The sequence below is a fragment of the Xenopus tropicalis genome, chromosome 1 (assembly GCF_000004195.4).
Source record: "Xenopus tropicalis strain Nigerian chromosome 1, UCB_Xtro_10.0, whole genome shotgun sequence".
NCBI classification, from domain to species: domain Eukaryota; kingdom Metazoa; phylum Chordata; class Amphibia; order Anura; family Pipidae; genus Xenopus; species Xenopus tropicalis.
Genome location: NC_030677.2, coordinates 20,840,453 through 20,984,631, shown reverse-complemented (window position 1 = coordinate 20,984,631; position 144,179 = coordinate 20,840,453). Strand labels below are relative to the sequence as shown.

The 144,179-nt window shown below is 42.2% G+C and overlaps 1 protein-coding gene across 6 annotated transcripts; it reads right to left on the bottom strand.

Annotated features, from left to right (window-relative positions):
• Positions 1 to 73,186: 73,186 nt before the first annotated feature.
• On the bottom strand, positions 73,187 to 140,988 carry fgfr3 (fibroblast growth factor receptor 3 (achondroplasia, thanatophoric dwarfism)). 6 transcript variants are annotated; one of them, XM_012957289.3, is made up of 18 exons: positions 140,752 to 140,988; positions 137,960 to 138,190; positions 111,786 to 112,049; positions 108,200 to 108,256; positions 93,271 to 93,440; positions 88,765 to 88,888; positions 87,407 to 87,597; positions 85,482 to 85,629; positions 82,418 to 82,605; positions 80,602 to 80,750; positions 80,395 to 80,516; positions 79,463 to 79,573; positions 78,821 to 79,011; positions 77,572 to 77,694; positions 76,491 to 76,561; positions 75,605 to 75,742; positions 74,371 to 74,476; positions 73,187 to 74,148 (listed from the first exon to the last, which is right to left on the bottom strand). In XM_012957289.3, the coding sequence occupies exons 2-18, from the start codon at positions 138,129 to 138,131 to the stop codon at positions 73,984 to 73,986; spliced, it is 2,490 nt and encodes an 829-aa protein (XP_012812743.1). In that variant the 5' UTR covers positions 138,132 to 138,190; positions 140,752 to 140,988; the 3' UTR covers positions 73,187 to 73,983.
• Positions 140,989 to 144,179: the final 3,191 nt, after the last annotated feature.

The window sequence follows — 144,179 nt, the reverse complement described above, 5'->3', positions numbered from 1 at the left end:
TTTGAAAATCCCTAAATTTAACTGTTATAAGCAAACTCAATGCAGTATTTGGAAAGCCCAATCTAAAGGGCCATTGAGGAAGATTTGCAAATATTTAGTTGTTGTCATATGGTAGGGCTATTACAATAATGTTCTCACACATTTTATGTAAGCTAGTAGAATTTGGTCAACACCAAGGTTTCTCTGTTTCTCATCCACTTTAATCCTATGCCCACACTTAATCCTATGCCCACACTCTTCCATTTGAAGCAGCGTCGGGGGCTCCTCACGGTGAGGGCAGTGAGGTTGGGGAATGCCCTTCCTAGTGATGGGGTAATGGCAGATTCTGTTGGTGCCTATAAGAGGGGACTGGATGAGTTCTTGAACAAGCAGAATACCCAAGGCTATTGTGATACTAATACCTACAGTTAGTATTAATGTTTGTATTTATAGTTTATGTATGTGAGTGTATAGATTGGTAGGTGTGGGTTGTGGGTGTTGGGTTTACTTGGAAGGGTTGAACTTGATGGACTCTGGTCTTTTTTCAACCCTATGTAACTATGCCAATGCCTTAACTGTGTTCAGTGGGGCCAAAAAAGTATCTGGCTGATCTATTGTATCCTATGCAATCTGACCACATACACTGGAACATTTTACAAATCCAGTTGATTAGGAGTCATTGCAGGATCACTACAGACCCATCAGCCTTCCTTTTTCTCTTAAAAACCACCCGTGTCTGTTTATCATTATATTCTGTAGCCTTCAGTGTTTTAGAAGCCCCTTTAGAAACTCCACATTCTTCATCTTGAGTTAATTTGCCCACATCCATTCCTGCCTAAAGCTGGCCATACACTGTAAGATCTGCTCGTATGGTGAGGTTGGCAAGCAAGTGGATCTTCTTCCGATATGCCCACCTACAGGTGGTTGATATTGGGCTAATTTGATTGGTCGGCCCTAAAATGGTGAGCATAGGCACTGTCAGTTTTGGAAACTGCATCAACGATCCCCGATCTGATGGAAAAATCAAACCTGCCCGATCAAAATCTGGACGATTTCAGGCCAGATTTCAGTCTGTGAGGCCCGTCGTTGGTGCCCATACATAGGCCGATAAACTGCCGAATTGGTCTAAGGCTACTGCCACACTATGCGTATGGCGAATATTTTCAGCAAGCCGAAAAATGCTCGCAGAAAATATCTGCCATACGCACCATATGCTCCTACATTCTGCTACATGTGCCTGCACCCGAGCGTATTCCATCCATTCGGGTTAGAAATATAAAAAAGATTCCAAAGCCAAATAGGCGGCTGCCTGTAAAGCTGTAAAGTCCACGGTGCACCATTGTTCTCAACTTGACTTCAGGCTGCTGGGAGTTGTATTCCCCAAGAGATAGAGCAGCAGGGGGATTCCTTGCACTACTCTAAGGCAGCTGTTGACATTTTGTAATGAATATGTAGCTTCCTGCCCGTATTTATCAATAAGAATGATGTCGGGAACATCTCAATGCATCACACTCAAGCACCGAGAGGAAGGCAGATCAATATCGGTTAATACACTGCTGTAAGTAATACTACGTTATTAAGACGGCTGAGTTTCTTTTCTGAGCAAGACAAATTAACTCTTTCAGATAATGGGTCAGATTGTTTTTAATTAGCTTTATTGTCTCCTTGTTTAGATTCCGATTCCCCCCCCACAGATGGAAATGATTTTGTCTCGTCTGAATCTGGAGTGCTATTGTACTACTCTTATAACTGTGACTGCTTTACGGTTGCCGGAATTATCCCGTACTGTTGTGGGGCGTCAAAGGAGTAGTTGAGTAAAGAGTCTCCAAGCTGAGCTCTAAGGGCTGTGGCACATGAGGAGATTAGTTGCCCGAGACAAATCTCCCTTGTCACAGGCGACTAATCTCCCCGATATGACATCCCACCAGCGAGAATGTAAATCGCCGGTGGGATGGCATATGCGGCGCCGCAATCGTGGAAGTTGCCTCTCGAGGCAACTTTGGTGATTTCGGCAAATCGCTGGCGCCAGCAAATCGCAGGCGTCGCGCCCATCTAATCTCCCCGTGTGCCACAGCCCTAAGGGGCAAATGTGAGCTTGTCACAGAAAAATTCACCCACTTTCTATTCATTCCTATGGGATTTTTAGAAGCATATTTATCAATGGGTGAGAGTCCACTATTTGATAAATAAGCCTCTAAAAGGTGGGTGAATTTTTCTGCAGTGAGCTCCAATCTTACATTTGGATAAATACCCCTAAGGGCTGTGACACACAGGGAGATTAGTCGCCGCGCGACAAATCTTCATTGTCGCGAGCGACTAATCTCCCCACAATGCCATCCCACCGGCTAGAATGTAAATCACCGGTGGGATGGCATACACGGCGCCGCGATTTGCCAAAGTCGCCAAAAGTTTCCTCTCAAGGCAACTTCGGTAACTAATCTCCCTGTGTGTCACTGCCCTAAGACTTGTTGTGGTGGAAGAGCAGCTTTGTTGCTGAACAGAACAGGCAAATAGGTACCTTGCTTAGTACATAGAGCAGTTTCAGTAAATCACAGACATATAAGCCCAGCACATACCACCATCATTGCAGTAACTTCAGCTGGTTATCTCTAGCCCCAAATGTACCAAGATCTTAGGGTATCCTCAGAGAGGATAGTCCTAAACCAGACTGTAGGAGTCCCTACAGTCTGGTGTCACCAAGGGAACTAACCCCCACTATTTACTCCTTGGTGGAGTACATAACAGCAGACACCCCTCTACAAGCCTTTCCCCTGAATTCCACAATGGGGTCCTGCATACTATAAGTTCCAGGTTGCTGCCTGCTGAGGACTCCTGGCTTAGGCTCCCCACTCATCCATTCTCCTCAGCTTTAAGGGGGGCAACCCTCGGGTGCCTATATAATCAAAATAAAAAACCTCCCCAGCTGCTGCCATAATTAAACCTATTGAAAACTGTCATCAGAGCTTGGAGATGGGTGAGGGGGTACAGGGCGACTGTAGGCTGAAATGGGCAGAATCGTTAGTTATTCTGTTACTTCCAGCAGAACTGACATCACGCATAGAGGAAGTGACATCATGTTCAGTGTTGGCATGACGGGTTTTTTGCCACAAAGCAATCTAATTGTGACCACTAGAGAAAAAACTGGGAAGCTGAGCTCATCAGTAAATTTTAAACCATTATACAGGGGTGATATGAGGCTGTGACCACAAAATTCACAAAGACAAGAGCCACTTACTCATTATCAATATATATAGGGCATTGAGAGATTCCGTGCAATAAGCTACCAAGCAATGCCCTCCCCTTTTATAATATTATTATATTTCTATATATGTATATGTATGTATATATATGTATGTATATATGTACATTATATGTATATACTTGTGGCCACAATTGGGATTTGCTGTGGGAGAGTACAAGGATCCGCTTTGGGCGCAAATACCTAATCAATGGCATCAATCCACCCAAAGATTCCGCCCATTTCAGCGTAACTGCGACTGTAGTTGGAATTGTCATTGACCCCCGTTGTGGGTGGTCTTGGCTGAAGGGGAGCTCATTGCTGCTGGTTTATTGCTACATTAGGGCCAAGGCTGGTCAGGATCAGGCAGATGTTGCATTAAATACAGTGAAAACCAGTTGAAACTATATTTAAACTGGTGAAAATAGTTATCGTTAAAGTTGCTGTAGAATTACTCAGTAGATAATATGTTAGATTTGGTTTTACTAAGCCTTTAATGCAGGCATGACAAGTGATTTACATTAGCTTATGTCATATGGAAGCAATATAAATCCAATAAGACAAATCTGTTGGAGCCAATGGGATGACTCCTGATGCTTATTAGAGACTAAATATCCCAGTGCCATTACTGAAATGTTTAATCACTGTGTATAAAGCTCTGAATAATCTTTCTGTTTCCATTGTGACAGAATGAGAGAAATAGATAAAATCTAGCATATATGATGCCTTTATATGCACACATCCCAACACATTCACATAAATGCAACCATATATTATCCACTGTACCTTGAATTCCTGACCTGCCCATAAAGCCTATAGGCGCAATGCAGACAGGAATGGGTCAAGGCACCATTGCAGGGAATAAGTTGTGTTTTGGTTAAGCATAAGGAGCCAAAGGGCCACAATCAGAAATACATTTTTATCCCATTAAAATACAGTTCACAGCTTTATATCCATGTATGGTTGCCACCCGGCCAGAATTTCACCAGCCTAGCCGGTAAAATAACACCCAGGGCTCAGACCGACAATGTACTTTTCCACTAATGTTCTGCCTCCAGCCCATCCCAATTCTGCCCCATCCCACCCATGCTGAAGCTCCCTCTGGTTTCCCCAATAGTCTAGAGGCTCTGCCCCCCCTCTGTGTCATAGCCCCACCCCCTCTGTGTCATAGCCATGCCCATTTTTAAGTTCCACCCCCACCTCACGTCATATATCTATATATAGTCATATATATAGTTTATGTATGTGATAGTATAGATTGGTAAGTATAGGTTGTGGGTGCTGGGTTTATTTGGAAGGGTTGAACTTGATGGACTATGGTCTTTTTTCAACCCTATGTAACTATGTAACTATACTATAAGCTGGTAAGGGGCCACAAAACCTACATCCATGGAAAGCTACTTGTGTTACGCCATCAAGCGTAACTCAATCGTGGAGGAGGGTTTCCACTAGAAATGGACCTTACTCAATAACCCCTGAAAGGGCACAAAGAAATAATTCCAAGTTCTTGCATAATGTGCAAGTCAGGTAAAATAAATGTTAGTTGCACAATTTAAATTAAATAAATCTTGTTTTCTTCAATTTTGGAATCCACAATTACAGCAGGCAGGCACCATTTTGTGGCCACTGTTATTAAGACAAGCTTGGCATCATCCCAAAATCTGGTGTATGAGCCAGAATGGGGGACCTGATACCTATGCCCATGCGCAGAATCAGTGCCGGGACAAGCTGGCCAGGCGCCCAGGGTAAACCCCAACCCCCCACACCAGCGTATGCGCACACAGGGTGGCGGGGGTTAAAGGGACAGCTGCACATTCGGGGGGAAAGGGTCCGGAACAGGTAGGTGACAGAAGAGGTACCAGCCTGGCGCCCCCCCCACCATTGTGCCTCTTCTGCCTACCCCTAGTTCCGGCCCTGCACAGAATACACAATTACACAGTGAGAGGGGAAGGGAAATGAGAAAAGGTGCAGTGACATCTAGGAAGTGCAGAAATGAAAGTGAAAGTGATTGCTGTGCCTCAGCCATAGATGTGTGACCGGCACTATATGATCGACAGCTGAGATTTCTAAATGAGTTTGGATGTAATGAAAAAAAAGATTTTGGATTTCATGTTTTATTTGAAAAGGACTTTTATTATATGGCTGTTTATGTCTGGGTGACAGGTTCCCCTGAAGCCCATTTGCTTTTGGCTCTAACCATCTCTGCATTTACTGTTTTGCTGCAATTTAGGGTTGTGCCAACACAAATGAACACCCAAAGGGCACAGGCAAGATTGAGCTGTCAATGGCAGGCCATTCACCCATCTTGGCACACTCAATTTCTCTACCGTGCTTGGAGCTGTGTCCAATACACATGCTGGGGGGACATTCCAAAGATGGCCTCTGTCTGCTTAATCGTGTATTAGGGAACAGGATTGGGATCACCAAGCCAGAAGTGTTGTGTTAAATGCTCTCCAAGCTAGAAAGGATTTTGCAACAGATGCTAATAAAATAAAATATCCTCTTGTTATAGGGTATCCAATTCACTGGTATTGCAGTCTCCAAGATGAGCTGAATTTTGGGACATTTAAAATCAGTTGGCCAATATAATAGCTAATTACTGGATATCGTTGGCTTCCTGCGTCTCAGCCATTTGTTGTTTACCCCTCTGTATAGAAAGCGGTTACCCAGATGGTGCCGAACTGTATGCATTGTGCAATTATAATTTCTCATCTCAGCCTGTCAGCAATCCCTTTGTGTTGTGGGTCCGGAGCATCTAAATGAATCTTGAGGGGGTTCTTTGATGTAGCGCTATGATTCTGAGCCAGCGATATGTTTAATGAATGTAATGTTTTCATGATGTATTCTTGTCTCAGGACCCAGCCATATGGAGATAAGTAAAGTATCAGTTCCTACGTGTTCCTCAGGCAGCCGACCCTTGATACAATGACCTCAAGGATCATTTATGATCATGAGATGCTGCTCATGGTGCAGAAGGTTTGGACCATTGTTGGTGAAACAGGACAGTTTTGCTGGAATGTTGGGGCAAGTCTGTGGGTAAAACCTGCCACTTTAACGTTTCAAACTGCTTTTGTAAATGAGCCCTCTGATATCATTTACCAGTGGTCAAAAATACTAGCCCAACATCACTCTGTGGACTGACTGAATTTTATTGGTTGAATCTGAAAATCTGATCCATCAATAAAACTAAGGGGCACATTAACTAAAATGCATTTTTTTCTGGGTATGGTATAATTTTGAAGTAACCATGATAATTTCTGTAGTTCTAAAATGTCTCGACAATGGTTTCATAGTTCGTATAAAAACATTGCAATTGCAATTTTGTGCCGAAAAGTTTGTTAACGCCAAGAAAACCTTTCTGGCTTTGATGCCTTCCATAGGGTGCAATGGCACTGGACAGATCAAACCTGTTGAATAGATAGTCCCGATGAAAGTTAGGGATGCACCGAACCCACTTTTTTGGGGTCGGCTGAACCCCTGAACCCACCCTGACGGATTGAAAGGATCGGAAGGGGTCTAAAATCTGCACGTGCAGCGGAAACATTTTTTTCCCGACCATTTAACCCTTTCTGAATGCTAATTAGGATTCAGATTCAGTTCGGCTGGGACCGTGGATTCGTCTGAAAACTGAATCCTTCAAAAAAAGCCTGGATTCGGCCCAAATCCGAGATTCATTGCATCCCTAATGAAGGTGTAACCAAAGCAGAAACAAATTCCGAAATGTTTGTATTCTTTGCGCAAAGTACGATTTTTTTCATGGAAATTTACCAAAAACCAGGTGGAATTTTAACAAACTTTTCGCATACATTCCGAAATGTTCTATAATTTAGAAAAAATACAAATATAGCTCAAAAGTGGGTTTTACCTGCCTCCTTTTCATGGGGAAGGCCTGACCACTTGAAGTAAGTGGATTTGTGTACTTTGGCCCATTGTGTGTAGATATACTAATTAAATACTAACTAGCTACTCATTTGGCAACTTCACCAGAAGAGTAAGGGCTCTGGTACACGGGGAGATTAGTCGCCCGCGGCAAAACTCCCTGCTCGCGGGCGACTAATCTCCCCGAGTTGCCTTCCCTCTGCCATCCCAACGGCGAACATGTAAGTCACCGGCGGGATGGCAGACGCGGCGGCGCGATTTCGCGCAAATCGCCGAAAAAGACTCGCAAGTCTTTTTCGGCGATTCCCTGAAATTGCCCCGCCGCGTCTGCCATCCCGCCGGCGACTTACATGTTCGCCGGTGGGATGGCAGGGGTAGGCAACTCGGGGAGATTAGTCGCCCGCGAACAGGGAGTTTTATCGCGGACGACTAATCTCCCCCGTGTGCCAGAGCCCTAAAGGTCCCCATACACGGGCCGATTGTAGCTGCCGATATGGGTCCCTTAGACCAATTCGACAGCTAATTGGCCCGTGTATGGGCACTACCAATGGGCCTGCCTGACCGATATCTGGCCTGAAATAAGCCAGATATTGATCGGGCAGGTTAAAAAAATGTAGTCGGATCGGGGACTGCATCGGCTCGTTGATGTGGTCCCCGGACCGACTTTGCCTATACCCGTTGTTCTAATTCGATTCCTTGGCCCCAGGGCCAAACAATTGAATTAGCCTGGATTCTCCCAATATCGCCCACCCGTAAGTGGAAATATCGGGAGAAGATCTGAGGATCTGAAGGTGTATGGGGACCTTCAATCCCATGTATAGCTGTAGATTAATTTTTTTTTTTTTTAAATTTCACCAGTGTCGGACTGGCCCACAGGGATACCAGGAAAACTCCCGTTGGGCCCAGGTGTCAGTGGGCCCTCCTGGCTCTAACCATTTGGCCTAATTTATGGTCATTTCCTATTTCTTTATGGGAACACAGAGACTAAGGGGCACATTTACTAACCCACGAACGGGCCGAATGTGTGCGATTGCGTTTTTTTCGTAATGATCGGTAATTTTGCGATTTTTTCGGCGTCTTTACGACTTTTTAGTATTTTTTGCGATTTTTTCGGCGTCTTTACAATTTTTGCGTAAAAACGCGAGTTTTTCGGCGTCTTTACGATTTTTGCGTAAAAACGCGAGTTTTTCGTAGCCATTACGAAAGTTGCGCAAAGCCGCGATTTTTTCGTAGCTTTAAAACTTGCGCGAAACGTTGAGCCTTTTAAGTTTTAACGCTACGAAAAAGGCGCGACTTTGCGCGCAAGTGTTAACGCTACGAAAAAATCGCGACTTTGCGCAACTTTCGTAATGGCTACGAAAAACTCGCGTTTTTACGCAAAAATCGTAAAGACGCTGAAAAACTCGCGTTTTTACGCAAAAATCGTAAAGACGCCGAAAAAATCGCAAAAAATACGAAAAAGTCGCAAAATGTTCGTTTCCAATCGGAATTTTTCCAATTCGGATTCGAAATCGTGTCTTAGTAAATCAGCCCCTAAGTATACAGAAGAATAGATTATAGTGTGTAAAGATAAAAGACTAGGAAAATATAGAGGTTGAGTGAGGAGTGGATGAAAAATAGTTTGGAGAGTGGGCCCATGGTCTAGGGTTTTCTGGTGGGCCCCTGGGGTCCCAGTCCGACACTGAATTTCACTATTCCTTATCATGCCTGGCTCGCATTGCCTGAATGTCAGCTAAACCCTTTGGGGCATCTATATAATCCACATTATACCCAAAATACTATATAAGACAATGTAGATCTGTGGAGGTAGCAGGACGTAGCACTAATATCAGGTGTTACTATCTCCAAATAAACGTACTGCCGCCATCTTGCCCTGCTATACCTCCTCTCCCTTGCAGGGTCCCACTTTCTACAAGACACACATTACCACTCAATAGCAGCATAGTTTCTATTTGCTAAATGTTACTTTTGTTTCCTTAATTTGAAATATTTCAAATTGATTCAAATAGATATATCTGGAGGCTCAGTATGAGGCTCTAAATATTTAAAAGATGTCTTTTTACCCTTCATTGTGTACTTTTTACAGATGGGTGAGATGCAGACAGTACATCAGTCCCTTTATGCAGGCAGTGGGCCATAATGCGCACACATTGCTCGCAGGAAGCCCACCGTGTCTGTCACAACATGTTCATAAAATGCCTCATATTCTGGCTGTTTCTAGTTACATCCTGCAAAATTCTACTGAAGAGCTTTTGTCTGTTTGTTGTATGATAGAATAACCAGCTCGCCCTGGAAGGCATTAATGGGAGTCAGAACAGACAGCAGGGGAAATGCTTGCGGATAGTCATAATTCACTGTATAGTGGAGATCACAGTCCCTGGCGGTAATTCATCTTGGTGAGCGGAAAACAGCATGGAGGCCGCGCTGGCTGGTTTGATGGCCTTTACACCAACGCAGTTGTAATAGGATTAAATAATGCGTACAGGGCATGGCAGTCCAACGCTGGATACACACTCCATGGGAATTTATGTTCAAGTGCAAAGGAAGAGAGGGCGGCAGTGGGGAAAGAACCCAAAGAACTGGCTGAAGAGGAAGAGATATTAGTAGCAGAAACAGGAGAGAGAGAATATCATGTTCAGTAAAGGGGGCCCTATATACAGAAAGACAATTACAAAGGGCAAAGGGCAAGTAAAGGGGGCCCTATATACAGAAAGACAATTACAAAGGGCAAAGGGCAAGTAAAGGGGGCCCTATATACAGAAAGACAATTACAAAGGGCAAAGGGCAAGTAAAGGGGGCCCTATATACAGAAAGACAATTACAAAGGGCAAAGGGCAAGTAAAGGGGGCCCTATATACAGAAAGACAATTACAAAGGGCAAGTGGCGGCAGGCAAATGTCATTTCAAACCAATGGCAGATACCTCTCCATCAGCAGAGAATATGTCCAACGTACAGAGATACTGGCATCAATTCATTTCTTCTCATTTTTCTCATCCAAAGGACCCAACCAAGCGTTGGACTGGGGTGTCTGGGGCCCACAGGGGCTGGCAGTTTTGGGGCCACAACGGGGGGGGGAGGGTTGCTTCAGGGAGTGAGTCTGGGTCAGCAGGATCACCGACACTAGCCCCAGCCACAGTACAACCAAGTTATGAGCTCTGTATGAACAGCCCCCTTTCTGACTGCCAGGAAAGTGTTAATCATGGAGGAAATATGGAACTGCTTGGAATTGCTCTGGATTGTCCCAGCTAAAGACATACTATGAAAGTGATTATATTTAAGGGCTTTAGGTATGGTTTTTAATGTTAATGCCATTAATTTATTTGCCAGTAAGTTTGTAATACTCTACAAATCCCTCCCTTTCCTGACCCACTTCACTGATGGATTATCCCTTATAAGGCCAAACCTGCCTATACCCCTCCCATTACGTCATCCACTCTGTCTGTTTTCCCTCCCACTCTACCCATTTCCTCTCCCACTCAACCCATTTCCCCTCCCACTCCACTCATTCCCCCCCCTCCACCCATTTCTCCTCCCTCATGTGACACCCCCTCCTATTTCCCAAGCCCAAAGTCCGGTATAATAGTAAAAAAAGGTGGCAACAGAAACATCTAGTGGCAGGAGTTTGATTCTCCCGCTTGCCCAGTCCATGTTGGAGGCTATTGCGCCGAAGGAAAAGTAATGACAGCGGGGGGGGGGGGGGAGTTGCAGGGGGGCTGATATGGTGTTTTGCCCCCAATATGGATTAATGTAACTTAGTTCCAATCAAGTAAATCTACTGTTTTATTACTACAGAGAAAAAAAGAAATCATTTTTAAAAATTAGAATGATAGAATTATGCTTATAAAGGAGTCTATGGCAGATGGTATTCCCATAATCCGAAGCTTTCTGGATAACAGGTTAAGGATCCCATGCCTGTATATACACATATATTAGATGAAAAATGGCTGATTTTCCTCATTCAATGTTTTATAATTAGAGTAGTTCATTTGTGTCCATGATTTACTATTCATCTGTTTTCTATAAATTCAGCAACAAACTGGAAATGTTTCTAATCTCAGCGCGTTCATTCAGCAGTGATCTAATGCGGTCGGACGCCTGGTATTCATTTCCTGGTCTGATGCCAATGGCCACACGGGGCATTACCAGCTGCCATCCATACACATGGAGATTGCTTGGGGGCAATGTGGGGAAAACCACCATAATTATGTCATCGGATCCTTATATTGTTTCCATCCGCTCCTAAAGCCATTTCCATGGTTTGTATCTCCATCGATTTAGCCACATGTATTATGTGCATTTGAACATTGCAGCTAGCTGGAATTGCAAGGGAAAATGGCGCAATGGTGGAATCTCGCAGGGCAGGAGTCCGTACACCGGAAGCAATATTTCTAAGGGCAGGCTTTGTAACTGCTCATTCTCTACTTGTGAACCCATGTGAACCCGGGAGGGATGGAAAGTCCAAGGGATTTTCTTTTCTCTAGAGAGGGAAACCATTCTAATTAGAAATTGTTCTTAAAGATGATTTTTCTGTTCATGTGCATAGTTGTTCCCTTGCCAGGGAATGTACACATGTGGCAGGGCAAGCTGTGCCATGTGGTATTTGTACTGCCCTATGCTATTACTGCTGATAACTCCCCCAAGTCTATGGGAAATATGAAATCAATATATTTTTCTATGCTCATTCTGGCTCAACATATATCTCACATTCTCACACTACCTTTGGGCACTTGTCCAGTTTCTGCACCGACTGTCCGGTTCAAAACTTCCTGTTTGGATTTCAAATCCAGAAAATTAGACTAGAAGCTGCCCTAAGTGATGCCTAATTCAGCCAGTTGCAGACCGCCACATCACTGGATCCCCCTAATGCCACCAGCCCACCCCTATACATCATCATTTCTCCCCATCTATATCACCCGCTCCGCTCCGAAGCTGGTCTGTCCACTGATAAAAGTTGGTGACCCTATCCTGCCCTGAATCTCCAACTTTGCTACTGGTGACATATTTTGGCCGTCTGATTTGCACCAGGCTGGAAAGCACCTGCCTAAGTAGCCATGAGCAAACCCAAATGCCTTCCTAGCCCGGGGGGGGGGGTGTAGCATATTTTAGGTCAGGGATCCCCAACCTTCCTTACTCGTGAGCCACAGTCAAATGTAAAAAGACTTGGAGAGAAACACAAGCACCATAAAAGTTCATGGAGGAGCCAAATAAGGGCTGTGATTGGCTATTAGGGGCCTCTATGCACCCTATCAGCTTACAGGGACTTTATTTGGTAGGAAATCTTGTTTTTATTCAACCAAAACTTGCCCCCAAGTCAGGAATTCAAAAGTAACTCCCTGGTTTGGGGGCACTGAGAGCAACACCCAAGGGGTTGGTAATCCTCTTGTTGGGGATCAGTGTTTTAGGCATATTCAACAGGGCAAATGTTACAATTTGTAGTGATGGATTTGTGGCAAAATTCCACATTTCGTCACTGGTTTATATTTTTACAAAACCTTTACAAAAATTTTCCCTGGGTGCGCGTAAGTTTATTGCATCAGGGGAGGAACGGTTGGGCAGGGGGAGTGCTGGCAAGGGTAAGGTCTGGGCCGCCGGGATTTTTCCTGGTGTCCTGGTGGCCCAGTCCAACCCTGAATAGGTCACTTAATATGATACAGACTCTCTGTTAGTTAAGCATTCATTATGGGGGTATATATATATATGGGGTATAAATGGGTGTATATTTAATGATACCATGAAAATTCCCCTAAGCCATTGATGGTGTAGTTAGATAAAGATAAAATTAAATATGCCTCTTGGTTGGGTACTAGGAATTTGTATTGTTATCTTATATGTAAGCTCTGTACATGTTTCCTGTCAAAAGAAGAAGAGGAGTCCATAAATCAGTAGTTCATTGGCAGGAGGGTATAGAAATAGGTGCCATGGTTATAATTAGAACTGAAAACCAACTCAGGGAAAGTCATCTCAACAAACAGCAACTTCTCTGGCAGGTAATTTGTGCCAATACAGCCGGTGTCCCTCAAGCCCAAGTTGCTAGAATGATTGAACCACTGCGCCATAACATAAAAGCAGGGTCGGACTGGGGGGTGCAGGGCCCACCGTGTCTGCCTCCCCAGGGGCCCCCGCACCCCCCAAGGTTCCTCTTCCAGGGTGTCCCTGACGCCGCGCACGCCTATGGCCCCTGAACACGCTTATGGGAAACACGTCAGGGGAGGACATTGGAGGCCAGAGGATGCACCAATAGGGTTGGGCCTGGGCCACTGGGGCCCACCAGGTATTTTCCCTGTGTCCCGGCGGCCCAGTCCGACCCTGCATAACAGGTACACCCCCTCCACATATAAACACAATATTCTTAATAATTTCCATGGCAAACTGAATGGATAAATAACAATAAAGAAAAAGAGATTGTCAGTTAAAGCCCAATTGTAGGAAAACCAAGCATTTTCAAACAGTCCTCGATAATAGGAATGGCAGAATTTCACCCGTCACTCAGGAGTGACATGAAAAATAGAGCGCAATATGGAAGGAATTAGCAGCTGTTATAATGTCAGTGTGATGGAGAAATCAGCCCGTTTCAAATGGAACAAGCGTGGCCCCAGGGGGTCATCGGCACTGAGTGATACGTAAAGTTTTGTTTTGCGGCACAGAAAATGGATCACAATTTTCTAATTATACGGTTTAAACGTGCAACAGATATCCCCTTACTTCTAGTACTGTAGGATCCTGATACTTATACATGTGGCAAATATCTTCATATTTTATATTACCGAGCATTCCTGCTCTTTGGAAACGTCATTCATACATGTAGATTCCTAGATCTGTTCAACGCTTTTGTTTTATTTTATTTTTTTTTATTCTACTGAAATTTCAGTTGAAACTGCAGGTGGTCAGATGTATCTGTACATTTCCTTCCAATGTCTCCATTGAAACGTTCATTTTTGTTTGTTTTCAAAGCGGAATTTTTCAAGTAAAAATGAGCTGCATGGAAAAATTGAGGAAAAATGCTCAGTTCCTATAGCTTTTAAACATCTAACTGAAACACATACTGAAACAAAGGTGAGGGTTACTTAAGGAATTTTTAACCCAGTGTAGTCAGTGTTGGCCAAGGCCCACCAGGGCTAGCAGCTCAGAGGCCCCCCACCCAGAGTTGCACTAGCCTAGGTGGTAGAATACCAGCCAAGGCTGGGCCAGTAGGATAATGTACTTCCTGGTAAATCTGTAATGCTATAGAGTGCACCCCAACCCGCCTCTGCCCCTTTATCCACGTCCATGCTCACTGAATCCCCAGTTTCATGTTAAAACCCAAGCCTTCCCCATCTTGACATGATGGCCCCACCTACTTGATACCATGCCTCCGTCCTCCAGTGTCACGGCCTGTCCCCTTATGGACCAGTCCCCAGGCCAGTAGAGAAGTTCTAAAAAAGTGGCAAAGTTCTTAAAAGGTGGCAACCTTACCCCCACCCCAGTCACAAGCTCCTCTGAAGGACACCCAAAGCCACCCCCCTGTGCACACTGTGTACTTGAAACTTTCTCCTTGCAGGCGCGATCCGGAGTGGTGGGGGAACACCAACAGTTAAGGTGGCCATACATGTTAAGAGTGGATCTTCTCCCGATGTCCCCACCTATGGGTGGGCGATATCGGGTGAATTTAGGCTAATTCAGTCGTTTGGCCCTGGGGCCAAACGATCGAATTAGAACGCCGGTAATAGGCACAGATGGTTCAGGGACTGCATCAACAAGCTGTTGCGGTCCCCGATCCGACTACATTTTTTAACCTGCCCGATCGATATGTGCCCGATTTCAGGCCAGATATCGGTCGGGCAAGCCAGTCGTTGCTGCCCATACACGGGTCGATAAACTGCCAAATCGGTCTAAGGGACCAATATCGGCAGCTAGAATCGGCCCGTGTGTGGCCACCTTTACACAGGACCAGGCCTGGCTTCATGGGGCCCATCGTGTTTTTTTCCAGCATCCTGCCACCCCAGTACAAACCTGAGTATTCTATGGGTAACGTGGAATAGATTTGGTAGCCCTTGTTGCCCAATATTTTTTTTTATCTTGGGAATAAGAAAAAAAAGGAAATGACTTTGGGAAACGGGTGATGAATGGGAGTAGCCATGCCCAAGACTTCCCAGCTTGCTTATGTCGTACATGAAGGAGTGGCTGCACCTCCACTGGGGACGGGGTGAGGGACTTTTACAGCCATTGGAATCACCCACCCACCCAGTCCCCAGTCCCCAGTCCCCAGTGGAAGTTATCACACTGGACCAGAAGAAGCAAAACCAGCGGGGAATCTGCAAGTAGTGGGTTGGTGAGAGGATAACAAGTGATTGGTGGGTGCGAGCAGGGGGTGGGCCTAGGGGTGCAGCATCTTTAAATCCAGCCCTGGGGTTTTCATATTTTGGGTAAAGGAAAAGTTCTCCATAAATAGGGCAAACAGAAAAAAAAGTTCTAACTTTATTGAAGTTGTATTGGAATGAAACATTTTCAGCGAAGTTGAAGGTTTATAAACAGACAAAGATTAATACGTTGGTGACTCAGCCAAACTTATTATTAAACGCACTTTACGAATACCTTAATCTAGTTCTTAGCGGTATTTTCCAGCCCCCGATGGGTTAAAGCCATTACCGTTTAAGGACAAGGTAACCTGTTTCTGTCAGACAGATGTATATGTTTACAGCAACGTTGCTCATAAATCAAATATATGGGCCTGTCACTTTTATTGGCTCGGCCCTTAAAGCGAGGAAGCAGACAGGGAAGTTCATCAGCGATTGTCATGTTTATGAAATGAACCAGATTTCAATTTAAAGGCGAGTAATGAGTTTGTATCATAAAAAAGTGGCGGCACATCAAACAGCGCACAGGATATTGTGGGGAAGTGACACAGAGAATGGCCACTCGGAGACAGCGCCGGGCATTCCTGGCCTCAACGGAGGTGTCTGACATGGAAGAGGAATACTGAAGTCCTGGCCAATGCCCCATTATACCTGTCCCCATACCAGGGCTATTTTCAGGAAATCTGCTGGGAAAGGGTTTATCTTTGAGTAATTTAGCCTCAAAACAGTGTCGGGCTGGGGTGCCAGGGTCCCACCAGAAAACCTGAGGCCACAGGCCCAGCCTCCAATCTAGGGTTGAACCTAACCAGTATTTGACCAGAATAGCCTGTAAATCGCCAGCTAGGGCCGGCACCGTATTACAATTGTACAGGCAATATACGTGCTGGTAAATTAGTTATGGCCTATAAATCCCTCCTTTTCCTGACCCTCCCTACTGCCAGTCACCCATTATAACAATGGCCCACCTCTGCTCCACCTATAACCAGTCCATTCCACCCATTTCCCCCGACCATTTACTGGCCCCATCCACCTGTCCCCCACCCAACCCACCTATTTCCCTGTCCCTAACATCCTAGCTCTGCCCCAAATGCCACACACCCCCCTATAACTCAAAGGCCGTAATTAGTCACAGAACAAGGTGGCATCCCCACTCCAAGCTATTCTTCCTTCTCCATTCACTCACTTTCTTTGCTCTCTTAATCACTTCTCTTTACGTACTAGCCCACAGTTTTGGGGTCTGCTCCCCCTACACATACAACAAAGTTACACCAAGGACCAACTAGACCTCATTATATATTTGTTGGAACCTGCTGCTGTGACATTGGGAGTTATAGCAGTTTGTTTAAAGAAATTGGAGACCATGGCCACAGATATTGACAATGAGTTGCACATAAAACCACTTTCATTAAAGGTACTTGCGTCAAAATGCACTCTTTGCACTTGCAATTGGTCGCACTTGGTGTCTCAGTCTTTCCTGCCTTCCGCTCTGAACTGGGTGCTGTTGAGCCTATTGGCGCAGGAGAACCCTAAGCTTCTGCCACTTTCTGACCAGATGGTATCTCCAGGGTTCCCTTTGTGCTCTGCATCAATGGGCACAGCGCACTTATGGCTAAAGAATTATGTTCAGATGTTATTCACACTCTGAACACCAGAAATGATGCCAGATGGACTTCCCCTCAGTTGTGTCTGATTTGCGACAAAACGGTGCTTGCATTGTGGGTAAAACATGACGAATGCTCTTGAAATTGCACTTTGCTCACTACGTCTGTGGACATAAATGAGCCCTAAAGATCCTAGGCCTAATAGCTATCAAAGACTGAGGCCTCATTTACAACCACAGTGCAGTGAGCAAAGTGCAGTTTTTCAATGCAATTTACCATATTTTTATGACAAAATTTAGCATTTCCCCCAGCATTCCAGCATCATTGCATCCACCTAGAGTTGCCAAAATGGATGTGGGGGTTTGCAGGGTTCCCTAGCACTATTTTGTTCAGCAGCAGAGACCTGGTAGGTGCACTAGCACTCGGCACAAGTACATTTTATAACTGGTGTCAATGGAAGCAAGAATTTGCGTCCATTTTTGTGCACGGCACTTGCAGTCAGAAATGAGCATTGTTGTGCCTACATTGCCTTGGAATATGGGTATCTTTGTGCACCCTGCTTTTACTGGCATTGCATGGATACGGGTGCAACCTCATGTCTCGTGCTGTGTATATGTATGAACAGTTATACGCCGGCGGAGAAAATGACCTGCGTGCCATTAAACTAAACACAGCTCTGGGCTCATTATAACAGTAAACTGCACAGCAAGGATTATGTGTCATTTTGGTAAACCTTGTTCTACATAGTGTGGGGATTGGAGCTTCCCAGGAAAGGATATATAGACGCCTGAGATATAGCTTGATAGAAGGAATAATAGAAAGAAAAGGAAACAGGCAGAAATCAAAGCATTGTAACAAGTTTTGTCCCTGATGAAAGAGACCCATGGGGCAGTGATTATTGGGCTCCAAGTCTGTCAGTTTCACCTCAAAGCACAGACAGATATGGGGGGGGGGGGAGTGGGAAAGAAAGAGGGACACATTTGTCTGAGTTTAATGCAGGGCGCGAATGGGGGGCGGCCTCGGGACGCCCGGAGTGGAAATCAAGTGCTGGTGACTGTTACCCCAATGTTTGTATATATCTGTAACCGATGCAGACAGTGGTATTTTAAGAAAATATTTCTTAATTTTTGTGGTATTTAAATTTGTTTCGTAAGTCCTCCCCAAGACCGCCACAATCAGGCAGTGGTAGGAATGGCTCCCTGGCAGAAACTGGTTATTCAGAAGCTCCGGGCATTAGAGTTGAGATTAATTGGCTCAGTGTTCCTCCTAATATGTTTTCAAGTATTTGTTTTTCATCTGAATCCAAAAATGAATTCCCGCACCCCAGTATGGATCCGCATTGTCGCTGTAGCAAAATAAACGTATACGTGGGTGAATGCATCAATTTCCCATCTGTTCTGTCAGTGACGGCACAGGGTGAGATCAAAGCAACATCCTAATAAGAGATGGTTTTTCCATTAGCTTCCCCTTTAATTACACACTGGCATCAGGGCACTAAAGGAAGTGTGAAGTGCAGCAACAGGAACAATAATGTGTAAAAAATAAGTTTTTTTTTCCAAGAAATGCTTATTGTGGGGTTTCCACATCACATCAAAGCCTTGTTATCTCGTCCTGACATGAATTTCAGGCGCACATGCGGGTCAGCTCCGGGTATCGGGGAAAATTTTCAGCATTTTACTCGGTCAGGTATCCAGCTCTATTTCAGGTCTATGAGAATTGGTTCTACAAAACCTACAAAAAAGATGGAAGGTCCTGGTTTCTCTCTGTGGGCATTTTTGTGAATATAATCAGGGCCTCAAACCTATTGATGAGCTCCATAAGCCTTCCCCGTAGAAGGAGGGTGACCTAGAATTATTAGATATGATAGGGGCAGCCAATAAGGGCTGGTAATGGAAAACTATAGGCACAACAACCCCAGGAACAGCCCCCTAAATATTCTTATAGCCTGAATAGAGAGTCACTATAACTAAGGCTGCCCAGACACCCCCTGAATATGCACCACTGAGCTACATACAGTATTGGGCTCTTTATGTGCCGCTAAAAAAAACGTCGGTTGGGCACCTCCCAAGGGAGCGAGTATCTAAAAGAAACACAGATAAAATCTCGGAGAAAAGAATCTTTGATCTATCCTTTCAGTTTTACATTAACACCCCCCTCAAGTCTCTGGGCCGTTCTGGCTAAAGTTCAAGCTCCTAAACTCATGCTGAACTTTCAGGCCGAGGGAAGGGAAAATGGGGGGGGGGGAATCGTCATCGGCTTTGTTCTGTCAAGGTTCATTATAACAATATGGATTATTCATTCAGTGGAACTATTGGTGCTGAAAATATCCGATTAATATCTCCAGCTGATAAATGCGTGTATTGTTTGTAGCGCCGGACGGAAAACCGTGGAAAATCAGACGCCTTTTTCTATGAGATTTGTTTCTTGTGTATTTTAGTATTTCTGAGATCAGTTTGTGTATCTTGAAAAACTGTTTTCTTTTAAACTCTCGGCATGACCGACTCATTGAATCACTATGCCGGCCATAATGTGTGTGAACATGATAGGGACCTTAGATTGTAAGCTCATCAGGGTCGGACTGGGACACCGGTGGGCCCCGGCTCTAGTGGGTCCTGGCGGCACAGACCCTCCCCCTTGCCCGACCGCTCCTGCCCTGACATGTTAAATTTACGTGCTCGGGGGAGGACGTCGGGTGGGGGGCCCTGTGAGGGGGGTTAGGGGGCCCCCTGTGGGGAGGGGGGCACAGGCACCTGTAGGGCCCCTGGGGCGGGACCCCTGGTGGGCCCTTCACACCGCAGTTCGACCCTGAAGCTCACACTATTAAAATGTCATTTGCACACCTCGGCCCATAACTATTGCAGTCTTTTGGATATTGTAACCCTAGACCCCCAGATAATGTAGAATTTGTATTGCAGTTGTTGCTAAATATCGATGGGTAAAGAATAAGGAAGATTAAGGGAAACTTAAAGTAACCATACACATGCAGTTTTAGCTACCAAATCAGCTCCTTCAGCTGCTTATCTGCCTCTGTATGGGGCACTCCGACAGGCTTAGCCAACTGATATCTGGCCAGATATTAACCTCGCCAAACTAGCAGATCTTTCAATGTATGGGCAGCTTTAAGCCCTAGGGCCAAATGATCCAATCAAAATATTTATCTGCCCTATATATATGGGCAGATAAGCTGACTGGCTAAAGCTGGCCATACATGGTAAGATCTGTGCACTTGGTGAGGTCGCCAAGCGAGCAGATGTAATCCCGATATCCCCACCTATGGGGGGCGATAGGCTAATTCTGTTGTTTAGCCCTTGGGCCAAATGATTGATTTAAAACGGTGGGTACAGGCGACGTCGGTTTGGAAGAAAAAAAGAACAAAAAGACCCCCCAAATAACCCCTTTAAATGATAAAAGTACCTGCAGCCACAATAACTACCTGTAGGTGTTTTATGTAATTACATTGTGTTTCTGCAGATTGTTTTAAACTGAAGTTGAAAACCAAATGTTATTTATATGGAAATCCTTATCCTTTGTAATATCCCCCTTTCACATCAGATTGGTATTTACTGGAATGCATTGTGGGCCAATGTTTATCACTCGCTTCCCATTGTTAAAAATATTTAGAATAAAAAGTAACGTCAGTGTCATTCTGCATCCAGGAAAAGCAATATAAAAGCTCTGTGGCCAGACGCAGCCTAAATAAATATTATTTTCTGGTGGGAGATAAGGCGGGATGCCTGTGAGATGGGAGGACGCACTTCAAGTGACTGCAAATGTCAGCGAGGGACGGATGAGGGAGAAATGAAGAGAAATAAGGTTTGTGGCATGAAAGGAGCGCGGAGATAAAAGAGGCGGCAAAGAGGCATCTTGTGGATAAAGGAAGGTGAATGGAATTCAGATTGATGCAGGGAGTGGGTGCTGCTGGGTGCATAATAGAAGAATAGAAGGATGTCTGTATGAGTTTAATTAGATATAAAAGCCTTGCCGCACAGCACTGTATTATTTACTATAGAAATACGTCTTTTATTATCAGACACAGACGGCACAAGTTTCTTGGAGCAACGTCCCATTCTTTGTTCCCACTCTCTTGGTGTTTTAACACCTGTAACTTGGAGTAACCTGTGGAGTAATCTATTGACAGCCATTATGAGCCTGGAGATCTAAACGCATCAGTTAATAGCTAATCTTTTTCAAAAGATTTTTTATACTTAATTTTGACATTTGACATGGGCCATATTGTTCATTTCCCAGGGTGCCCTCAGTCATGTCACTTGTGCTCTGATAAACTTCAGTCACTCTTTACTGCTGCGCTGCAAGTTGGAATGATATCCCCCCCCTCTCCCAGCAGCCGATCAGCAGATCAATGGGAAGGGAGCAAGATAGCAGCTCCCAGTAGGTATCAGAATAGCACTCAGTAGTAAGAAATCCAAGTCTGGCTTGGGACTCCTCCAGTTACATGGGAGTAGGAGACACAATAGGTTAGCTGAAAGCAGTTCTAATGTGTAGCGCTGGCTCCTTCTGAAAGCTCAGACTCAGGCACACTTTACTGCTGCGCTGCAAGTTGTAGTGATATCCCCCCCCAGCAGCCGATCAGCAGAACAATGGGAAGGGAGCAAGATAGCAGCTCCCAGTAGGTATCAGAATAGCACTCAATAGTAAGGAATCCAAGTCCGGCTTGGGACTCCTCCAGTTACATGGGAGTAGGAGAAACAATAGGTTAGCTGAAAGCAGTTCTAATGTGTAGCGCTGGCTGAAAGCTCAGACTCAGGCACAATGCACTGAGATGGCGCCTACACACCAATATTACAGCTACAAATACATTTATGAGTTCAAGAATTAAATTTAAATGGTAGAATGAATTATTTATAATAATTTAGTAATAAAAATGACACCATAAACATTAAACCACAGCAATAGTCACAATAATGCAAACTGTGAGCCGCAGTAGAAGGAGCAGTTCCTCGGCCGGCATTAGACTCACCATACATGACATATTGCTGATTGCACAGAAACATTTAGATTCATCATCGCTTGCAGCTCAGTCAAGGATTTTTCTTCTTCCAGCTGCAGCAACATCTGGAGTACAGGTGGCAGACGGTGCGGAAGCCTCTATTGTCCCCGGGGAGGAAGAAATCATAATTCTGACAGCGAATGTGCCTAACAATAAAAGTATTTGCATGTGGAGGGAAGGAACTGTCAGACTCACATGTTGGTCAGTCAGGGCTCCGGAGGCCTCAGCAAATACACAAGCGATTTACAGAACTGGATAAGGAGAAGTGAAGGATTCAACAACTGTCCCCCATCATAACCACCCATTATTTCATTGAAATGTCATTACCCCAAAGAGCTGCAGGGTGGGATGTGCAGATAGGCAGATGGGTGTGTGAATGTGATAGGGACCTTAGATTGTAAGCTCTAATGGGGCAGGGACTGATGGGAATGTGATAGGGACCTTAGATTGTAAGCTCACTGGGGCAGGGACTGATGGGAATGTGATAGGGACCTTAGATTGTAAGCTCCACTGGGGCAGGGACTGATGGGAATGTGATAGGGACCTTAGATTGTAAGCTCCACTGGGGCAGGGACTGATGGGAATGTGATAGGGACCTTAGATTGTAAGCTCACTGGGGCAGGGACTGATGGGAATGTGATAGGGACATTAGATTGTAAGCTCCACTGGGACAGGGACTGATGGGAATGTGATAGGGACCTTAGATTGTAAGCTCCACTGGGGCAGGGACTGATGGGAATGTGATAGGGACATTAGATTGTAAGCTCACTGGCACAGGGACTGATGGGAATGTGATAGGGACCTTAGATTGTAAGCTCACTGGGGCAGGGACTGATGGGAATGTGATAGGGACCTTAGATTGTAAGCTCCACTGGGGCAGGGACTGATGGGAATGTGATAGGGACCTTAGATTGTAAGCTCACTGGGGCAGGGGCTGATGGGAATGATGTATATCTCTGTAAAGTGCTGCAGAATGTGTTATAGCTATATAGTCACAACACCCAATTAATATAATTTATAAAAAAATAATTTTCTTTCACTTCTAAATTATGATCGTTTAAAGCCAACTCTGAGTTCTGTGACCTGTGCAAAAGCACTCAGCCTGCAGCCTTGTGCCTTTATATGGGCACAGAACCCCTCAGTGACTGCTAATATCCTTATCATTTACAGTAGGGGGTACATTATCCCTTATAATACATGAGTGATACTCAGAGTTCCCTGTATAACTCAGCCTGCAGCCTTGTGCCTTTATATGGGCACAGAACCCCTCAGTGACTGCTAATATCCTTATCATTTACAGTAGGGGGTACATTATCCCTTATAATACATGAGTGATACTCAGAGTTCCCTGTATAACTCAGCCTGCAGCCTTGTGCCTTTATATGGGCACAGAACCCCTCAGTGACTGCTAATATCCTTACCATTTACAGTAGGGGGTACATTATCCCTTATAATACATGAGTGATACTCAGAGTTCCCTGTATAACTCAGCCTTATCCTTTTGTTTTACAGTGGATATGAACTGATATCTTATGGCAGAATGACATTGCTTGCCCTCTCCAGTACAGCTAACACTCATGTGAGTTATTAGGAGTATTTACATTGTTTGCCCATATCTTGTCTCCAGTTCTGATAGCTACTTCTCCCAGTGACCGAGAGAGGACAAGGCTGTGGCCCGGAGCCAATCATTACTTCTTTAGGAGGTGTTACTGGATCATCAGCACATTCTTGTTTGACAAAAAAAGAAAAAAACTTCTTTTTTGTGGAACCGGAGCCAGAGCAGATGTGAGAAAATCTAGAAATTACAAACTGAGAACGTTTTGCTCATTCGGAGTTAATCTGCTTAGCGTTGACTTCCTGGACTGTGCTGGCAAGTTCCTCGCTCCTCTGTATCAAAAGGAACTTATCACAATTAGCAGACTCCCAACTTTAACATGGTGGCTTTAGCCTTGGGAACTGGGGGGGAACCTACAGTACAAGACCCGTTTTTGTGCTATTTTTTGCTGGTACCAGAATATTCAGTAGTTAGTATCTGGTACAAATGCTTTGAGTGGGGGTTTGAGTGACTTGTGTAATGGAAGAAGGTAACTTTGCTGGTAGGACTTCCTCTCACCATTAGGTCTTTGTCATGGTGATTCAAAGATATTCAGGATTATATTGTTGCTTCCAGCAATTTTTCTTTACTCAAGAGTTTTTCAAGGTTTTTGGTTTCAATTCTACCCTTCCTGATCCATCAGGGATTCAGGCTCTTTTAGCCTTTTTTTATGATCATCCAACTTATGGACCTTCAGGTGTTATGATCATCCAACCTATGGACCTTCAGGTGTTATGACCATCCAACCTATGGGCCTTAAGGTGTTATGATCATCCAACCTATGGACCTTCAGGTGTTATGACCATCCAACCTATGGGCCTTCAGGTGTTATGACCATCCAACCTATGGGCCTTCAGGTGTTATGATCATCCAACCTATGGACCTTCAGGTGTTATGACCATCCAACCTATGGGCCTTCAGGTGTTATGACCATCCAACCTATGGTCCTTCAGGTGTTATGACCATCCAACCTATGGGCCTTCAGGTGTTATGACCATCCAACCTATGGGTCTTCAGGTGTTATGATCATCCAACCTATGGACCTTCAGGTGTTATGACCATCCAACCTTTGGGCCTTTAGGTGTTTTGACCATCCAACCTATGGACCTTCAGGTGTTATGATCATCCAACCTATGGACCTTCAGGTGGTATGATCATCCAACCTATGGACCTTCAGGTGTTATGATCATCCAACCTATGGACCTTCAGGTGGTATGATCATCCAACCTATGGACCTTCAGGTGTTATGATCATCCAACCTATGAACCTACAGGTGTTATGACCATCCAACCTATGGGCCTTCAGGTGTTATGATCATCCAACCTATGGACCTTCAGGTGTTATGACCATCCAACCTTGGGGCCTTTAGGTGTTATGACCATCCAACCTATGGACTTTTAGATGTTATGACCATCCAACCTATGAACCTTTAGGTGTTATGATCATCCAACCTATGGACCTTCAGGTGTTATGATCATCCAACCTATGGACCTTTAGGTGTTATGACCATCCAACTTATGGACCTTTAGGTGTTATGACCATCCAACCTATGGACCTTTATGTGCTATGACCATCCAACCTAGAGCCCTTTAGGTGTTATGACCATCCAACTTATGGACCTTCAGGTGTTATGACCATCCAACCTATGGACCTTTAGGTGTTATGACCTTCCAACCTAGAGCCCTTTAGGTGTTATGACCATCCAACCTATGGACCTTTATGTGTTATGACCATCCAACCTAGAGCCCTTTAGGTGTTATGACCATCCAACCTAGAGCCCTTTAGGTGTTATGACCATCCAACCTATGGACCTTTAGGTGTTATGACCATCCAACCTAGAGCCCTTTAGGTGTTATGACCATCCAACCTATGGACCTTTATGTGTTATGACCATCCAACCTATGGACCTTTAGGTGTTATGACCATTCAACCTATGGGCCTTCAGGTGGTATGATCATCCAACCTATGGACCTTCAGGTGTTATGATCATCCAACCTATGGACCTTTAGGTGTTATGACCATTCAACCTATGGGCCTTTAGGTGTTATGACCATCCAACCTAAAACCCTTTAGGTGTTATGACTATCCAACTTATGGACCTTTAGGTGTTATGACCATCCAACCTATGGACCTTCAGGTGTTATGATCATCCAACCTATGGACCTTTAGGTGTTATGACCATTCAACCTATGGGCCTTTAGGTGTTATGACCATCCAACCTAAAACCCTTTAGGTGTTATGACTATCCAACTTATGGACCTTTAGGTGTTATGACCATCCAACCTATGGACATTTAGGTGTTATGACCATCCAAGCTATGGACCTTTAGGTGTTATGACCATCCAACCTAGAGCCCTTTAGGTGTTATGATTATCCAACTTATGGACCTTTAGGTGTTATGACCATCCAACCTATGGACCTTCAGTTATAAGTGTGTGTTCAGAGTTGCACTAAAACAACAGCCAAAAGTCTGCAGGTCTGCAAAAGTCTGCAGCTTTGATATTAAGTGTCATTGTCTCAATTTTGTCCTTCTACTGTCAGGGTATCAAGGACAGCAAACTAGCATTCACCCATTCAGGCAAGTCCAGCTGGAGGCCTGTGGGCTGGTGCAACCTACCAAGTCATTATATGGCTCTCATTCTGCCCAAGGGTTCCACAGACTTCTTCATCTTACATAAACATTTAAATATAATTTAGCTGTTTATAACTAACTACTAACTATAACTATCAGATTAAGAAGCTGCATAGAGTTAGGGAACAGGGACGCTCTGGTTGGTTAACAAAAATATTGGTAATAAAAGGCAATTTCTGATTCGTATGGGTTACTATGCATCAGTGTTCCCAATGAAGGAACTGATGTTTTTCTCTTTTGGCAATTTATGGATGCCAATGAATGCTCAGTAATGGCAAGGGAGCATTATACTAGGGCTAGTGATACTGCAGGTACTTGGGGGGCCTCGTTTCCTTGGTGCCTGTCACTGGTATTTCATGTTTCCCCTGCAGAGTAACTGTAAATAGGGGAGAGATTTTATTTAAGCCACGGGACAGCAATGGACATGTTTATGCTCCTACAGCAATAAGCCATGGTTATAAATTAGACAAGTTACCATTATTAAAAACTCTAACAGCAGGTTTCCCCAAACAGGTCTACTGAGATATTAGACATTTCCTCTGCTATAGGGAAGCCTCATTAATCACACCTATGTGTCTTGGAATATTCAAGCTCAGCAGTCCCCAGATTTCCTTCCTTTGCGTCCCCCCCCCCCCCCCACGTTCCTTCTTCTATCTCTTCCTATTATTCTGTCTCCTGTGCTTGCTGACAGCAGTTCCACCACAGAGCTGACCCAGTGCAATGAGGCGAGCGAGACCCGCACTGTTATTTGCTGGCTGAATGTTATTTGCTGGGGAGGCAGGGAAGGTTTGTCCGTGCCGTTGCTCCCAGCTCCCTCATTGCTAAGCCGGACTCCTTGGGAATCTGTGATGCTCCCCAGCTGCGCACAATTACTGCATCTGGCCCCTGTCACACCGCCATTCCCCGCCCCCCTCGGGCGCCCGACTTTGCACACTTCCGACACCTGCTAAGAAGGATAAATTGGATACTTGATCATTTGACCTTATGTAGCAATGAACTTGCAGTTCCTTGGAATGTCTCGTTGCTGCTAAAGGAAGAAGCGATTGTGTTTCTCTGCATGGGGGACTGAAACTTAGGGATAAGGTGCTTTCTCCCCTGTGTCCTACTCTATACCTGAGCAGATGCAGTTAAAGGAAAACTATCCCCCAAACAATGTAGGTCTCTATATAAATATATTGCATAAACAGCTCATATGTAAAACCCTGCTTCATCTAAATAAACCATTTTCATAAAAATATACTTTTTTAGTAGTATGTGCCATTGGGTAATCCTAAATAGAAAACTGCCATTTTAAGTACTAAGGGCCGCCCCCTGGGATCATAGGATTCACAGTGCACACAAACGAGCCAAGGCACACATACATGCTAGGCCCCATCAGCCAATGAATGGGCAGAGTTCTGCCTTTTGCTCCCACACTGCTTCCTGTTACAGTTAGAGCTGCATTACTTCCTGTCAGCTGATCTCTGAGGGAGCACACAGCCCATCACTAAATGGCGGCTCAAGGGAAAGGATGTAATGGGCAATATTTACTGATATATATATTCCAGTTTGGGGAGATTCTTTAATAGGCCACTTAATATGTTATAAACAGTTGGTGAAGGATTCATTCTGGGGGTATAGTTTTCCTTTAAGCCTATAAATGACCACACTTGTGTAGCCTGCCCTAAGGGACACGGTTTGATGCCTTCTTAGTGCTCTAGCACTCTAAAGTGTCTGTGCCGCTCAAAGGGAGGAGTTTTAGTGGAATCACTGGTCACAAGGACAGACAAATGTCTTGGGGTTTAGTGTCCTTGTGACCAGTGATCTGAGCGTTCCACTAAAAATCCTTCCTTTGAGCGGCACAGACACTTTAGAGTGCTAGAGCCCTAAGAAGGCACAAAACCGTGTCCCTTAGGGCAGGCTGCACTCTGCTCTCCACCTACACCAGGGATCCCAAACCTTTTATACCTGTGAGCCGCATTCAAATGGGAAAAAGTGTTGGGGAGCAACACAAGCATGGAAAAGGTTTTATTGGGGTGCAAATAAGAGCTATAATTGGCTACTTAATTGCCCCTATGTGGACTGGCAGCCTGCATTAGGCTGTGTTTATACTTGGTTTTTATGCAACCAAAACTTGCTCCCAAGTCAGGAATTCAAAAATAACTGGTTTGGGGGCACTGGGAGCAACACCCAAGGGGTTGGGGAGCAACATGTTGCTCAGGAGCCACTGGTTGGGGATCACTGTTCTACACTGACATAACCAATTCAGGCTTTCATTGGTGGAATCTTAAGGGGCCCCAGTTATTGCTTATCTGCCACAGAAGTAACCTCAGGGCACTTTCCTTAGAGCATCAGAAAGTGAGCCTGGGCAGCTTTTTAGCTAGGCTTCATGGGTAATCATCTTTAGTAAACACTGATAATAAAAGCATTTTAGTAAAGGAAGAATAAAACCATAAGCTTGGGTATCTATACTATGGATTCAAAATTTAGGCCTACTCTATATGTAGAAAAGGCCATTTGTCATTCCAGCAAAACCAAGGGTGTATGGTGTCTGATTGTTGCCCCGAGGCTAAGCCCCTTCCTTGTTCTACTCTATAACTGCCCTTGAAATTCCAATTAAACACAAGGCGATGAAATTGCTGGATCCCTGTGCATGTTAAAGCTTCGGGCAGGCCCCAGCTGTTCCGAGCGTGCGCGCGCGAGAGTGACTCATTTGTATGACCCGTTAGGTAATGTGATATAGACAGATTGCAATCATGATAATCCTGGGAATTTGTATTGATTTATTCACACAAACTACCATATGGGTTGCCGGCCAACAGCTGGGGAGCGTGGTTCCCCGAATGTGCCAAGGATTTATTGTGCATTGGAATCTGGAGGTTATTAATAAAACAAGGTTGCAGAATTAGCCTAAAGTGCAAGTGACACAGCTCGTTAGCCTGTAATTTATAAATACATGGCCGCCATAAGGAACAGATATGCTTTCACTTCTTCTCATCTGGATTATGCCTCTGGCTGCCTACCTACCAACATACGCCTGTGTTTCCCTTACTGATTGTATGAGTATTTAATTTAATTAAATGGACTGTTAATCATTCATTTTTTACTTTCCTAATTTAATTCTTGCAAATTTAAGAAACAATTGTTAGGTTGGTAGAATAACGAAAATTCATGATAGAGTCACAAACAGATTAAAACTGCATGGAGCCTAGTCATGGTAATGATTGTGACCGAACATCTCTCATATACATTTACACCTGTGTTCAGGGTCGGACTGGGGGGTGAAGGGCCCACTGGGGCCCTGCCCGTAGCCTGCCCCCCAGAGGGGCCCCCTAACCCGCCTCACAGGTCCCCCACCAGACGACCTTCCCCTAGCGCGTAAATTTAATGCGTCGGGGCAGGAGTGGTCGGGCAGGGGGAGCGCCGCAAGGGTCGGGGATGGGCCGCCAGGTCCCACTAGAGCCGGGGCCCACCGACCCTGCCAGGAATGCGAGATAGTGACAGCAGCACAGCACAGTAAATAAGAATGAGTCAAGAATTAGTCAAAAAATTATATTTTTCATAAGGGCAAGATGGTGTCAATAGTGCAAGATAGTAACAGAATGAGAAGATGGTGACAGTAATCCAAGATGGTGATGGTAAGGTTAGATGGGGTCAGTAGGAGGATGGGGCCAGTAGGGCACGTTGGTGACAAAATCACAAGATGGTGTCACAGGGAGGAGATGGTTCACTGGGCATGATGGTGTCAGTAAGACGAGCTAGTGTATGATGATGAAGGTAGGACAAGATGGTGACAGTTGTAGAAGATGGTGTCAAAAGAGCAAGATGTTGACAACATGGGAAAATGGTGTCAGCAAGATAAGATAATATCAGTAAGATTAGATTGCATCAGTAGGGCAAGATGGTAATGCTGGGACAAGATGGTGTCAACAGGATAAGTTAGTGTAAGTAGTACTGGATTATGAAAGTAGGTCAACATTGTGAAAGTAGGAGGTAGGTCAAGATGGTGTCAGCAAAATAACATGGGGCCAGTAGGACTAGGTAGCATCAGTAAGGCAAGACAGTACTGGTGGAACAAGATAGTGTCAGTAGAGCAAGATGGTGGTACAATGACAAAATGGTGCCGGTAGGATAAAATGTCAGTAGGGCAAGGTGGTGTCAGCAAAATAACATGAGGTCAGTAGGACTAGATGACATCAGTAGGGTAAGATGGTACTGGTGGAACAAGATGGTGTCAGCTAGAGCAAGATGGTGGTACAACGACAAGATGGTGTCGGTAGGATAAAATGTCAGTAGGGCAAGGTGGTGTCAGAAGAATGAGATGGCCTCAGTAAGCAAGATGGTTATAATAGGTCAATATAATATCAGGGTGGTGATCGAATGACAACATGGTGTCATTAGGAAAAGATGGCAGTAACACAGTAACAGTAACACTTTATGTCAGTGTTGCACAACCTGTGGCCCTTTGGTTCTTGTTGAACTTCCAGCACCCACTGACAGGTGAAGACTTTTTACCCATCTTAAAGAACTGCAGTTGTTATGAACTATATGGCACATCTTTCTCTGGCCATTACCAGTACAGAATGTTATTCTGTTTCTCAGGAATCTGGACTCATTCATGTAAATAAGACGGTCCAGGGACTGGTCCGATTGCCATCTTGGAGTCAGGAAGGAATTTTTTCCCCTCTGCGGCAAATTAGAGAGGCTTCAGATGGGGTTTTTGCCTTCCTCTGGATCAACTAGTAGTTAGGCAGGTTATATATAGGCATTATTGTTGAACTTGATGGACGTATGTCTTTTTTCAACCCAACTTACTATGTTACTATGTTACTATGCCCAGAACTGACATGCAGCACTATGCACATAGTCATAGTGATACTGACCTGGTCCCGCTAATGACTGTGTTGTTATCACTAAATCACAAAATCATCCAGATATCTGTCAGGAAGGTTTCAAAATCCTGTTAGGAAATTCTCCCTAGACTCTGCTGTATGAGCCGATTGGGCCAGTGATTGGATCAACCCGATTTGGCTAAGTGAGTGGCTGGACAAACTGTGCCAAAACCTGCTTTGTTTTGCCGACATTGCCAAACGGGTGGATCTCAGTCCAACAAACTCATTCCAGGATGAGTTAAACGTGAAATATCTCAGAAATGAAGAATAAAATAATAAAACCTGAATGTGAAACAGATTTGTTCAACATCCACTGGACTTTGGGTGCATTTTATATCATGTTGACAATTTTTGGAACATGCCTCAGCTTATGAGGTCGTGTCGGCGTGAGAATGAATTCCCCTCCTGGAACCTTTCCCTAAACCCAGACACGCGGTTAAAGTAACACTACCTGCTGTTAGGTGCGCTCCGGGCGGATTTGTTACACCCACCCCTTACAGCATTATAACATTGCAATACAGTTTTGCTCTGCTACTAACCAAAAATATGGGAATATTCCATTCTACTCCATTCTACTCCATTCTACTTAGCAGATTTAGCATATTAGCTAATAAATTGTATTCTGCTTACTCATTGCTGCCTCCCTAAGCACAGTTAAATGAACCTTTGGGAGTGAAAGGGGGTCATGGTAGAGTCCTGCAGCGGGTTGGGTACCTGTAGGTTACCCGCCAGAAACGTCGGTACCCTGCGGGTTGTGGGTAGGATTTTTGGATGCAGGTGTAGATGCGAGTTGGTGGGTCACAGGTCGGGTTATGGGTCTTATCCATATTTCTTATATTACCTATATTTTACTCATTTAAACATTTTTTTTAAAGTTTTTTTCTGCCCTTGCCCTCTTTTGATGATGTCACTTCTGGTTTGCTGCAACAGCACTTCCTGATGAATGGTGGTCAGCAGATTGCGGATTGGGTTGCAGATAAGGCAGTGGCGGGTCAGGTAATGGGTCAAAGCGAGTACAAATGTGAGTTGTGGGTCCAGATCGGGGGGTTTCAGACCCTGGTGGGCCCTGGGCACCCCATTCATACATTGCACCTACAGGAAGTGAAGCATAAGGAAAGGTGGCTCTTCAAGGGCTCTTTGTGATGAGCTTTGTGGCAGTGAATATCCCCAGTTGTGTTAGCCCAGTGGTGTAAGTAGATGTTACTGGGCCCCAAAGCCAAAGCCAAATCATTTTAGGACATCGACACTTACATCCCTGCAGTGGCAGGTAAATTTATACTTTTGGTCAGCAGAGCATGTGTTGGGTTATTTTACTCCATTTAATCTCCCCTACTCTCCCAAGATGTAATTTCTGAAGTCACTTCCAGTGTAAGATGACATTGCTTCGGGGTTTATGGGGTTCAGTCGGTCATGCTGTGGCTAAAACAGTTGCAGGTTGGCTCGGGAGGCCTGTCTGGGTGGGGAACAAAAGCAAGTTGCGGGTCTGTGCTTGAGGTCTCTGTAGAGTATTTTCCTTGCTAAGTCCATTTGGTATAGTGACAGAACCCGTGCTAATGGAGGCTTTGTACTACTCTATATGTGACAGGTCTGTGGCAGTTTCTAAAAAAAGTAAGCAGGCAATTGGCACATAGGGATGCCCCCTGGCCGGTAAATCACCAGCTGGGGCTGGCACAGGTATTACAAATTTGTATTGCTTATAAATCTCTCCCTTCCCTTATGTCATAGCCCTTCCCCAAAATGATGTCATAACTCGCCCCCAACCCGAAGGCTGGTATTATTGACAGAACTGACTAAGTACCCAGCGACTTGGGTTGTGCCAAGCAGGTTTTACACGGCTATTTCAGGCACGTTGTATAAATATGGCCTCCGCTGTACATCTCATTATTCATGACACAGCGCCTGTCAATCATTTAGAATTCCATTTCCCCATTAAGCAGAGTAACTTAATGCTAGATCAGGGCCCAATAAAGCAGGGAAATGGGTTTCAGTGTCGTCATAATTTCTGAGGGAAACAGGTAGCTGAGAGCTTGTAGGGAACGTCTGTTTGATAAAATATTAGCATCCACCATAAAATAAGGATAATCTGAGCTCACCCTCCTAGAATTGTGTAATGATGGGCAAAATATAGTTCCAAAATTCTTATTAATTAAACAGGATCCTTTCATATCCTTATGGGAACAGTACACGGCCCTGCCATGGCTACCCCCTGCTTATCATTCCATTCATTTAAAGGTCCCTGGCACCAAAAAATTAACCTGTTATTTGCTTAAAATGGACTCTATGGGAGATGGACTTCCAGGGGCCCCGGAATTAAACGAGGCAGGAGTTGGGGCACGGGGCCATGATAAGGCTAGGAAAAGGCCCGGTGGGGAGTTGTGTCTTTAAGGGAGCAAGGCATTGTGGGAGTTGTAGTTCCGGAACGGAGTGAACGAGAGGCCGAAGGAAGAGGCAAAAAGAGGTGGGCGCAAGCCGAAGCAACCATTTTGGAGCGAGCAGCTCCCACCCTCCCTCCCTTAGTTAAAAGGGGGGGATAAGGGTATTTAGGGTATAGACTCTTAGAGGGGTCTTAGTCGCAGCCGGGACGGAAATAGCTCAAGGTTAGGGCGGAAGGTTAGACAGAGGCTAGTGAGTACAGCCATAGGTTGGTGGAAAATGGGGGCTGTGGTGGCTAGAAAAAGGGGGTTCCTAACCTCAGGAAAATGATGACGGTGGGGGGGGGGGGCAGAGACAGCTTCCACAAATCAGCCTTCAGCGGCTTATTGTTATGAGGTTACCAATGCGACTGTTATGTTATGTTATTTATTTACAGGAATATGTTATTGTTTAACAAACTTATAATGTTGTAAATAAATTGGCTGCGGCCTTTTCTATCCACAAGAGGTTGTCGTGTATATGTATTGACAGGGGAGGTGAGGTAAGTGAGAGGGTGAAGGGTAATTGGGGAGGGCCGCAAAATTGACGCTGCACTTATCATGTAATTCTGAGCTTTCTGGATAACAGGTTTCCAGATAAGGGATCTATACCTGGTAAAAACTGTGTATTTGCATCACTTACAGTGTATATTTACCTGTCACAGTGTAGCCAAGATGGCAGCCATTTATTTATAAATTCAGGGTCGGACTTGGCTGGTGGGGCACCGGGAAAAAAACCCAGTGGGCCCTCCCCTGACTGCGACAAAGATAAGCATAATGTACTCGGTGGGAGGGGGAATGGGCAGGTTGGCGGGGCCCCTGGGAGGCACACCCAGTCTGACCCTGTATAAATTGGGCTAAATAGCAGATAACAGATAAGCATTGCAGAATACAGTGGTTTTTGGCACTTTGCACCCTGCCTGGCACATAGTAGTGGGAAATCACATTCTTGACTAGAGACCTGCACAGGACTGGTCGACCCTACCTGCAATGGGTTAACTTACCCTCCATGTCACTGTGGACTGGAAGTGATATCACTCCAGAGGCGGATCAACCAAGTAAGAGGGACAATAGCATTATCATGGAGGGTGGGAATATATCCAGTTACCCCAGCAGGGTACCTGCGGACCCCCCAGCACAGTCAAGGAATTGGGCACTTTCTGTCCAAAACCAACCGCTTTGCAGTTATTCTGCAGGTACCTGACCCGATGCAGGACTACTGGACCTTAGAAAAAGGTGTGAAGCTAAGGGCAATGGCACAAGGTCCACTTCTCTGCCCTCAGGAAATCACAGTGTGCCCCCTTGCCCTCAGAGATCCAATGTACAGGTCATTTATAGATTATTTCTAATAAATCATGTGACTCAAATGACATCACTAAGCACTGTTTATATGGTTATTTTGAGTATTATAATGTAGCTAGTCAGCCTAACCAAGGCATAGTGCTGAGCTGGCTGTTTGTTCCCTATTGTGCCATAGCAGGGATCTCTCAGCCGCTGACTAGTAAGTCTGTCTGTAGGCCGTCGAGTCACTGGGGCTTCAGCACTGAGGAAATGGGAACGTCAGTAGAATGGATCTTGCCCGAGCTCCCTGGAGATTAAGCAGTGTGAGCAATTTAAACTTGTAAAGAGAAAAACTCTAAAGAAAGTTCCATTCATGTCTCCAGAGCTACAAGATGATGAATGGCTCGCGCCGTCAAATTAACTCCAGACAAAGGGAGTCACGTGGCCATTCCTACGCGGGCAAATGTTTCCATGTCCCTTTATAAAGGAAGCTGAATTAAGGCCGGAGGATCTATATATGGAATTTTTATGTACTGTATTTATTGCCGGGGAACAATGCTGCCCTATAACAATAATCCCTTCTGGGCTGATATCTTGAGCACAGTGTGTGACTCCATGTCCTTTAATTACACAAATGCACTTTATTAGGTGCAGATTAGCAGAAATTAGAATATTCTATTAACCTTTTATTCCTTTTAAAATGTAATTTAGAAGGGAATCTAGTCCTTAGTAATGAACCCTAGAAGCAAGGTAATTAGTCGGCTATTTATCTGGGCTATTTCATACAATCAGTTCACATATAAAAGTAGGGCACAGTATTGATCATTCTAAAGCGACTGCACTTTGCTGGCTAATCGTTTTAGTTTAGTAGAGCTGGGTTATTGTCTTGGTATTTATACATATAAGATATATAAAATATAAGATTTGCCATATTGCTTCCATCCTCTGTGATCCCTCATAGAACAGCACCATCTAAAGGTCTGAAATAGTTTGCACTGATTCTCAGTTTAGCTGGTCTTGTTTATAGAAATACTGTAGTTGCCTGTGATTATTTTTCCTGAATTCCGCTGAATTTGCTTATGTTGTGATGCCAATAATAACATACTTTGATTGGCTGCAGATTGGCCTGACCATGGAAATATTCTCATGCCCTGATTGGTGTAAGGTTGGCCTGACCTTGTGAATATTTCCATGCCCATATTGGGGGCAGGTTGGACCAATAGTCTCAATATTCACATGCTCTGATTGCACATTGGCCAGCAATTTCTATGGCATATGGATGCCTCCATAACATAGTAACAAAGTAAGTTGGGTTGAAAAAAGACATACGTCCATCACGTTCAACCATAATGCTTATATATAACCTGCCTAACTGCTAGTTGATCCAGAGGAAGGCAAAAAACCCCATCTGAAGCCTCTCTAATTTGCCGCAGAGGGGAAAAAATTCCTTCCTGACTCCAAGATGGCAATCGGACATATAGAAGTTCCTGAAAAGTTCCCCAAGCAGGCAGGCCCTGTGATCCAGCTCCCACATGTAGAAGCCACCTTTCATTTGTGTTAGTGCCAACGATAATTTTCTTGTTCAGTCACTCAGTAGGCATTCAGCACTTGTAGGCTTAAGCCGTTCGTTCTGCTGAAGGCAAGTTGTGATGAGTCAGGAGCAACTCATACAGATTGTTTGGCCTTGGCACTGTCTGGGTGCCTTCAGGCAGTTACACAATGCTGAGCATCTGTACTGTATTGCAGGGTACCTTTGGCTTAGCTAAATGAATTAACTGGATATAAATATCGATATGTCAAAGATATCTGCACAACAGACACGTGATAGACCATCTTTTGGGTTTTCAAGATGAGCCTGTGCTGCAGAAAGTTGGAGAGGCAGCCGTACAGGTTTGTGTGCTGTGAGAATAGGTTTGTGTAGAGTGGTTCTCAACCTTCCTAATGCCGCAACCCTTTAATACAGTTCCCCATGTTGTGATGACCCCCAACCATAAAATTATTCCTAAGACCATCGGAAATATGTGTTTTCCAATGGTCTTAGACGACCTCCCAAAGGGGTCCCGACCCACAGGTTGAGAACCACTGGTGTAGATGGATCTAAGCATATGTAACAATGTCTCTAAGGGTTACATATACTTCTCCCACATGTTAGAGCAGGGATCCCCAACTTTATCTACTCATGAGCCACACTCAGATGTAAAAAGTGTTGGTGAGCCACACAAGCGTAAAAAAGTTGCCAAATAAGCACTGTGATTGGCCATTCAGTAGCCCCATGTGACTGCCAGCCTGCAGGCTCTGCTTGGAATAAAACTGTGTCTCTGTGCTTCCAAAACAGAAATGTAAAAATGCCACCTACTTTGAGGCCACATCAAAGGGGTTGTGAGCAACATGTTGGACTTGTTGGAGATCAGTGTGGTAGAGTAACAAGGGCAACCTTATGTGAATCAAGTAGAAACACTTATAGAACAAAACAGAATTATGTAGTTCAACCAATGAACCTGTGAGCCAACCAATAACAGTGAGCACAACAGGGGATCTCTAGCTGTGTCCTCCAACATTATGTTGGTAAGTAAGTATCTGAGCACACTTAGGGCAATATTTATCATACTGTGTAAAAAGCTGTGTACAGCATTATCGATGATGTTGCCCAGGGCAACCCAATCAGCAATTTGAAAAAACCAAAGCAAAGTATCTGATTGGCTGCTATGAGCAACATCACCTGTATGCTTTACTCCACTCCTTACACAGTATGATAAATATACCCCTTGGGGTTTTAGCTTGAAGCACCAAAAGCAGTAGGAATTTATCACCATGAATTACAGCGGTCAGGTCATACTAGCTTTCCATACTCATACTGTACTCATACTGTATCACCAAACACCATCCTGTCCGGCATCTTATTGCTAAATCAAGGCAAATAATATAACAGCCCATGCCATTCTAGGAAGCCTTTCCACTAGAAATTGGTACCTCATTGGTGGGATTTGTTTCCACTCAGCCACAAGCACATTATTAAGCCCCTGTTGGGTTGGGGAGATCAGCAAAACCAATTTTGCACAGACCCACCCTAGGGGCATTATAATGCATAAACAGGGAAGGGCCTTTCCCAAACCGCTGCCACAAGGAGAAAGTATGCAATGTAGTATTTAGTTCCACTGGAACAAACCATGAAAATAAAAACACCCATAGCCCGATACTCCTCCACCACCAAAATCTCCATGCATCTGCCGAACCCAACATTGCACAGATTGGTCTGCTCTGCGGTCCAATAGTGGTCCATGTACATTCCTCCACTCTTTATACTTCTCCAGCCAACTCTTGGCATTGCATATGGTGATGTTAGACTTGTGGGTGACTGCTTGTCCATTAAACACCGTGCTTCTTGTGCTGACATGTGCCCAGATGCTTTTGGCCATATTATCTGTCAGGATAGTTTTGGCCTTCTATAAAAGAGCCAGTGATGATACAGTCTATAGACTTTTGCCTGATCTCTCCTGGTCAATGGAACATGAATGCTTTTGGCATGTCAATCTATTAAACTGGTAAGTGGCCCCAAACACCGTTTTTACGCAGTAAGAACTTAGTTCATTTCCCATATGACAATAATCCTCATTTCCCTTTTAAAATATAAACTATCCTGGGACGACAAAAAAGAAACAGTATATGAGAAGCACAAGAAGAATTTTCAGATGTAAGTGTAGCAATCATAACAAGTAGGTACAAGATCAATCTAACAAACAGATCTGAATTGAATGGGAATAGGAAGGGTTTTAATGACATGAAATCCCAATGATAATCCTGTGTTGCTCTAGGGACTGGGGTGTTACTGGGAGTTTGCCAGTTTGCATTTCCAAGCAGTAATATAGTCACATAAATCTGTGCCGCTCCGCTCATCCATTCTTTCCCACCTCCTTCCTGGCCCACGGGGCATCTCTTAGCTGGAGAACTTATCTCCACCCAAATCCAGAAGCTTTAAACTTGTATATCATTTACACATTCACACATATATAATAAATAATGCTTTGAAAATATGGTAAATTAATATGTTAAACTAATGCTCAATTTGAAGTCAGATGTTCCCTTGACAGCAATGGAAATAATGATCTATTTAGAGGCATTAAACAAAGCAATTTCATTGGCTAGATCTCGCCATACAGGGGCCCTTATGTGTATAGGGGCCCCTGACATTTTTGCATTATCTTGTATGTCGGGATCTAGCATTGCAATGCACGGCAGTGACACTAGGGGTCTATTTTCAGTAGTGTAAGGAAACTGGGGTGCTATGAGGGGCAGAGAGGTGCACTCAAGGGTACCTGGGGGTATCTGGCAGACCACAGTATTTTATTTTTTGTTGAGAAGCTTTATTATAAAATTAGGCAAACTATGTCAATCTGTGAACAATGTCTTAGCATGTTATAAAATGACCACTTCTTAGCAACTTTTCAATCATTTTTTATTTTTTGTAATTTTTGAATTATTTGTTTTTCTCTTCTGACTCTTCCCAGCTTTCAAATGGGGGTCACTGACCCCGGCAGCCAATAACTATTGCTCTTTGAGGCTACAATCTCATTGTAATTGTTACTTTTTATTACTTATCTTTTTATTCAGACCCAATCCTATTCATATCCCTGTCTCCTATCCAAACCACTGCCTGGTTGCTAGGGTCCAATTTAACCAGCAACCAGGCAGGATAGAATTCCAAGCTGGATAGTAGCTGAATAATTAAAAAATCACAAATAATGAAAAATGAAGACCAATTGCAAATTGTTTCATAATAGCATTTTTTACAACATACTAAAGGTTAATTCATAAGGCGAGCAATCTCTTTAATGGCCCCTACTGTGTTATTGGCAGATTTAGAAGAAATTAGGGCTACAAACCTATAGACAAAATGTGCCCAATTCTGCTGAAAACCCTCTGCTCATACCCGGGGGCAAGTGGAGAATTCTCAAAGGGTGGATCCCACTGTTGCATTTTAACTATTTTCTTTCTCTCTGGGCACTTGCACAATCTCACATTTTTGATATTTATCCAACAAACAAGTTGTTTCTTTTCTTTCAAAATCAACAAATCCCACTGCCTTGCACAGAGGGAGCAGTGCCCGTCCCGTATCCCCCATTGCCCGTGTTACTGGCACTTATTTGCTGGTGTGAGACTAGTGCTAGACTTTTTCCATAAAGACTCACTTTATGATTTCACAAAATGCAGTTTACCTTAAAAGGGTAACTATACCTTCATTTTGATTAATGTTTGCCTTTTTACTATTTTTTTCCCAATAAGGGAGGTACTGGCTCAGCTTGTGGTTCATTCCTGACAAAATAACCATTGTCTCCCAGACTGGCTGACCATAACCAACCTTTTTCTTAGACTTTCTGTTATTTTGTAGTCCCATAAGAAGAAGCATTAAGAGGTATGGCCGATGTGCCCAGTACATGTAAGATGTTGGGGCATGGGCAGCTGTGACATGAATGAAATTCTCTGTAGCAGAGACAATACCCCAGGCTTCTTCTGGCCTGAATGATACATACTAGGGGGCTAAGGGGGGCTCTGACCAGAGGTTGAACTTTCAAAAGGGACTTGACCTAAAAAAGTTATAGAACAACTGCTGGGCCAGGGCAACAATAGGACAAGATGGCAGCAGTTATGCTTTATTACCCAACATGCAGCCCTTCTGTTGTTGCTGAAGTACGACTCTAACCAACTATAAGTACTCAAAGGTTGTCAGGCTGCTTAAGGAGTGTTAGTTCTACAACAGCTTAAGGGCATCACTTAACTAATCTAGATGAACTATAAACTGAACAGAAATCAGGAGAGGATAATGCAGGTTGACTGGAGAAGGGCCAACTCGTGAATGAGGATATTTGATATTTCCCCCAGTTCTATGATACAAATATACAAGTGAGTGTTTGCTAGGGGCCATTCACTTGACACGAGAGATCCTGTATAGATGCCCCCAGCCCTTGTTTGCTGATCAGACGCCATGATGGCAGGGCCCAGCTGCAGCCCTGGGGGAGATGGAGGATTCGTTCCACATCTTAGCAGGTCCCTGACCTTGGCATTCATCACTGTGGCAATAAGGGATCCCCAATAAGGATGACACTGTCAGACCCAGCTATTTCAGACAATTATCTGCTGTTGTGTTGCGTAGATACTAAGCAAAACATACCAAAAAGCATGCCTAGGAATGTTAAACTACAACTTTCAGTCCAGCCTCCCATAGGATGCTGGGAGTTGCAGCTCAACATTAAACCCAGGGCCACGTGTTGCACTCACCAAGTGGTCCCTGTGATGCTAAAAGGGCATTTTAATGCCATTTAGATTGTAAGCTCTACGGGACAGGGGCCTCCATCCTTTTGTCTCTCTGATTCTTAACTTATTGCCACCATCCCTTTTATTTATTTATCTATTATTTTATTAACCCCCTGTTTGTTGTATTCATTTATTGTTCTAGTGTACAGCGCTGGGTACATACGAATTGATATACAAATAAAGATAAACATACATACATATACGTGTACATTAAGTTTAAGGCTTGGAAAGTTAGATGGAGATGTCTTCTGTACATAAAGGGGTCACACGCGGAATGGCCTTCCAGAAGTATGGACACTACTGGCAATGCACATGGTAAATCAAACCGAACTGGGACACAGAGAGTTAAAGGACAGACCCAATGCCGCTCTGGGCCCCCCCTCAAAAGATCTTTGGAGGGGCCCAGTGTGCATCTACCCAGCTCCCCCTACACCCTCCTGCCCACTCATGTCCCCCACACCCCGTTGCTCACAGATAGGAAACAGAGCAGTGCGGGAATGGAGATTTCTTACAGTTATAAAGGGAGAAGACCACTGCTGGGTCTGCCCCCCCCCAGCCCCCTCACAACTGCTGGGTCTGCTTCCTTTATAGCTACACCAGTGGGCAGACTAGAGAGTCCAACAGCTTCCCTTCTGGCCCCACGTCAGGATTCCATACCTACCTCGATATGGAGAGAAAGTCCAACATAAGAGACAGACTGTATATTTTTATTTAATTCTTTATTTTTCTTAAACAAAGACATAAAAACTGAAGAATAAAACCAGTAAACAAAATACATAAGATGACTAATACTGAAAAATAATGGTGACCTGATCTGACTGTCCCAATCCTCTCAGGGAGAACAGGGGCAGTGACAACGTGATTAATCTCCGGTCACAGTTTTCCGTAGAAAAATGGAAAATGATTTGTTTATCTATGCAAAGTTCTTTCTTGCACTGCGTGCCCAAAAATATCTCTTTGTGAGTTTTGACCATCACAGTTCTCCCAGAGTGCCCAACAATCGTCGGTTTGCCATAATCCATAGGGAAAGCAATAGTCTTGGGTGGGCAAAGGCCTGGGACATAGGGCTGCTCTCAGTGTCGGACTGGGATGGCAGGGGCCCACCAGAAAACAACGGACCATGGGCCCACTCTGAAAACTTTAATTCCTCCTCTCCTCACTCAAACTCTCTATTCTCCTAGTCTCTTTTCTCTACATACTATACTCTATTTTTCCATTTATCAAGCTTCCTTGTCCCACACAGACATAGGGAATGGCCATGAAATAGGCTAAATAGAAGCAAGAGGGCCACTGACACCTGGGCCCACCGGGAGTTTTCCTGGGATCCTGTGGGCCAGTCCAACACTGACTGTTCTTATTCCATTCTGTATTCTGAATGGCGGCTCTTTCAGCTTTCATTCTCTCACGTAACTGCCATTTCTGCTCTTTACTTTTTGCTTTTCCTTTTCTTATTCTTTTTCCCTTGTGTTTGTTTGTTCTCATTTATGTTCTGAGCCCCTGTGTTCTTATTATCAACCTCTTCTTTCCTTTCATCAACTCTTCTTTCTTGTTCATCTGTTTCCTCTGCCAGTTCTGCTGCTATTGATTCCTTGGCACCTAAAATATAAGATTGTTCAGTACAGAGTACATCGCCCATATCCTAAGGCATTACTCATAGTTCTTTGCTATCATTATCATTATTACAAACCCCTGCACATAGTGGGTTGTAGCTGTAGAAAGGAACATTGGGGGATATCAGCTTTAGTCGGGAAAGATGGCAACAGTAGGACGAGATGGCAGGACTTAATATCAGTGTCACCCCATATGCAGTCCTTATCCTTTCTGAAAAGCCAGGGCTTCCCACATCTCTAAATCCATCCCCGAAACTCAGCTGGAGTGCAGCTCTTACACATCCCCTGTATCAACTCAGCAATACAACAGCACTGCTCCTCATTTTCTGAACTGAAAAAGTATAATCCATATCAGCTACTAGAATAACTGGAGTGACATTTTGTTCGATAGAAACCCTTAGCAACCAATCAGGAGTGTACTTTCAAACAACAGAACAAGCAAATGATAACTGCTGATTGGTTGCTCTTGCTACCACATTTAGTTAAATTAATTGATAGTTTTATAGTTGTTAATCTGCCATTGTGCTAGGTTGGGTTATCTAGAACTGCCACTCTCACCCGTCAGCTCATTTCTCCACTTCATTTAGTTTATACTTACTTTCTTCTATCTCTTTCTCTGTATCAGCACCTTTCTCTTTAGGAGGATCAGTCTGTACAGTAGACACAGTTGAATCCTTCCCTTCATTTTCTATTTCTTTCTTGGAGGAATCTTCCTCTGTTTTTTCAAGTCAAGTCAAGTAGGGTTTTATTGTCATTTCAACCATATACAGTACAGTACACAGTGAGACGAAACAGCGTTCCTCCAGGGCCAAGATGCTACATACATACAACACAACATAAGATATAAGATATAAAAAAAATAAACACATAAATAAATTAAAAAATATTGTGCAAATAGTTGCAGATTGCAAAGAGCAGTTCAGAGTTTGTCAGTTCAGACCTGATGTTATTCTGTTCGTCTGAGTGATTTTTATGTGTGCCCGGTCCATTGAGTTGAGAAGGCGGATGGCTTGTGGATAAAAACTATTACACAGTCTGGATGTGATTGCCCTAATGCTTCGGTATCTTTTTCCAGATGACAGAAGGGTGAAGAATGAGTGTGAGGGGTGTGACCGATCAGCTACAATGTTGGTGGCTTTGCGGATGCAGCGCATGGTGTATATATCATCGATAGAGGGGAGAGAGACCCCAATGATCTTCTCAGCTGTCCTCACTATCCGCTGAAGAGACTTACGATCTGATATGGCACAGTTTCCAAACCAGACAGTGATGCAGCTGCACAGGATGCTCTCAATGGTACCTCTATAAAAGGTGGTGAGGATTGTTGGTGGGAGCTGGGCCTTCCTCAACCTTCTCAGGAAGAAAAGGCGTTGTTGAGCTTTCTTGTGCAGTGAGTTGGAGTTGAGGGACCAGGTGAGGTATTTGTATTTTGACTCCTAAAAAATAAGATTTTAATTGTTTATTGTCTCTTCCAAACAATGGGGGTACTATAACAACAGGAACAAAGTGTGACAACTGCTAATTGCTTGCTGTGGGTTACTAGAATGAACCTTCTATTTTTAAACTTTTTATTTATAACTGCCCAATTGATATATTAATAATTATATGATTGCTTTCACCCAAGCTTCTGCGGCTTTCCTTATAATCCCCTGCCCTCCTATCTATAATAATCTGTAAATGAATGTGGCATCATGGCTTAAGAAACATTAGGATTCTTTTTCTGAACCTTCTATTTATTATATTCTAAATGCCATTGTCATGATTATTATTATAGATGGAACAAGTTCTCCTTGCCCTGGATAATGTTACTCCATAGGGGCAGTGCCTTTCTATCCATATGAGCCTATTTCAGACATGTATGGGATAAAAAAGCCACAGACAAAAACTCAGTTTATCTTTAGGAGTATATAGGCACTTAGTAAACCATAGTGGCCAATCAGTTTTTATTGGTCAACTGTTTAAAGCACCAGAAGGGGATGCATAATGCCAGGACTCCGATTATCACAACCCAATGCAGGCACCAGCGACACGGATACAGGGTTTCTAAGGGATTCCTGCAACACGACAAGCCCATAGGTTAGTGATTAGTATAACCATGTAAGTGCTGGAGATGTTTAACCCTTTGGCTGCCAAGACCGTAGCTCCTACGTGCTGACAAAAAAAGTTGCTAAGTGCCCAGCACGTAGGAGCTACGTTTCTCATTCAGCCAGCGCGTTCTCTGCACTCGCCGATCAATGCGAGTGCAGAGACGCGCTGCCAGCCCCACAACCCCCTAGGCAACGAGCTTACCGGCGCTGATGGTCCTCTCCCTCCTCCGATCGCCCCCAGACTGACTCAAAGTCGCAGCGACGTCATCAAGACGTGCCTGCTGCGTGGGGTATAAAAATCCCCTCTCTGGCGCCGCCCCCTTCACTCTTGGAGCCTCGTGGACCTGCCTGCAGCCCCCTGCGACCCTCCAGCACAGAGATCTGCCAGCCTGCCTTTGAGATCTGCCCCCAGGTACATTTTTTGCACTATTACACACACATTACACCATTTACACTAACTGTCATTTTTATTGCTGATTTTAATTTTTTTGCAGTTTCCATTTTTTTTTTTTTTACACTTACATACACTTACACACACATAAACACACCTATACACCCTATCACTTCTTTGCAAGTGTGCACACATACATATTTTTTACTTTTTAGCACATAATACACTGTCAGGGGGCTCTGTGTGCAAAAGCTGAGCTGGCAGGCGAGAAATCCTTATGCGCTATTTTCATTTTGGGGTCAGTACACACCGCAGACTTTGGTATATCTATGCATATTGGGCATCAAACTGTTCAGTAGGCCTCTGGTGTTCCTATTTGGGGTGATTTCCCTTTGTACGCAAGAAATTGTGTGAGATAAATGCGGCAAACTGCAACATTTTTATGCGATTTTCTGAAATGTCATAAAAACCACTAACTTTAGTAAAGCTTTGCAGATTGGTACTTTGGTGTAGAAAAGACTCTTTACCCTTGTTGGATTTGTCAGAATGTGTACTTTCCAAAAATATATGGTTTTGTGGGGGTCTCTGTATAGTTAGGGGAAGTTTCAGCACATAATACGCTGACAGGGGGCTCTGTGTGCAAAAGCTGAGCTGGCAGGCGAGAAATCCTTATGCGCTATTTTCATTTTGGGGTCAGTAGACACCACAGACTTTGGTATATCTATGCATATTGGGCATCAAACTGTTCAGTAGGCCTCTGGTGTTCCTATTTGGGGTGAGTTGCCTTTGTACGCAAGAAATTGTGTGAGATAAATGCGGCAAACTGCAACATTTTTATGCAATTTTCTGAAAACTCATAAAAACCACTAACTTTAGGAAAGCTTTGTGGCTTGGTACTTTGGTGTAGAAAAGACTCTTTACCCTTGTTGGATTTGTCAGAATGTGTACTTTCCAAAAATATATGGTTTTCTTGGTTTCTCTGTATAGTTAGGGGGGGTTACTGCACATAATACGCTGTCAGGGGGGCTCTGTGTGCAAAAGCTGAGTTGGCAGACGAGAAATCCATATGCGCTATTTTCATTTTGGGTTCAGTACACACCACAGACTTTGGTATATCTATGCATATTGGGCATCAAACTGTTCAGTAGGCCTTTGGTGTTCCTATTTGGGGTGACTTGCCTTTGTACGCAAGAAATTGTGTGAGATAAATGCGGCAAATTGCAACATTTTTATGCGATTTTCTGAAATGTCATAAAAACCACTAACTTTAGGAAAGCTTTGCAGATTGGTACTTTGGTGTAGAAAGGACTCTTTACCCTTGTTGGATTTGTCAGAATGTGTACTTTCCAAAAATATATGGTTTTTAGGGGTCACCCTACATTTCTGCAGCTTCTACCCCTCATAAAACTGCAGTGTGTTTATGAATTGGGTAAAGATAAGCCATGAAATTAGTGTGCACAAGGTATATTTGGGGGTCTCTAAATGCCATGTGCTTTGATAAACCTATGTACAGTGGGCATCAAACTGTTCAGTAGACCTCTGGGGTTCATATTTAGGGAGGTTTGTCTTGGTACCTAATGATCTGTAGAAAATAAGTTGCTGCATAGTGGAAGTTTTGAGGTGATTTTTGGAAATGCCATAAAAATCATCAAACTTAGGAAAGCTTTATGGCTTGGTACTTTGGAGTAGTAAGACATGGGTACCCATTTTAGATTCGGGGGAATGTGTACTTTCCAAAAATATATGACTTTCTGGGGTGAATGTACATTTTACTAGCATTATCCCACATATAATGATGTAAATGTGTTGATTTTGCAGAAGCTGAAATGACAGAAATGATAGATCATATGGGGGTATGTTCACATTGGGGCCCCTACATGCCACATTCTTAGGTAAACCTATACATATTGGGCATCAAACTGTTCAGTGGGCCCCTGGCGTTCATATTCAGGGTGTTTTATCTTGGTACCTAATGCTATGTGGGAGATAAGATGCTGGAAACTGGAAGCTTTGAGTGGATTTTTGGAAATGTTATCAAAATTGCCAACTTTAGGAAAGCTTTGCGGCTTGGTACTTTGGAGTAGAAAGACATGGGTACCCATTTTAGATTCGGGGGAATGTGTACTTTCCAAAAATATATGGCTTTCTGGGGTGAATTTACTTTTTACTAGCGTTATCCCACGTATAATGATGTAAATGTTGATTTTGCAGACGCAGAAATGACAGAAATGACAGTACATATGGGGGTATGTTCCCATTGGGGCCCCTACATGCCACATACTTAGCTAAACCTATACATATTGGGCATCAAACTGTTCAGTGGACCCCTGGCGTTCATATTTAGGGTGTTTTATTTGGTTACTTTATGACCTTTAGGAGTTAAGATACTATTGACTGGAAGCTTTGAAGCTATTTTTAAAAATTTTTACAAATTTTGATAAAAACGAATAACTTTAGGAAAGCATTGCGACTTGGTAGTTTGGAGCAGACAGACAGTTCTACCTATTCTGGATTCCCCAGAATCTGTTCTTTCTAAAAATGTAAAATTTTCTGGGATAAACTTTCTGTTAGCGGAATTTTTGGCCTTAAAATCTAAAGTATGCAGCTTTCTGGAGCAGTGCTTTGGAAATTTGGTAGGGTACTGCTGGAGGGTTTTGACCTATACAAGTGAGAAATCTCCATAGAACTATATATATTTGGTATTGGCACGTTCAGGAGACATGGGACATTCCAAATCAGGTGTATTTTCATGCATAAAATATTTTTTGTTTTTGGTATATGTGTTTATATTATGGAAAATATTATTTTTTTTCATTTTTTAGACATCTAGAAGCCTATATCTTGTTACAAAATTGGAATTACACAAAAATTCCACCATATTTTCAAAGCTTAGGTTGTCCTGAAACAAACAATATATTGTTTTCCTGGGTAAACTAAAAGTCCCCCCGAGGAAAGGCCCCTAAAATGAAACAGTGCAAAATGTTCAAAAACTGTCTGGCAGTAGAAGTTCCACTTTGTCCAAAACGGCTGGCAGTGAAAGGGTTAAGGGGAAGCTCTAACATGGATTCCTATCATATAAAGGGACATTATAGTGTAGAGCTGAGAGGGAACTTACCCCGGTGTGTTATTGGGTATTATTAGTATTTAAGTATGAAGCATGAAGGAGAATAACAGGAGAAGAGGAGGGAAGGGAAATAATGAATATAAGAGACAGATAAAGGCCACAGAGATTTTACCAATTCCGGATACATTGCTGCTACCAGTAGTCTGGGTGGGATGCCAATCTGAGGGGAAATGGAGAATGTAATGAGTTCAGGAAAAAGTTTTAAATTTAGATAACAGTTCAGTATATAATAATGATCTTATTACCTGTTAGTTCCTTGGGATAGGTCATTGGAATCTCTGCCTCCTGATCATTGGCTCCTATAAGGCATACACACAATTAACTGGGACATTGCAATTAAATGAATGTAATGAAAATATATATGATATGATATAATCCATATCATAAACACCAGTATGTACGTATGTATGTATATCTTTATTTATAAAGAGCTACTTATGTACGCAGCGCTGTACAGTAGAATACATTAATACAAACAGGGGGTTATTAAGATAATAATAGATAAATACAAAGTACAACAATGAATACAAATAAATACAAGATGCAGTTGCAATAAGAGTCAGAAACACAAGAGGATGGAGGTCTCTGCCCCGTAGAGCTTACAATCTATATGGGAGGGGTAACTAACAGACACAAATGGGCAACTGTTTAATATATAATACATATACACTATCCCATGGTCACAGCCCCTTCTCCTAACACCCTCCCAACTATATACATTGCCTGTTACCTAAAGGGATACATCTAAGTATAAATGAATACAAATTCAGGATACAGTACCATCTAGTCTCCTGGAAACATTCCCAAATGCACATATGTTCTGGGCAGGACCCAGGGCAGTAGGGCCACTAAGTCGGGGCCACTGGGATTTCTCCCGGTACCTCGGTGTGCCAGCCTGACGTGCACAGGAATATATATATTTATTTGTGAGGGACATTACTTGATGGATGGATTTCTTGTACTTTCACAAATACTCCCTGATTTTCAATGAAATTACCATGAGATCATGTAAATGTTTTTAGAAACCAGTAAAGAAGCAAATCCTTTATTTCAGACCACATGAGAGATTTTAATGAGCCACCCATACTCGGCACTTTAAGAAGTAAATATTTTCGTAGCTTAACGTGTAAACATTTAAGTAGCGGGATGTTGACGTAACCTATAGTTTGCTGGGGCTGGCGATTAACTTCTGTTTTCATAAAACGGTTTAATAAAACTCTTCCTTGGATTCCTACGGAAGCCTCTCTGTGGGAACGGCGGAGAGAGTGGATCCCAGGGACACCTCACTTCAAACGGGCTGAGCCGGGGGCCTGAGAGCAACTAAATTAAAAACTAATAGTTTGTTTGAGATAATAATTAGAGGTGTTTTTGTAGTGAAAAGATCCATCCAGTGCCCCCAAGCACAAACACAACACGTCCAGGTTAGGGAAACACTGGCCTTAATCACACTTCTGGGTGCACCCCGGCTGTAAGCGATACCCACGGACCCAATGTTTTTGTTCCTTTCAAACCTACAGGCCGTAATTTCCTCCGTGGAAAGAATATACCCCGGAGTGACTGCAAGTAAACACTGAGACATAAAGAAGTGGAATGTGGGGTGTATATCCCTCCCTGTGTTCAGATAAAAAAGTCCTCTTCTCGGCAAAAACGCCTTTTGTTGCATTAACCTCTAACCGTGTGTTTTCTGTCACGCAAGATAAATGGTGAATGTTATTAATATGACATCCTTCTATTAAGTGCTGTGAGTGGCCCCTTCCGCGAATTGGCTTTCTTATCGGTTTTATTAACTGAGCAGCTTTACTGCAGTTTATTCATTTTTACCAATATAGTTGTGAAATATGAAAGTGCCCTGTGAAGTAAGTCATAACCAACAACTCCCTGTACGGCTGTAGTTTAGTTCCCTGGAACAGGGCTGGAACTAGGGGTAGGGAGAAGAGGCAACTACCTAGGGCGCAATGCTGGGGGGTGCCAGGCGGGTACCTCTCCTTCCTACTCCTCCTCTGCAATCCCTTGCCCTGCACTTGTCATTGAGCAGCATTCACCCCCTGCTGTGGCATCAGTATGCTTCTTCACTCTTGGCACATGCAAGCGGTAGGGGAGGACCAGGGTCAGCTTCGGGGCCCCCTGCACCCCCCAACGACCCCCACTGCAGCCTTTCAGAATCCCTCCCATCTAACCACCACCCCCAAGTGTGGTTAAATTAAACTTACGGTCAGCGTGTCGGGGGAGGCAGGAGGGAGACCGGCAGCTCAATATAGTGCTCTGCGGGGATTGGGTCTGGGCCGCCGGGGCCCACTGGATTTTTTCCCGGTGTCTCAGCGCCCCAGTCCGACCCTGGGGAGGACACAGGGGTGAGTTGGCCGTCTGGTTGCTTAGGGTGCGGCTTGGCCCACCCCTGCCCTAAAAGATTCCTGAGACTTCTAATTAGTGATAAGCGAATCTGTCCCATTTCGCTTCAGCGAAAAATCAGCGAAACTATGAAAAAATTAGCAAAACATTGAGAAATTAATGAAAAAGTATACTGCACGCAACAATTTTTTTGACATGCGCAACATTTTTTATTACACGTGCATCTTTTTGTCGCACAGCTCATTTTTTTCTGCTGTGAATTTTGCTCCTGTTACGTGAAAAAATCCGCCAATGGGGAAATGCGGAGATTCGCTGTGAATCGATGCCTGGGAAAAATTTAGCTCATCACTAATTCTAATCCCACCATCTAATTCTGATGAAGATCCTTTAGAGATCATACGTGAATATATACATCTGTGATCCCAAACGTCCAACCTTGGATTTCAAAGGTTCCCAGCCATAAAGGTTAAATTTCAGCCTTCTAGATTGGGTCCCAACAGGGAGGCCCCTCCCACATCTCTTTCAATATCATAGATGGTCACATTAAAGGGGTTGTTCATTTATCTTTAAATTAACTTTTAGAATTATGCAGAGTTTGACAGTCTGAGGCAATTTGCAGTTGGTCTTTACTTTTTTATTTTACATGGTTTTTTATTTATTTCGCTTATTATTTTTGTTCAGCAGCTCTCCAGTTTGGAATTTCAGCAGCTATCTGGTTGCTAGGGTCCAAATTATTAGTGGTTTGAATGAGAAACTGGAAATGGAATAGGAGAGTAGGTTGTTAATTTTTATAACTTATTTTTCTATTTAGGTCCTTGCCTATTAATATACCTGTCTCTCTTTCAAACTACTCCCTGGTTACTAAGGTAATTTGGACCCTAGCAACCACATAGCGGCTGAAACTCCAAATTGGATAGCTGCTGAACAAAAAGTGAAACAATAAAAAAACTAAAATAGCTAAAAAAGAATACCAGTTGCAAATTGTCTCAGAATCTTACGCTCTACATCATACTAAAAGTTAACTCAAAGGTGAACCACCCCTTAAAACACATTTCCAAGTCTTAAGACTTATGCAAGCTTGAGCTTCTAATGTTCCATAAGGTTCCATATAAGCAGCATCTTCTACAAAATACCCTTCCTTTACATTATCCCTTTGTATTTATCTAATATACATATTAAGAGATGGATGCCCACCAAATTATTCCTAGTTTAGTTTTTTCCCTTAGTTTAAAGCTGGTCTCAGGCTTTCTGGTCCAAAGCTTCCTTATTACTCAGTGTCGGACTGGGGTACCTGGGGCCCACCAGCGAACCTCCCCCCGGAGGGGAGACATACCAATTAGATTGCATCAGAAATTGACAACAAGTGTATTAACCCCAGACATGCCAGTTATATTACTGCAGGAAATGGATAACTAGCAAATGAACCACAGACATACCAGTAAGATCACTGCAGAAATGGGCAATGAACATATTTACCCAGACATGAAAGAACACTACAGAAACAGATTATAACTCCAGACATGCCAGTAAGACCACTGAAGAAAATAACCAATAAACACAGTAAACCCAGACATGCCAGTAAGACCACTGAAGAAAATAACCAATAAATACATTAAACCCACACATGCCAGTAAGACCACTGAAGAAAATAACCAACAAACACATTAAACCAAGACATGCCAGTAAGACCACTGCAGAAAGCATTACCTCACCCACTCTTGCTCTAGTCATATGCAGCAACATTTTTCTTTCAGTGTTTCTATGCTGCCTGACCCCTTCTGATTGACCCCCTTTTGATGACAGTGGAATGCATGACCACCTTAAACGTTATCCATCTCATTCCAAAACGAGAAGTTGGTCTGACAGTAGATGTTCGGTGGGGGCCCCAGGGTCCATCAGGGAGGTGCAGGGAGCTTGACAGCGAGACAGATGATCTGTGGGGCTCAGAAGGTAGGAAGGCATAATGGAAGGTAGGCGAACAGTCAATGGTGCAGGGGTAAGAAGGCACTGAACCAGGCTTAGTGGAATTGGGGCCCACTAGGATCTTTCCCAGTATTCCAGTGGGCCAACTGGACCCTGTCATCACCTGTAGACATTCTATTTGCTGCCCTGGTACCAATGGGAAGCCACAAACTAGTAAAGAGAAAGGTGCTGAATCCCTAATCCAGCACAAAGGCCACAATAGACCAACAAAGGGCATTGCAACCTGTTGGCTTGGGCACTACAGATAGAAGTGAATGGAACAGACATAGCGGCAGAAACAACGTTGCCCGTTGAGAGGGAATAACTGCAGGCAAAGATTTACTTTCACAGAGACAAGTCGATAACTGTCTTCCATAATTAAAGCCTTTTAAACTGAGGGATAGGAAAACCCGGTAAGGCCGAGAACAAATCTGAAAAGAGGTGAAATGGATAGATATTTAATTTAGAGTTGAGTGACTACAGTAGCAATTAAGTGATTTTCTTGGACAACAGAATGGCAAGTGCAAAGCTATAGGGATTTAGTGAGAGGATTAAAGGCATCATCAAGTCAGATAAGTGAATCCTGCCAATAGCGCTGCTAAATGGAAGCCAATACACTCGCCTCGTACTCTTTCCATTTCTCTCCCACCCATTCACCCATGGCTAGCTGCCATATACACACGGGACAGTGGGGCATTGTGTCTCTGTGTTGTTACACAACTCAAAGTGAACCCCCAGTAATAAAATACAGTTGCTGATCCAGAAGCAAATTTAGGTGGTTGGTGGTTCTGGCCAATGCCTTCTTGCTAGTAGAAGGTCTCAGCTCTCTCCCACCCAAATTCATTATTCTGATTGGCCGAGATTCAACTCAACCTTCGGAGGACTCCCATATAAACCCTTTCCAAGTCTCCTCTCTCTGACCTAGTTATGGTCTTTCTTAGCTAGAGCTTCCTTTTGTCTACATGTTCTAATCCCATAGCTGTGCTGGAAGATCATTTACCTACAGGGATAGCATTGGCTGGAAATGCAAGAAACGCTGACGAAGCTGCGGTAATTAATAATTCTTTCAGCCCCAGGCATGGATTCAATAACAGATTGTGAAAATCCTTTTTTGGTGAGGGTTCTTGCATTCACGAGTCAGAAATGACATATGGAGAGGTGGATTGCCCCGGAGTCTGAACATCAGGACGGATTAGTTACTAGAATTAGATCAGCCCTAGAATTCAGCAATAGCCTCCATGTATCACGGCTGGGTGGCACCCACACGTTTGTTATTCACACATTATACTGAGTTTAGTGCAGAGTGCTTCTCTTCTGCAAAACAGATTCCATAATATGATAGTGAACCTTTCAGATCTATGTGAATAGATATGTATGAATTTGACTTACAAGTATAGCACCATTTGGGATCATTAGGTTTAAGTAAATCTGCCCCTTATTGAAACAGCTAGATCCCATTACCATTAGAAAAACATCGATAAGCAGAAAAGAGACAGTTTCCCAGAGTGCCAGTGTATTAGGAGTTCAGGCAAACAGACTGTCTTCAACTTACCAAATTCAACTAATTCCTTGCCACTCCTGGGAGTAAGATACTCACTAGTAACAGTTCTGGTAGTACCAGTCCCCTACTGGGAATTCCAACAAAGAAGTGTATATATGTGCAATGGTTGGACCTCTCCAGCACAATTACTTCTTTCTAGCAGTCCTCCATGCTCCTGTTCCTTCTCTCCCAGCTCAAAGCTCCCTGGTCCATTCAGAGAGACTGCTCTCATTTCTGGCAAAGAGACTTCCACTCATCTCTAGCAGAAATGCTTCCACTCTGGCCCCAATTGTGTAGGGCAGTGATCCCCAACCAGTGGCTCAGGAGAAACATGTTGCTCCCCAACCCCTTGGATGTTGCTCTCCTGGCTTGGAAGCAAGTTTTGGTTACATAACAACTGTGTGCACTGCCAATACAGAGCCTCCTGTAGGCTGTCAGTCCACATAGGGGCTACCAAATAGCCAATCACAGCCCTGATTTGGCACCCCCAGGAATATTTGTATGCTTGTGTTGCTCTCCAATTCTTTTTACATTTGAATGTGGTTCATGGGTAAAAAAAAGGTTGGGAACCCCTGGTGTAGAGTGTCACCTTTATAAAGTGTATAAGCTGAAAGCCCAATCATCAAGCTCAAAGTCAAAGGCCACCCTTAACAGCCAGGCTGAGAACAATGTAACACCATTTTAACCACCTTTTGTGCCACAGTTACAGAGTAGGGTGTTCGTAATTACCTATATAAGCCAGAGAAGCAAGATAGAAGGAAATTACATGGAAATTATATCACTGACTACCAATGACTAACGCCATATTTTTAAGTTGCTGAAGCTCATTATCAGATTGGTTGGGCATGGGGATGCCGCTCAGTGGCCAACATTACATTTTGTATGGGCTACAGACAACAATGAAAGTAGAAGAAGGTGTGAAAATGCAGGGTTAATTTCCCACACTCGAAATATAGGCATTTTATGTTATGCTGCATTAGCTTATATCATGGTGTGATAATGTAAGTAGTCTGTTCTCCTAATATTATGGTGTGGCTGTACCACAAATTTGATGGTGTGAGTTGTCTATTTGAAATGGCTGTCTGTCTATTCGCTTAAGCATAAGGGCCAATGGGACGGGTTGTTGATTCACCTATTTTTATGATGTGATATATGGAGTTGTCTTTTGCCCTTATCATGTGCATTGTATGGGTATCATCCAGACACACAATTTACCTCCTACACCTCAAAACATACACACAGCCTAATGGGCTCCTGACAGATTCTGGCCATGGAACTTTGGAGCCCAAGGAAACGATGGCAGTCTAATTCCCGGTAATTGTACCCGCCATTAGCCCTGTTTGGAAACGTTAGTGGTCTGTGACACAGTTTAGACGACACTGAAATGATGAGGAAAGATAAGGAACTGGTCTACTGAGGAGCCCACAGAGATGTGAACCCTGATCCAAAGTGACCTTGGCTGCCCGCCCTGCCATCGTTCCACCAGCTTAAGCCAGGAGCCTCCTAATAACTATGGGTAAGTTAAAGATACTGTTCCAATAAAAGTTCCACCATAGGCAGGTTCCCTTCGCTGCCTCCCCTCAGTTATGGCCCTGGTTTTTATGCAACTGACCCAAGTATATGCCTAGTGAAGGCCTGAAAGCCTGGCTAAGCAGGATCTAATAAACCATCTCTGGGCATGGCTGTATCATTTGTTGCTGTATAAACACAAGATAATACTAATAAAGTCATTCTGCTTCCTACAGTAACTCATGGTTCCAAGACTACAGAGAAGAAATAACTATAAATGTCTCCATATAATCCTTGCTTTATGGCTAAAGAAGAAATCATGTGCAAATGACTCATTTTACTCTCACAATTAATGTCGGTTTTACATCTAGCTCATTAAAAATAATAAGAGGCAAGAAGATGAAAAGGAAAGCTATAAGTGCCTTATTTCTCCCGCCATCTGTCTGTACTACAGTCGCTGGTACCACACTCATTAAACATTAGCAGAACCGGAGCAGTAATTCCAGCCGATGGTTCCATTGGCAGCAGAGTAACATTGCCCTGAATTGCTGGCACAGCACCCAACGCTGTTTCACTTTTATTCTCCTTCTTTGGCTTCTCACCCAATCACTGTGCTGCTTCTAAACTGGAATAGTATTAAGCTTGCATTCTATCAACGTGGACAAGTTGTTGTATGTAAATAATTAGTGCAACTAATTAAGAGATCTCTCAGTGTCCTTGCATGCATGTAGGGGCATAAAGGCGAAGGAAAGCCATTTTAGCATTTTACAGCCAATAGATTTGCCACATTAGTGCCACCTAGAACAATATATTTATTCTGCAGAAATCATTACCATACCTGAGTAAACAGCCCTAGAAGCTTTCTCTGTTTGCTTAAGATAGCAGCTGCCATTTTAGGTAGCTTCCTAGCGGTATAACTCAGATCACACATTCCTAATGGAGGGGGGAGGGAGTACTTAGCATTCTGGTGGGAGGGGGGAGCAGGAGAGGGGAGATAACTGCCCAGACTCTGGTCACGGGAATAAGTTTCTGAGAGAGGAAGTCAGACACTGGAATATCATGTTTACAAAAAGGAGACAAGAAATCTTGTGTTTCTTTTGACAGAGGACTTACTGTGCTTATGGCTGTATTTACATAGACCTTTCTGATAAAGATTACTTAGTTTTTACCTTTCCTTCTCCTTTAACTATAGAGAAAGGAAATGGTGACTGCTGGGGGTCCCATTAGGTACAGGGGGCCCAGTGAGCAATGTCAGTACAGTATATGTTTATGGGAAAGTTCTTTAAGATGCTCTAAGATGATTTTGCTGTGTGGTTCAGTAACTTCCAGTTATCCCCACTGTAAAGGATAAGAAATACGGCCTTGTAAGTATGTCATTTCTTTCTAATCTGGTTATGTACGTTGGTTTTGCAGAGGTAGATGTGCATTACTATAATAATATCTGTAGGGCAGGGTTTCATCTTAGGGTGGTCTCACTAGATGTGATCCGGGCAGATCCTATTTGGAACAAGTAGCGTCAATGAGAATGTCCTTATTCATGTTCTTGGATCCACCTCAGTGAGGGGACTAATGTCAGTGGCGGAACTACCATACACCAGCTTGGGGGGGAGTTGATAAAAAGAGGCAGGCTGGGTAGTTGTGGGGTCTGCTGTATGCTCCAGCTCCTCCATGGCTACAAGCAACCAAGTGGGCAGGGAGTCTGGTTGGTCAGCTGCTCCCACTATGTAGTAAGGGCCTGCCTGGAAATTTTTATTTTCTAGGGGGCCCAGCACCAGTGTTGGACTGGGGGGGTCTGAAGCTGCTATCTCAGTAATTACAGTAATGAGGTCCACCCCATCCCCCCCTTCCATAACTTGTATTCTCTCTTGCAGATGTGATCGGTGGGGAAGGTAAGGGGGGAGTGTCCATGGTTTTTACGCAGGGAGGGGGTCTGGGTTTGTGGGGCCCACCAGGTTTTTCCCAGCACCCAAATATGACTCTACTAAATGATGTGTTTCTAGCACCTGGGGTGCTGAGGTGTCAGAAGAGTTAGAGCAGGGGAAGAGGGCGCAGGTTTAATACCTGTATCAGGTCTCTGAGAACTTATCAAATTTCAAAAGCTTTTAAAGAGTTAGATCTATGGGGGTAAAATGGCAGCAACCCTGCCTACACATAATGGTACAGATGGTATTTTCTGGCAGCAGGGAAAAAATAACACAGATTCCATTCTCTTTAGGTGCAGGAAACAAGTGAAAGCAGTGGATCTGGGGTTTCAAAAGCAGCTACTGTAATAGAGCCCCCACTCCAGTTGGGGGAAACAATACTATTTTGGTAAAAAATATTCCCAAGTACATTATGCCGTGTGTGTGTGACTTTGTACACATGTGCATAAGAGGACTCTGCTCTTCATTCACAGTCTCAAAATGGCCGCCCACACCAGCAGCCCCTTCTCTCTCTGGGGGTGGCATAGTGCTTGCATTTTTTGGCCAAGATAATACTGTTTCTCCCTCTCTATTAGCATGCACCCCTGGTGGGGGAAACAATTTGTCTATGATAGGTGTCATTTAAATTCCATTATGGGGACTCAATGGCAGGGTATGGGCCTCTGTGGACACCTCTGCTCCAAGAAGCCGCTGAATCTTATAGAAATATTTACACTAGGGATGCACCGAACCCACTTTTTTGGCTTCAGTCCAACCCCCGAACCCATCCCGACAGATTCGGGCAAATATTATTATTATTAACATTTATTTATAAAGCGCCAACATATCCCGCAGCGCTGTACAATAAGTGGGTTCCATACATTGGACATACAGAGTATGGCCCTGCCCAAAAGAGCATCCCTAATTTACACAGCTCACGATTTAAACAATTATTGTGAATGTAATGAATATAAAGAAATAAAATATCATTTGTACAACCAACAATTGTGATTTGTCGGAAATCGTCCCCTCGCGGTTCCTCCTGAGAGCGCAGCCCCGGGACAAGTTCATGCTGGTTTTGTTCAAATAAATTACTTCTGAAACAGGACGACAATTGCGGTTTTGTTTAAAGCGAATATAATCTTTCTCTTCCTTCTTTTTTTTCTTTGCATTGACTCAATCTTAAATATCGCAGAATGGAGCAGGATAATAATCATGGAGGAAATTCCTTGTGACGGACTGGGTTACAGGACTTTCTACTCGGAACTGTTGCCATCAGCGCTAATTAGAGAAATGGTTATCGAATGTCTCGTAATCAAGGGCAACATTGCGGGGAGTTTTTTTTCTTTTTAGGAATATGGGCGGAATTTCATAACTGTGTCCATACGAAAGAAATTATGTCATATTTTATAAAACAAAAAACAAATCCACATGACCTGATTATATATCTGGTGTTAAAACAGCATATACACAAGCGGTTCCTTGCGGGATTTGCCCGGTATCGCGTGTCATTATACAGGCCTTGTACGGATGGAAAGGAGATATCTCCCGGATTAGGCACTCGGAGAATATCTACATTCACAATATACAGTACCAACATGCCATAATTATGTATAAACTGGGTATATAAGCACTGGGTAATTGTCTTATTTCCAGAACCATTTTGTTTCCGCATTTATATTCCCCTTAAAGAAACACTATACCCCTAGAATGAATACTTAACCAACAAATAGTTTATATCATATGAAGCGGCCTATTAAACTGGAATATATATATCAGTAAACTTTGCCCTTTTACATCCTTTCCCTTGAGCCGCCATTTAGTGATGGGCTGTGTGCTCCCTCAGAGATCAGCTGACAGGAAATAATGCAGCTCTAACTGTAACAGGAAGTAGTGTGGGAGCAAAAGGCAGAACTCTGCCCATTCATTGGCTGATGGGACTTAGCATGTATGTGTGCCTTGGCTTGTTTGTGTGCACTGTGACTCCTATGATCCCAGGGGGCAGCCCTTAATTCTTAAAATGGCAGTTTTCTATTTAGGATTACCCAATGGCACATACAAGTATGGGATCCCTTATCCAGAAACCCATTATCCAGAAAGCTCCGAATTATGGAAAGCCTGTCCCCCATAGACTCCATTTTAATTAAATAATTCAGAACTTTAAAACTGATTTCCTTTTTCTCTGTAATAATAAAACAGTACCTGTACTTGATCCCAACTAAGATATAATTACCCCTTATTGGGGGCAGAACAGCCCTATTGGGTTTATTTCATGGTTAAATGATTCCCTTTTCTCTGTAATAATAAAACAGTACCTGTACTTGATCCCAACTAAGATATAATTACCCCTTATTGGGGGCAGAACAGCCCTATTGGGTTTATTTAATGGTTAAATGATTCCCTTTTCTCTGTAATAATAAAACAGTACCTGTACTTGATCTCAACTAAGATATAATTACCCCTTATTGGGGGCAGAACAGCCCTATTGGGTTTATTTAATGGTTAAATGATTCCCTTTTCTCTGTAATAATAAAACAGTACCTGTACTTGATCCCAACTAAGATATAATTACCCCTTATTGGGGGCAGAACAGCCCTATTGGGTTTATTTAATGGTTAAATGATTCCCTTTTCTCTGTAATAATAAAACAGTACCTGTACTTGATCCCAACTAAGATATAATTACCCCTTATTGGGGGCAGAACAGCCCTATTGGGTTTATTTCATGGTTAAATGATTCCCTTTTCTCTGTAATAATAAAACAGTACCTGTACTTGATCCCAACTAAGATATAATTACCCCTTATTGGGGGCAGAACAGCCCTATTGGGTTTATTTCATGGTTAAATGATTCCCTTTTCTCTGTAATAATAAAACAGTACCTGTACTTGATCCCAACTAAGATATAATTACCCCTTATTGGGGGCAGAACAGCCCTATTGGGTTTATTTCATGGTTAAATGATTCCCTTTTCTCTGTAATAATAAAACAGTACCTGTACTTGATCCCAACTAAGATATAATTACCCCTTATTGGGGGCAGAACAGCCCTATTGGGTTTATTTAATGGTTAAATGATTCCCTTTTCTCTGTAATAATAAAACAGTACCTGTACTTGATCCCAACTAAGATATAATTACCCCTTATTGGGGCAGAACAGCCCTATTGGGTTTATTTCATGGTTAAATGATTCCCTTTTCTCTGTAATAATAAAACAGTACCTGTACTTGATCCCAACTAAGATATAATTACCTCTTATTGGGGCAGAACAGCCCTATTGGGTTTATTTAATGGTTAAATGATTCCCTTTTCTCTGTAATAATAAAATAGTACCTGTACTTGATCCCAACTAAGATATAATTACCCCTTATTGGGGGCAGAACAGCCCTATTGGGTTTATTTCATGGTTAAATGATTCCCTTTTCTCTGTAATAATAAAACAGTACCTGTACTTGATCCCAACTAAGATATAATTACCCCTTATTGGGGGCAGAACAGCCCTATTGGGTTTATTTCATGGTTAAATGATTCCCTTTTCTCTGTAATAATAAAATAGTACCTGTACTTGATCCCAACTAAGATATAATTACCCCTTATTGGGGGCAGAACAGCCCTATTGGGTTTATTTTTATGGAAATGATTTATGAAGCAGGGTTTTACATATGAGCTGTCTATGCAACATATTGCTTAGGAAACAATCTAAGGCATTTAAGATTTGTCAGTAAAGTGTTGTCAAAAATGTTTGACTAGGTGGCCATAAGCAAACTTTCCTTGGTTATTCTAGAATAAGTCACAATGGAATAAGCCTAGTTATGTGTAGGTCTATACAGTATATTAGGTGGGTTCAATGAGTTCACTAGGAACCCAGAAAACCTAGAAAAATAAATGTAAAATATTTTAGAGCTGCTCCATCTAGTCTAGTTTGTCTAGAACACACCAAAAAACATCACCTGAGTGTCTATAATGACTATTGGAAGAGTGTTTTATTGACTGGTGAATGAAAAATAGAAGTTTCTGGAAGGATGCAGGACTTATTAACCCATTTAACAGAAAGAGCCTTTCACTGACAGACAAACAAGGTGGTTGGTTTGGTTGCTTTCATGAGCGGAGAGTGACTTTTTTGTTTGGGGAGGCTAAATATGGGCCCTGCATACATCTGCCCCTTGATTGGTCATGTTTACTGTCTGTCAAGAGAGCTGTGCTCTGATTGGAGAAACAACAAGAAGAAGGATCCAATCAGAGCACAGCTGATTGGGAAGGCTTAGCCTTCCCTAGACTTATTGAAAATCTCAGACAGGGAAAATGTCAGCCCATCACATGTTTTATTGAAGCCAAAGCTCAACTGGTTCATGGAGTGGGACATTGATCCCAAGTTCTGTAAAGCTAATAAAACAGAAGTTATGGAATGAACTGGATCCAATAACCCAGAAAAAGTGGGTCCCAATACCTTCCCGAGGATTTGAGGCCCTCGGGGGAAAGGGTTATTTGCAGCCATTCATGGCACAACCAAATATTGACTTGTATGGAAATATTCAATTTGTTTTATTTTTCTCAAGTTCTAACAAATCAATCTGATGAAACTGAATGCAAAAAACCTGCAATATGAATGAACACTGGTCTGGGAAGCAGAGGGGCTGAATCCTGCGCCATCGTCTTAGTCAAGTCTTGTAACCGCTCTTGGTCCATGTCAATAAGTCTAAGTGCAACTCAGTTCATAAATATAATATTATGAATGTGGAAATTTATAGCAGTGGGTTCGTTTCGATTAAGAGCTTGTAAGTACGCAGCCACCTGAAAGAACCTTTGTCTGCTGCCTTCAAAAAGACGATTATGAACCAGGTAAGAGCTGGCATTTTTGGAAATGCGGGAGCCAAGGCAATTTCCTCTACCTGGGACTTAACTAGCAGAATTTACCCTGGAACACAGATACAAGCATTGTGCTGCTTTCACTGCTTGACTAATGAGGGGAGTTTGTTCACACAGCTCCTTTCTTCGGGCCTCGGGCTCGTAATCCAGAACTATGTATAGTATACACGTACGTGCCAAGGTCTGTGACAGGCCCAGTGGCCCCATCTCTTCCATTAACTGCACACCAACCCCCAGCAGGAAGGTACAACAAATACAGAAAATAAAAACAAAAATAAAGCTAAGGGAAATGCATACTGCGGCCACAATCAATAGAGGGTCCTGTGGGCGCCATTTTGTTGCACAGAGAAAGCTTCCTGGAAAATAGTGAGAGAGGATAAATGCTTTATTTATTGTATCGGAAATACATTGGGCATTACGTTCTTCCCCCTACTCTATGATTAGCTCCTATTTTAGGCTTCGGTTCAGCATGTACCTTCCCAACTGAGGTTTGTTGGGGTTATGTATGTTTATGTATGTGATAGTATAGATAGGTAAGTATAGGTTGTGGGTAATGCGTTTACTTGGAAGGGTTGAACTTGATGGACTCTGGTCTTTTTTTTTAACCCTATGTAACTATGTAACTATGTAAAGCACCCACAACACAAGGCTGCTTTTAGGGTTAGGCGCAAAGGCACAGCAACAGTTAAAAGCCGTAGGTTGAATCTCCTTGTTGTCCCCTTTAAATTTGGTCTCTGAGACCCCCCTCTCCTCTGATTCTGCAGAAAAAAAACAACGCCCGTCTCAAAGCGCTGTCATTCGTCTTACCTTGAACTGATTGTCCAGCTGTTATTATCTGTTGGCCTGACACCTCTATACGCTGTCAGAGTGAGAGCCTGTGGCTGGACGAACACAGAGATACCTTAAAGGGAAACTCAACCCAAACACAACATTGCAATATACGTCAATTAAATATATGCAGCCTTTTCATGATTGTTAATGTAATAATCTGGTTTGGAACAGTTCCCTAAGCCCCGCCCCCTGTTCCCCTGCTGATCTGGCTGACTACTTTGTGACCCAAATAAAATGTAGTCGCCTGTCCCTCAGCCTGCCTTCAGCCTGCCTCCTCCCAGTCCCACAATTCCCTGCACACGTGGTGTCACTAAGGAAAGGAACATCACAGCGCAATGCATTGTGGGTTATGTAGTTCCTGCATGCTGTCTGTAAGCTGTGGAGAAGTTGTTACAATTTGTAACATCAATGTTTTAGTCCCTCCTCCCCTGCCAGGATTTCAAATGATTCAGAAAGAACAAACTCTTTTGCAGCTGGATTTCAGCATATAAAAATGCTATTTGTTCATATTTTTTTGAAGGAACAGATAACAGCGATAGGTATATTAGAGGTTTCTGTGTTGTTTGAGGCTCTTTAACAAATTTTGGTTTGGACGCTGAAGTTCCCCTTTAAAATTGTCTACACCTGCAAAGAATCCAAACAGTAGTATATAGGGAAGGTGTTGTGAAGGTGTGTCTGTATCCGTCTACCCTTAATAAAATACATAACTATATACACGGACGTCCGTACTTTTTCCCTATTCACATTGACCCCACCGGCCTCAGGAGGTCCTCAAGTCCAAAGCACGAGTGGGTTTCATCATAAAGTTACTTGGCAGTTGTGAGTGGCCAGAAGCAGGCTGGGAGATGAGAGACTGCTACAGTAGTACAAGTAGAGAGGGTCAGAGCCCAGACTGTGTCCTGTAGCTGTAGGGTCTCATTGTGGAGAAACCCACGTAAGGAGACCATTGGGACAAAGTATTACCATGGGGCCGTGTCCAGTTCATAGTCATTTACATAGGTCTAATTATTATGTTACATGCCCACAGTGCTTTAGATAAAGACATTTTAAAGACATACTAGAACTAGTAACCCAAAATTATAGCCCACAAAATGTTATCCTTGAACTCTTAGAATAGAGAGTTCTTTCAAATTAATGAAGAAGGCATCATTGCATTTGCCAGGCAAGCATTTAAACCTACATGAGGTTTTGAATAGCCATATAGATTCACACCTTGGGGGTTATGTAATAAAAGTTATGTAGTAAAATGTCAAAAAAGAATAGTCGTGGGCGTCAAAAGAATAGCTGCGCAACGAAATAATAGCCGCGGGCAACAAAAGAATAGCCGTGCGACGAAATAATAGCCGTGGGCGACAAAAGAATGGGCGTGCGACAAAATAATAGCCGCGGGCGACAAAATAATAGCCGCGGGCGACAAAATAATAGCCGCGGGCGACAAAATAATAGCCGTGCGACAAAATAATAGCCGTGGGCGACAAAAGAATGGGCGTGCGACAAAATAATAGCCGCGGGCGACAAAATAATAGCCGTGCGACAAAATAATAGCCGTGCGACAAAATAATAGCCGTGGGCGACAAAAGAATGGGTGTGCGACAAAATAATAGCCGTGGGCGACAAAAGAATGGGTGTGCGACAAAATAATAGCCGTGGGCGACAAAATAATAGCCGCGGGCGACAAAATAATAGCCGTGCGACAAAAAAATAGCCGTGGGCGACAAAAGAATAGTCGCGGACAACAATTTTTTTGCCGCACGGCATTTTCGCCGTTTCGTGAATTTTTCGCTGTTTCGCAGATCTTTTGAAAGATTCACGAATTTTTTGGCGAAGCGAAACGGAACAGATTCACTCATCACTAGTCTGAAACACACACAAAAATGAGACCAACTGCAAATTTCTGTCCAAATGATAAAAAAGTGACATTGAAACTGTCCCTCTGTAGAGCTTTCCCCATAGTGTAGCAGATTCACCCCGTGTGTCTGTTTCACCCCAAACTGTAATATTACACATTATGCTTTGTAATTGTGCCCGAGTAGCATAGAGCCCTAATGTGGAATTGTGAGGGTTGGATGTAACAGTCACACACAGGAGGTGTCAAGGCAAAGATCAAAGGAGATGAAAGGATTTATCCTCACCGACCCTAAGAAACCACAGTCAGCTCCATACAGAACATATGGAAAGTTTATGAGAGTGAAAGGGCATGTTGTAGAGGACTGAAGGGGAAACTTGTTCCCAGCGATACCATGTACTTTATAAGAACATTTTCTACATGGTTTGTTTACCTACTCCAGCTCCCCTTTCCAACCCACTAAGGAGAAACGGCCATGGGAATAAAAAGGCAAGAAGCAGAGAATGATGCTCTACACTCTCATTACTTTCTACTACGGATGAAATGTATTTGGCCTAATCCCAATTCTCTTTAGATTTTGATTTGCCACAATCCATAGCAAAGATTCCTAACCTTTTTTTACTTGTGAGCCACAGTATTGGTGAGCCACACAAGCACGAAAAAAAGTTCTTTGGGGATGCCAAATAAGGGCTGTGATTGGCTATTTGGTAGCCCCATGTGACTGCTGGCCTGCAGGAGGCTCTGCTTGGAGTTAAACTGTGTATTTGGGCTTCCAAAGCCAGAAAGCCAGTAAAAATGGCACCAACTTTGAGGCTACTTGGAGCAACATCATAGTGGTTGGTGAGCAACATGTTGTCCAAGCAGGGTCGGACTGGGGGGTTAAGGGCCCACCGGGGCTCCCGCCCCAGGGGCCCTGCAGGTGCCCCCACCAACCGGGCCCCCTAACCCCCCTCACAGGGCGCCCCACCCGACGTCCTCCCCCGAGCGTAAATTTAATGCGTCAGGGGAGGAGCAGTCGGGCAGGGGGAGCACCAGCAAGGGTCGGGTCTGGGCTTTTTCCCGGTGTCGGGTCTGGGATTTTTCCCGGTGTCCCAGTCCGACCCTGCACCTACTTGGCGATCACTGATCTATAGTTATCAGAATCTAAGCAGTTATCATCTATAGTGGCCTGCTAATTTCAACCAATATTCTTCTATAAATATTGGTTGATCCAGGAATTAGATCAGAAGAGAAGAGGGCCAATAGAATGGCAGCTATATCACATGTTGCCCCTTGTACACTCTCCATTCCATGGGCAGTGGGCTGATTAGTCAGAGAGCATCCCTGATTGCTCCCTGTGGGGCCGTCTTAAGGGCCTATTTATAGAAGAAGTGATGATTGTACATTTGCTGCACATTGCTAATTTCCATCGATGGAATGGCCTATTCAGAAAAGTTTTCACAGTAGGAAAGTGAGGAAATGCAAATACTGACAAAGAATTTGCCCAAATAAACTCCCTAGTAATAAAATACTGATGACGTCTTCTCTCTGTTGAATAGAACAACCTCATGCCTCCATTGGAAACAATGGGCTTTTCCAGGTCTGAGCTGGTTTAGTATGAGGTTGTATCTGAACCAGCAGTTTTTAGAGTACAGTTGGCCGCAGGGTCATAAAGTAATAATTTGCATGTCTCTACCCATAATTCCTTAAGTGAGGTTAAAGCCTCTTATCTTTGGTTTTAAGGCAAGGCTTTAAGTGTAGCATGTAGCATAGCCTCTGTTTTAAGAAGGCCCCCAGTGAATTGCTCTTGACTCCTTGACCCTACGGCAGTGATCCCCAACCAGTGGCTCAGGGGCAACATGTTGCTCCCCAACCCCTTGGGTGTTGCTCTCATGGGCCTCAAAGCAGGTGCTTCTTTTTAGATTGCTGGCTTGGTGGCAAGACTTGGTTGCATAAAAAACTGAGGTGTCAGGTGTACTGACAAACAGAGCCTTCTGTAGGTTTCCGGGCCACATAGAGATTACCAAAAAGCCAATCACAGCCCTCATTTGGTTTCCCTGGGAACATTTTTCATGTTTGTGTTGCTCCCCAACCCTTTTTAAATTTGAATGTGGCTCGGGGTCAAAAAGGTTGGGGATCTCTGCCCTACGGGATGGTTTTTCCATTTGCCTGCTTTCTAGTGGTGGCCATACATGGGCTTAAAGCCCCCAGTTGGCCCCCAGACTGGCCTATTCGGCCAATATCTGGCTGAAAATCAACCAGATGTCAATGGGCAGGTTTAAAAACCCTGTTGGGATTGTGCATTGGTATATTGATACATGTCCTTATCCCAATGGCTTGTATTCTGTCAATGTGATCCAAGCCACCTTAGAGTAGGTATATCAAGGAAAGATGCACTTGTTTAGTGACCTTTCAATGTATGGCCAACTTAAGCCCTTTTCTTCCTAAACCATGTTCCCATATCCTGCACTGATGAGCTTGAAGCTTGTAAATATCTTCCAAGGAGGCTTTCCATTGTGCCTCTTAGGGAAAAGTCTGTGCAACTCAGTGCACTAAAGGTTTTCCATTTTTACATGTTAAAAACTATGACCACAAAACAGATGCCTTTTAAGCGGTCATAAGTGATAAATCTAAATCCCTAGGTGATCCGTATAGACTCATGGGAACCAGGATATACATAGTAACATAGTAAGTTAGGTTGAAAAAAAACATACGTCCATCAAGTTCAACCATAATGCCTATATATAACCTGCCTAACTGCTAGTTGATCCAGAGGAAGGCAAAAAACCCATCTGAAGCCTCTCTAATTTGCCACAGAGGGGAAAAAATTCCTTCCTGACTCCAAGATGGCAATCGGACCAGTCCCTGGGGCAACTTGTACTAAGAGTATTTTGAGTTCCTACAATATATGGAAGGACATAGTCCGAAGACAGAAAGCCACAGGAAGGAGCTGTAGTCTGTGCTAATACCACGTAGAACGTACTAGAACTTGTAAGAAGCACATCTGGTTTCCTGCCCTTCAGGCTGTAGTGGGTGCTAATAGGTATCATTGAGCCACAGCAGAGTTAGATATCTTTGAGTGACACAATTGTTGCTTTCCTGTAGTGTCTGTAATAAAAATGTGCCTGTAAGCTCCGCCATAAAACATGACTAGACTGCTGTTATTCTTATTACAGGAAGCAAGCTAATACAAGCCGGGCTTATCCGGAAATATGCTTTTCTATGCAAGTCTAAAATATAATTATTATTAAACAGAAGTGCATTTTATTGCGACACAGTCCTCCTCACGTCTGTTATTATTTTTATGAGAGAGTCTGTCCCTTCAATTTCGAGGAAGAGTTTCCCATCATTACTGTGAGAATCTTTGGACAGGCCGCTGCTATTCAGCATTAGGTGTATTAAGTGTCATCATGGGAAGAGCTGACACAATGGTTTCTGTGGACCCATAAAGTTTAAAATGGCTAATTTGCAACCATTAAAGATATATATCTTATAATGCAGGCAGACAAGGGTCGTGTTATCAGACAAATGTACCCATAAGGCTTTCTGTCTGTTACCAACAAGAATTGCCAATTGGTTTAATCCTAAAGGGACTGCTGTTGGCTTTCAGCTGGACATACATGGGCAACATGTTGCTCCCCAACCCCTTGGATGTTGCTCTCAGTGCCCCCAAACCAGGGAGTTATTTTTGAATTCCTGACTTGGGGCAAGTTTTGGTTGAATAAAAACAAGATTTCCTACCAAATAAAGCCCCTGTAAGCTGATAGGGTGCATAGAGGCCCCTAATAGCCAATCTTAGCCCTTATTTGGCACCTCCATGAACTTTTATGGTGCTTGTGTTGCTCTCCAAGTCTTTTTACATTTGACTGTGGCTCACGAGTAAGTAAGGCTGGGGACCCCTGCTGTAGACCAAGGGTCCCCAAACTTTTTTTTTTATCCTTGAGCAACATTTGAATATATAAAAAGTTTGGGAGTAAAGGTGGCCATACACGGGCTGATTCTAGCTGCTGATATCGGTCCCTTAGAGCATTTTGTCAGCTTATCGTGTAGGGGCACTAACGACGGGCCTGTCCAACCAACATCTGGCCTGAAATCCGGCAGGTTTGATTTTTTGGTTTGTTGATGTGGTCCCCAAACTGACAAGTGCCTATACCTGCCGTTCTAATCCTAGTCCGGTTTTGACCCAGACAGCCCACTATTTGGAAGGGCTGCCCCACCCCCATGACACCACTGTCCCCCTTCCCCCCGCCCAGTTCAACCAGCACAGGTGGCAACTCTAGAGTGAATATGTATTTGCTCTCCTAGAAATGGCTGATACAGTAATATTTTCCTATATCTGTACTCATTTCATGAGCAAAGGGGATCCCTGACTTCTGGTTGGACCTAGGCCAATGGTTGGATCTTCGAGCGGAAAAAGGAAAAAGTTTCATCAACAACTGGTTGAGAGAAAACAGCGGTGTAAATGCGCTGGAAAAGTCCCACCGAATGTGACCTGGTCATTGGCTGAATGATTGGATTGGTGTTGTTTGGCCTAGCACTGGATAAGGGGATCCCCGTGTATTTCCCAGTTTATATCATTGTATGTACGAGTGCAGTGCGTAAGGGAAGAATGTCCAGCCCTTCAACAAAATCATTATTCTCTTTATTGTTTGGTAAAATTTCTCCTGTTAACAAAAATGTAGAATGGTACGGGTGTCTGTCCCACCCCTTCACTACAGCAGCATAAGTCAGGCAAAAGTCCATGTCCCTAACATAGCCCCGCCTACCACACGAAAAAAAAAAAAAAAAATTCGTGTCACATCAACAGTATAAAATGTAAGAAAGTCAGATTATTAAAGGTAACAACTCGGACTATAAAAACTATATAAGCGATCAATAATAAATGTTAAGTTCCATGTCTACAACAGATACAATCTTATAAAAACTCAATAAATTATATATTTATATTTATATATATATTTATAATATTTAGTAACATTTCACTTCATGCACAATTTTGTACAGTTTTTTTTTTTTTTTTTCGCTTTTTCGGTAATGGAAAAATGCATTAGGTACTGGGAATGTACACAATTAGCTGACATTTGTAAGAAAATAGGTTTTTCTTTTTAAATAAAGAAAAAAAAAAAAAGCTATCAAGTACAAAAAAATAAAAAAAACAAAATGAATGGAAGAAAAAAACAAACAAAAGAAAGTTCACCTCTTTTACCCTGCCAGCGTGGCACCTAGCGACGGGAGAAAAACGCATCTGGAAACGCTCACAAACTGCTGCGCTAATGATACGATACTAAATAAATGGTGAGAATTTTGGGGGGTTTTTGCACTATTTTTCCAAGGCAGTACATTGAAAGGCCATAGGATATTACATATGAGCTGGAGCTGCCACAGTTCTAAGTCTGGCTCATCCTGCCTTAGAACAGCACCCCTAGTGGTCACAAACAGGTGGCTGTCCATGGAGAATGCAAGCACTGTGGCAGCTCCATATTCAGATCTTTAATTTACAGTTTCCCTGCACTCTTTCTCTGTACAGTAATGGGAAATGAAGCTAAATCCTACAAGGCAATGTTTTGCTGTTGTTTTTAGAAGGGAAAACCATGACCTGGTAGAATAATTCCCCCCCACCCAGAAGGTTAAGTTATCATTACATTCAGCTTGAATTAATACAATACATGGAAAGGAGTTTCATTGCAATCCAGGATAATCTAATTGACAGAATCCATTACAAAAGCACAGGAGCGGATCTCCTCTCATCATTATAGGACCCGTGCTTGCTGAACTTGGACCCCTACAGACCAAGATGGCAGCTTCTTGGCCCTTCCTGATACCTGGCTGCGTTACATGCAGTCTCCTGGGTTATGGTTTTTGGCAAGACCGTGGGTGGGCAGATCCTTCTCTGTATAGATTATAAGCAAGTTTTGGAGATACGGCTGTTTCTAACCAGCTTTGATCCCAAGTACTTTCATACCACATTCCCTTTGTCTCCATGTTGTGCCTTTCCCTTCTAGCAAAAGCATTATAACACAACAGGAGAATTATGGGAGAGTGGGAAAGCTGTAGTCAATGCAACCTATAGGGTGAAGACACACAGAGCTACTAGTAGCAGCTACTAAAATAGACAATGCTGATCATTTACTGATACGTGTGTTTTAGCAGAGGCAATTCTCAGTATTGTCTATGGCAGGGGATTTTCTGGAGTTTAGTAGCCGGTAAAAAGTAGCAGCTACTAGTAGCTCTGTGTGTCTTCACCCTTAGGGTGAAGACACACAGAGCTACTAGTAGCAGCTACTTGTCGTGGCTACTAAAATAGACAATGCTGATCATTTACTGATAATTGTCTCTACGTGTGTTTTAGCAGAGGCAATTCTCAGTATTGTCTATGGCAGGGGATTTCTGGTGTTTAGTAGCCGTGAAAAAGTAGCTGCTACTAGTAGCCCAGTGTGTCTTCACCCTTAGTCAGGCAAGGCTAAAATCTGCCTATATGTATCTAGCTTTATGTATTGCAGATACCTGTTTTCTTAACATTGGGCCCCAGAAATTGCTGGATGATGTCTTGACGCTTAATTTTATATAGGGGGACGCTGGAAGTTGAAGTCCAGCAACATCTGGACACAACCGAGGTTAAGAAACAGGGACTAGAATGTATGAGGATAATATTTACAGCAGATTTAAATTGTTAGCCTTGTCTCAGGTTGGATGACTACAGCTATCCCATCAGCTCCCATAGCTCTCCTGTTGTGTTATAATGCCATTGTTAGCAGCATAAAGCAATAAAAAAAACAATACAACAGTCTGTTCTTCATATTTCCATGAGACAAAGGCAAAAGGTATGGCGGCCCTTTAATGTACTTTCATGTATACTAATATACTAATACTGAATTCCTTCACCGGGGCAAGTCTGCACCCCATAGAGATGCACCAATCCCCTGCCCAAACCTAAATCCCATTCACACTTGCCAATTACAGCTGGCCCAATGGCCTTCCAAAAGAGGCAGATTATACATACCAACCGGGGATAAAAATAACAATAATAAAAAAAAAGGCATAAATCAAACCATTTTGGAAGCTGCGGTAAATCTGATTGCTACAAAAATGGCCACTATATACAAACCCCGCCCCCCCCCACATATTAAATGACGTTAGTTATTTATAGACTATACATTTTTTTTACATGATCTTTTTTTGTGGTTTTATTATAAACAGACACACACGCAAGCGATATATATATATATATTCTGTTAATAAGTTAAAGGTATAAATCTGTGAGTGTACGCTATCCTGTCTATCCGCCGAGGTTATAAAGTCTATAAATACCTTTACAAATATACACGTTGCAATTTACAATTTTTAAAACAAAACTGTTTTTTTTTTTGTTGTTTTTTTTTTGCCCCGGTATCCGTGTTGTTATCCTAGATTGCAATGCTTTGGAATTCTGGGGTATATCGATATATATCGCACAATTCTTCATTCAAATAAAAGCACTATTTACACTATGTAGATTATTTACAATACACGTTTGGAATATTCTTGGAAAGAAAGGGGTTGGGGTTTAAGGCAGGGGGTGAGCTGTCTGAACTTTAATTCCCAGCATGCAGTTCTGCCGTGGGTGAATGGATCGGCCCATCAGGGACCTTGTGTTTGAGACCACTGGTATGTATATATATATATATATATTTATATATATATACACACAAAAGGAGAACATTCACAATTCATTCATTTGCCGTCTACAGCACAAACATGCCAATATGGCAGACAATTTTCTCAAAAGATCCTTCAATAGCAATAGAGTAACAAATACAGAGTATGGGCCAATCGCATGCTTTGTTTCACTGTTCTACATCAGTAAAGGCTCAAAGCTGATTGGAGCGTTCCTTTTGTACCGGTTATTCCATTAAAAAGAATAGGGCATGGTCTGAACGTCAGAAAGAGCAAGGGGAACTGTGCATGGGTGGGAGATACCATATCGCTTGGCTCGTTCAGTGAATTCCATTCAGAATTAGGACAAAACCATTGTTTGTATGACCGCTAGGGGTGCTGTTCCATTGTGCTCCTACAATATGGAAGCTTCTACTCATATGTATCAGTTCAAACATGTAAAAAAGAAATTTTCCATGCTTTCAATAAGCAATGCCCTCCTACTTAAAGGGGAAATGCCATTTATAAATTGGGTACATTAAGGCCGTATTCCAATAGTAGTGAATGAAATGTGCAATTAGATATTTAAGTGGGGTACATTTTGATCTTTGCATCTGCTTTCCTGCCTATTGCCGGCCTACATCTCCCAGCATTCCCCATTAGCTACCAGCTGGGGTATGATAGGAGTTTAACAATCATGGTGGAGTTCTCATTTAGGAATACATTAAATGGTGATGATCCAATTGTGCGTTTTATCCCCCCCCAAATTTTCCATCCTCTCCCCCCCCATAGTGTAAATCTGTGATAACGGCGCGCACGGTGATCCGATGGGAGTCGCCCAATCACGATGATCATATTGCATAAAAAGAAGAGCAAGGTTTACATTCTATATAAACGTAGTTCCTTGGCGGAACGTCAGTCTCTCACATCTCAGGCACGGAATGGTTGCTCTGGCACTCAATAGCATATGGCTGGAGGTCACCCTGTCCGTCCTCCTACCTTTAACATTCTTTCTCTCTCTTTTTTCAATATATATATATTAAATTTGCTTATTTTTGTATCTTGGCACAAGATTAGTTCCTTCAGGTGAAACAGTGCTTCTTGACTTTGTGTACAGCAAGTGATTTCTACGGCTCAAAAAATACAATCCAGCTGGGGGAGCTTCATCCTTGGGATCAAGTCTACATTCCTTCTATTTTCCCGCTTTAATGTCCCACCGCAGTCATGTCCGGATGGCGCCGTTGTACTGCTGGTGCTTGGGAAGACACGGTTCATCTGGCAAAATGTCATGAGCAAAGACCGAGTCGTCCCCCGAGGAGCAGGTGCTGTGACTGTCCTGGCACGCCGGGGAGTACTGCTCGAATGGTACCGACAGGTCCAGGTACTCCTGAAACATGAAAGATTTGCACAATTGGATTTACAGTGCAAAGATACATGCTATGAACTTGAAATTTATCAAATGCACTGCTACAGAAACATTAGGACTTGATACCCAACCCACTGATGCTCTTGAATCCAGCTCCTCCTCCCAAAACCCAAAACAACCAATTGGGTTGATGAATGTATATAAAATGACACCAATGCTCCTTGTATATACACATACACTTACATCAGTAGATGTTACAGTAAGAACGCGGTCAAGGTCTTCAACCAGTTGCTTGAAGGTTGGTCTTTGCGACGGGACAGCGTGCCAGCACTCTCTCATGATCATATACCTGAGAGGGGGGGAAGAATAGAATGAATCTCAAGTTCTACAACTGTTCGTGTCTGGAGTTGAAGAACAAATAGAGCTAAATAGGGTTGGACTGGGCCGACAGGACACTGGGAAAAAACCTATGGACCCTAGCTTGCTCCCCTGCCTGGGCCAACCCAGCTCCCCCGCTCCCCTGCCCGAGCCCTGCTCCCCAGGAGGTAAAAGGGGTGCGTCGTGGAAGGGGGTGGGCGGCAAAAGGAGGATCCTGTGGTCATAGCCCCAGTAGGCCCCTAACCTCCAGTCCAACCCTGCAGCTAGAGCCAGTCAGCATGAAGGCACTGGATATCCTTGTTCTAAAGGAAATTAAGCAATTAACAGTGGTGCCAAATACTGCTTCTGGTATGCTCATGATATCAACGCTTATGCTGAATTTACCATTTTGTTTCTTGACATGATCTTTTAGAGCATAATATCTCAGACACAGGTCATTCCTCTATACAACTTGCTGCCAACTGAAAGGCACAACTACTCTGAGCCTATAAAGGCTGATGACAGAAGACAAAATCTTGAAGTTAACCTATACTGTTGGAAAACAAGACTTTCTTCAATGTTTTCCATCTTAATTTTGGGTTTAGTTGGTCTTTAATGGGCTACTATATCCACTTAAACCTTCTGGCTGACTTGTGCCTGGAGCAGTAGAATACCTATGTAGGTATGAAGTTATGGAAACTTGGGAGAGGATGGGACCTATGAAGAGCTGTAGGACCACGTGCCTCATCTGAAGGGATTTTCAAACCTGCCAGATTGATATCTGCCCAATTTATGGCTAGATTATCAGTCGGACAAGCCCGTTGGTGGGCCCCATACACTGGGTACTAGGTTGCCAATAAGTTGCGGTTTTTATTAGCTCGTATATATGGCCACCTTAAGGGTTAAACTCCAAATTGCCTTCAATGGAAGCTGACTGGATTAAAGCTAAGGGAAAATAAACATGGACTGAATGTTCCTTAGTTCCATTAGTCAAATCCAAACTAAAATAAATAAATAAATAAAACAGGAAGGTATAGTGTGCCTTTAAGCTCCATGATGAAAAGCCTCCCTATTTGAATGGAGCTAGTATACAGGAGACAAAGGGGCCGCAGTTACTTACAGTTCATGTGTGCAGTTTGCTGGCTTGTCCATTCGGTGGCCTTCTTTCAATAGCTTAAAGAGTTCCTCTACTGGGATCCCTGGGTAGGGCGAGCCCCCCAGCGTAAATGTCTCCCACAGCAGCACTCCGTACGACCATCTGGGAATTAAAGAGAGACGTTTAGAATTCACAAGGGATCTTTTCTTTACAAGGATGGGGTTTATTTGCGGGCAGCCATGCATAACTAACAAAGTCATCAGCGCCATGACTAATTGCCCGGGCAATTTTTTTTTTTAAACTAGTCACTTGGAGATTGCTACTGGCCGCACTCAATAGCAAAGCTCAAAAAAAAAAAAAAAAACCCTTTAGGCACCGAGTCTGAAATTGAAATGAGCATTTAATCAGCCGGCTGACAGCTTATCCATTACGCCAGCCCCCTCTTTGTTGAGATTTCCACCAGTTTCGGTGAATGGAACAAATCAAATTATCCATGCACAAATCCCCTCCGCTGAATTCCAGCACTGTGGGACATGAATGGAGAGGAGCAACACTGAGCTTTGGCCGTAGCCAGGAAACCGCCACTTCCACGGAACGGCCATGGAAATAATTGGCCACCTTTATTCTACAGAGAGCGCTGCTAAGGGAATCCATCAGTAACACATGGGGCTGACGGAATGGGGGCCGCTGTAGGTTTAACTTGGATCACTACAGAATAATCTCACAGCCCAATCAGGGCTTGGGAATAAAGAAATTATCTTTATAATAAAAGAGCACCTTACACGTTCTATCAGATTTTTGCATTAGTTACCCTTTACTAGATAGATAAGCTATCAGACATTTGTTTATCAGAATGCTTAGTAGAGGAATTCTGCCTCTGTGGGCAGCATGGGTTGCAGTTAATGCTTACACATCACTTTGATGAGTGTAGATACGGTCAAACAAAGCTTCCGGAGCCATCCATTTCACAGGCAGCCGACCCTGTAATTGGGAAGACAGAATGGACTGTTACATCAGCACAGGGGTACAGTCACAATGGCACCATCCAATCTTCCCTTATAATCCACTATCTATCACTTCCACCCGTGCCCGCTGACCTCAGCTGCTTTCTGGCTAAAGATAATGGGTGCGGGTAAACAGATTAACAGTGACTAGGTGACTCCATAAGGCTAGAATGCTTATCTGAGTGCATTGGGCCTGACAGAGGGAAAATGTAGTGGGGAAACAGCAATATCATGATTATAGATTAAATAATGCAGTTTTGCAATAACTGGGGCATTTCTTTAGGTACCACAGCTATATTCTATGTTTTTTCAATATACACTGAAAAGCTGCTGACTCGGTCTGAAGGGGCCTGACCCTTTTAAGTACCTCGGAATCACTCCACACCTTGCACTGATGAGATTTATATAGCTGGCCATATCAAGGTAGAGGCCCTTGTTTGGAGAGGTTGCCAAATGTGTGGATCTTGCCCTGTTTGGCTTAACTAGGCCAACCTGATCACTTGGCCTCTGGGCCAACAATCCTATCACATAGGGGTCTGTAACCACAGTCTGATATGGTCCTTGCTGGATCTGATTATGCTACAATAAGATATGGATCAGGCCATATTTTGACCCTGTATCATGGTCAATAAGCTGCCAACTGGGCCAAGTTACATGTCAGTATTAGGCCAAGCAAGGCTTAACATGCACGTATGTTAGATATGTCTGGCCGTATCTATGGTTATTAAAAGGCGCCCTTATTCCAGTGATCCCAAACCTGCCCCTATGCCCTGTAATCTTGCTCCATGCAGTCTCATAGCAGACACTCATCTATTAAATGTTGTTGTGAGCTCCTGGCAAATTCCTATATACTGTATAGAAGCCGAAGCATCAGCCCCACTGCTGCAACTAAGGATTCATTTTCACGTCTCTCTCAACAGCCCCTTCAGTGGGAAGTAAAACTCAATATTTGCCATGTAAAACGACAGTTCTGTTTGGATAACTTACATTTGTTGTTTTCTTGTAATAATCTATGTTGTGGATGTCCCTGGCCAAGCCGAAATCAGCAATCTTCATTACGTTGTCATCTGTTACTAACACATTTCTGGCTGCCAGATCTCTGTGAATGCACTGGGGGAGAAGGAGAATACACAACATGTCAGTACAAGCGGAGCTGGAATATAAGCAAGATGGAGCTTCCCGCCTGACAGGCAACCCTAGCCCACCTGTTGTCCCACAAACCCTGCCCTATGCATCATCCTGGGGAATATAGGGCCAAATCGCCCACAGCTACATCCTAGATATTCTTGTTATCATGACTGAAGAACTAGTACGCCTATCCTACATCAAACACAGGACCTCTGAAATTTGACTACCACTGGTCTACAGGGTAGTCTGGCTCTGTTAATATTCTGTTGCTCTGTTTAGCTGGTTTGTTGGTTGATCCCAGCCTTTAAAGTGGAGTGCATAATGCATTACAAAATGCATTTTTTTGGAACACTTGATGGACTAAATAAAGCTCATTTAACCCTACTTGTGTTTTTTCTCCCCAGGTAATATTGCAGATCCTTGTGCCCCATACACCTTGGTCTTTAGAAAAGGGGATATAGGTTTGATTCTAACTGCTGTGGTCTTACTAGGGACTGCAGCCCAACACCCACCTGCCTGTGTTTTTTAGTGAGAGAATCTCTCAGTATTATCTGCAGCTCCAGCAGAACTGAAATCCACTGAGGGAGACCATCTGCCTGGTGGAAGAGAGTTTGGAGACCGATAGAATACTGACGTCTAACTGCACTTCTACATCTGATTTTTAGGACTGTGCTGAGGCCTAAGGCTTGTGCCACGTGGGGTACTTTCGTAGCTGCTGTAGAACACCCAAACCCAGCCAAACCACCTCTTAGCGACTATAATAGAAATCCACCTTGGGGCTGGGGTCAAAGACAGATGATATGGCCAGGTTTAAAATTGGCCCATGTGGTGCTTTGGATGCTGCAACCCAAAAGCCATCCTAGACTCCCCATTAATGGCAAAAGGAGGTGCAAAGAACTACCCATCTAGGCTGGGGCCAAGATGTAAAGTGGCTGCCAACCTTACTGTGCTGATTTGAGTACTAAGGCCAGGTATAGGGTAAGTGAGCAGCCTCTAGAGGAATGTTTGAGGCAGAGGGACGTGTGTGGATGAACTTTTTCAAAACAGGGTAGGAGGGCATCACCCACATCATATCTAGAACTCTTAATACAATACGTGCAAAACTTACTTTTTGTGATGCCAGGTACTCCATGCCACGGGCTACCTGGTAGGCGCAAGAAACTAGGTCCTTGAAAGTCAACTGCTCAGCTGGAATTTTGCAGGTGTCAAAAGAATAATCCATTCCTGGGGGGCGCCGTGCCTTTAAATACTCCCTGAGGTTCCCTTTGGATGCGTATTCCACCAGAACGTACAGCGGTCCTGCGTGGGATAGATGGGAGACAGTATATATTTACAATGGGTAACAGAAATTTCATTAACACAGTCCAACCCAATAAAAGAAAAATGCAGATATGAGATTACCACTAACCCCAGTTGGAGGCTGAACTGTAACTCCCACAATCCCCTAATGCTGGAAGTTGTAGTTTATCAACATTTAAATGAAGACTTTCTTTCAACCATAGGGTCACACAAGGACCCATTTTCGAGAAAGGGGCATATTTGGTAGAATAAACATTATTTTGTCTTTTGCCCCATTTGCCTGCAGTATTGAGCCTCATGAGACAGCAGCCCCTGTTTAAATGAGGCCGTTTACGAAGGTTGTTATTTGTGATATAAACTTCATCAATATGGGAGTCAACATTTCCTAACGCTTGCAGTTATATAACTTACAGGCCATTTCTAGCACAATGTAGGACACAGGCTTACATACCATCCTGAGTGCAGGCTCCTAGCAGATTGATGATATTTTTGTGCTTTCCGATCATTTTCATCATCTCCATCTCTGAGACCAGATCTGAGAGATCTTTATCTGTGGCATCATCTGCAAGACACGGGAGACAAAGTAATAAGCACAAGCAGTCACTGCAATAAGGGCCCATGGAACTGCTAAAAGGGACACCAACATGGTTTTGTTATCAGGGCTTAATGTATTGGGGGCATGGCACTTATTATCTAGAATAGACACGTCTAAAGGTGGCCATACATGGGCAGATTTCAGCTGCCAATTCGGGTCCTTTAGACCGATTCAGCAGCTTATTTGCCCACGTATGGGCACCCCCTATGGGCCTATCCGACCAATATCTGGCCTAACATTGGTCAGATCTCGATCGGGCAGGTTTGACTTTCTGCAAGGAATGGGGAGCGCTTGGCGCACTGATGTAGTCCTCGGACCAATGGAGACTATGCCCGCCATTTTAATTCAATTGTTTGCCCATAGGACCCATCTAAGGACCAGCTTAAATGGACATATCAAGAGAAGAGCCACTTGTTTGGCAACCTCGCCAAATGAGCAAATTGCAACATGTCTGGCCACCTTAAGAGAAGTCACAAATTCTTTTTTTCCTGCCAGGTGCCATTGCCCAAACCAAGATGTTAAAGTGTTAGAGTGGTGAGATACAAGTCTCATGAACTAATAACATTAAAGCCTGAATTAACATACTTCTAAAGCAGTATGGAGATCTTGTTCTACCCAGACCCAAACTGGCAATCTGTGAATTCTGGCAAATGCCAGAGGGGCTGCTGTAAGATGCCATAGACAGTCCCTATTTAGTGGGCTGGTGGGGGGCTGTTTGGGTCTCTATGTACTGGAAATGCCAGGGCCTATTTTGAATCCAAGTCCAGTCCTGATTCCACCCCTCGTACCTTTAAGCATCTTTACAGCTACAGTTACAGGCTTATTTGGCCGTTCCTTTTCAATGCCGATTGCTTCTGCCATCACCACCTGACCGAAGCAGCCTTCCCCGAGGGGCTTTCCTAAAGTCAGCCTGCAAAAGGAAGAAAATTAACTTGCCATCAGCATATGAGGTATGTAGATCAATATCCTATTTATGGCTGAGGAATTCCACTAACCGTGTTCGCAACAGCTCCCACTTAGGATCCAGCGGTAGGCCCAGTTCCGACACATTAGCCAGCATGGTTCCGTCGCTGGAGGACAGATGAGTGATCCTCACCAACGGGGTGTTGGAATTCATGGAAGAGTTGGACTCTAGAGACACCTGCTTAAATAAACCAAACAAATGTGTATTATTGCCAACTGCTGCACCTTGTCTACGCCAACAAATGTGCTAAGGTGAAACCTCAATATGGGTGACCTAAATGGTTTAGGCTGTTATATAAAATCAGGCAGATTGTCCTTTACTTTCTCAAGTGGAGGTATTTATTAATTTTCAAGGCCCTTTAAACTGAACAGATTTACCTCTATATGTCTGTAGCTCAGGAGTCAGGGGCAAGCAGCATTCATTCAACTGTACCAGGTAAAGAAAGGGGTTTTTTTGGTGGGTGGGGGGATTATTAGAATAAATATAAAACTTGAATCTAATATGATACTCAATAATGATATATGAGTACTTTATTGTACGGCCCATTGGGATGTACATGCCCCACTTATAGTGTCACGTAATATACCTACTCTTTATACTGAGTGTCATCCGGCAATAAAGGAAATAGGTGGTGAAGAAAAAGAGATCATTAGGAGGAAAGGTAACATTTCAGAGAGTTAGGATTAGAGAGGAAAATAAGTGCATTCAATTAGAACTAAATACAGGTTAATTGCCAAGGGAGAAGGCAAAGAAGAAAATACATGTAATAATGGAAGGTGAATTAGCACTTATTACATGTGATATAAACATTTTATTAATGTTTAGGTTAAAAGTGGTATTGAGCGTTGCTTAGTATTTTAATTATATTTAAGCAGGGATTATCTTCCATTTATTTTCCTTTAAACAGAGGCCTCGCTTATGTTTATAATACGCTTCACTTCCAGGAAACTGTTGCAGCTGCCAAGGGGGAGCCGATGTAGTCCTTATAACCTTGGCCATCTTCAAATGTCTCCCAAAGCTGTTACTACAGCCTTTTAGTATAGACTGCACCTGAACAACCCTTCTGGTTGTTCTCAAAACATTGCAGCTCCCACTGGTTTGTAGCGAAGGAATGGGCTCCGCACATACAAATCTCCATCTATCCTCCCAACAGCGATGATGGAATGAGGGCATCGCCTATCAAGCCCAATTCAGTAGCCATTTATATTGAGCTAGAACTGTTACAATGCTGGTTATAAATCAAAGTCCGGCCTCATTTCATAAACACAATATACTTTTTCCCTTGTTAGGTTATTTCTTAGGGTGCCAAAGATGAACCCTGGTGTCCTTATTGGACTGAGCATGGTCAGGAAACTGCAAATCTAGGCAGGCTGAATGCTTGCCTTAAGGTTTGTATTCTTTTTATTTGATCCATATAAATGCTGATGCATGGAGCTTCCATAGAAGATGTAATGTACAACAGTTCTATTGATATCCTTCCACCAATCCTCTGCCAGATTACCCTGTGCTAACCAGCCCTGCCCCTTAACCACCTTGGCAACTAATAGTGATCCAGTATACAGTGTTGGCCTTAAGTAAGCAAGAGAAACACCCTCATAGTCTAACCTCTATTCAAAGAAAAAAATGGAAGACAGGTTCAGCTTATAAAAAGTGAATAATAAAAAAACTAAAACACCAATATCAATCCACCTGCCCCACCATCCACGGAAACTGAGAAGATCTGAGGACCACAAATCCGACAGAGAGGTGGGCATTCTGACTCTTCCATAAAGAATAAGTGGAAATTCACCCTTGAGGAAAGACAGAGAGAAGTAGAGTGCAGTAATCTTGTATCTACTTTCTGTTACCTGCCGTTTAAGGGGAAACTTGGAGACTTTATGCACCGGCGGGGCACTCATTGCCTTTTTCGAAGGGACCTTTACGCGGTAGGTGACGAAGATGATAACCAACAGTATGAACCCAGTGATGACCGAAACCACGATAAGGACGGTCGTGGAGCTTGAAGAAGTTGTTGTTGGCTTCTCCACAGGTTCTGCTGAGGATGGAAAACAATCAGTTGCAACCAAGAACCCGCAGTTATCATAGCAGAAGCTGTTAGTGTAGAGCGGGAAGGGACTACTTTTGTTTGGGTAAGATTAGACAGCCACATACCTACATGTATTCAGCCGATAGCGAGGCCCAGTAGCCCCATGGAAGTGGTTGGGTGGGTGAAACCAAATAGAGACATAGGGGCTAATTTACTAATATAGGTGTAGAATTGCACCAGCGCTCTTTCCAATAGCAGCCAAAAGGCAGTTTGTTTTTATGGGCCCTACAGGCCTTGGTGTGTACATGATGGCTTGAACCAAATAATTCCAAAAACTATTATCTTCTGCTTATAACTATATAACCCACTCATGTATAAATGCAAATACTGTATTTAGAGATAGGATCATTTGTACAGCTGCAGCGCGGTGCTCATAATTTACTTTTTGTTTCACAGAAAAAAGGAGCATATTAATAAACTACATTTTGGCTTATATATTATATAGTGAATAATCAAAGGTCAGAATCCCCTTCTCATAAATGGAGGTTAAACTCTACAGAACAGTGATTTTACTCATCTAAGGGATTTACTTAACACTTCCTAAGTGAATATTTTCTGCACAAACACTGGAGTGTGGCAGATTATTGGTGGGTACAATGGCTACTGTTATTATACATTTGCTTTAGTGCAAGACAATTGTTATTAATACAATACAAAATAATTCAGGAAACAATCCATTCTTCCATTCATTCTGCTAAAATGGATATTCGAGAACAAATAAGAAAATGGAGAGGGGCCAAGAGTAACACAGAGCACAGAGAGAGACAGGGAGAGAGAAAAGGCAATTTATCCACCACCTCAAGGAAAAAGAATCAGGCCATTAACTGATCAAGTGCCACAGAAGGACCAACGGACACTAAAGGGTGTATTTATTAACACTGCAGACAAACATCACCGGTGATGTTGCCCATAGCAACCAGCCAGCAACTAGATTTGAATGGTCACCTAGAAAACAAAAGTGAAGATCTGATTGGTTGCTATGGGCGACATCACCGGTGATGTTTGTCTCCATTGTTAATAAATATGCCCTTAAATGTGTTAATCCCTCATTTGCACGTGGTAGTAGTATAATGATTCAGTAAGAAGATCACATGTACAGAAATGCCAAACTAAGGGCCAAGTCAATTTAAAAGGGATTGTTTACATAGGCCTTCCAGGTCCATTCCTCTGCTCAAGGCACTTAGGCCTCTAACTTCCCAATCTGTGGAGATGGCCAAAGTAGTAAATGTGGATGAGGAGCCTAAAGGCCATTTGCAAACCTTACTCTAATGAGCAGAAAAACTGAAAGCACCTTAGGAAAGAGCCACATTGGGCATTTTGGGTTCTGGCAGAATCCTTTAGTGTGTCTATGTGGGGGCAAACCTATGGGCTTGAAGCCAAAGTGCTGGTTGAATCTTTTGAGTGACTACTTGCATTGGCAACACGATTGCATGATTCATTCTGAAAGGTGGAGAGGTCTATTTGGCATTTCTTGGTTACATGGAAAGCGCCACCGAAACAGCGTGATGAGCAAGAATACCTGGGAGAACCGTCAGCCAAGCAGTGTGATGTGAATAGCCAATAGAATTCCCAGCCAGACAAGTATATTCCCCAGCATCCTCAAAGGACACATTGCGTAAAACCAGCACCTCAAGATCCTTATCCGAAGAGTAAACACCAGTAGGCTAAAAAGAGATCAGAGAAATTAAAGATAAAGGAAAAGAGAACGGGGCACAATGAACAAGCATGGAATAAATCATTGAAAGGCAACCCAGTTTCCCAGCACACTGAAACACAAGAATAAGAAACCAAAGCAGATGGAGTTTGCAGAAGACCCAAATGATGACACCTGTAGGAATAAAAAAAAAAGGACACCAGCTCCCTTCACCAGCCTTTTATACACCTGTAGGAAAGAAAGACACAAGCACCCTTCACCAGGCTTTATATTCTATATCATGGCAGCATGCACGCAATGGGCACCTGTAATTACTGACCCACAACACAGCATGTTTCATGATTCTTGAAATGGTACATTTGGCTCTCAAATGGATGTTCAGTTTGAACTTTATAATGAATATAATGGAACAGGGCAGTGCACAGCTAAGTGCCACCTTCAGGCTAAAGACAAGAGGTTAGTGGGATAGTCTGGATCTAACGCTCACTGGGCACACCTTGGCTACACTTCTTTTTTTGGAAATCATTATAAATCAACCTAGGAGTGGATGTCAGTAACACAATAAGAAGTAATACAAGTAATACAATATACTTATGAACAAAGTCTGGCTTTGCCAAAGAATGGCGCCGGTCTATAGAAAAGACCTTAACGGAGGTAACTAATATGACAGCCTCAGTAATAGAAATATGCAGAGGGAACGTTGGCTGTAAAGAAAAACTATCCATTTTATTCACAAATTGGGGATTCATTTCCTCTCCCTGTGCCCTGAAACTACAGCAGATGAGAATAAGGATGAAGGGTACCTTTTTATATAAGTTACCCATAAGCACAACCGGCTCTAGGGGCACTATTCCATTATATAATATGTACATTTCTATTCAATTAAAAAACTGTGCTTTAGATCCAAATAATCCCAGTTCCAACAAAGTAATTTCTTTATGCATAAATCCTGACTTTATGCCAGGGTGTAGGGGGGAGGAAGGTTAGCTAGTTGTGGGTCCTGTTGCGCTACAATCCAATGTATTTCAGTGTTGAAGAGGCAGAAAGAGCTGCAGATGTTAAGTCACCCAAGGAACCAGAGAGACTGTTATCAGAGCACCCAAGGACTTGATAAAGATTCCTTTCTTTCCTTTCATACCAAGATGATTGTTTTGGGTGCCTATAGTTTTACCTGATGCTGGTTTGTAAATGTGGAGCCAAAAGGACGCCTCAGCTACGCCTATGAAATTGTTGGCTCTACACACATACTGTCCTTCATGGGTCTCTGTCACATTTTTTAGACTTAGGGTAGTATCGACTTCAGTGCCATTGGTGAAAGACTGCAGGAACAGACAGATGCTGTGACTTTGGTTAAAGGGTAAAAAAAGGAACATTGCTACGGATACTAGATAACACATTGTATTGCTGAGATGTCTACAGGTGAGGTCCAAGCTGGGAGAACTGCCTTTGAGTCCTTATACACAGACTTTGATTCCTGCTGTAAAGCCTGTAAACATCATAAATGTAACTGTTCTGGATGCAGAAACCAAATACAAGTCAGGCTAATATTAATGTAAACACAGCCATTTGGCGGCCATCTTGTATATAACCCACAATGCACTTCTCAGCATTCTGGGATTGGAACCTAATGCAAGCTGTGTCCACATGTCAGACAAAAACAAATGAAAATAAAGCAGAGGCTGAAATCTGTTTTTAATGGATTCTTTAAGAATATAAAGGCATGGTCTGTAAATCTGCTGAGAGGATATTCAGCAAAGACAAACACTGGCCGAGAAATTCAGCTTCCTACCCGCATTAGTGTAAATGCTGTCTCAATTACCCGGATTTATAAATAGGATCCGGAGACAAAATATAAGCAAAAGCTGCGGTCTGAAGCTGCCGGTGACATAGCCCATTATAAACAGGCAGTGTGCCTCTCCACACCAAAGCTTTTTCTTATAATCCCATATATCCCTAACTAGTGATGTACGAGGAGCAGCCAGAAGCAAAGGATTATGGGGCTGCAGTCTATGGAAGAGGCCTGTGAGCTTTATGTCATCCTAACATTGAGTAGGAGGCAATGGGATCCAATGAAATGTGGTTATTAAAGGGGTAATACATGGCAATGGTATCCCTTTAAAAAGGAATTGTACAGACATTTGGTACAGGTATAGGACCCGTTATCCGGAATGCTCGGGACCAAGGGTATTCCAGATAAGGGGTCTTTCCGTAATTTGGATCTCCATACCTTAAGTCTACTAAAAAATCAATAAACCATTAATTAAATCCAATAGGGCTGTTCTGCCCCCAATAAGGAGTAATTATATCTTAGTTGGGATCAAGTACAGGTACTGTTTTATTATTACAGAGAAAAGGGAATCATTTAACCATTAAATAAACCCAATAGGGCTGTTCTGCCCCCAATAAGGGGTAATTATATCTTAGTTGGGATCAAGTACAGGTACTGTTTTATTATTACAGAGAAAAGGGAATCATTTAACCATTAAATAAACCCAATAGGGCTGGTCTGCCCCCAATAAGGGGTAATTATATCTTAGTTGGGATCAAGTACAGGTACTGTTTTATTATTACAGAGAAAAGGGAATCATTTAACCATGAAATAAACCCAATAGGGCTGTTCTGCCTCCAATAAGGGGTAATTATATCTTAGTTGGGATCAAGTACAGGTACTGTTTTATTATTACAGAAAAAAGGGAATCATTTAACCATTAAATAAACCCAATAGGGCTGTTCTGCCCCAATAAGGGGTAATTATATCTTAGTTGGGATCAAGTACAGGTACTGTTTTATTATTACAGAGAAAAGGGAATCATTTAACCATTAAATAAACCCAATAGGGCTGTTCTGCCCCAATAAGGGGTAATTATATCTTAGTTGGGATCAAGTACAGGTACTGTTTTATTATTACAGAGAAAAAGGAAATCAGTTTTAAAATTCTGAATTATTTGATTAAAATGGAGTCTATGGGAGACAGGCTTTCCGTAATTTGGAGCTTTCTGGATAATGGGTTTCCGGATAAGGGATCCCATACCTGTACAATACAAAAAAAGAAAAAACAGCATTGGTCTGCGGCACATTTGCTATAAGGCAACTTACTTGCAGCACGGTGACGTAAGGATCTCCGTCTGGGCCGTACTTGCTGCCATTTACTTCCACGTGTTTCAGCCACTGAATATGAGGCTGGGCATCACTGTACACTTTGCAGTGGAATTCTACGTCGCTCCCAATCACAACTGTTTGGTTAGCAGGTAACCCGGCCTGAAGGATAGGCCGATGAGAGGACCGCTCTACAAACCGGAAACAAGGCTTCATGTTAGGCTAAAGGGGTGCAAACATGGCGACTCCCACTCATAACTACAGTCATGCAAGGCAGGAATGTTCTGGGCACCTCATTCATTTGCACTACAGCACTAAAATAACTTCCCAAATAATGGTAATTTCTGACCACTAGGGGCACTGTGTCTCAATAGAGAGGACTACCATTACCATCTCTGGTAACAAAATGTCAGCTCCCATATATTTCCCATATCAAATGGGAGGCTTATCTTCCATTAACTGTAGTTCAGTTTTCATTTATATGCATATCCTTTAGACATTTCTATTTAGAAACCCTACAGAACGCCGGAGATGATGTGTCACTTTCCTTTGGCCCCCGAAGAAGAGGCACGGAACAGATAAATACAAATGTCCGTGGTTACAGTGCACATCATTGTTGTGTCTATTGACATTTTTCCATGAAATTACAGACTCGACTCCTTCTCCAGACCCGAGAGCCGTTTTCATGCTTAAACCCATCTCCAAGGCCACAATATTTTTTAAACAAACTTCCATTAAAATATTTGGTTCCCCCCACCAATCTTTAAATAAACAGGTTTTAAGGTGTCCCTGCCAAAGCCCTTTTCTGGCAGATTCTTTACCCTTTCACTGGACCTACATGAAAGCTCCTCGGAGATGTTGTTGTACGTGAGGCCTAGAGACCTGAATCCCTCCATTTCCTGAGGAGGCATTGTACCACCTGAAGCTCATGAAGAAACCTCTATAAAAAGCTGGCAAGCCACCGCAACATTAGACCTGGAACCTGCCAGCAATGGAGTTACATTTCCCGGGATTTAGGCAACCATTAGGAACCTATTGTAGGGCTGCCAGGAACATAATCTCCTCACCCATCCGCAGCTATAAGAGCATAAACAGCACAACAAACAAAACAGGTATTGTAACCCTAGCACACACAGCTCCTTCAGCAGCCACTAAAGGGTGGGAGGGTCCCCAACAAGGCAAGTGTTCAGGGCCTCTCATGCATATGAATGATACAATTTACATGGAATTAGCCTTACTATGAATGGGCCAAATAAGCTCAAGTTGTTCTAAACTAATGTCTAGACAAGCAAGCCCTTGACGTTCCTAAAAGCCATTTCCTCTACAGCACCAGCATAGATAATGCCCGGTAGCCTTACCCAGGACGTCAAGTTGATAGGTTTGACGGATGCTTCCATACTTGTTCTCCACCACACACGTGTAGTTGCCTTTATCCGATGGGACCACGCTCTCCATAACAAGGCTCCACTGCTGATGTCGGAGCTACAATAAAGAAAACATGCAGCAAGTTATTATGATAAAATATATAAATATAAAAAGTAAACTCAAGTCCATTGCAAAACCTGGGGTCATTTTCACTCTGCAGTAGGAAAGCAACCCGATTAACAATTAGAGGCTATTATCCCACTGCTACTATAGGCACCATCTCTCCCTACTATACCTGCTATCCCACAGCCCCAGTCCCTTCCCAGAGGCTATTATCCCCCCACTGCTACTATAGGCACCATCTCTCCCTACTATACCTGCTATCCCACAGCCACAGTCCCTTCCCAGAGGCTATTATCCCACTGCTACTATAGGCACCATCTCTCCCTACTATACCTGCTATCCCACAGCCCCAGTCCCTTCCCAGAGGCTATTATCCCACTGCTACTATAGGCACCATCTCTCCCTACTATACCTGCTATCCCACAGCCCCAGTCCCTTCCCAGAGGCTATTATCCCCCCACTGCTACTATAGGCACCATCTCTCCCTACTATACCTGCTATCCCACAGCCCCAGTCCCTTCCCAGAGGCTATTATCCCACTGCTACTATAGGCACCATCTCTCCCTACTATACCTGCTATCCCACAGCCCCAGTCCCTTCCCAGAGGCTATTATCCCACTGCTACTATAGGCACCATCTCTCCCTACTATACCTGCTATCCCACAGCCACAGTCCCTTCCCAGAGGCTCTTATCCCACTGCTACTATAGGCACCATCTCCCCCTACTATACCTGCTATCCCACAGCCCCAGTCCCTTCCCAGAGGCTATTATCCCCCCACTGCTACTATAGGCACCATCTCCCCCTACTATACCTGCTATCCCACAGCCCTAGTCCCTTCCCAGAGGCTATTATCCCACTGCTACTATAGGCACCATCTCTCCCTACTATACCTGCTATCCCACAGCCACAGTCCCTTCCCAGAGGCTATTATCCCACTGCTACTATAGGCACCATCTCTCCCTACTATACCTGCTATCCCACAGCCCAGTCCCTTCCCAGAGGCTATTATCCCACTGCTACTATAGGTACCATCTCTCCCTACTATAACTGCTATCCCACAGCCCCAGTCCCTTCCCAGAGGCTATTATCCCACTGCTACTATAGGCACCATCTCACCCCCCAAAATGTGAATGAGACGAGCCATGAACCACAGTTAGAAATCTCTGTGTGTTTGTGTGCTTGCTCAGAATAAGATAATATATTTTTACACTGCATGGGAAAAAAAACTGCAAACCAGCCAGAAAATGTGTGTCTGGAGCCCATCAGCCGAAAGCAGCTATTGTTGTTTGAAGGGTCTCCTAAACAGTGTAACAGGAGGTCAAGCATTGCCTTGAAAGTGCTGCTGTTTTTCTGACTCCACTACACAACTTTGTTTAATTTTCTCTCTATCACAAAATCCCTTCTGTTTCCTCTCAGAGTGAGAGCTGGGACTGACTGAAATGGAGGCGCTTGACAATGGCCAATGCCTTATCTGGGGATGCCTAGAGAGGGCCTTCTTTAGCTGTGGTTGAAACTCGGGATAAAGCAGATGATTTGGAGACCCTTATATAAACTAGAATATCTTATCCCCATTGCAACCTATCACATTCTTTATCCTTATTGCCCCTGTCAAAGGATGCTTGAGTTTGGCCATTTTCGGCTTAAAGCACAAGAACACTGACACTTTCTTCCATAACAAGTCATTTGTAACTGCATTTAGAATCGGTATTTGTTTATACCTTTCTGTTCCCCGGCTCAGAACCAGCAGTGCAGAGAATATAAAAAGCCAGACAGACATGGTTTGTAACAGCAATTACATTTAGAAACCTCTGTAATATTAGTTAATTAGAACGACGGATTATTTTATAAGCCAAAAGGGCAAATCAAAGCAATGCAGACACGCACAGGTTAACGCTGCGGCAAGCGCCGATGTGTCACCTGGGCCAACCTTTCAAATAATAACAGTGTAATTCACAGGGAAGCGGCCAGTCTAAACAAGTTAGAAGAACAAGCAATTAGTCTGTTGCCTAAAAATAACATTGTTAGCTTTGTTTAATCATGTAAAACTCATTGTGATTAATGCAGTTACCAAGGATGAATTACATGTGCTCACTATTTACAATCTCAGTGCACCACATTTAACCCATTGTCTGCCAGAGTGATTAAATACATGCATGCCCTAAGGCAGTGACCCCCAACCAGTGGCTCAGGGGCAACATGTTGCTCCCCAACCCCTTGGATGTTGCTCTCAGTGCCCCCAAACCAGGGAGTTATTTTTGAATTCCTGACTTGGGGGCAAGTTTTGGTTGAATAAAAACAAGATTTCCTACCAAATAAAGCCCCTGTAAGCTGATAGGGTGCATAGAGGCTGCCTAATAGCCAATTGTAGCCCTTCCCATTATTAATAAGTAAGCAGGTATGGTCCGGCATAGCAAACTATCAGAAAACAATAGATGCATCTATTTATTGCTTGGCACAGAACACATTCCACCATTGTTTTGATAATGTGGGCACAAATATACATATAATTAGGCTCCTGTCAGGGTTGTCACTGGCAAGTTAAGGCTAGGGCTGGTATTACAAATTAACCGGCAAGGTAATTTGCACTTTTCTGCCACATCTCTGTCCAGTTCCATCCCCTCCCCAATCCTGTGCCCACCACAGATATCCCCCTGGATCCTTCCCCAATGTGCCCACTTTCTGGCCTGATTGGTTCACTCTTCACCCCATGACGTCACCTCTTTGATGGCAGCCCCTGTCCCATTCCAGTACTGCCCAATAAACACTGGCAAAGGTGGCAGGTTGTATAACATGTGCCAAAAGCACACACTATCCTACCAAAAGTGACTCAAAGTTGCATCAGTTTTAAGATAAATGGTGTATTGTAACTGGAGCTCTGCAGAACAAAAAGTAAAATAATTAAGAAAACCTACCAAAATAAAAAATGAAGACCAATTGAAAATAATAATAAAAGTTAACTCAAAGGTGAACAACCCCTTTAAGATCATTCTTTTTTCACTCTCTTTTGAGGGGACAGAACAACAGGTCTTGTTTTTACAGTTAAAGAGTGAGAATTCCATTCCATTCTTACTAGAATTGGCTGTTCTAACTATGTGCTTAAGGGATTACTGGAGCCTGTTGGTACCAAGAACAATGCAATGTCACCATCATGTGTGTCATGTGGTCAGTCTTTGACCCGCACATTCCGAGCTAGCTCATTTGCACACAAGCTGTATAAAGATTTGCAAATAAACAAGAGACTAAAACTAAAGGAAATATGGAGAAGAGTATACAAATTTTCTGTTACTCATATGGGAAATAAATGTTCCAAAAGCTTTGGGATGAAGTTGCCCAACCTGTGCTACAGAAGCAGATACCACTCCCATGTCTGGGCTATCAGCTCCAAACTGAAACGCGACTGATAACAGGACTTCACATAAAAGGGTAAATAGCTACACTATATGGGCAAAAGTATGTGGACACCTACTTGACCAACATTACAAAAACAAAGATATTTATATGACGTTGGTCCTCATGTGGCCTTTGCCCTCTACTCTTCTGTAACGACTTTCCACTACAAGCTGGAATACTGTTGCAGGGATTGGCTTTTATTCATACAAAAGAGTTGGGCGACCAGGCCTGGCTCACACTGGCATTCAGATTCACCCCCCCAGGTGGTCATTTAGGTTGCTCTGTGCAAAGTGGTCAAGTTCTTCCTCTCCCATATCTGCTAACTCAGACATAGACCCCTGTATGGACCCTATTTTGGGCACTGGGACATTACAGTGCTAATACAGTAAAGGCCCTTCCCTAAAGTGCCACAAAGTAGGAGAACATTGATTTAATAAACAACACTGACGTAGCAAAAGTCTTGTGAGCCCAGCCATAATTACAGGTGTGTCTGTGTAATGCACACAACTAAAGGGGGACCCCAAGACTCAAATAAATGGTTCTTCTGAAGTACAAGGAGGATTCTGAGGACGGTTTGAGGACCAATGTGAATGGGCAGGTAGGATTTAGGAATTTATGTGGCCTTGTTCAGAGTTTTTTGGATACAGTATTGAGGAGAAGCTTTCCAGAACATTAACTCCCTAGAATTCTGCCTGTTAAGAATAATGGGTGCCCTACAACTTTGGCCACACACTAGAATACTGTAATACACAAAAAAGTAATTTTAATGCATTATAAATACCTTAATTCCCTTGCCCTATGATTTTGAGAAAAGATTGGTAAAAGACTGACCTATTTGGTTGGAAGCTGCCCAAAGAAATGTGTTGCCCTTTGGGGCTCCTGGCTAGATATACAGAATATCAGGAGGGGGATTTGGGAAGAAAGGTAGGACTTCCAGACCTAAATGTTGTACACGTACTTATAAATATGTAAGGAATAACTCACTTTGATGCCACCAATACGATGCTCCCCCCGGAACTCCTTTCCGTTCTTGAGCCAGTGGATGGTAGGGGTGGGATTCCCTGCGGCTGGGCACCGGAAGCGGATCGTGTTAGCAGCAGGGACTGCAGTTAGTTTCTTATCCATCTTCTCAGGCTGGGTCCAGCGAGGAGGTTCTAGGGTAAGAGGATACAAATAAAAAAGCTATAAAAGTGTATAAACATAGCATCTGACCTAGCATGGTGTAAATCTGCATTTGGCCTTCATTTTTTATTATTTGTAGTTTATTTAGTTATTTTATTTTTTGTTCTGCAGCTCTCCAGTTTGGAGCTGCAAAAGCTATCTGGTTGCTAGGGTCCAATTTACCTTAGCAACCAGGGAGTGGTTTGAATGAATAAGTTATAAAAAGTAACAATAACAGTTAAACTGTAGCCTCACAGAGCAATAGGATTTTGGCTGTGGCTGACCCCCATTCGAAAGCTGGAAAGGAGGAAGGATAAGGTAAATAATTCAAAAACAACAAAAAAAAAATAATGAAGACCAATTGAAAAGGTGCTTAAAATTGGCCATTCTATAACAGACTAAAAGTAAACTTAAAAGTGACCAACCCGTTAAGTCAATCTTCTGTTTCAGCCAGTATGAGATAAATAAGGGTCCCTATATTAATCTAAAGCACACGAATAGGAAAGAGGTACAGGTATGGGACCTGTTATCCAGAATACTCGGGACCTGGGGTTTTCCAGATAAGGGATCTTTCCATAATTTGGATCTCCATAGCTTAAGCTTACTAAAAAAACTATTTAAACATTAAATAAACCCAATAGGATTGTTAATAACTATTTATTTATATCTTAGTTGGGATCAAGTACAAATTACTGTTTTATTATAACGGAGAAAAAAGGAATCAATTTTTTACATTTTTAATTATTTGTTTAAAATGGAGTCTATGGACCTTTCCGTAATTCAGAGCTTTCACGATAAGGGTTTTCCGGATAACGGATCCCATACCTGTACTTAAAAAAGCATTTTATGACCACTAGAGGCACTGTTGATTTTCTTTTTAAAGTGGTATCTACTGTGCCTCTGTACACACACATTTATTATATTTATCTTTGTTATTTCTCTGTCAAAATAAATGGAAGATATACCCCAAGGGAACATGTTGGTGCTATATAAATATAGGATAATAATAATAATAAAAAGTGATAAACCCAATAATTAATACAATAAGCAGACAAGGGGCTAAAGTTCAACAACAATAACACACAATTATAAAATGTAAGCCTTCAGTTAAGTTCAACAACAGCTGTTGAGCTGAGCATCCTGGTATAGCCAATAAATGTAAAATAAAAACTTCTTTTTTAGCAGCCAAAGGAATAAATAGCACAGAAATTCCACTCAGTGATAAAGAACAGGTGGCAAACAGCCTGCTGGGTGCAAACACTCGGCTTGTTTGCTCTGCTCTATAATCTCGCCCCGGGTATGTACGCAGCCTGATCGCAGCACAAGATTGATTATTGCTGATTTACTGTATCTTGCATTTTATTTACAGTGCACCATTGGCACGGGATACGCCTCTGGACAATATTGGTGCAGGGCAGCTCGATATTCAGATCGATAGGATGATAAATATAAGAGTTTCACAGGAACAATATTAAACGTGTAACACACGTGATTCCCGGCGTTGGTTGGATGCAGGACACGGAGAGATGCGTAGTACCCCACGGGCATACATACATGTACATGGAACACAGTCATATCATGGACACGCTCACTTATGGGTGCAGTTATTTTATGCATAAGGCAAATCGCTTTAACACTATCCCCAGACCTTGCTGGAATTCTGTGAACTAGGCAAAGGCAAAAAGAACTTGATTTCATCGGATAATATTGGCACAGGTATAGGACCTGTTATCCAGAATGCTCGGGACCAAGGGTATTCCGGATAAGGGGTCTTTCCGTAATTTGGATCTCCATACCTTAAGTCTACAAAAAAATCGATAAACCATTAATTAAACCCGTTGGATTTTTTGCATCCAATAAGGGGTAATTATATCTTATTTGGGATCAAGTACAGTTACTGCTTTATTATTACAGAGAAAACAGGGTTATAGGAGATAGCTCTTAGTACAAGTTGCCCCAGGGACTGGTCCGATTGCCATCTTGGAGTCAGGAAGGAATTTTTTCCCCTCTGCGGCAAATTAGAGAGGCTTCAGATGGGGTTTTTTGCCTTCCTCTGGATCAACTAGTAGTTAGGCAGGTTATATATAGGCATTATGGTTGAACTTGATGGACGTATGTCTTTTTTCAACCCAACTTACTATGTTACTATGTAAAACGGAATCATTTAACCATGAAATAAACCCAATAGGGCTGTTCTGCCCCCAATAAGGGGTAATTATATCTTAGTTGGGATCAAGTACAGGTACTGTTTTATTATTACAGAGAAAAGGGAATCATTTAACCATTAAATAAACCCAATAGGGCTGTTCTGCCCCCAATAAGGGGTAATTATATCTTAGTTGGGATCAAGTAAAAGGTACTGTTTTATTATTACAGATAAAACGGAATCATTTAACCATGAAATAAACCCAATAGGGCTGTTCTGCCCCCAATAAGGGGTAATTATATCTTAGTTGGGATCAAGTACAGGTACTGTTTTATTATTACAGAGAAAAGGGAATCATTTAACCATGAAATAAACCCAATAGGGCTGTTCTGCCCCCAATAAGGGGTAATTATATCTTAGTTGGGATCAAGTACAGGTACTGTTTTATTATTACAGATAAAAGGGAATCATTTAACCATTAAATAAACCCAATAGGGCTGTTCTGCCCCAATAAGGGGTAATTATATCTTAGTTGGGATCAAGTATAGGTACTGTTTTATTATTACAGAGAAAAGGGAATCATTTAACCATTAAATAAACCCAATAGGGCTGTTCTGCCCCCAATAAGGGGTAATTATATCTTAGTTGGGATCAAGTACAAGGTACTGTTTTATTATTACAGATAAAAGGGAATCATTTAACCATTAAATAAACCCAATAGGGCTGTTCTGCCCCAATAAGGGGTAATTATATCTTAGTTGGGATCAAGTATAGGTACTGTTTTATTATTACAGAGAAAAGGGAATCATTTAACCATGAAATAAACCCAATAGGGCTGTTCTGCCCCCAATAAGGGGTAATTATATCTTAGTTGGGATCAAGTACAGGTACTGTTTTATTATTACAGAGAAAACAGGGTTATAGGAGATAGCTCTTAGTACAAGTTGCCCCAGGGACTGGTCCGATTGCCATCTTGGAGTCAGGAAGGAATTTTTTCCCCTCTGCGGCAAATTAGAGAGGCTTCAGATGGGGTTTTTTGCCTTCCTCTGGATCAACTAGTAGTTAGGCAGGTTATATATAGGCATTATGGTTGAACTTGATGGATGTATGTCTTTTTTCAACCCAACTTACTATGTTACTATGTAAAACGGAATCATTTAACCATGAAATAAACCCAATAGGGCTGTTCTGCCCCCAATAAGGGGTAATTATATCTTAGTTGGGATCAAGTACAGGTACTGTTTTATTATTACAGAGAAAAGGGAATCATTTAACCATTAAATAAACCCAATAGGGCTGTTCTGCCCCCAATAAGGGGTAATTATATCTTAGTTGGGATCAAGTACAAGGTACTGTTTTATTATTACAGATAAAAGGGAATCATTTAACCATGAAATAAACCCAATAGGGCTGTTCTGCCCCCAATAAGGGGTAATTATATCTTAGTTGGGATCAAGTACAGGTACTGTTTTATTATTACAGAGAAAAGGGAATCATTTAAACATTAAATAAACCCAATTTACGGAAAGATCCCTTATCCAGAAAACCCCAGGTCCCAAGCATTCTGTTTAACAGGTCCCATACCTGCATTTGCCTTCTTCTAACTTTTTCCAGCTATGTTGTATGCCTTATCTTTCTATTTAGGCCCCCTCCTACTAATGTCTCTCATTCAAACCACTGCCTTGTTGCTAAGGTAAGCAAGGCCTTAGCAACCAGAGAGTTGCTGAACAAAAAGTTAAATAAGGAAAAACCACAAATAAACACAAAACAAAAATACTTACAAAGTACTCATTTACAGTGAGTTCTGCGAGCCATTTTACTGCTTTTTACTATGATATTCCACGGTATTATAGGGGATTATAAACACCCAGCAAACACGCTGACCCATTTTTAGGTTCTGGCGCGCAGGGTAAGAATTCCAGGTGCAAATGAATAGAGAATACGGTATATCATGCAACTCCAGGCATTAGCATACCATATGTATACAAGTGGGGAACACACCAACTGGAATAAATTTAAATGTTAAGCATTGATAGTTGAATACATTTCCATTTATATATTGTGCTCAGTATTCCCCAGGTAATTGCTGTGTGCCTTTTTACTGGAGATGCCTGTTTGAAGGCTTTTCTCTCTTTTCCACGCTTTGATTTTCCAGGAAATCCATAGAATAAAAGCCACTTTGCATTTAATAAAGTCAACCTTACAGAATTGCCCAGCTGTGGCCAAGGCAGTGCCGCTAGTAAAGTGGTAAAAGGCATACATTGTAGGTGCAAGGCCTCTCAGGTTAAATCAAAGCATACCTATATGGCTACTCTCATACACACCATTGCGTTTGCCTTTTAATCCCTACCAATAATCAGGATGTATTTTCCTTCACATGTTAAATCCCCAAGATGCATTTCAAATTAGTTGCCATGATACCATGTATAGTCAATGTAAACTTACATACATATACAGGTATGGGACCTGTTATCCAGAATGTTTGGGACCTGGGGTTTTCCAGATAAGGGATCTTTCTGTAATTTGACTCTCCATAACTTAAGTCTGCTAAAAATCATTTATATGGAACAAACCCAATAGGCTTGTTTTGCCTCAAATAAGGATTTATTATATCTTAGTTGGGATCAAGTACAGGTACTGTTTTATTACTACAGAGAAAAGGGAATCATTTAACCATGAAATAACCCCAATAGGGCTGTTCTGCCCCCAATAAGGGGTAATTATATCTTAGTTGGGATCAAGTACAGGTACTGTTTTATTATTACAGAGAAAAGGGAATCATTTAACCATGAAATAAACCCAATAGGGCTGTTCTGCCCCAATAAGGGGTAATTATATCTTAGTTGGGATCAAGTACAGGTACTGTTTTATTATTACAGAGAAAAGGGAATCATTTAACCATGAAATAAACCCAATAGGGCAGTTCTGCCCCCAATAAGGGGTAATTAAATCTTAGTTGAGATCAAGTACAGGTACTGTTTTATTATTACAGAGAAAAAGGAAATCATTTTTAAAATTTAGAATTATTTGCTTATAATGGAGTCTATGGGAGATGGCCTTTCTGTAATTCGGAACTTTCTGGATAATGGGTTTCCGGATAAGGTCAGTAACCCAGATCATTCACAAGTTAGCTTTTACTGCTCTAGTACGGTTAGAATAATGAAAGTCAACATATGACTGGTTCCTATGGGTTCCTGCAATCAGCATAGATGGAAAATAAAGATATTAAGGAAGGCTAAGTCTCCCCAAAAAAGAGACCACTTGCTATATATACATATAAAATGATTTGTTCTCCAATGGTAAGTCTTCTATGGGGCAAATAAAAATGCCACCCTTCTCCCCTGGCTAATACAGCCCATGTTAAACTGCTTTTGAGGCTGGGAGCCCTATTCAAATCCCATAACATGGTTCTGAGAGTTCCAGGCTTGAAATGACAGGCCAATACAGGGTCCCTGCCGAACTGCCGCTACCTTTCCGGCTACATTTAGAAAGTAATTGTCTCTGTTCAGCATGAGGAATGGCTGCCAACTCCGTAGCCTCGTGAAAGAAATGAGGTTTTGTAGGATGACAGTAATGGTTTTTCTTTGTGATTTGCCTCCAAGCACACACAGCAGGATTTCTGTCACTCTGAGCAGAGGGCGAAGCCCTATAGCAGGTGTGGGACTTGGAGATTGTATTCCAAACCAAGTCTTTACAGGTTGGGTAGGATTAAACAGGGTAAAGAGCTATGTGAATAATTTTAGTCTTTTCCACACCATCCGATGCTACAAAATTCAACACAAATGAGTGTATTTATAGAAAGTTAATAATGCCTGCCTTCGTAATATCTCAGGAACATAAAGGAACCATCTGCTATTACGTATTTGCCAAGATCCACAAGAGCAGATGGTCAAAGATCAGGCACGGCACTCTCTGAAACAATACATGGATTGAAGGCAGAACATCACATGAAGGCTCCTACCAAGGATTAAGACTCAGGTGACGGAATACTGACAGTTTCATTCAGAATAAATGATGGCTTGTGACTGGAGAACGTTTATTCTCATCACATGTGAAAAACCATACTTAGGTGTCCCTGATAAACCTACGGCAGTGCAGGCTTAGGCAGGCCGAGCATTGATGCTCTCATTTTAACTTGGCAGTCCTTACACTGCAAATAACCTCTCTATGGTACTAATGCTCTTTTTTGGAGGTCAGTAGACTGATGAGAGAGTCCCTTACAATGAATCGCTTCTAGTTTCCTAAAATGGCCTACCAAAAGATCCTTATATACTGCAGCATATGTTACTGGAAGGTGGAGGGTAGCCTTCACGTAGTCAGTCAATCAATTGTGATATTTTCTATTTAATCTCTCTTGTTCCTTGGGTGTTTCTGTTAGGGTGACGACAGACAGACCTACTTAGGATTCCCTTTGCTTTGCATACAAATGAGGGAAGGTCTAATTACCTGCTTTTTATTTGGATCCACATTTCTCTACCTAAGTTGATTAGAAACCCTGCACAACACCAATGAGCCCCTATAAGTGTTTTAAAACCAGTTTGAATTTCGGGGCTGATAATGACTGCACTTTAAGACCCAGCTGAAAAGCTTGAGCTATAGAGTAGGCTGTTTGAGTAAAAAGGCACCAGTCTACCAGGTTGACAAGGTAGAATTCTAGTGAGCTCCATGCCTCTTTCTTGCCTCACAGCCAGGCCTGAACTGGCAATCTGTGGATTTAGGCAAATGCCAGAGGGCCTGCTGTAAAATGCCATAGACCAGTGACCCCCAACCACTGGCTCAGGGGCAACATGTTGCTCCCCAACCCCTTGGATGTTGCTCCCAGTGGCCTCAAAGCAGGGGCTAATTTTTGATATTCTGGCTTGGAGGCAAGTTTTGCTTGCATAAAAACCAGGTGTACTGCCAAACAGAGCCTCCTGTAGGCTGCCAGTCCACATAGGGACTACCAAATAGCCAATGATAGCTCTTATTTGGCACCCTTGGCTACATTTTTCATGCTTGTGTTGCTTATGGGTAAAAAAGTTTGGGGACCCCAGACACAGACAGTCACTATCTATTGGGCTAGTTACTGGGGGGCTGTTTTGGCCTCTGTTGGCAGGGCCTTTTTGAATCCCAGTCCGGGCCATGGGCCATGCCTAGTAGAGAACCAGCTATAACAGGTAATTAGCTGGTCACAATCAATTTTTGACAAGCCAATGAGCCTCCCCAAGGAGTTTGCAATATGGAATCTGGATCCCCAGTAGAGCAAAACAGCTGAATCCCTTGAATATTTTCCCAATATGTTTAGCTTGGAGCGAGATCTCAGTTCTGCCATTAAATGAGAAAGTGTTTCTAGCACAAGTCTGCCTACTGCAGTGCACACAAGGACGAGCAGTACTTGAAAATAAAAGATGTGCATTCAATGTCTCCTTCCTGCAATTTTCTCTTAAATAAATTCCGTTTTTGTCAGACTGTGGGAGAGAATCAATTCTGCCTGAAACCTTGAAAGAAAAAAAAATGTGATTATAGCAGGAACAGCCCAGTCTTGAGGAGTGTTCTGCCAGATGTTAATGAAACAGCAAATATATTACCCAACACTTGCCCATACCCTTAAGGAAAATGAACATTAATGGAAAAAGAAGAGATAAGCTCTTCCCTGTCTTTGCCTAAATACATACTATCAATCAACCGAGCTACTGAACTAGGAGACAATGTAATTGAAAAATACTTGCCTTATTTTTATTAGGGAACAGGGAGTATTGGATAAGCATTCCAATCACACATTGGCCTTTAGAAACCACTTGATTCTCTTCATAAACCAGAGACGAGAAACCCTTTCCTTCATAATAACTGTATCATCTGACATACAATGCTTTGCTGGAGCCCATTATTGTAACATATTACTTGGATATTCAGTGCCACCAGTCTACTGAGCCATAAGCAAAGGGTCAAGGGGCTATGTTGTTGCAGGGCCAAATGCTTAAAATTACTCATATTAGCAATAACCAAAATATTATGAGGATCCCATTAGCTGTTCTTTTTTTTTGCTTGCCTGAGCTAACTTCCCGTTAATCACTTAATGTGCAGCCCTATCCTACAACAAACAATTTTCTGCTTACCTGGAAGAGCTAACTCCTGTTAATCCCTTAATATGCAGCCCTATTCTACAACAAACTTTTTTTTTGCTTGCCTGGAAGAGCTAACTTCCTGTTAATCGCTTAAAGTTCAGCCCTATCCTACCACAAACTAATTTCTGCTTGCCTGGAAGAGCTAACTCCTATTAATCACTTAATGTGCAGCCCTATCTACCAACAAACTATTTTCTGCTTACCTGGAAGAGCTAACTTCCTGTTAATCACTTAATGTGCAGCCCTATCCTACAACAAACTTTTTTCTGCTTGCTTGGAAGAGCTAACTTCCTGTTAATCACTTAATGTGCAGCCCTATCCTACAAAAAAACTATTTTCTGCTTACCTGGAAGAGCTAACTTTCTGTTAATCACTTAATGTGCAGCCCAATCCACCAACAAACTATTTTTTGCTTGCCTGGAAGAGATAACTTCCTGGTAATCACATGACTTGCAGCCCAATCAAACAGCAAATTATTATATAGAAGAGATTAGCAAAGTTTAGCCTACTAGTGAAATCAATATGTCAGTAGAAGTCACATGGATAACACGGCAGCTGCACCTTAAGCAGGACAAAGGGTATTAAAACAAATAACAGCAATAAGAAAATTACATTTTAACAAAGATCTAAACATATAAGAAACCTTATTAAAGGTTAATCCAGAGGCAAATACAATCACCTTACAACAAATATTGCACAAATGGTATTTGCATTATTAAATACATTTCTTATCCCAGATCAAATTGTTTAAATAAACAAACCTGAAAACGCTCTAATACTAAATCCTGAGTCTTGAGTATTCGGGAAAAAAAGTCTGATTAATTCTCAGGCTTTGGAGGGATCACTGGTTGACAGTGAAGGTACCTCCAGTACACGGTGTGACTGCGCTTGAATAACACATTCCTATTGAGGGGACGCTGGGTGAAAACCAAGCTTGACTGAACAAGCAGACAGGCCATTTCCTGTCATTTCCAAGCAAATTTCTGCTCCAACTGGTGACAAGCTCTTAGACGTTGGCGCCACCAACATGTACATACATAGACATAGGCTATAACATTCATAAATATTATATATATGAAGTATACCTATACTACTATGAAGTATATATACAGTACTGTGTTAGTAATAGTCAAGGTACAGTGGCAAGGATATGACCAAGTAAAAGCAATAATCTGCCCTAAGTCTGCTGACATGCAGTACATCTAATTAAATATAAAAAGGGGCCACAAACCCATACCAAGAACATTTTGTTTTTTTTTTTACATTTTTATGCTTTTATGAAATAAGTATTTGATGTTGCCATATTATTATTATTATTATTATTAACATTTATTTATAAAGCGCCAACATATTTTGCAGCGCTGTACAATAGGTGGGTTTCATACATTGGACATACAGAGTAACATATAAAGCAATCAGTAACCGATACAAGAGGTGAAGAGAGCCCTGCCCAAAAGAGCTTACAATCTACAGGGAGAAAGGGTTGTCAAATAGTAAAGAAAGAAAGTCAGTTAGTCAAATATAAGTCAATTAGTAAAGAAAGAAATATATATCTCAAAGAGTGCAAATTTTCCTTTTGTTCCACTGCTTCCCACACTCCCTAAACAACCATGTTTTTACTGTAATTCGAAAGCCAACCCTTAGCTTTGTAAATATTGCATCACTTCTGTCCCATGGCCAGTCTGTCTGCTTAGAGAATTATCTATTGCACTGGAGACTCTTGAGAAATACAAGGAAAATGGAGCCTAATTTTATGTATTCTGTACACTTCCTTTTCTACAAATTTTCCTTATTTAGGATAGTAAGTAATGGAAGAGTGCATTCTGTTGGCCATTTTTTATATAACTTTAGAAAAATGACATGAGTGTATGTGTTTTTCAGCTCTAAAAATGATACTCCATCTGTATCTGAGGTATTGGTTTGTATAATTTAAGTGAGAATTCTCATGCCAAAGTCCACCAGTGAATCATCCAACGGATTCCATTGCTATAAGAATATAAATTATAAAATTGTTAAATATTTACATATATCATATCAACTATGCTTTTATAAAAGACTTCATGCTTTCTTTATGCCTGTGGCCTACAAAAGGTGTGTCTGAGACAGAATGATGAGGACTGCTCAGTCTCCATATTGTTCACCTTTTGTCCCACATTATACCAGACTTTGGTTGGGGGGCAGCCATGACAGCACTTGGTGGGGTGATGACAATATGAGCAGGGAAATGGGCTGGTAGGGTAGAAAAATGGGCGGGGCAGAGGTGGGCCTATTTGTATAAGGCAGGGGTGGGCAAACTTTTAAGGCCCCCATACACAGGCCGATAGAAGCTGCCGAGGCAGAAACCAGCGGCCTGGCCGACCGATATCTGGCCTGAAATTGGCCAGATATCGATCGGCCAGGTTAGAAAATCCAGTCGGATCGGGGACCGCATCGGCTCGTTGATGCGGTCCCCGAACCGACTGCCCCATGGCCGCAACTGTAATCCGATTGTTTGGCCCCAGGGCCAATAGAAGCTGCCGAGGCAGAAACCAGCGGCCTGGCCGACCGATATCTGGCCTGAAATTGGCCAGATATCGATCGGCCAGGTTAGAAAATCCAGTCGGATCGGGGACCGCATCGGCTCGTTGATGCGGTCCCCGAACCGACTGCCCCATGGCCGCAACTGTAATCCGATCGTTTGGCCCCAGGGCCAAACGATCGGATTATTTTTTTTTAAAGCAACTTGCTACCCGATATCGCCCACCCGTAGGTGGGGATATCGGGTAAAGATCCACTCGCTTGGCAACATCGCCAAGCGAGCGGATCTTATAGTGTATGGGGACCTTTAGGCTCAGGGCCACGTTGACATTTAAAATTTGACCAGACACCGTCTCCGCTCGTCAGTCCCCTAGGTTTTGCGTCGCTGCGCTTACATGCAGTCTTAACGCCAAGTCTCGCATGATGAGACTTGCGGAGTCGGGATTTTCTGAAAGACAGAAGATTGCGGACTGCGGTCTCTGATAGGAAAAGCGAGACACATCAATCCTCGGCAGGCCGGATTAAAAAGACCAACGGGCTGGATGTGGCCTGCGGGCTGTAGTTTGCCCACCCCTGGTATAAGGGAATACTGGCAGTGAAAAAGATGAGGAAAAAGAGGGATTTTTAGGGTTTACATTGCTGGTAAATTTGTAATACTGGCCTGGCTGTAGCTGCCAGCTAGGTCAATCAAGTACCGGCTGGGTGGCAACCCAAGTTCATATTCCTAAACTGTGCTATCCATGCACTGGTTCAACATGCAATATACTCTAAGTGCAAGTATCCATCCAGGAAAGGCTATGAGTGTTATCATGTCCAGTCCAAGAACCCAACAAGAGTTACGATGGTCGGTTTGTAGTTTATTTGGACACTTTAGGTACGTAAGTCCGAATTTAAAGACAAATCAATAAAACCTGTAAAGTGTCCTACGTGTAATACACCAACAAACATATCTTATACTTGGTATATGCAAGAGAACACTTAAGCAATATACTGACTCATAGGCTTCAAAACAAATATACATAGCAATTGTAAGCACACACAATGAAAAGGGAACACTTGTATGAATAGTACACTTACTCTTTCATCTAATCTCCTATTTAGCAAGCCAGATCACCAGGGGAGTGAAGTAAGCCTTTCTACCTACGCACTTTATTTTCATGGAACAGAACCTATACTGTATCATTATATATAAACGCAAGGCACGTCAATGAATGCAGATTTCCTGCAAGCTCTAGATTAGATGTCATGTCTGCTAAATATTTACATCTATGTAGGCTGGAGACAACAGCAGGTTCTGTAGCAGATAACCCACTAAATTTTTGTGGTTGGTGGTGGAGAAATACTCCAGTTTGTGTCGCAGGAGGCTGTTTATTTGTTTAAAAGAAAATTATCCCAAAAAAGCAAGCATTGATGGCAAAGGCTGGCACCATCCAACCCTCAATTACTTTCAGGCTCCCCTTTCAGAAGCACAGGAATAACAAAAATGTATTACAGAGGAATGCTTGTCTAATGCTGATTTTAGGGCAAAATGATGTCATCATAGAGAAAAATACACCAAAGGCAACACAATAGTGCAGACAGGCTTCCCACACCGGCCTGCTCACATGAATTCCACCCACCAGGAACTACCAAATCAACAGAATCATTTGAGTAAACAAAGCATACAATATATAGTAAAAGAGGCCCTGTATCTTGCTATAATTAACCTCTCATTCTGATTATGGTCTTGCATAAATATGAAAAGCAACCAACAGTTCAGTTACCAAGTCTAGAGGAAGAGACCTCTCAGATTCTGTGATTGTTGGGGTATGTTAAGGGTTCTAAGTGACTAGTATTTTAGTGTAATGGCTTGATGGCAATGTTATAAATAGGGAAAAAGGTATAGATTTAGGTCTGTATCAGGCTAGAGTAATTAGGGTTGCTCAGCTTGAAGGTCATTGATGAGGAACAGTGGTAAAGGCAATCCTAGCACTGAAGATCCTATTCCATCAACTACAGTCAACAATCAAAAAGGGTCTTTTTCTTGCTATAATTAACCTCCCATCTTGAGGATAGTCATGTACCAATATGCTAAGCAACCAACAGTTTAGCTACTAAGTCTAGAGGAACAGACCTCTCCGATTCTAAGATATGTGTGATTGTTGGGGAATGTTAAGTATTCTGACTAATATTGTACTGGAACAGATTGATGCCAATGTTATTAATAGGGGAAAAAAGTATAAATTTAGGTAGATAAGGCTGCTCAGCTTGAAAATCATTCATAAGGATCAGAGGCGGAGGCACTGAAGTCTGAAGACATGACACCATCAACTAGGGTCAACTATCAAAAGTGCTTATGTCTATACTGTGATAAATATGTGCTATACAGATCAGGCAACTCTCCATGCAAGTATCCATGTAAGCTAGGCTGTGAGCAGGCTGTGTTATCAAGTACACACTAAGAGAACTATCAGTATAGTTCATATGGTCAAGTTGTAATCCATTAAGGCATTTGGGTATGTATAAGGTATGTATAAACTTAATTTTGTTAGATAACTAATATCAAGTGCCAACATATGCAACACTATTCTGAGTCCTCAAGACTCTGAGCCACCTCAGCACTTCATTTATTATTTTAAAAAATAGTTTTGTTTAAAATAAAACTGTATTCTTAAAACCATAAAATAACTGTATTTTATGGCAGAAAGTAAGTAAAATAAGCAAAATGACCATTATTGATAGGTGTAGGGTCAGATAACCAAGTTCAATATAAACCTTTTTCCCAGTTCTTTAAACTTGGAAACATATTTTCTGAACATTTATTGGACATGGAAATCTCCCATAAACTCCAATAATACAGTTCTCAGCTGCTAAACCTATGAACTACATCTTGTTTAGAACCAAAGTTAAATCATCCACAGATGATATTCTGCATTGGCTTAAGAGCCCGTTGATGGCAAAATCCAGAAAGTCCATATATTTGCTTTCATCCACTTGTGCACTCAAACATCTGTGTATAATTTATATTATATGCCAAACCAAATCTCCAGCAATATAAAAACTGATCAAGTTTTTCTTTAACTGGAAAACTATTTACATTGCGTCAAAAGAAAGAGAACTTTTCCTAATTAAAAAGTCAATAGAGATTTGTGCTCTTTTACATACATATCAGCATTGGGGAAAAAAAAAAAGTCTGGGAACTTGAGCTACAAGAGAAACCTGTTTTGAAACATTATATTACTAAAGGGCAGGAGTATAAATGATCCAAAACTGTATGGACATGTTTAGTTTTACATACAAGAAAACTTGAAGATGATGCAAGTAGATGAAATACATTTGACTCATTAAATGACATGCCTAATAATCCAAGCGGCTCAACTCACACTGAAGAAACATTATGGCTTCCCTAGCTGTTTGGAGGAATAGCATGAAATCTGGGCAGCTCACAAAATGACCAATGGGCTTCAAAGAATGGCCATCACAAAGAAAGCATTGACTTGTGGTTGCAATGGCTGGTCAACTGAAATTAAAGTCAAACGTGAATCTATGATGGGTGGGGAACGAAAGACGAACACAATCACAAAAACCAATCAACTCAAAGACAGGAAACAACATGTCTACCAAAGACTGGCCAAAGGAAGGACATGGATCCAAAAACTCAAGTCAATGTGAATGATAAAAAGCTCTAAACTCAAATATAGGATTAAGAACCTACAAAGACTGGTCAGTTCAAAGAAATGACTTGTATTTAGAGACTGGTTCCACTAAAAAAAATGTCTGCAATAACATTCAGCACCGTTTGAGCAACCTTTCTACTTGATAAAGAGCATATGTGGCTCCTGTTTCATTCCTTTCTTCAACTGAAAGTTGAACGTTTACTGAACACAAAGTACATATGATGTAAGGAATGGCTTGTTAGACTTGTGATAAACTGAGGAACTAGAAAAGAACAGTAAAGCCTCCTAAAGGAATAAACATCTGAGAAATAAAAATAAATTCCTCTTACCTCTGTCTTCGGTTTCCTCATCATCATCATCCTCGTCGTCACCAGATGATGGCAAGTCTGAAAACCAGAAATATAAAATGGTACAATTTCTCAACATTAGTCTGCTTAGGCTCAGTAAATGTAATAAAAGATGCAAGGTTTTACCAGGTCTAGTTACCCATAGCAACCTATCAGATGTTGGCTTTCAAAAGGCTTCTATCTCAAATAACCCAGTAATGACACATTTGTTTAAAGCGAAAGTGCCCAAAACACATTACATATAATCAACTCTCGGCTATTTGACTTCTGGCAAACACCTTAATCTAATAAAAATTTGATAAGCAGTCAAATATTAGCCAAGACCTTAAATTTCACATTATGTTTGACATTTTTAACCCAGCAGTTTCCTACACGCCCTGACAACACATTTTTTTCAATATTACAAAGTGAAAGGGTAAGTAAAGACATTTCCTGAGCTGTTCATAAAAAGTTTACATTCCCCCGACTGCCTGTAAGAGCTGCCTGTCTGGTGCCATTTACCATTACTCATTTTGACTCTAAGTGCAAATGTTTCTTCAACTATATAGGATGGAAAGCTGTTCATTTTAGCTCAGACTTTTAAACTGTTTTGGTAAGTAAGAGTAATAATGGGAAGTTTACGAACTTTCTCTCACAAAGCAGCAGTTCTGTTATGCTTTATGGCTGATATTCTAGCCATCTATATTGCAGGGCATTTAGACCACAGTGGTCACAGATCAATAGTGTAAAACTAAAAACCTATTTAAGTCTTATATGACAGTGAAGAAAGCTTTCTCTAAATTCTTCAGTCAGCCATACAAAGGCTGATATAAACTTCCAACTTTGCCCCTCCAGACTGAGCTGGTAGCCTAATTGGCCATATATGGGAACAAAACAATGGTCTGTCTGACTACAGGTATCCGGAAACCCGTTATCCAGAAAGCTCTGAATTACGGAAAGCCCATCTTGATTTTAATCAAATAATTCAGAATTTTAAAACTGATTTCCTTTTCCTTTGTAATAATAAAACAGCATCTTGTAATTGATCCCAACTAAGATATAATTACCCCTTATTGGGGCCGGAACAGCCCTATTGGGTTTATTTAATGGTTAAATGATTCCCTTTTCTCTGTAATAATAAAACAGTACCTGTACTTGATCCCAACTAAGATATAATTACCCCTTATTGGGGGCAGAACAGCCCTATTGGGTTTATTTAATGGTTAAATGATTCCCTTTTCTCTGTAATAATAAAACAGTACCTGTACTTGATCCCAACTAAGATATAATTACCCCTTATTGGGGGCAGAACAGCCCTATTGGGTTTATTTAATGGTTAAATGATTCCCTTTTCTCTGTAATAATAAAACAGTACCTGTAATTGATCCCAACTAAGATATAAATAATCCTTACTGGAGGCAAAACAATCCTATTGGGTTTAATTAATGTTTTATTGAATTTTTAGTAGACTTAAGGTATGGAGATCCAAATTACAGAAAGACCCCTTATCTGGAATACACTCGGTCCCGAGCATTCTGGATAATGGGTCCTATACCTGTATTAGGTAGTTTGGAAATCCCTGTTAATTCAGTCCTCTGCTTCTCTTGGGGCGAAATGATCACATGAGCCAGATTTGCCCAGCAAATGGGCAAAATCTGGTGATCTGGTTATTTTACCAAATAAGCAGGTCTTTGGTATATGGTTTGGGGTAGATCAGACTGCTGACTGGATAAATGCATTGAATGGGGTGTGGCCTAAAATCTTAAGAACTATGGTTATCAGTGGCTGTTGGGAATATGAGAGTTAATCAGCACACTCTGCATATAATAAAAGAGCCCAGAATCTAATAAAGAATACAGAGCTTCATTGGAGTATATCCATTGTGTCATAGGGCTTCTATATATATTAATTGGTACAGTAGCTTTATAACTGAAGCACTGTATTTACAAACAGAATGTTGAGGGCTTAGTTTTGTTAGAATGCAGTTCTAAGTTTTGTTATTTATAAACCAAACGGATCTTCAAGGCAAGATATATGCAGAAACTATACATATATTTTATAAAATCACCACCATATTATGGATAGGGAAGAAAGACCAGTACAATCATGTATATGGAGGCAGTATTAGCACAGACAGTAAATCAGGAACACATTACAGTTATGCTTAATGATTAGCTGGGCTAAAAGTGTATAAGGAGGGACGATCTGTAAAAATATCAAGATGATGGTTCTTCCTACGATCCAAACATATCTTTGATCTACCATCTTACTGGAGTCACAGCTGCTTTCTATTGAAGACACTGCCAGCCCGCCCAACTATTGCCTCTGAATTGCCCCTTGATCCAAAGCATTTTAATGCAATTTTATAGACAAAAACACATTTTTTAGGAACTCATAAGTTCTCTGGACTCCTCTCCTGTTACAGCTTTATGGGCGTAAGGAGGGGTGGGAAGGGATCGAAAAGCTCCTTTGACTATTTAATTGATCTGACCTCGAAATGTCTCCTGGAATCTTAAATAATGTGTGATTAAAAGCAGATGTATATCACTCTGACAGAGTGAGAGAAAAAGAAATAGCAATCCCCCTTCTAAAGCCTTTGTTTCTTTATTTTTAGGGCTTAATCCTGGCCAGAGACAGTCACTCCCCTGGAAGTTCTACAGGAATCCCACAAATTCTACTGGTAGTAAACGCAATGGAGGAAGGAGGGAAAGCGATGCTTACCCCCTACATTAAACAAAAATATGCCCCCATCGCCGTGCCGGATCTCCTTAAAAAGTAGAAAGATGTGGGTTAATTGACTATCAACAGCTGGATTTGATAATTAATTCCATGCGCCGCTAATTGTTTTTTAACTCAGGGATAATGAATTTGTTGTGGTTTGGGCTGTGTACACATGGGGCATTCCATTTACCGGATGAAAGAAAAATAGGGCTCAATAATCTTTAAGGATGTGTACACACTGGCATTCATTAAACACTATAGAATCCCCGAATATAGATAAACAGATAGGTCACGCATTATATTTTGTGCATTTGCCCAACCTTTGTTCATGTTCATATGGCCCCACGTTTATGTAGCACTAAGAATAAATAAATCCCATTTTTCTTGTAAAGAGGAAATATCATGTAGAGACTCTAACCAACTTAAAAAGACCATAGTTACTGATAGGGAAATTCGAGAGACTTCACATTTATTGCAAGAATTTTGATTCATCTGTAGAAGTTTAATTTCTATATACGGTACATATGTTTGTAACTTTAGTAGAAAGGCATGAATCGATGGGAATGTCACATTTTCCTTTGCAAATCAGTGGGTAGTGTTACAAAATCCTCTTTGGCCCTTTAGCCCAATTATGAACCCTTTTCACCACCATATAACAGCAAGTGTCCAGCAAACATCTGATTGGTTGCTATGGGTAACTAGACCTGGCACAAACATTACAACAAGCATTACTGGAATCAAAAAGGGAATTAATTCAAAGCAGATTCAGAATTGGCCCATTTGGACAAATTAAAAAGGGTACAAATGTTATCTGCCCACAGGTGCCCATTATATAATAAATGCCAGAGTCCTGGTACATAATAACTACCTGTTACTCTGATGGTGAAATTGCGCAGAATCTCAGTAGAATGCCAAAGTCTGCAGCTGTATATCCCAGAGTCATCGTAGGAGATGTTGATAATCTTTAATAGGCCCTGCCTTGTGTTTGTTCTGTTGTTTGGAACAATGGCGATACCATCCTTAAACCATTTGGTAGTCGTGGAAGCATCTTCCGCTGCACAGGACAACTCAATGGTTTCTCCAATTGTAAACATGAGCTCATCGAATGGGGGCTGTTCCACCGTGATATAATCTAAAAGAAAAGGAAACGCTTACTTTGAGTTTGCAGGGAAAAAAAATACTTACAGGATGGTAGTTTATCAACCAATAATAACTTTTCACATGCTGGTTACACTGGTAACTACCTTACTTATAAGATTCATTTTGACATCAATGCAAATACCAATGCACACAAATACCGATACTCAATATCAGTTCAGGAGCTCCATGGGGGACAATTTAAAGGTCAATGACGAATGCTAATGCTCTAAAATGGTAGCAATGAAGAAAGCAACCTCTTCTTCACTTCCACATGGTTGCCAATGCCTCCATCCCGTCTCTTCTGATGAAGTGTGTACACCCTGGACCTGGTGGTTCCTAGAATGGGTTACACAAACAGATGCACCACACTTGCGTCCAATGAATCCGCTGCAAACATTGTTTTGAATGCACATACCAGAAGTGACACAACCCCCCTTTGACAACGCTAGATGCAACTTACATAGTGTACTGGATTTATTTAGCTAAATTGCTTTATTATGGATAATTTTGGTAAAAGTGCACTTGCATTTTTAAATGACCCCTTATACAAACTGCCTCTTATTGTTAAGCCCCCTAGCTTGTTAAATTTTGAAAATAAAAATTCCATAACCCCTCTATACTTAAATATAAAAGCCATATAGGGATTCTGTCATGATTTTTATTTCTAAATTACACTGTTTACATAGCAAATAATTCACTCTGCTATTTAAAATGTTATTCTTGAACCAACAAATGTATTTGTAGCTGTAATATTGGTGTGTAGGCGCCATCTCAGTGCATTGTGCCTGAGTCTGAGCTTTCAGCCAGCGCTACACATTAGAACTGCTTTCAGCTAACCTATTGTTTCTCCTACTCCCATGTAACTGGAGGAGTCCCAAGCCGGACTTGGATTTCTTACTATTGAGTGCTATTCTGATACCTACTGGGAGCTGCTATCTTGCTCCCTTCCCATTGTTCTGCAATCACTCTAACTTGCAGCGCAGCAGTAAAGTGTGACTGAAGTTTATCAGAGCATATCAGGCTGTGGCACCCTGGGAAATGAAGAATATGGCTAGCCCCCTGTGAAATTTTGAAATTTAATATAAAAACATCCATTTTTGAAAAACATATTTCAATGCAGGATTCTGCTGGAGAAGCTCTATTAACTGATTAGTTTTGTAAAAAATATGTTTTCCCATGACAGTATTCTTTTAAGGGAAGACTGATATTTAGTGACCTACACAAATAAGTCCAAGCTACCTATAGCTGAGGATTGCAAGAAGGGCAATATTTTTTTGTAAGTCTAGAAAAACATATCTCTGAAAGCATCGGCAAGTCTTCGAGTTGCATATTAGGCTGAGTTCCCTGCAGGCAACACTCAGCGTGCTTGTCAGCTTAACTCAAAGTTGGCAAGAAAGCAGTTTCAACGCTCCGGTAAGAACCCATGTTTCACTTTAATTAACTTTTCTCATACGGAGGACAAGCCTTTTCAAGTTGTTCAGTAGATGTGCTCACCAAAACACTTCAATTTGCATGGTTAATTAAATTTCACTTTTTTTTTTTTGAACAATGAAGTTTCATCGGCATCACACCCAGCTGACAGTAAAATTCAAAACTGTTTTGCGAACCTAAGCTGTTAAGTAATTGCAACAGTGCGCCTTTTATTCTTCCTCTATTTACGTAAAAAAAAAAAAAAAAAAAACATCCAAGGGGGGCAACTGCTTATTTTAGCTCAAAAGCTGCCCTTGACTTCGGGATGACGGCTAAACCAATTTAGAAAATCAAAATAAACAAAAAAGCTGTAAAAAAATGTGCAGTCAATTTACTCTCTGCTCATGTTTCCCGTCAAATAGTTTTTGTCAGGGCGACGTTTAGACATTCTTGGGTTTACAAATCTGCCCAGAAGGCCCGTCACCGCGCAACCCATTGGATCAAGCTTGTCAGAATAATTACGCAAGTGATAAACAGTTTTTCATTGCTAAATGCTCAATTTTCTTTTCATTCCTTCAAGAAAAAAAAAAAAATTGCAACAAAAAGGGAAACAAGATCTCTCTCGTTTTCCACAGTAGAGATGTTTGTGTGAAGGCTTCACTGATGCTATCACTTTGTTAAATCTACACGCGCCATAATAGGTCCCTCTCTGAGTCACAGCTTAGATATTGGAGCCATCAGCAACAGTTTCTTTAGTGGCCTGCCCAAGTCAATTGTAAAATGCTCAGGTTTGCCCCAATTTTCGGTATAATAAGAAGAGGTATCATTACCATTCCAAAACTATCTTTTGAAGAACATGTTAATACGCAAAGCAAGTTCAAGTACTTATTTGTACTGTTTAGGATTAAAGAAGAAAGCATGTTGCTCCCCCAAGCAATTGTTGAGTTCTACCAGCTTTTTGGTGGTTCCAGGGAATGTAGCTGAACAAATGTTGGAGTAGCACTGGCTAATGGGTAAAGCTGGCCATGTACGTACCAATAAAATCATACAAAGCCTAGTTTTGTATGATTTTCGGACCATGTGTGGGCTCCAAATTATCGTCCCGATACTTTTTGTACCATGGTAATCGGTTGTTTAGTCGATCGGCCAGGTTAGAAAATTTCGGTTGGCTAACGAAAAAATCTGAGCATAAATTGTGTATCTGACGACATCCATGGGGGACCTACAATGGAAGTCACTTTCGTATGATTGGTGTCTGCCAACTACTTCATTCAGTCTGAATGTAAGTTTCACATCGTTGCATTTAAACGTACGACCAATATACAAACGTTGGTCGGAAGAAGACTAAAATCTGAACGTGTATGGTCACCATAACCTATAAAGGATCTAAGGTGTATTAATCCTTAGGTTCAACCTTTCAGTTGGCTTATGTTGAGACACTCACTTATGACGGGTAAGTTCTGTATAAAGGGACACATAAAATCCCCCAGTGTCCCCTATAAAGACAACCCAAGGCAGGTGAGGTAGGAGATAAAGGTATATAAATATAATATATATGCAAGGTATAAAGTAGAATATAAAAGTCAAGTATACCATCTTATAAAATCACAAGGGCCTGACATGATAATGCTGACTAGCTAAGACCCTACATGCACTCTGCTATTTGCACAGCTATAACCACAGAGCACACAGACAGTTGTAAAAGGGGCATCATATACTTTTTAGATAAGGTATGTCATCCTCTATAAAAGGCTAAGACTTTCAGGGTCTCATTGGAAGCTGTTAGTCTTTCTGTTCTGTGTTGCTGAAAGCTTCCACAAGACTCAGTCTTTGATTAATGAATAAAAATCAGTTATGCTGAGAACCTTGTCTCAGGGTCTTGTTGTATAGTAAGGTTCTGGTTGGTTAAAATTACCAACACTTGTCATGTACAGCACTGTATAGAGAACTGGCACAAGTAAGAGCTCAACCTCCACATCTCACGATTAGGGTGACTTTGTTGCTTGCCCTTTACCAATAGGCATGGTGACCAGCAGAAAAGTAATGTACTCTGTACTCTGTGTATAAAGTAGAGTGGTTTGCAAACCAATAGTGAAGAGCAATTCACAAGCTCCAGATCACTGCAACTGTAATGAAATCAAAAGTTGACCAATTTACATTGTTTGTCTACAGTGGTCAACGTCTTGGGTGGTCATAAAGGGGTTAAAATTATACAAGTCATATTTTAAATATTAAAATGTGGTCTATAAATGGGAAAGGCTTACTCCTTTCAGCTCTACTACTCCAATGTATAAGTGAAGGGATGAGCCCTTTTTGAATTCAGCCAAAAATACTGAATCCTCAACAAAAGAATTGTGCGAATCCCAAACTGAATCTGGATTTTCATATTAAAATTTAAAAAAAAACAAAATAACTGCATTAGTCTGCAAACAAAACATAGGTGCTTTTCAAAGAGACATGACTTTTTGGGCACGGCTGGAAGCGAATCCAGCAAAAAAGTGCTAGGATTTGACCAAATCCCGAACCAAATTCTGGATTTGGTACATTTTAAATAAAGACAGAACAGGAGAAGAGAGGAAAAAGCAAGAGTTGTTTATAAAGCAAAGCTCTGCTTAGTAAGGACGGGAAGAAGAGAAATATTTGGGCTGAAGGTCTTCAAAGAAAAAATGGATTGGATCAAAGATCTACCCTGGCTTCAGCAAGAGCTGAACAAACAGCTGTCTAAGGGCTCCCAATGAAGAAAGGGCTCCATGTAACAACTTTCCTGCTGTCTCTTTGCATTTTTTGGTATGTAACTAATCTTGGCAGATCTGCCTTCGAACTCTAACATCAAAGTGTATTTCCAGGTAAGGGACTTACAGTTTTCTCTCAATACACCCTCTTTTGCCTTTTGAACATCACCATTAATTACAGACATGGCACATGAATAAACAAATGCACATTACTGCTTCAAAACCTTATAAATACACCACCCTTGTTGCAATTCTGACCCTGCCTCCGAGCCACAGAGAAAGCGGGCATTTGTTGGAATTCTACAGGCTTAAGGGAAATAATGGTTTAATTATTTCACTTGAGCACATAAAACCTAGAGGTTGATAGGTCACCTCAACCTTTATTTATTTTTTTCTTTGAGAAAATATTCAAGAATCCTCAATGCACTGATCTGGTATCATTTCAGAACAGTTAAGCACTTACCCACAATCTAAGAGATTAAAGGGGTTAACGTTTAGTATGATGTAGATAGTAATATTCTGAGGCAATTAGCAATTGGTCTTCATTTTTTATTATTTGTAGTTTGTTAGTTATTTCATTTTCAGTTCAGGAGCTCTCCACTTTGGAGTTTCAGCAGCTATTCAGTTGCTAGGGTCAAAGTTACCTTAACAACCAGGGAGTGGTTTGGATGAGAGACCAGTATATGATAAGGAGAGGGCCTGAATAGAAAAATAAATTATTCTTTAATTACTTAATGCCTCATGGTCTAGGGTTTAGTTCAAAAGCAAAGGCAACCAAATTTGAATGTAGACAGGACCACATGAATTGATGTGGTTCTATCCAGCCTGGTCATTATGATACGATCCTTAGCCTGCCAAACAATCAGATCTTGCAAGTAAGTGTGGGATGGTCGCACGAAACATTGTCAGATCCGCCACACACCATTCAGGGCTGAAATAGCAGATAAGGAGGTAGAAACAATAGAATTTCTACCTCCTTCTGCCGATTCAGCCCTGACGGTAGATTTTGCCGATCGGTGAGCAGCAGCAGCTTCCTGTGATATCGGTCGACTCGCCGACATGCCATATACACACCGAATATCGTACGAAATGAGGTTTCGTACGATATTATCGGTGCGTGTATGGCCAGCTTAAGTTTGTAAACTCGAAAAAATGTGAGGTATTTACGTTTTCCATTCGAAAGCATTCAATATGTGAGTTTATTCTATTTAGAAACAAACTCAAATAAGCCCATAAGTGTATTATCAACGTAAATGCAACGGGGTTTTACTGCTAAGTCATACATTAGTGTATATTGTTGGCCGAATCTGTTCATTGGCAATCATTTTCTTTCTCTTTCCGTGTAAATTATGGCTGTATATCAGTTGAAGCTAGACCACTAACTAGCAATTGAGTGATTCTAGCTTGGTTAGATCAAGCACTGATCATTTCTTTCATTCAAGTTCTGCCTACTTTGATGTTGTTTACACAGGGCCACATTCAGCAATTTAAAACCATGAATTTTACCAGCACTTTTACATACATTTTTTTTTTTTTCCAATTCGACTAAATGTAAAATTATTAGAGAGTTCTTTAAGGTGAAGAAAGGCTACTTTCAAGAATGTTGGTATTTACTATATATATAGGAACCATTCCTTTCCAGCGCTGTGGAATATTCCTAATGCCCACACTAGATACTAAAAATATCGCTGAGGTTCACCAGCGAGAGGAAAAGTTGCATCTGCAGTATTACGCATATACAGAATTATCTTATTCTTGCATTTTCAACTCATTCCTGACTCATGTAAATGTCAGGCTTTTTATACACTTTTTTTTTTTTTGCTGGTACCTCTGCTGTGGCCGCAGTTATTTCCAAAAATTTCCTTCTTTTATAGATGCAGTGAACCAGGGACAAGCAAGATGCAGACATGCTACAGGGGGCACAAACTAATAACGAGTCAGTAGTTCTAAAAACAGGTATGGGACCTGTTATAAGAATGCTCTGGAACTGGGGTTTTCTAAATAACAAATCTTTCTGTAATATGGCTCTCCATACCATAAGGATTAATTACATTTTGGCTGAGATCAAGTACAACATACTGTTTTATTATTACAGAGAAAAGGGAAATCATTCTTAAAAAAATCGAATTAATTGATTAAAATGGAGTCTAAGGGAATAGTCTTCGCAATTTTGGAGCTTTCTGGGTTTCTGGATAACAGATTCCATACCTGTAGCTGTATATAAGAAGAGTGGAACCATAGCAGGTTAAGTATGACAAGATGGCGACAGTAGAGCAAAATGGCAGCAGGGACACTCTGATCCTTCTAGCACAGGTGAAGGGTAGGGGAAAAAGTTGTAGTACTATAATATTAATAGTTCTATAATAAATGTGGGGACACCTACAGTTTACTGTACACACAATAACTAAGGATCTACCTACAGCTCCCAGAATCCCTTGCCTTGGGCTGTGCAGGTTGGATATGTTTCACATATACTTCCACTCAAACACAGAAAAGACTCCCGTTAATACTTTTTGGCTGATTCTGCACACTAGCTAACCATCTACACATTATAAAAGCCCCCCGAGGTCTGCGGTTATTATCTTTCCAGAACATACTTCAATGACAGAATGGGAAGCAGCAAAACGTATTCAGTGTCATGCATATTAGATCAAATATAGCACTCAAATAAACACTGCCTTTCAGAGAGCACGGGAAGGAAATGAAGATAAATATGCCTGTCTTCCTTCAAAGCCCTAGAAACCAGATATCACGGCAGGACCTCATATTTAAAGCACAAATCAGTGTCTCTAAACTCCTGTCAAATTTAGATACAGTTGCATAGTAACGGAGGATGAAAAATAAAAAGCACATGTCCATCAAGTTCAACCTCTGATCAGCTTTTAATACCAGCAGCCTTGTATTGTCTCGCTTAAAGGCGACCAACCCTTTCTTGAACCTGTCCACTGTACCCGCCATTGCAACTGCTACTGAAAGAGAATTCCACAGCCGCAAATTCACATTTCTTCCATTAAGTTAATGTGACTTTCAGCATCTTCTAAAAGGACCACCACTGGGAGGATGCAGGTTTCTGTGCTCCTTTTTTGGAGGTTGATATTTTTGAAGGTGCAAGGCAATAAGAAAAAATAAGGAAAACTGGAAAATTGTACAGGTATGGGACCAGTCATCCAGAATGCTCAGGGGATTTCCAGATAACGGATCTTTCTTTAATTTGAATCTCTATACCTTAAGTCTGCTAAAACTCATTTTAACAATAAATAAACCCAAAAGGATTTAAACACAATAGGACTGTTCTGCCCCCAATAAGGGGTAATTATATCTTAGTTGGGATCAAGTACAGATACTGTTTTATTATTACAGAGAAAAGGGAATCATTTAACCATTAAATAAACCCAATAGGACTGTTCTGCCCCCAATAAGGGGTAATTATATCTTAGTTGGGATCAAGTACAGGTACTGTTTTATTATTACAGAGAAAAGGGAATCATTTAACCATTAAATAAACCCAATAGGGCTGTTCTGCCCCAATAAGGGGTAATTATATCTTAGTTGGGATCAAGTACAGGTACTGTTTTATTATTACAGAGAAAAGGGAATAATTTAACCAATAAATAAACCAAATAGGGCTGTTCTGCCCCCAATAAGGGGTAATTATATCTTAGTTGGGATCAAGTACAGGTATTGTTTTATTATTACAGAGAAAAGGGAATCATTTAACCAATAAAGGGCTGTTCTGTCCCCAATAAGGATTAATCATATCTTAGTTGGGATCAAGTACAGGTACTGTTTTATTATTACAGAGAAAAGGGAATCATTTAAACATGAAATAAACCCAATAGGGCTGTTCTGCCCCCAATAAGGGGTAATTATATCTTAATTGGGATCAAGTACAAGGTAGAAAAGGGAAATCATTTTGCAAATTATTTGATTACATTGGAGTTTATGGGAGATGGCTTTCCCATAATTCTAAACTTTCTGGATAACGGGTTTCTGTATAATGGACCTGTGCCTGTTTTTTCTACTGCTCTTCACTTAATAAATTACCCCTTCAGCATTAGGCCCTGTGGGCACAAAACAAATGGAGCAATGTTACAATTATTTATGGTCCAATTTTCGATGCAACTCAGTCCGTACCATTACAGAAAGAATATTCTGCAGCATTGTCCATTGTTTGCTCACAGTTGAAGGCAAAATAAAAGTGAAGCATGTAATTAAGTGATACAGAAAACGTCAATTTTCCTTTGATTCCTTGATGCAAAATCACACATTTATAATTGACAGCACACAAGTACAAATTACGCTGACTGCAAAAATTAAACCTAAATTACAATACCTATCATCATGCAGAGTGTTTCAGTAAACAGATGTTTCTTGGCTGAGCAATTGCTCTTTAGGCACAATTAGTGTTGCACAAGCAAAATGCCCCCCAAAATCCTATGGCTTCACTGCAAACATGATCTATATCAGTGATTTACCAACTGCTGCAGAACTATAAATCACACATAGATATAAACAGACTCCCAAAACAAGGCTCTGCTGTATACAATCATAATCTGAATCTGAAATGTATTTCGCTCAACACGGAGTCATAAACACGCTGCACATGTGTATTAGGGAGATCCCAGAGATTACAGGAGAATAAAGAGATGAAACATTCACTCTCTTACTCCCTAAAGGCGTCATTGCATTTAATTTATTGTTGGCAATCGAATTCTGGGAGCCAAATTAAAAACCACAAGACATAAAAGAGTTCATCCAAAAAAAATAAGACAAATGTAGGCACTTTAGTTCAAATAACATAGGAAGTGTGACGCTTTATACGGAGAGAAGCAAGAATAAAGTGCTGGAATAGATGAAACAGATTTCTATCTTTGCTATGAAATCATGAACAAAACTGGAATATAAAGGGAAACACTGAGCTTGCAGATTCAGTGATTAAAATACTTTTGTCAGATTAAAAATGTTTATTTACAACTGACGCATGCAAATTCACGTTCCATTTGGTACAATGGGAATAAATGCAGAGTCAGGAATTCAAGGAAAATAATTGCTTTTGTCCTGCCGAGTTTGTTTCCATAAGGACGTTGGCGTCATTGCACGAGCCGTAATGCTAACTGGAAACTACATCATAAAAACCATGCTTATTTTGGGTGGTGATGTATTGAAGCTCAGAGGGCTGTTCAGGTTACTTATATTCAGATATTATGATTTCCAATAAGGACTGAAGCTAGATGCAACAGTATGTTCAGTAAAGGAACACAAACATTTACTGTAAACACTCATTCCATCATTCAGTCCTTATGTTCTCAAGAAATAGGCCCCACCCACTTACATGTGATCGGTGTAAATACGTGCAAAGCAAGGCATAGGCTACAATGGATATTAGCTCCTGCAACCTACTTCGTTTACATGGCAGTGTTTGGCGGTAGAAGTGAAATATTACCTTGAAAGGGTTGCCAGGGTCAGTGCCCTTAGCAACCAAAGAGCTTTTCAAATTTCAGTTCAATGACATCCCATAAGAAAAGTCAAATAAATAAAAATACACAAAATGCGTAAAGATTTAACTTAAAAACACCAGTGCTTACATCTGTCTAACTTTAAGTTAAATATTCCTGGCATATTAACTGAAACTATAAATTATGGAGTCCAAGTTCGAATTAGGATCCTGAGGTACATAAAAAAGCACAGTAGTCTCTACAATGCCCGTTGTTGGACTACATCTCCCAGCTGACAGTAAGGGAGTTGCACTTCGTGCACCACATTAATGGCAGCAGGCTGGAAATACTGATATAAAAGGGTTAATGGCACCATCTTGCCTTACTATGCCTGCTTCCCTCAGTCTCCCTAACTATAAAAGCTGCTCTGCAGGACCCGGTGCTGTCGTCCAGTTAGCGCCTCCCTAAAGAAAGCTCTGTGGCAGCTTATAGCCCATTCTCCCCACTGACTGAGAGGGAGGCACAACTTGCATTCATGTGAATGTACATCCAGCACTAATGTGCCTAATGCCCCCTCAGTGCCAGCAGCTGGCTGCAAATATCCCAGGACAATGAGCCTAATCCTATGTATCCTGGAAAATCCAAAGCACTAAATAAAAAGGGCAGCCTGGTCGCAGCGAGCCGGGGAAATCTAAGATACCATTTGGGACAAAAAAGCCCTGAAAATGGAACAATGAGCTAAATTTTGCTGCCCCCGCTAATTAAAAGCGGAAGCTGGGGGCCCTTTAGAGTTAATTTTGTGCAAGAAGTTTTCTGCCCATTCAATGGCGGCCCCCAGCCGGGACTATATTCAGGGAAAATTAATTGTCATTCCGACTACGAGTGGCCTACTTTCACAGCAAAAGCTATTCCTCAGCGCAAGGGCACAGCTATACATGGAAAGAACATCTCCTGCCTTTCTAGGCATGAAGAACTGGCTGATTCTAGTGTGAATCCCAAGCATTACACAATATATTTGTAAATAATCACAGAATTATTACATTATCTAGGGTACAACCAAAAGTCTAAATGGAAATCAGCAGGTTTCATTTTGGGCTTTTAGGTTCCTCCCATTATACTAATACAGGTATGGGACCTATTATCCAGAATGCTTGGGACCTGGGGTTTTCCGGAGAAGGGATCTGCTAAAATCACTTAAATATTGAATAAACCCAAGGTTTGTTTTGCCTCCAATAAGGGGTAATTATATCTTAGTTGGGATCAAGTACAAGGTACTGTTTTATTATTACAGAGAAAAGGGAATCATTTAACCATGAAATAAACCCAATAGGGCTGTTCTGCCCCCAATAAGGGGTAATTATATCTTAGTTGGGATCAAGTACAGGTACTGTTTTATTATTACAGAGAAAAGGGAATCATTTAACCATTAAATAAACCCAATAGGGCTGTTCTGCCCCCAATAAGGGGTAATTATATCTTAGTTGGGATCAAGTACAGGTACTGTTTTATTATTACAGAGAAAAAGGAAATCATTTTGAAAAATTAGAATTATTTGCTTATAATGGAGTCTATGGGCGATGGACTTTCTGTAATTCGGAACTTTCTGGATAATGGGTTTCTGGATAAGGGATCCCATACCTGTAGTACATTTTTCTTAAATCTGTCACATGAGGTAACTGAATAAGTGAAGGTTAAATAAAAAAACATAAGTGGAAAGCCTCATAAAAAAGACGTGATATAGGCCTCACCCACTTTTCACAAGGCAGAGCTGATTCAGTGACAAATCCCCTCACAAAGTATAACTGAACCAGTGACAGGAAACACAGCTCATGGAAGAGGAGCCCCTCATAGAAACTTCCTGTTTTGCCATCACAGGAAGTCTAATTTCCCTGACAATTTAGCACCTGTATTAGTAAACAAGTCCCAATGTCTACTTTATGTATGAACAAAATTCAGGATTAGGCCAAATTCCAGCACTCTATGCAGGGTTTGGATTCAGTTTACTATTCGATGAACCAAATTGTGTCTGCTCTGGGCAACCATTTTGTTTTCACAGATTATGGTATTTTTAGATTTTTCTCATATGTGAATACGTAAATCAGGCCTGGACTGACATTTAAACAGAGGCCCAAACAGCCCCCCCACCAGTCCAATAAATAGTGACTGTCTATGGCATTTTACAGCAGGCCCTCTAGTGTTTACAAGAATCCTCAGATTGCCAGTCCGGGCCTGATGCAGATCAGGTTTCATTCACAGTTCCCAACTCCCAAACGTTTTGCGGAGGGCTTGTCTGTATCCAAAAATGATGAATTTGGTGCAACCCTACTTAATTTAAAGTCACATAATTAGGGTTTCTATTGCAGCTAAAAGCAAAAATGTGCTGACTGATTCCTAAATCAAACACGAGATTAGGAGCATCTCTAATCCATTCTGCATAACCAACGCAAAACGGTTCTATACCAATTACCCATCAAAGACACACAAAATATGACCCAAAGCAAACTGCTGAGAAAAAAGAAAAAAAAGCAAAAGCGTAGAGAAATAAATGGTGTTAATGTGCACTAAAGGTACCCATTGGTATGTATATAGTGCAGCCAGTGCCCATATATCAATATCTGTCAAAATGTTTGTCTGAAAGCAACTTTTGGTAAAATTCCAAGGCATCCTCTGAAGCAACCCAATACACTAATCCCTGCCTTGGTGCACAAATCACGTCTGTTTGTCTTTCCTATTTGTTCTGTTCTGCAGGCTACTTCTCTAAAGAACTGGTCCTACAACACAGATGAGCACAGGACAAATAAAGTTAATGGAGACAGCACCGCTTCCTGCTAAATAATGAAGCTGATATGAGCCTTACAGACAGCTGATAACAACTTAAGTATGTAATTAGGCAAGGGGTACAAGGGCACTCACCAAATAGAAAATAATACGCAGAGTTTAGCATACTATTTCCAGAAAACATTAACTTACACAGGGACATGTAACCTAGAGGTTAAAGCTAATTTTTTTCTCTCACAAAACAGTAGTTCAATCATGCTGGCCATACACTTACAGATTTTAGTTGTCTTACAAAGAACGCTTGGATATCGATCGTACATTTTAATGCAACAATCTAAAACTAACATTCAAATGAAAAAAAGTGTAGGATTAAAGTTCTGAAAATAACAAATCTGACAATGCTTTGGCCATAAATAATTGCCAGACAACAATCGTACTAAAGTTATGTCCCTGGGAATACACTGTAGGTCACCCATGGGTATCCTCAGATATACATGCACAGATATTAACGTTATCTAATAGGAATTTTCTAACCGGTCCGATTGACACGGTACAAAAATTGTTGTGATGATAATTCAGAGCCAGCACAAGGTCAGAAAATCGGATAAAACTTTGTTTCATATGATTATATTGGCACGTGTATGGGCAGCTTTACAGATGAGATTCTAGCTAAAGAGCTTTCAGACCAAAGTAGTCAGTAACCCTCTCTGAAATTCATTATATTTAACAGAATAGTAAGACAAATGTGTAACTGAAAAGAGCCTGGCACTGGAACTTCAAAACAAACAAATATTTTCAACATGCCACTTTTGGGCTGAAAGTAACCATTAAAAAACCTTCATGAATGCATCATAGACATCACAGTCTCCATGACAGTTGTTAGTTGAATGTACACTTTCTACCCTAAAGAGTACACAAAGGGTCAGACTGGACTCGATCCCTGTTGCTGCTTTCCCTGGCCGCCAATGTCCTCCCCTGACGCGTTTCACTTACATATGCTCAGGTGAGGACATCGGGCGGGGGCACCCGCAGGGGACATTTTTAAAGACATATTTATCCAAGGATGAACTTTCACTTTCACTCATTGATAAATACTATTTTAAAAACGCCATAAAAACGAATGGAGAGTGGCGAAATTTCACTATAGTTGTCTGTGACAAGTTCGAATGTCACTTTTTGATAAATATACCCCAGTAAGTCAAAAATCAGCCCAGCACGCTTCATCATAGGATTGTTAGCTGGCTTCTGCTACATTGTTTCAAATGTCTAAACCAACAGGGCAGGAGTAGAAAGAGGACAGATACTGCTTTCAAAGGGTTAAGTTCAAGCTATTTGCTTACAAGTAACTTTAAAACCACTGAATTTAATGTAATATAAAAAATATATACGGAGTTATATTTTTTTTCATTAGGCACATTTTTATTTTTGGGTTTACATCCCCTTTAAGCCTTTTATTTATAGTTTATTCCAGACCTGCCTTGTATCCTGCAGCAGCAGCAGAAGTAGCAGATGTTAAAACCCCGAAGGATAAATCTGCTACTTCGGAAAAGGTGGATAAGGCAAACGAAAGGTGCTTTTCCTGGGGGAAATTCCACAAATACTCTTGATTTTCACCACCCCCCTCTCCAAGTGATAAATTGTAGAACCTTCCACACCAGAAACCTGATTCAACAATTCTCCCAAGTTGTGGTTCCAATTTGTCTTAATTAACGTGAATTATGGCAGAGCAGCACACCACTAGCCAATAAGGTTTTTTAACTCCTCTTCTGTTGGAGTTGACACTCACATAGCTCCCCCCCCCCCCCACGAACCTCCTTTTTTAAAAGCCGCCAACGAAAATACCTCCTTTCACTGCCAATTACAAAATAACACATTTACTCAAAGCAGCAGTGTGAGAAATGAAAGGCTTCCCAGTTCCAAAAAGCTGCGGAATGTTTAATTCCATTCATGCGACTGCACTGACATGTGAGTTTCACTGGGTCTCACTTGACTCCGCTCAGCTCCTTGTCAGCTAGAACTCACCCTGCCCGGAGTGCCTGGCTTATTCTATTGCTGTGCTTGGCCAAGGTGTGGGGCCTTCAGCTGCTGTAACTAGATACCAGGGGTGGCTGGAGTAGCTCACTGGAAGCAGTAAAAAGGGGTACAATTATCACGTCCTCGTTTCTCACTGTTAAAAAAATACACAGCTGAAGAATGCCATGTCACTTTGTGTTACAAAAAGAGATTTGGGGCGGGGGAATTCATAAAAGTGACTTTAAATTTGGCATTAAATTGCAGTAACATTTTCCAGAAAATGATGAAACAAAAGGCCTGAAAGCCACCCTACACCAAAATTTTTTGAAATAACAAAAAGCTGTAGAAACAAACATCAACCTGAAATTGTTACAAAAAATTAGGAAGAACTGGGGTCATGTATCAACAATGGGGCGGTAACCCAAGGCAACCAATCAAATATTTGCATTCATTGTTCTACCTGCAGCTGAAAAAAAACAATAACTGATTGGTTGCTATGGGTTACTGCCAATGGGCCAATTTGCCCAGTGTTAATAAATGAGCCCCTATGAGTGACAGCAAAAAAATCCCCTCCATACATGCACAAAAAGTGCTGGGACTAAAATGGCAGGCCACTGTAACAGTGCGACAGTTTATTCACAGGGGAGGTGACTGGGATTTTAATAGGTCCTGGCATTTCAAGTAACCAGAGGCCCAAACAGCCCAACACATACTGACTGTCTATGGCATTTTACAGGAGCCATTTGTAGTTTGCCCATGCCAGGCCTGGGAGATTTACATGGCAGGCGACTGTAACAGTTCACTCACATGCAATTGACTGTAAAAATTCACACTCTTGGCAGCCAACTGTAATTGGTCACTCACTTGGTAGCTGACTGCAACAGTTCAATCACATGGAAGTCAACTGTAACAGTTTACTCACTTGGCAGGCAACTGTAGCAGTTCACACATGGCATGCAACTGGAACAGTTCACACACCTAGCAAAGGGTATAGATCAGTTCACACACCTAGCAAAGGGTATAGATCAGTTCACACACCTAGCAAAGGGTATAGATCAGTTCACACACAAGGAAAGGGGCCTCAAACAGTTCACAAGCATGGCAGAATTAGATAGACAAATAACTTCTCAAACCTTCAGAAATGAAGGTGGGCAAACCTGAAACAGCAAAAGAAATCGGGAATTTTAGTAAAAGTTCTTGAAGGCTCACAGTTAGCTACCTGGGCCTCCATATCACTGTCAGTCACTGTCAGACATAGAGAGTCCACCTCATTGTTAGTTACAGATGAAACCACACACATGAACACCGCCATTCGCCCAAATGTGCCAAATTACACTGGGCCATGAGCAGTAACCCAATGAAATCGTTGAATTCATTCTTCTATATGCAGCTGGTTTTAAAAAAGCCAATTACAGATTGGTTGCTATGGGTAATTGCCCATGGGCAAATTTGCACAGTGTTTGAGCCCTGTGATTGTTGCTTAGATGACTTCTGTTTAGAATTTGCCCTATAAAAAGCAAGTCAACCCTACATACAACCCTATTCTGAGAAGCCAAGTTTCCATTAATAGAGGATTAGGGGCCTGTTTTTGGACTCTTGTGCTTTCCATTGACAGGTCTGCACAGTAAGACCCCCCCCCAGGTGTTTCCAGGGTCAGCTAGCCAACACATCCAAGAACCTCAACTAAATGTCCATCTGTGCCTAAAGCTCCTCGGGAAGGGTTAATCAATGAATGAGATGAATCCCATAGCCGGCGGCAGCTGGAGCAGAGGTATCAATGGTCACTACAGGCCTATTACTGAAAGCTCTTAGTAATCCCAAGATTAAAGGCCAGAGAATACGGAGACAGGCAATATATTCAGGGATGTAGGGATCTTCAACACCAGCAGCAAGTATGGGTCTTATATCCCAAAGAGCTAAGGCTTTACTTATAAAGAGAACCTGGTGCTACAGAGTGAATTAATTCACTTATGTTTTTCTCTCTGCCATTTTCCCCTTTTAAAGGGAAACTCGCTTCCAATATATTTCATTAAAGATTTGTTACCGTAACTGATATTCACACATTGTTTCAACAGTCGGAACCAGAACACAGAAAGGGATAACCAAATATTGCTTTCAGCATATTTTCAGTGGCATTTTCATGTCATAAAAGCTTTTCTGATCAAACTGAAACTGGCCAATGTCTTTTTTTTTAACATTTTTCCCCTGAGGCCTCTATAATACTGGGGGCCAGGGACAAAACTGGCCCAGTAACACATGCTAGTATAAAGCCTTTTTAGATACACAGAACACTAGAAGTAGTCTTACAGACTGGGGTACAACCTTCCATAATGGGGACAACCCTTTTTTTAGTGCAAAATAGCAAGACTGGGACTCTGAAGGCAGCCATCTGGCTCTGTATTATATAGAGCGAGGATTCAAATAGAGCGAGGGTGCACAGATGTTCTCCCCATTATACAATAAATCACTTAGAGCAAGATTTATGAAAGTTGAGCGAAAGCACCAGGAAACTAAACTTCATACATAGGATCCGGGTGTGAGAATCATTGCTGAAGGCTACAACAGGCATTCATCTTCATTGGATTCAAACTGGCCGGTCCTGATGGGGCATACAAAGTGATTTTATTCTACACTTAAAGATCACAAAGCCACCACTAGTTAATACAGTGAGTCTTGGCCATATGGAGAATTTTGTCCTATAGGGTAGAATGGTTTTAGCCTGCATAAAGCTGAGCTGGGTACCTGCCCCCATGTAAAGCAAGCCATAGTTAGGTGGCCATACACAGGCAGATTTAAGATGCTGATTTAACAACAATATAAATAAGAAAAATGGTAAAATGCAACAGGGACCCCCCCTATAGGAAAGCACTCAGTAGACAAGAGATCAGACAGCTCAGCAGTGAAACAGGACACTCATTTAACTGAGGGGTGAAAATAGGCAGAAATGTTTAACTTTTCCTAATGGAATGTGAAAATTACATGTATTTAAGTCAACTGCAATCCAATTATCCCCATATGAACTGAGAGGTGTCAAAGATCACATTACAGGTTAGGTTAATGCCCCCACCCCCCCTGGTGCATACCTAACCCTGACATTTATAGGGAAGCTTCTGCAACATGTTACAAAGCAAAAGAAGCAGAGTTTGTGTACCTGAAGGCTAACAATCTTATTCCACAGTGCAGCAGGGGACTTGCCACCTCGCATTTTCAAAACCACCAGTCACCTAAGGAATGCACCTCTTGCATGGTATGCTGCAGACTGCATGGCGGCACAATGGTCAGCACTGCTGTCTCTCACACCATTTGAGCCCTGGGGGTATCTGCAGGCATTTTGTTATCTAATCCAATGCTAAACGGAGCCGTCAATTTACCCCATGTCGTTAGGGTGATAATGCTCCAGTCCTGGATTTTTATAAAAGATATCCGAATTTCTAAATAAAATTTTGCCTATTGAAACAATGTAATCTCTAATATATGTTCATTAAACCACCCTTTGGTACAAAAACACCCCAGTCTGCACCCAATGCCACACAGAAGCACAATGTCTCCTTTCCAGGCCTGTAGGAAAGGGGGCAACATCTGGGAAAATAGAAGATGTCAATAATGGCAGGAAGCGTAAGCGCTGCTTCATAAATCTGTCAATGACTATTCTGCATTAAAATCCTGAGAGCCACTGCCTGGGGGGGCAAACTGTGAAAATTCCCAGGTGTGACTGCGCTCCTCTGCAGGGTTTAACATTCCTATTCCTTTTAGTTACGGGTCTCTAAATGGAAACCTATGGTTTGCCTATTGGGTTTTGCCATGGGTGTAAGCAGCCAGAGTCTACTCAATGCGCAGTAAATCACTGAATTGCGCTGGAATCGGTGCGTAAGGACCCTTGCCCTTTGGTCCTTTGATGGTTCATCTATTGAAATGCCCATTAGCAAAATAACTGTTTATCGTGGGCAAGAAAGATGACCAGCTGCAAAGCTGCTTGCATTACCTATATAAACCATATACTTATTTAAAGGGGAAATTGCCCTGTACCTGAACAAGGTTTTACAATTCAAGGTTTCTACCTGTTAGCAACTCCCAGTACCTACCCCTCTTCCCCCCCCCAGGTGCTGTGAACTGCAGGAAGTTACTAATAACAGTAACAAAATGCTGTGCAACAAACCACCAATGTCGAAAAATACAAATACCACTGCAGCAGCGTTTAAATGAATAAAACTGCCTTAGTCATACACAGGAGTTTGCCCAAGGGCCACTCTACGGATCATATATATATATAGAGAGAGAGATCACTGCTGAAACTTGTGCCGGAGGGGCAATACTGTCATGTCTCCTTGCAGAAGGGTTAAATATGCCGGCTTAACGGGTCTGTTTATAATCGGGGGCCCCACAGCACTGAGGAGATTAGAAACACATATGCATTAGGAATTTTAATGCCCTAAAGCTTGTTTTTTTTAAATGAAAGAGCCTTTAGGGTGAAGACACACTGGGCTACAAGTAGCTGCTACTTTTTCATGGCTACTAAACTCCATAAAATCTCCTGCCATATACAATACTGAGAATTGCCTCTGCTAAAACACATAGAGACAATTATCAGTAAATGATCAGCATCGTCTTTGTTAGTAGCCACGACCAGTAGCTGCTACTAGTAGCTCCGTGTGTCTTCACCCTTGCAATGAAAACACAGCAGAAAGCAGGCATATAGATTGCAAGCTCTTGTGAACAGGGCATAGTTACTGCAATCATGACAAAAGTGGACATATTTGCAGCTGCAAGACATGAAAGGCATCAATGCGACCTCTCTCTTTCTGCACCCCCCTCTGGGGCACCAAGATCCTGCAATCTGATTGGATCAGTCAATAGATAGTATATACTAGACACAAAGTTGAAATATTGGCCCAGGAGCTCAGGTGACGTGCTTTCTACACCTTGTTAGCTCACGATTCAGTGGAAAAGACAACACCCGACGTGGACAATTTATTTGGCTTCTTTGGTTCATTGCTGGTACTGCTGTGGGAACAAAAAATCAGGTGCATTTCAAAAACAAGAAACAATAGCCAATGAGGATTCTGGGGGATGTAGTTCATAAGAGCAGGGCATAGTATTAGAGAAAGTATGCAGCTACATGAACTTAACAAACTCAGGGCTTTGAAGATGGGTTATACTTCCAGTGCTACTAGCTGCAGTTTTGTTGCACCTACAGGTACCTGGAAGCAGAGGTAATTGGTTACTTTACACTCGCACTGCAACTGCTACAAGAGCTGCTCTCTGCTAGGATTAGTAGCTCTGCCCCCCGAACCGCCTCACTATTAAAGTGAAGCTGCCATGCCGATTGCTCTGACACTGAGGTTGCCCTCTTGCTTTTACTCAGCAATTCTATATAAACATACACACCCCCACACATCCAAGTGACTGCCCAGGGAGTCTGCAATGTGTAACATTTGTGACATGAAGTCAAAACGGTTGGTGTCCAGACATTGCTGACATGGGACGTCTGCTGGACATGCCTAACATGTTTAAATGTGATTAACCCTTACTGTGCCTGCATGGGATGCAATACCTCCAACACTACGTAGGTGGCAGTGTTGCCAATATAAATCTGCGAAAGCAAATATGCAACCACTCATGATATAAAGCACACTACAGTATAACCAACCAAACATAAATCATCTCTATTTCTGAATTTTCTTTACAGTTTTCAGTAACCCATAGCAACCAATAAGAGATTTGTTTTCAGTATTTTACCTGTAGCAGCCAATCAAAGCTAATTGCTCATTAGTTGGTACGCACGACCACCTATGCCCACTGTAAATGAACCCCTCAGAGGCATTAAGAGTTAATATTAAAACCCATGCGTAGCCAACCAGTAATCTGTGCAATATTCAGCACGCTCCATTCATGTCTACAGGAAAATGATAGAACATCCCCACCATAATTACTGATAATGGACACATCTCTATAATGATTATATATATATATATATATATGTGTGTGTTTGTGTGTGTGTGTATGTTCCATTACCGAGCCATGATACAATATACAGCTGAGCAAAATCACTCACCAACCCCAAGTCAAACCCTTCCATCACAGGGTTCTAGATTGTTCCACTACCTACTGCATCATTTTCCAAACAAAGCCCAGTAAATAAAAAGATTCTGGCAAAAGCATATTCGTTGCCTGTGGAGCAGCAGCCAATTTGTTTAGTGACTCTGTCAGGAGAAAGATTAAGGGCAGAATGTGAATTAGTCGCTGGGAGGACCAGATGAGCAGAGTGCTGACAAAGTTGTAGCTACTGCTGAATGAGCACAAGTGTATACCCATGGGTTACTGCAGCAGTCACAACTACTAACGGACCCGGGATATAACCGAGTACTATAACAGCTAAGAGTATGACATTATTTGAGTCATATCTGAGGACATAACTGACTTATAACTAGGTCCTACAGCCACAAATCTATACAGTAAGTAAGTGACTTATAACTGGGTACCACAACAGCCACAAGTATTTAACTAACTGAGTTATAACTGGGTACCACAACACCCACAAGTATTTTACTAACTGGGTTATAACTGGGTACCACAACAGCCACAAGTATTTAACTAACTGGGTTATAACTGGGTACTAAAACAGTCACAAGTATATAAGTAACTGGTTGATAACTGGCCACCATAACAATCACAATTATATAAGTAACTGGGTGATAACTGGGTACTATAACAACCACAAGTATATTGGTAAATAGCTTATATCTGGGTACTATAACAGCCACGAGTATGTAAGTAACTGAATTAAAACTAATACTGTATTTGTACTGCAAAAGCCACAAGTATACACTGAATTTAAATAAAACTGGGTATTAGAACAGCCAAGTACATAGCAACAGGAGCCACAAGTATACAGTGGAAGTAACTGGGTTATAACTGCTACTATAACAAGTTTATAAGTAGATGGCATAAAACTGGGTACTAAGACATACATGATTATGCGCTGTAAGAACATATTACACTTTAACAGCCACAAGTATACACAGCAAGCAACTGGGTTATAACTGGTACTTTAACAGCCACAGGGTATGGGAGCCGTTATCTGGAAACCCATTATCCAGAAAGCTCCGAATTATGGGAAGGCCATCTACCATAGAATCTATTTAAATCATATAATTCATTTTTTTTCTTTTTCTCTGTAATAATAAAACAGTACCTGTACTTGATCCCAACTAAGATATAATTACCCCTTATTGGGGGCAGAACAGCCCTATTGGGTTTATTTCATGGTTAAATGATTCCCTTTTCTCTGTAATAATAAAACAATACCTGTACTTGATCCCAACTAAGATATAATTACCCCTTATTGGGGGCAGAACAGCCCTATTGGGTTTATTTAATGGTTAAATGATTCCCTTTTCTCTGTAATAAAACAGTACCTTGCACTTGATCCCAACTAAGATATAATTAATCTTTACTGGAGGCACAATAATCCTATTGGGTTTATTTATTTCACGTTTAAATGACTTTTGGTAGACTTTAGGTTTGGGGATCCAAATAATGGAAAGAACCCTAACTTGAGGTTGCATTCTGAATAAAAGGTCCCACACCTGTATATACTTAAGTAGCATGGTTTTAACTGCTACTATAACAGCCATAAGTATATACAGCAAGTAACTTGGTTATAGCTGGGTTCTATAACAGCCACAGGTATATACTGTTAGTAACTTGGTTATAACTGGGTTCTATAACATCCACAGGTATATACAGTAAGTAACTGGGTTATAACTGGGACTATAACAGCCACAGGTATATACAGTAAGTAACTGGTTTATAACTGGTACTATAACAGCCACAAGTATATAAATAACTAGTATATAATTAATTTTTATAATAGCCACAGGTATATACAGTAAATAACTGGGTTATAACTGGTACTATAACAGCCACAAGTATATAAGTAACTAGTGTATAAGTAGTTTTTATAATAGCCACAGGTATATACAGTAAGTAACTGGGTTATAACTGGTACTATAACAGCCACAAGTATATAAGTAACTAGTGTATAAGTAGTTTTTATAATAGCCACAGGTATATACAGTAAGTAACTGGGTTATAACTGGTACTATAACAGCCACAAGTATATAAATAACTAGTATATAATTAATTTTTATAATAGCCACAGGTATATACAATAAGTAACTGGGTTATAACTGGTACTATAACTGGGTTATAACTGGTACTGGGTTCTATAACAGCCATAAGTATATACAGCAAGTAACTTGGTTATAACTGGGTACTATAACAGCCACAAGTATATACAGTAAGTAACTGGGTTATAACTGGTACTATAACAGCCACAAGTATATAAATAACTAGTATATAATTAATTTTTATAATAGCCACAGGTATATACAGTAAATAACTGGGTTATAACTGGTACTATAACAGCCACAAGTATATAAGTAACTAGTGTATAAGTAGTTTTTATAATAGCCACAGGTATATACAGTAAGTAACTGGGTTATAACTGGTACTATAACAGCCACAAGTATATAAGTAACTAGTGTATAAGTAGTTTTTATAATAGCCACAGGTATATACAGTAAGTAACTGGATTATAACTGGTACTATAACAGCCACAAGTATATAAGTAACTAGTGTATAAGTAGTTTTTATAATAGCCACAGGTATTTACAGTAAGTAACTGGGTTATAACTGGTACTATAACAGCCACAAGTAACTAGTATATAAGTAGTTTCTCTAACAGCCACACATTTATTCTTTGGAATAAGGGAAGCAGTTTAAGTTTGCACACTTCACTTCTTGCTTTATTATGATATAAAAACAGTGCCAAGCCAGCAACCACATACCCAGTAACCAATTGCTTCCCCCAGCCCAGCTTGCAGAATAACCTCCCATGCAATATTACACATCTGAATTCCATCTAGTAACCCCCTCTGTTCTGTCCCCCACCAGTCTACGCAAAGTCACACAAGTTACCATTAAACCTATTAAAAACATAGCACTGGCTTTACTTTCCTTTTATAATCTAATCAGTAAAACACAGAGGCATAAGTAAAGATCCATACACAAATGAAACCAGCGGGCAATATATGAAAATATCATTGTGCTTCACTCTGCTTGCCTGGGGTGGACCAAGCAATGACTTGCTCTACCAGCCGCTCATACACGGAAGCACCCTTGTTTTAACCCAGCAGGAAAATCCATACAAAACATTTTTTTTTAATTTTAAAGGGTAAGTAAAATACCTCTTAATGGAAGCATGAAAGAGAAATAAGCATTTTGTGGAAATTTAAACCCTGTGCCTCACTGGCTTTCGCCAGAAGGAAGCAATTACTCCTAAAAGACTCACTTTCCCTCCCTGACAAAGTCGGAGATAATTATTTCATGACAGTAACGCTTATCACTCTCTCGGCTGAACATGTCACCTCGCTTGTTTATCTGAGCACAATTTATTGCCGGGAGTAACAGTGCATTCCATTAGGTCTCTGGCCGACCAGGTGGGTCACCACCTTCTTTCTTTACCATTAATAACATTGGCAAACACCAGTCAGTGGCAACCGTAACTCCAGGTGACATCAACAAGAATACATTGGGGCTCATTTATTGCCCCAGTGCAGTTACTTATAGCAACCAATCGGCAATTAGCTGCAGGCAGAATACTAAAAGCTAATCACAGAAATGTCATTCACCTTTTGGTATTATAAATACAGAATAAAGCCTTAAAGAGGCACTGTACTTGCCAATTATGATAGGAAACTATACCTTACTTTTCTTCCTGAGCACAACAAAGGCACCCCAGTCTCTATTGCTAGGTTAGCCCAAACAAGCACTATTTAAGGGAATGTGACCACTAGAGGGCACTGTATAATTAGAATGCTTGGATGAGGTAACCTCATCAGAGAAATCATACCTCTACATATACATGGCTAACTGTGCAGAATAACCTATGTTTGTGTTTGATTAAACATTGACAGTGGGAAAAAATTTATGATTTCCCCTTTAAAAATACCTATGGCAGAAAAGTAAAAAATCAGTTAACATTCCTGGCGTCAGCACTTAAATGCACTGTGTTGTGCGGCAGCGTTCAGCGAACCATGGGTTGCTATACAAACACACACAGAATACATATAGATTAGCTATTACTGATCAGCCAATTGTTACATGGGAATCTTTAACGCGTTTTGCACGATACAGCAATATATTTTCAGCTGATTCATAGTTTACAGTATTCTCAGTGTCTCCAAATCACATTGCTGGGAACTGGTTACAAACTGACCCCCAGTTACATAGAACTATCCCTCCCAGTGCTCCAAATCAGCCAGGGATGATGGGAAAAGTAGTTAAAAACAGTTAAGCAGAGCACAAAACACAAAACATGATATTTTTATTATTAGTCTGACGATGCTGGTATTTGTGGCGCCAAAAGGGGCTTATTGAAGGAAATAGAATAAGGGTCTATAGAGTGAACAAAGCTGAGCTGAGCTGGGTAATCTCCAGGCAGAAGCTTAAAATATCACCAATATACAACAAACCTAATCTGGATCCTGCAGGAAACATCCAGCAACAGTTATTGTGATTATTCCTGCTGCAAACAGCGCACTCATGCTGTGAGCCATGGCCTGATCACAGGAGCGATCGGGTTGTACCATGTGTCAGGGGTGTCCTTGCTCTTTCAGCACGGGCTGCCGTGGGGGAGATCATACTGAATGGGCAGACTGCAAGAACTGTTTGCACCATCCCAAATGATTCCATGAGATGGCACAGTACTAACAGAAGATTTGTATAGATATGACAGTCCCCCCTACAGTGTTTATGCCTTGGCCTTGCTTTTTTCAATTCAGTGTACATCTTCATCCCCCTGCTAAAGTAACAACCTTTTGCTGTTCTTGAACTACAAATCCCAGCACCCAGTTCTGTGATTTGTGGTTTAACTATAACTGAACTACAACAGTTGCTATATACCTCTACCAAGGACTAAGACGCCCAGGGCCCTATCCTCTGTATTTTTATCCCACTTTAATGAAATTTCTTATGGCTGTTCCTTGGCAAAACTCGGTTCCACTCCAACTATTAACAAGTGAATACTGGGCCCCCTGCCTCTAGATCTCTAACTCGTAGGTGCAATTATGGACATGCGTAGCGACCTGGGCTCCCCTACAAGGTACTGTAAGCCCATTAGGCACCATTAAACACTGCGAGACTGTAAATGAGAAGAGTCCGGTCAATTAAAGGTAAAGGCATTAATCTGCAACTCAGCCAATCCAATGATTAATTAGCCTCGTCTAACAATGCCCCCCCCCTGCTATTCTCTCCCAGGGCACGCCAGGGACAACAAGTACATTTGCATTTCTCAGGAGCTCCACCACGGGTTGGTTTAATCCATAGGCATCCCTCATGTCAAACAAACCATTCACTCCCTGCTATGCCATTCACAGCAACAACAATATCAGGGACGGTTTTCTTTCCTTTTAACCCAGTCCTGTCCAAGCCAAACCAACAGGGATATATCCGCGTCTGTCTCTCCTGCTTACCTGATGCTTTTCTGCTCGCTCTGTCCTCCCCAGGGAGCGTAACTGGCAGCCGGGCGGCCGGGACACAGTTCACAGCGACCAGAAACAAGCAGAGAGTGCAGAACAGGGTGACCATTCCCATATGGATCCCTTGATAAAGGGCAATTCCGCAGCCCCCTCCAGCCTTAGACATCCTCTGGTCGCATACTTTCCTCGGGTGGGTAATCCTCTTTATAGTGCCCTTATGCCAACCTAGAAGGATGCAGAAAGAGCATTTTTCACTTACATAAAATAAAAACCTTCCCAGTCTTAATATTCACCCTGAAATCCCACTTCTTTTATTGAACTACAATACCCAGCATTCCCTAACAACCTAAAGCATTTCCTTGTATTTGGGCATTCCCTTCTTCGTGTGTCATACATAGCTGAGGAGAGTGTCCAAATTTATCATTTAGAACCGGAGAGCAGCAAAAATGTTTAATAACTTAACTACCGTGTTTTAACCCTTAATCCTATTTGAGTCATTGAATTAAATAGCCCCTTTTAAATCATTCAAAATAATGAGAACAAATTTCATGTTGCAACACTTTATACAGTGAATTCTTCTGATAGCGACCCTTCTATGGTCTCACAATAGTGTATATTTTACTGTCCCCCTATGGCTAGCCTATAAGGAACCAGCGTATATAGAATGGTTGCCTACCAGGCAGGATATGTAACATTAGAAAGTGAAAAGGGCATGCTTATCTCACACCAGTTACCCTTTAAACTCTGTAGAGGCTTCCCATTACTGAACCCCAGCGGGATGCCTCCCTCCTGCCATGATAATAAGCTTGGATTTTACAAATGCATCATTACCCAGCGAATTCGCAGGCAGTTTCAAACTAACAGAGCACAGCAAATATTTGTAAATCAGCACATTTTTGGTCTAATGCTGGCCGCAGTGACGAGCACCTGCGCCTTCCTACTAGCCCATGGGGGGTTATTGTATGGAAATATGGCTCAACAAACAACAATTCTGCCAAGTGCACAAATGTCGAGAAGGTAAAAAGGAGGAAAAAGGAAAATCAAACTCATTTATATGGTAAAAAAGACAGGATTTGTGCAGCCCTTCACAACACCAGTCACAAAGTGCTTTAGATTATTAATAAAGCACAGAAGTAATTTATTGCATAGAAAGCAAGACCTTAGCTGGGGGAGCTCGGGGCATTTGCAGGTCTCCAGGTGTGTGACAGGGGGTTACATTTGATGGGGCACACCAGGGTAAATACAAGACGGAACATTCACACCAAGCAGTTGACAGCAACAAGAAAGTCCCTTGATCTGAAGCTAAACCTGATTGCATGCCATCCCACTGTGGCTACAATGTATCAGGAGTCAGACTCCACACTCAGCAGGAAGAAACTGGGGTATTAGAGACAGGCTCCAGTAGTGAGGTGTGCCAGGGCAAGAAGGCATGGGTAAAACACAAGAGGCATTAGGACTGTTTGCTCTAAATTAAAGATCATGCCCGGCGCTACAATGCCCCAGCACTCAGATGACACAGAGCATGCAGTCTTCTATGTGTGCCAGGTATTTAGCCAGGGTGCCCAGTGGAAAGGGCATGGGTATAGCACGGAATGGCAGAGGCTTGCTGCAGATTCTCTGAGCTACAATGGATCAGCACTAGGATGGCACATCGACTCTGCAAGTTAACATAGTGAAGTTCCAATCAGGCTCCTATGCCAAGGTGTGGCAGCCCAGGGTGCCCCAGTGCAATGGGCAATGTGTGGCAGTCATGCCCGGGGTGCCCCAGTGCAATGGGCTAGGTGTAGCAGCCATACCCAGGGTGCCCCAGTGCAACGGGCAAGGTGTAGCAGCCATACCCAGGGTGCCCCAGTGCAATGGGCAATGTGTGGCAGTCATGCCCGGGGTGCCCCAGTGCAATGGGCTAGGTGTAGCAGCCATACCCAGGGTGCCCCAGTGCAACGGGCAAGGTGTAGCAGCCATACCCAGGGTGCCCCAGTGCAATGGGCAAAGTGTAGCAGCCATGCCCAGGGTGCCCCAGTGCAATGGGCAAGGTGTAGCAGCCATGCCCAAGGTGCCCCAGTGCAATGGGCAAGGTGTAGCAGCCATGCCCAAGGTGCCCCAGTGCAATGGGCAATGTGTGGCAGCCATGCCCAGGGTGCCCCAGAGTAATGGGCAAGGTGTAGCAGCCTGGGGTGCCCCAGAGTAATTGGCAAGGTGTAGCAGCCTGGGGTGCCCCAGAGTAATGGGCAAGGTGTAGCAGCCTGGGGTGCCCCAGTGCAATAGGCAAGGTTTAGCAGCCATGCCCAGGGTGCCCCAGAGTAATGGGCAAGGTGTAGCAGCCTGGGGTGCCCCAGAGTAATGGGCAAGGTGTAGCAGCCTGGGGTGCCCCAGAGTAATTGGCAAGGTGTAGCAGCCTGGGGTGCCCCAGTGCAATGGGCAAGGTGTAGCAGCCCGGGGTGCCCCAGTGCAATGGGCAAGGTGTAGCAGCCATGCCCAGGGTGCCCCAGTGTAATGGGCAAGGTGTAGCAGCCATGCCCAGGGTGCCCCAGAGTAATGGGCAAGGTGTAGCAGCCATGCCCAGGGTGCCCCAGAGTAATGGGCAAGGTGTAGCAGCCATGCCCAGGGTGCCCCAGAGTAATGGGCAAGGTGTAGCAGCCATGCCCAGGGTGCGCCAGAGCAATGGGCATGGATAGGGTGAAGAAGACCTGTAAGATGAAGGTTTCCCGTTGCCTCCTGTCACCCTGACGGACTCTGCTCGCTGGGAGCAAGTTGCCAAGCTGGCCAGTCCCAGTAAGGGCACCTACCTGCAGGCTGATACAGAGATCCCACCAAAAGGGCTGTCGGTGCCAGGCGCAAGCAGATCCTTCTGTGCCCGTAAGGAGATTGGGGGCCGGGAGCAACCCTCCTGCTTCTACCCCAGCGTCCTACTCCTCTCCTCCCGCTTCTACTCCAGCACTCTGCCGGCCACTCTGCGGCTCCGCCCCCTAACTCCAACTCCGGCGTGCTGGGCGGGGAAAAGATGCTAGGACACGCCTCTCGGACACGCCTTGCTCAGTTGACATCATCACTCCCCTAAATCGATGTGTATATTAACCTGTGCGTGTCTGCGGCACTTTTATAGCCGAGCAGCAGTGTTTTATATACTCTTAACCCCATCCATTCCTGTAGCACTGTAGCCTGTTGTTTTTTTAACTCATACCTGCCTCCAGCACTCTAGTCTGGCGTCTCTTAACTCATGCATGACTGCAGCACTCTAGTCTGGCGTCTCTTAACCCATGCATGACTGCAGCACTCTAGTCTGGCGTCTCTTAACTCATGCATGACTGCAGCACTCTAGTTTGGCGTCTCTTAACTCATGCATGAGTGCAGCACTCTAGTTTGGCGTCTCTTAACCCATGCATGACTGCAGCACTCTAGTCTGGCGTCTCTTAACTCATGCATGACTGCAGCACTCTAGTTTGGCGTCTCTTAACCCATGCATGACTGCAGCACTCTAGTTTGGCGTCTCTTAACCCATGCATGACTGCAGCACTCTAGTTTGGCGTCTCTTAACCCGTGCATGACTGCAGCACTCTAGTCTGGCGTCTCTTAACCCATGCATGATTGCAGCACTCTAGTTTGGCGTCTCTTAACCCATGCATGACTGCAGCGCTCTAGTCTGGCATCTCTTAACCCATGCATGACTGCAGCACTCTAGTCTGGCGTCTCTTAACCCATGCATGATTGCAGCACTCTAGTTTGGCGTCTCTTAACCCATGCATGACTGCAGCGCTCTAGTCTGGCGTCTCTTAACTCATGCATGACTGCAGCACTCTAGTTTGGCAGCTCTTAACCCATGCATGACTGCAGCACTCTCGTTTGGCAGTTTTTAACCCATGCATGACTGCAGCACTCTCGTTTGGCAGTTTTTAACCCATGCATGACTGCAGCACTCTCGTTTGGCAGTTTTTAACCCATGCATGCATGCAGCACTCTAGTCTGGCAGCTTTGAACCCATGCATGCTTTCATGACTCTGATGAAGCAGCTCTTGTCATGGATGACTGCAGACTGATAGCTCTTAACCCGCAAATATCTGTTGCACTCTAGTTTGACAACTTTTAACCCATACATGACATGCAGCACTCTCGCTTAGCGGCACCCCATATCTGTGCCATTCTACTCTGGTAACTCTTATCCCAGGCACGACTGCGCCACTCTAGTCTCGTACTAATTAACCCATGATAACCTGCAGCACTCTAGTCCGGAAAGTCTTTACCTAGGTCTCCATCCAAAGCTTTAACGAAGCAATCATTCATCCATTTATGGTTCTAGCTTTAACCAATGCATGCCTGAAGCAGTCCATCAGTTATACATGCATGTTTTTAGCACCCACTCCTTGGTCAAAAGTTATGAAACTATTGCCATGCATATGGATCTATGTTGTATATGTTGCAGGTAACCACAACATCTAAAATAGTGTTTTGTGCTGCATAGAGAAATGTGCTCAGATGGTTCCTTCCTGTCTCTCACAAAGCAGCAGTTCTTCCTTGCTTTATGGCTAAGATTCTGTGTATCCTAATAGCAGGACCATCTGACCACTGTGGTCAGAAATTCAATCTAAAACCCATTGTTTAAATGGCTTTGGGTCTTGAAACTTTTAGGCTCAAAGGTACAGAGGGGTGATCCCAGGCATTTTCCCCGTAACTCATTCTGCTGTAGTGTTGCAGTATTTTCATAGCCTTATAATTTGGGGTGCATTATCCCATAATTTGTTTTTGATACTTGTACCATGCAGGGTCATATTATTAAGTGTAGTGGTATTCTTATTTTTTATTTACCCATCCACATACATCATTTTTGTTTCACATATTTATATAGGATACACCAAGTACAGCATGATATTGGGGTTTGTGCCAAATATTGCCTGGCGCAGTTTTTATTTGTACAGTAATAAATTATATTCTTGTGATAAAATGTTCCAGAATCCAACAGAATCAAATCGCTTGCGTCAAAAATGTATACACAGGGGAATGTGGGCTGGCTGAGAGTGCTGGCACCCACACGTTCTTATCTGGGAGCCAGCACATTTACTTGAGAAGTGTTTGAATGAGTCATTTATATTACAGGGTAATCAAATTTAAAAATGCCAATTTATTTAAAATATATCCAAACCAACCCCACATTTACAATCAAATAAACCCAAAGTAAAAAAATATATATTTTTCCAGTTGTGAGATTAAGGGCTTGGATGATATAAAGAATCCCACATTGCTTGTCACTGTATGTGGGCATAGTTTATTGTTTACACAGTACTTTCTCTCTTTGGCTATTTGTGTATCCCTATGAGTGGAAGCTGCCATATCGCAAGCCAAGGCGGTAGAATTATCTATAGAATGCCTTTTCAGTATAATCCCAAGTGGTCTAAGGGATAGACCAGTCTCCTTCATTTCTCTAATAAAGCAGCAGGTCTATACTGCTTTATGGCTGAGATTCTATCTATGTTTATAATGGAAAATTCTGTTGCACTGCCACAGATCCTACCTGATATCTGAAAGCCACAGCAGTCCTGCCCTGCTTTATGGCAGAGATTCTAGCTATCTGTATAACAGAGCATTCTGTCACAGTGGCACAGATCCTATCTGATCCCCCATTGTAAGCAGCAGTCCTGCCCTGCTTTATGGCTGAGATTCTAGCTATCTGTATAACAGAGCATTCTGTCACAGTGGCACAGATCCTATCTGATCCCCCCATTGTAAGCAGCAGTCCTGCCCTGCTTTATGGCTGAGATTCTAGCTATCTGTATAACAGAGCATTCTGTCACAGTGGCACAGATCCTATCTGATCCCCCCATTGTAAGCAGCAGTCCTGCCCTGCTTTATGGCTGAGATTCTAGCTTTCTGTATAACAGAGCATTCTATCACACTGCAACAAATTCTATCTGATCCCCATTGTAAGCAGCAGTCCTGCCCTGCTTTATGGCTGAGATTCTAGCTTTCTGTATAACAGAGCATTCTGTCACAGTGGCACATATCCTATCTGACCCCCCCATTGTAAGCAGCAATACTGCCCTGCTTTATGGCTGAGATTCTAGCTATCTGTATAACAGAGCATTCTGTCACAATGGTACAGATTCTATCTGAACCCCCATTGTAAGCAGCAGGCCTGCTCTGCTTTATGGCTGAGATTCTAGCTATCTGTATAACAGAGCATTCTGTCACAGTGGTACAAATCCTATCTGATTCCCATTGTAAG

Excerpts from the sequence above, each read along its gene's own strand:
- fgfr3 (XM_012957289.3), bottom strand. The coding sequence starts at position 138,131 with ATGTCTAAGGCTGGAGGGGGCTGCGGAATTGCCCTTTATCAAGGGATC. Across the intron at positions 112,050-137,959 it reads AGCGAGCAGAAAAGCATCAG|ATTATATCACGGTGGAACAG; the intron begins GTAAGCAGGAGA and ends CTTTTCTTTTAG. Across the intron at positions 108,257-111,785 it reads TTTCACCATCAGAGTAACAG|ACTTGCCATCATCTGGTGAC; the intron begins GTAGTTATTATG and ends TCTGGTTTTCAG.